At 36.0% G+C, this 144,179-nt stretch overlaps 5 protein-coding genes, 6 long non-coding RNA genes and 3 pseudogenes across 19 annotated transcripts; 5 read left to right on the top strand and 9 right to left on the bottom strand.

Annotated features, from left to right (window-relative positions):
* Window positions 1-12,666: 12,666 nt before the first annotated feature.
* Window positions 12,667-28,444, bottom strand: LOC147507795 (uncharacterized). 3 transcript variants are annotated; one of them, XR_015217809.1, is made up of 6 exons: window positions 28,255-28,391; window positions 28,001-28,070; window positions 27,474-27,737; window positions 20,278-20,328; window positions 13,582-13,679; window positions 12,667-12,821 (listed from the first exon to the last, which is right to left on the bottom strand). It is a non-coding gene; the product is annotated as an uncharacterized LOC147507795 (long non-coding RNA). The 3 variants fall into 3 exon arrangements; XR_015217810.1 differs by lacking the exons at window positions 12,667-12,821; window positions 13,582-13,679; window positions 20,278-20,328 and having other exon boundaries at window positions 26,893-27,513; window positions 28,255-28,444; XR_015217808.1 differs by lacking the exons at window positions 12,667-12,821; window positions 13,582-13,679; window positions 20,278-20,328 and having other exon boundaries at window positions 26,893-27,737.
* Window positions 28,445-28,497: 53 nt separating this feature from the next.
* LOC147507796 (uncharacterized) lies at window positions 28,498-33,206 on the top strand. The gene is made up of 3 exons (XR_015217811.1): window positions 28,498-28,614; window positions 31,991-32,142; window positions 32,249-33,206. It is a non-coding gene; the product is annotated as an uncharacterized LOC147507796 (long non-coding RNA).
* LOC147507797 (uncharacterized) lies at window positions 32,953-36,551 on the bottom strand. Of its 5 annotated transcripts, XR_015217804.1 has the most exons (5): window positions 35,926-36,551; window positions 35,143-35,745; window positions 34,577-34,649; window positions 34,197-34,367; window positions 32,953-33,244 (listed from the first exon to the last, which is right to left on the bottom strand). It is a non-coding gene; the product is annotated as an uncharacterized LOC147507797 (long non-coding RNA). The 5 variants fall into 5 exon arrangements; XR_015217805.1 differs by having other exon boundaries at window positions 34,577-34,646; window positions 35,143-36,551; XR_015217803.1 differs by having other exon boundaries at window positions 35,143-36,551.
* A 58-nt stretch (window positions 36,552-36,609) lies between these two features.
* Window positions 36,610-43,305, bottom strand: LOC147507798 (protein TOPLESS-like). The gene is made up of 15 exons (XM_086596457.1): window positions 43,038-43,305; window positions 42,855-42,922; window positions 41,964-42,023; window positions 41,790-41,885; window positions 41,508-41,635; window positions 41,155-41,386; window positions 40,132-40,281; window positions 39,958-40,056; window positions 39,618-39,764; window positions 38,279-38,389; window positions 38,007-38,186; window positions 37,796-37,924; window positions 37,599-37,694; window positions 37,164-37,352; window positions 36,610-36,774 (listed from the first exon to the last, which is right to left on the bottom strand). The coding sequence occupies exons 2-15, from the start codon at window positions 42,867-42,869 to the stop codon at window positions 36,610-36,612; spliced, it is 1,797 nt and encodes a 598-aa protein (XP_086452583.1). The 5' UTR covers window positions 42,870-42,922; window positions 43,038-43,305.
* A 126-nt stretch (window positions 43,306-43,431) lies between these two features.
* Window positions 43,432-43,917, bottom strand: LOC147507799 (pentatricopeptide repeat-containing protein At3g26782, mitochondrial pseudogene; annotated as a pseudogene).
* A 25-nt stretch (window positions 43,918-43,942) lies between these two features.
* LOC147507800 (pentatricopeptide repeat-containing protein At3g16610-like) lies at window positions 43,943-44,965 on the bottom strand. Its single transcript, XM_086596462.1, has one exon. It carries the CDS (start codon window positions 44,963-44,965, stop codon window positions 43,943-43,945), a length of 1,023 nt encoding a protein of 340 aa, XP_086452588.1.
* A 4,214-nt stretch (window positions 44,966-49,179) lies between these two features.
* Window positions 49,180-54,824, top strand: LOC147507801 (uncharacterized). Its single transcript, XR_015217695.1, has 3 exons — window positions 49,180-49,317; window positions 49,386-49,464; window positions 54,800-54,824. It is a non-coding gene; the product is annotated as an uncharacterized LOC147507801 (long non-coding RNA).
* Window positions 54,825-60,960: 6,136 nt separating this feature from the next.
* On the bottom strand, window positions 60,961-61,602 carry LOC147507802 (uncharacterized). The gene is made up of 2 exons (XR_015216238.1): window positions 61,087-61,602; window positions 60,961-61,001 (listed from the first exon to the last, which is right to left on the bottom strand). It is a non-coding gene; the product is annotated as an uncharacterized LOC147507802 (long non-coding RNA).
* A 10,947-nt stretch (window positions 61,603-72,549) lies between these two features.
* On the top strand, window positions 72,550-76,636 carry LOC147507803 (methylsterol monooxygenase 1-2-like). Of its 2 annotated transcripts, none has more exons than XM_086600470.1 (5): window positions 72,550-73,063; window positions 73,150-73,472; window positions 74,651-74,798; window positions 74,910-74,942; window positions 75,873-75,968. In XM_086600470.1, exons 1-5 carry the CDS (start codon window positions 72,734-72,736, stop codon window positions 75,888-75,890), a joined length of 852 nt encoding a protein of 283 aa, XP_086456596.1. In that variant the 5' UTR covers window positions 72,550-72,733; the 3' UTR covers window positions 75,891-75,968. The 2 variants fall into 2 exon arrangements, with proteins under 2 accessions (XP_086456596.1, XP_086456595.1); XM_086600469.1 differs by lacking the exon at window positions 75,873-75,968 and adding an exon at window positions 76,177-76,636 and having other exon boundaries at window positions 72,551-73,063.
* A 2,052-nt stretch (window positions 76,637-78,688) lies between these two features.
* Window positions 78,689-81,692, top strand: LOC147507804 (uncharacterized). Its single transcript, XR_015216239.1, has 4 exons — window positions 78,689-78,806; window positions 78,937-79,012; window positions 79,349-79,444; window positions 81,301-81,692. It is a non-coding gene; the product is annotated as an uncharacterized LOC147507804 (long non-coding RNA).
* A 22,300-nt stretch (window positions 81,693-103,992) lies between these two features.
* On the bottom strand, window positions 103,993-114,446 carry LOC147507805 (protein TOPLESS-like; annotated as a pseudogene). The gene is made up of 20 exons (XR_015215440.1): window positions 114,068-114,446; window positions 113,885-113,952; window positions 113,674-113,747; window positions 112,993-113,052; window positions 112,819-112,914; window positions 112,533-112,663; window positions 112,180-112,411; window positions 111,162-111,311; window positions 110,988-111,086; window positions 110,684-110,794; window positions 109,034-109,213; window positions 108,823-108,951; window positions 108,626-108,721; window positions 108,192-108,380; window positions 107,636-107,802; window positions 106,960-107,551; window positions 106,177-106,779; window positions 105,524-105,688; window positions 105,234-105,406; window positions 103,993-104,281 (listed from the first exon to the last, which is right to left on the bottom strand). The product of XR_015215440.1 is annotated as a protein TOPLESS-like (transcript).
* Window positions 114,447-114,461: 15 nt separating this feature from the next.
* On the bottom strand, window positions 114,462-115,343 carry LOC147507806 (putative pentatricopeptide repeat-containing protein At3g49142 pseudogene; annotated as a pseudogene).
* LOC147507807 (pentatricopeptide repeat-containing protein At5g27110-like) lies at window positions 115,206-116,910 on the bottom strand. Its single transcript, XM_086600471.1, has one exon. It carries the CDS (start codon window positions 116,857-116,859, stop codon window positions 115,348-115,350), a length of 1,512 nt encoding a protein of 503 aa, XP_086456597.1. The 5' UTR covers window positions 116,860-116,910; the 3' UTR covers window positions 115,206-115,347.
* Window positions 116,911-124,868: 7,958 nt separating this feature from the next.
* On the top strand, window positions 124,869-125,868 carry LOC147507808 (F-box protein At2g26160-like). The gene is made up of 2 exons (XM_086596465.1): window positions 124,869-124,939; window positions 125,271-125,868. Exons 1-2 carry the CDS (start codon window positions 124,869-124,871, stop codon window positions 125,866-125,868), a joined length of 669 nt encoding a protein of 222 aa, XP_086452591.1.
* Window positions 125,869-144,179: the final 18,311 nt, after the last annotated feature.

The raw sequence follows: 144,179 nt of genomic DNA on the forward strand, positions 1-144,179 counted from the left end.
AATTGGAAAATATGGGGGATTATGTATCTTCTTGAATTAATCAATTCAAAATTTGAAATTTGTTGAAGCATTATTCAAAAGACATGAAATGTGGTGTTTTGCTATAGGAGAGATGCATAAATTTCAAGGAAATCCTAATAGCAAACGTGCATAGCAAGGTCCACTATAGAATTAGAATTCATTATGTTGGACAAGGCTGGAGAATAAGCAGAGTGGCTTCGAAATTTCTTAGAGGATATTCCAAACTGGTCTAAACCTGTGCCAGTAGTGTGTATACACTATGACAGCCAATCTGCTATTGGTAGAACACAGAGTAGCATGTATAACGGGAAGTTTCGACACATACGTCATAGACATAACACCGTTAGACAATTGCTCTCAAATTGAGTTATCTCAATCGACTATGTAAGGTCAAAAGATAACATTGTGGATCCGTTTACAAAAGGTTTAACAAGAGAGCAAGTGGAAATATTATCAAGGGGAATGAGCTTAAAACCTTTGAGATAATCAACCAAGAGTCCTCATAATAGAAAAACCAACCTAGTTAACTGGAGATCCCAAGATCTAAGTTCAATGGGCCAATTGAATTATGTCTGTGACTCAGTTAGCACTGGAGAGTAATATTATACTCTAACCCATTCCTATATAAGACAGTGCATATCTACCGCGAGAACCAGGATAAGTCAAGTTTTTAATGATTTACTATATCTTGGAAAGTTATATTATCCAAGTGGAGTATTGCATGACACTCTTTATATAAATCATCTATGTTAGTGCGAAGTGGGGCCGCTTCTATGAGAATTTTAAAGGCAAATGTCTCAAAAGCACTATCTGAAACCAAAAAGTGTTCAAGGCTAAAATGAATACAAATGTGAGAACCAACAGTATTCAAGAAGGTACTACGTGAAGATGATTGTCTAGTGATAAGAGCCCAAAACTGTAGTTTTAACCCTGTAGTAGTCATACTTTTAGACCAATTATATGAGTAATAATTAAGAGTTAATACTGATTACGTGTTTTTATGCATTTCAGGCGTAAAAGTCCATTATGTGCAGAAATGTGCCACTTTAGCGAGATAAAGGAGCAAGGGTCGGTTGCTAAGGAGTTCTGTGATTAAAGGCCAAGATTCAAGAAGACAAAGCCTTTCTAAAGCCCGGTCAAAAGCTGAAAAGTCAACCTGACGTGAAAACACACTTAAAGTCGTGAGAATTCGAAGGCCGTATCTTTGGACTCAGACCTCGGAATTGGGCCTACCTTATGTCAAAACGACCGGCTCGGAAAAAGCTTTCCAATGGTCTAAGCCTTGACCCAATCAGAGGATCAGAAGTGGATGAAAAGTCTGTTGAAGCCAACTGCAGCTGAAGAGGCCTTTTTGAACCGAAAGAATTGGGTTTTGGGCCTGATTCTCTGGCCCAAAACATGGCTCCAAGCCCATGCACGATTTTTGGATCTGGACATATAAAAACAAAAGCTTAGCTCTTTGTTAATGGTAGCTAGTTAGACCTAAAACCATATAGATAATTCTAGATCTAGTTTTCAGTAGATTAATTAAGTTTTAGTTCCATTTTCAATTCTTGTTTTAGATTAAGTCTTTGAATCATTGTTCTTGATTGATTAGATAAATTAAATAGTTATTTTGTCAATTTCGATTTTTGTCATCTCAATTTATAGATCTAGTTTTAATTCTTGTTGATTATCATTTTAAGTAGTTTAAGTAGATTGAAACATTGTTAGTTAATTTAGTTAAGTTAGAATTTTAATATGATGTGTAGTTATAATTCAATGGGAAATGATGGTTTGATGACTCAAGGCTAAAACCTCCATTAGAGGTTGATGAAGTCTTGATGAAAACTTAGTGGTATAGGGTAGAAGCATTGTAGAATCTATTCCACTCTAGAAGGTCGTGATTAAGCCATGAGAATGGGTAGACGACCTCACATGCTAGTTAGTATTCTGTAGAAATGCCATGAACACTAGGGATCGAACTTCGAATTTCTTCTTGCAGTAGAACGTAAGAATCGAGATATAAGAATCTATGCTAGGTTATTAAGTTGGATTCGGGTGGATTCAATTCCCCTCTAATCCTTTATCTAGATTAAAAACAATCATATTTCCATAGCATTAAGTAGTTAAATTCAACATAATCAATTTCATATAGGTATCGTAGTATAACACCCTTCGTAAAGCTCTCATTAGACTTAAGACTGATTAATTAGATTAGAAAACATTCCATGCTAGAGAACTAGGAGTGGAACGAATTTGTTACTCCACTCTATTTCGATAGAATTGAGAGTAGAAACTTTGATAAAATATAGACACGTAAATAGTTTTAGTTTACTTACGTTTTGAGTTCATCGCTCATTTTCGTAGGTAGACTATTCAATTTTATGTTTTATCAAATGGCGCCGCTGCCATCTTAGTTTCACTTTAGCATTGTTTTCATAGTATAATTAGTCATTTTTTAGGTCCCATTAAACCCACCCACCCTTGTTTGATTCATCTTGTGGTTATCCGTTTAGTTGAAAAATTCAGCGACAAAATTACACTTGGCGCTTGTCGGCCTATAAAGAGCGCACTGCTGCCTATAGCTGGAACCTTGAGCGACACGCCCCCATACCCGAAGCGACCCACCTAAGTTCTTGGAATATGAAATGACCAGCCCCATACCGAGTCGCGACCAGCTAAGTTCTTGGAACCGAGCCAGCGACCGCGCTATCTACGCGAAATACTGCGCCCCTAAGCTAACTTTTCCGGATTTCTACGGGTTTGTTTTGAACCCGATTTTTTTAAAGTTTTTCAGTGTTCTAACTTGTTATTTACACTGAACACGCGTAAACAAGGCGCTATTCATAAAAGCGAAACAAGGGCGCTATCGGTACTCCTTTCTTCCATACCTCGCATCTCGGTTAGAGGTTCATACTAATATATCAAGATTGTTTGGACTGTTTTTTCGTGTTTAGACTTAGACTTGCATGAGATTAAAGGATGCAGTGGGAGAAAAACACGAACGTAATTAACCGTCAACGTCAACAAATAAATCTATCGAGTATACCAATCACTACACCTCTAACTACTATCCCACCAACCACACGACATAATGGTGAAGAAAGAGAGACTCCTCTCTCCGGCTTTTACAAAGCCTTGGCGATAGCCCTAAATCTTACATCGTTCTAGCGGAGACCCGGTGGGGATTTTTGAATTCCCCAAACATATTTAATATGTTACCCGTCTTCCATGGTTTAGACCATGAAAAACCTTACCAACACATCGTAGGGATTGAACAAGTCCTTACAACATTCCATCATCCTACGGTTGGTGCGAACAGATTAAACGAGGGTATTTCCCTTCACCTTAGCCCGATAAAGGCGTCTTAATAAGCGCTTGGCGCTAACTCTCGTGGACTTCGTGGGCTAAACTTGTTCACTTGTTTATGGAACATTTTTACCCACCCCTAAAGACGGATGAGATGCTTTCCAAGATTCATTTTTCCGACAAAATCCTCATGAATCAGTTTACGAGGCTTGGAATCGTTTCACCGATCCGCTTATTGAGTGTCCACACCATAACCTAGCAAAAGACCGTTAGTTAGTGCCTTTTCAAAGGACTTCAACATCACCATAAAGAAGTCCTTGACATAATGAATGGGGGTAGTTTCCTAAGTAAAGGAGCATCGGAGGCTTACAAATTTTTAGAAGATCAAACTAAATGTAATAACAATTGGGGGTAGTGATGATATCCCCATGCCAGTTTCTTCTTCAACATGATTAAAAGGCCGGGTATGTTTGAGATGAAACCTGATCTAGAACTAAAAATTTAATCGGATCTCTAACTAAAAAGGTTGAGGCTATTTACGTAACAAAAGCCTATCCCGTCATGAATGTTAACTCCAACCCATATAGTGTCCGTTTTTGAGTCACGAGCACCACGAATCCTATTGTCCTCTCGCCTATGAACAACAACAATTAGAGCAAGACAATGTTTGCTCCATTAATAGCTATCCTATTCCTAATTCCCCATGGAGACAACATCCCAACTTTAGTTGGCGAAATAATCAACAAGTTTCACCTCCAAGGGTTAATAACCAAAATGTTAGGCAAGCGAACAACTATAATCAAGCTCCACCTAGGCAAGGACAGGGACAAAGTCGGGAAATTATAATAATTATAACAACCAAAGCCTTGACCACGACAAGGTTTAGCACAAGGTCGGGGTAATTATAATAGTTATAATACCAATAGAGGTATCGTTCGGTTAACAATAGTAACTATCACAACCCACCCATAAATAATCAACGTGAGATAGTTCGGTCGCACCACCAGACTACTACATCATCACATCCGGATCGTTATAGACGCCTTTATACGAGGTTACCCAACAACTTTTCCAATCAATGACTCAATCAAACCAACAGATCTTACAATCCATAAATCGGGGCATACAACGGTTAGCCCAAGAAAAGCCCAACCAAAAGTGTTTCCAAGACAAGCGATACCAAACCCTAAAACGGCAAACACAACCTTTGAGGTAAACGGTAATACTAGTACTGAAACTACAATCGTAGGTGACCTAAATGCCATCACCACTCTCCGCTCTGGAAGAGTGGTTGATAACAAAGTAACTATGCCTATAGTTACCCCATCAGTACTCCCTATACGGATGTCGAACTAGATACCGGAAGTAGAAACTCCAAGAGCCTACCACTTGTAGAGGTACCAGTTAAACAACAAACTAAGAAACAGAAAGCCAAGGTAACACATCAAGTCGAGCCATACGCTAAATATAGAGTGAAACCACCATTCCCTCAGAAGTTAGCCATGCTAACCAGGGATACAAACTTTGAGGAGATTAGGAACGTTTTCAAGAATCTAACGATAAACCTTCCTTTTCTCCGAAGCTATTAAAAAAGCTCCCTAACCACGCTAAGTTTCTTAAAGAGTTGTGTACTACTAGGCGTAGACCAACATACCTAAAGGCGCCTTTTTAACCTGAACAGTTCCCAACTTTATCCGAAAATAATGGAATTGTTAAGTACAAGGACCACGGGTAGATCCCTCTTGTAAAATGCACCTTAGGAGATTCCCACCACGGCGACGCTTTATTAGACACGGGGCGAGTGTTAACTTACTCCCGTATTACTTGTATAAACAAATAGGTCTACAGAAATGCAACCTACAAAAATAACGTTGCAATTAGCGGACCGAGTCAATTAAGTATCCTAAGGGTGTAGTGGAAAACGTGCTTGTTAAGGTTCAGGATTTTTACTATCCTATCTTGATTTTGTTATCCTCGATACGTAAATCGCTAACGACTCTGTACCCGATCATCTTAAGGTGCCCTTCTTGGCAACCGCCAACGCATTTATAAATTGCGCGATGGTAAGATGTCCTTATCTTTTGGCCATCTTACGGTTGAGGTAAATGTTTTTAAAATGATGAAACAGGTTACGGATCCGTCTATAGATGGGGAGGTTAGCATGATCGAGAGTTTAGCTCAAGATTATTTTAACAACCGTTTCCGAAAAACAATATGTACAAATTCCTTTCTTTTAGAACTTCAGATTTTGTAAATGACTCTACTTAGAGGAAGTCAACACCATCCTTGAGTCCACACCAATTGTAGACCGCCGGTTTGCTCCATATATTGAGTATGAATACTTGCTACCTAAGCAAGTATTCATTATGCAAAATGAGGACCCGACAAAACATCTATTGATTTTCCTTCCACCCGGTGCTTAAACCTCTTCCCGGGAGTTAAAATATATTCAACTTGATCCGGATGGTAGTCATCCGGTAATTATATCTTCTTCTCATTATCTAAGAATGAAGAGACACGCGTTTAATCCGGGTGATTAGGGAACATCGGTCGGCGATTGGTTGGTCCCTAGCCGACATTAAGGAATTGACCCTAATGTTTGCACTCATCGTATCCATTTGGAGGATAACGAAGACTTCTCCGCGAACCTCGGCGTCGCTTGAACCCCGCCATGAAATAGGTGGTTAGGGAAGAAGTCTTACGATTACTTTCGATCGCGGGTATCATATACCCAATCTCGATAGCGAATGGGTAAGCCCTATTCATGTAGTTCCTAAGAAATCGGGGAGTTACCATGGTGCGAAACGGGAAGGGTGACTATGTTGTCACCTGAAGGTCCTATGAAATGGAGGATCGTATTGATTCTGAGGCGTTTAAATGCTATGACACGAAAAGGATCACTTTCCCTTACCTTTTATAGATCAAATGCTTTCGAGCGCCTAGCTGGTCATGCTTTTATTGTTTTACGGATGGCTACTCGGGCTATTTTCAGATTATCATTGATATTGATGATCAAGAAAAGACTACCTTCACATGTCCCTTTGGAACGTATGCTTATAAGCGAATGCCTTTTGGCTTTGTAATGCTCACAGTACCTTCCAAATGTGATGTATGCTTCATATATTTAGTGACATGGTAGAAGCTTTATGGAAGTTTTCATGGATGATTTTTCTATCTATGGAGACTCCTTCCGCATCGCTTGTCTAACTTTGTCTAAGGTTTTGACATGGTGTGAAGAAAAAAGAGCCTCGTTTTAAAGCTGGGAAAAGTGTCATTTCATGGTGAAAAAGGGCATAGTACTAGGTCACATCGTATCTAGTGATGGCATCGAAGTAGATAAAGCCAAACTAGATAAGATAGCGACCTACCTAAACCACGGATTTGTCCGTGATATTAGAGCATTTCTAGGCCATGCAAGTTTTTATAGGCGGTTTATTAAAGACTTCTCGAAAATAGCTAGGCCTTTAACTAATCTGCTTTTGAAATATGCAATCTTTGATTTTAATTTTAACTCTGTCGCGAGGCTTTTGAAACTTTAAAAGTTGCCTAACCTCTGCACCAATTATCTGACCTCGATTGGTCTAAACCTTCGAACTCATGTGTGATGCTAGTGATTATCACGGTTAGTGCGATCTTGGGACAAAAACTAGTTAATAAGTCTATTATTTATTATGCTAGTAAAACCTTAAACGATGCTCAACGGAATTATTCAACTACCGAAAAAGAATTCTTAGTCTGTCATTTATGCTTTAGATAAGTTTAGATCCTTATTTGGTTGGTTCTAAAACTTTAGTTTACACGGACTATCACGACCATTAAGTACCTTCTTGCAAAGAAGGATGCTAAGCAGAGATTAATCCGATGGATCCTTCTCCTGCAAGAGTTCACATTAGAAATAAAGGACAAAAGAGGGGTCGAAAACGTAGTTGCCGACCACTTATCTAGACTCACAAACGACGATCAGAGTGATTCTGAGTCCATACCGGACTCTTTTCCTGATGAGCATCTGTATGCGATTTTTTTCAATTACCATGGTATCGACATTGTAAATTATTTAGCGGCTGATGTTATGCCTTATAATTGGTCAAGAAATGAACGTAAGAAGTTCTTGGCCAGAGTTAAGTTATACTACTGGGATGAGCCATACCTTTTTAAGTATTGTGCGGATCAGATTATTCATCGTTGTATTCCCTAGTGGGAATACAATGAAGTTCTATCGTTCTGCCATGACAAAGAGTGTGGTGGCCATTTTAGTGGGATGAAAACAGCCGCTAAAGTTCTTCAATGTGGATTTTATTGGCCTACCCTTTTAAGGATGCCCAAGTGCATTGCAAGGCGTGTATTCGTTTACCAACAACTTGGGCTTAATCACCATGGCGTAATATGATGCCATTAAATCCAATCTTGATAGTAGAAATTTTTGGCGTTTGGGGCATTGATTTTATGGGTCCTTTCCCTGTTTCCCACGGTTTCATTTATATTCTAGTTGGCGTGGACTCGTGGTCTAAATGGATAGAGGCCCTAACTTGCCGTAGCAATGACCATAAGACCGTTGTATTTTTATTAAAGAATATATTTTAAATCGATTTGGCATTCCTAAAGCCATCATTAGTGATGGAGGAACACATTTTGCAAATGAGTTGTTGCATCTCTAGTGAAAAAGTTTGGAGTTACACACAAAGTAGCAACTCCTTATCATCCACAAACTAAGCGGACAAGTAGAAGTTTCTAATAGGAAATCAAAAAGATTTTAGAAACAACTGTAAACCCCGATAGGAAAAGTGGTCGAAGCGTCTATCGGATGCCTTATGGTATAGAACTGCTTTCAAAACTCCTATAGGTATGTCTCCCTTTAGACTTGTATTTGGGAAACCATGTCATTTGCCCGTTGAATTAGAGCACCGTGCTCGTGGGCTATAAAAAAAGCTTTAACTTCAATATTGATGAGGCGGTGTCAAACGCAGTTGCAATTGAATGAGCTTGAAGAAATCCGTAGCGATTCTTACGATCTCGCGAAGGATTATAAAGCTAACATGAAACGTGTTCATGATAAGCAAATCTTGCACAAAGAGTTTGTGGTCGGTCAAAAGGTCTTGCTTTACAACTCCCGTCTACATATTTTCCCAAGAAAACTAAAAACCCGTTGGTCTGGCCCTTTTCTGGTTACTGAAGTCACCCCTTACGGGGCAATCACCTTGGTAAATCCAAATGACAACAATACCTTTCAAGTTAATGGTCAATGGTTAAAACATTTTCACGAACTTCTGTCCCCTGATGTAAAGGAAGTCCTTTTCTGGGACCACATCTATGAGGATTGACTTTTGTCATTGGTGTACTTCCTTTCACTTCCATATAGTGGTAAGTGCACCATTCAGGTAATCGGGCCCTCCCTATGGAGTGTGTGGCTGTAAGTACCGGATCCTAAGTCCACGGTTAACATAATTCATGTTTTCCACTTTTGCATGTTTTCTCGGTTTTTTAGTCATGTTCCTCTATGGGATGAATTATGTATTTATTGTTTTTCGTTTTTCGTTTTTCTTATAATAAACTAATAAAATAAAATATTAATAAAATAAAATAAATAATAATAAAAAAATTCTTAATCATAGAAATAGCAATCTAACAAGTCTTGGGAATCTGACTTTAAACGACCCGCGTTAGAACAAATTTTGTGTTTAAAAATTTGTTTGGAGGTGGGCAATCGGTCTTTCCATCTGGATTGCTCGAACTTTCCATCTGGATTGCTCGAACTTTCCATTTGTATTGCTTAGGCCCATTACTTGTAGTTCAATTGGGTTGACATAATCTAAACTTAGATTTCCTTCGTTCGCATAACTTACGTCACACACGCACTTCGAGGTATTTTTCCACCCTCTTATATGTCACCCATGGTTGGAATTGAGTGTTTTATAGATCATTGGATTGAAAATTCTCTACTGATCATTTCCATAACTCATTAAATCCAAAATCGGGCCAAGATATGCTTGAAGCGGCAAATTGAATTTGAAATTGCGCGAAAAATCGGAAAATTTCGGAATTCAAATTGGGCTTGGGCCCAAACCGCACGCACGACTGTGCGTCTCCTTCCTTCCCAAAAACGCACAGTTCTTTCCTTTTCAATCCCGCCGGTTACCAAGTTTAAATCAAACCTTGAACACCATAATAAAAAAAAAAAAAATAGAGAGAGAGAAGAAAACCTAACTACACCCACACCAAGATAATCAAATCCAACTAAAATCTTCTCCAAACCATTACCACCACCACCCTAACTCCGAAAAACAGCTACCAATTAAAGTAACCACCGCCACCACCGCCACCACCATTGTTTTTAGTTGTTTTTCTTCAAACTCACCTCCCCCACAGTCTACAAAACCATTAGTTATCTCAGAAACTTCAATGGCGCTACGACGAAGAATTTTTCTTGGAGCACGATTTGCTTCCGAACTTAATGGAATTTCTTTCAAGGCCATTTTAAGAGCCCAAAACTGTAGTTTTAACCCTGTAACAGTCATACTTTTAGACCAATTATGTGAGTAATAATTAAAATTAATCTTGATTCGTGTTTTATGCATTTCAGGTAAAAGTCCATTATGTCTAGAGAATTGTGCCACTTTAGCGAGATAAAGGAGCAAAGTGGGTCGGTTGCTAAGGAGTTCTGTGATTAAAGGCCAAGATTCAAGAAGACAAAGCCTTTCTAAAGCACGGTCAAAAGCTGAAAAGTCGACACGGACGAAAAAAGACTTAAAGTCGTGAGAATTCGAAGGTCAGATCTTTGGACTTAGACCTCAGAATTGGGCCTACCTTATGTCAAAACGACCGGATCGGAAAGAGCTTTCCAATGGTCTAAGCCTTGATCCAATCGGAGGAGCAAAAGTGGACGAAAAGTCTGTTGAAGCCAACTGCAACTGAAGAGGCCTTTTTTTGAATTTGAAAGAATTGGGTTTTGGGCACGATTCTCTAGCCCAAAAACATGGCTCCAAGCCCATGCACGATTTTGGATCTGGACATATAAAAAAAAAGCTTAGCTCTTTGTTAATGGTAGCTAGTTAGACCTAAAACCATATAGATAATTCTAGATCTAGTTTTCAGTAGATTAATTAAGTTTTAGTTCCATTTTCAATTCTTGTTTTAGATTAAGTCTTTGAATCATTGTTCTTGATTGATTAGATAAATTAAATAGTTATTTTGTCAATTTCGATTTTTGTCATCTCAATTTATAGATCTAGTTTTAATTCTTGTTGATTATCATTTCGTAGTTTAAGTAGATTGAAACATTGTTAGTTAATTTAGTTAAGTTAGAATTTTAATATGATGTGTAGTTATAATTCAATGGGAAATGATGGTTTGATGACTCAAAGCTAAAACCTCCATTAGAGGGGTTGATGAAGTCTTGATGAAAACTTAGTGGTATAGGGTAGAAGCATTGTAGAATCTATTCCACTCTAGAAGGTCGTGATTCGCCATGAGAATGGGTGGACGACCTCACATGCTAGTTAGTATTCGGTAGAAATGCCATGAACACTAGGGATTAGAACTCAAATTTCTTACCGTAAGAACGTAAGAATCGAGATACAAGAATCTATGCTAGGTTATTAAGTTGGATTCGAGGTGGATTCAATTCCCCTCTAATCCTTTATCTAGATTCAAAAACAATCATATTTCCATAGCATTCGTAGTTAAATTCAACATAATCAATTTCATATAGGTATCGTAGTATAACACCCTTCGTAAAGCTCTCATTAGACTTAAGATTGATTAATTAGATTAGAAAACATTCCATGCTAGAGAACTAGGAGTGGAACGAATTTGTTACTCCACTCTATTTCGATAGAATTGAGAGTAGAAACTTTGATAAAATATAGACACGTAAATAGTTTTAGTTTACTTACGTTTTGAGTTCATCGTTCATTTCGTAGGTAGACTATTCAAATTTTATGTTTATCATCTAGGTTTATACAAACGGCTAACAGTTCAAGGACATTAATTGAAGTCTACTAATCGCCCAATTAAATCCGATCGTCTTTCACTAAGGCAAGTTCAAGGCCTCTCATGATACTTGACCTGATACGGTATCTTTTCATTTGTAAAAGAATAGAAATCCGATATTTATGATAGAAGAAACCAAATTTTCATTCATGAGGGGGATTGTTAGAAAAATGGATTTGCACAAATCCATTGAGATATGAATGAGTAATTTGTCTCCCAAGTTATCCCACATTGAGATGAAATGGGTTTCTCTTGAAATAGTACGTAAAGTGAGAAAAACCTTTTCGAAATGGTGCACTGGTTTGAAACAGTGCATTATACCGAAAAAGTGACGACCTTTCGAAATATGTACTTGGTTCGAAATAGTGCATCATGCCGAAAAGGTATGACTTTTTGAAATAGGCACTGGTTCGAAATAGTGCTTTATGCCAAAATGGTGTGTTCTTTCGAAACATGTGACTTTTAAAAGAGTTGCTTACTTTTTCCTAAGAGTCACTGTGTTGTTTCGAAGAGGCACCACTCACCTATAAATAGTAGATGAATTTGGAGAGAAAAAAATAGCAAATCACACAGAGTTCTGATTTTTCTCTTTTCCCTCTGTTCTTAGTCAAATATTATGTTGTGTTCGCTAAGTCTATAGAATTGAAGTGCTAGCTTTCTATAAAAGAAAATCCGTTCTATCTTGGGAGACAGTTTCCCATCAACCTTCAAGCACCGTGAGGGGGAAAATCTGTCTTAAGGACATAATAAATCTTCACTAAGCTCGGATTTAATCATTAGTAAATTAAGTTCATTAGTTGAACTAAAAGATTTGTTCATGATATATTTGTTATATATCAATTTGTTTTTCTTGTTTACTTAACAATAAGTATATTTTTGAATAAATTTCCTACACAAAGGAGAAGGTTCATATACTAATATTGTATCTTGAACTTTTCCATGCTTAAATTATTTGTTTTCCATACATATTTATGCTTGACAAACATCTCTCTAAACGGTTAATGGAAATTTGAGTTTTAAATCTTATCATTATATATTATCGTACTTCAGCTCCAGTTCATGTTTTGGTAGCTCAATGAAAGTTATAGACTTAAATAAAAGGCTTGATGTCGACACATCTATAGTCTTTCTACTGTATTTGTTAACGTGTAAGGAGAATTATCAAATCATAGTACATTATATTATACTAGCATAAGTGTACGCACATAGATGGCAAAAGAAGTCTATGCCACTATACACCCAAAAAGCATGCATTCAAAATAAATTTGTTATGATCTATTTTAAACGTGTTTAAGTTGCATATAAATAAGTAAACAAACATTAGGAGACGTACACCAACTCAGTAAATCTGAGGAGTTTTTAGCTTGCTAAAATGTAAATATTAAAATTATTAAACTCTATGTAAGATACAATTGAAAGTTAAAGGGCAATACATTCAAATTACAAAGAAACACCACGTAAAATCAATACAAAAGCGGTGGAATCTGGTACATCATCTCCATGTCTTAGTAACAATCCATGACCTGCAACACAATTAATATAAATTAGCTAGAGTATGAAGTGAGATAAACATGGTAGTAACATTGATACAATATAAAAACGTGCATGTTAATTCAAAGACACAGTACAATTCAACTAAATTTTCAGCAACACATGCTTCATAAGTTAATAAAAAGGGTTACATAGATCTTATTTTTTGAAATGGGATTTTCAAAAATTAGTGATGCCCCATCTCGTAGCCGTTGGATCTTGCAATTGGGGGGTATCACTAATATTTTTGAAAATGGGGAGGTAACACTCATTGCAACTATTAATGGGAATTCATCTCGTAGCCGTTGGATCTTGCAATTGGGGGGTATCACTAATATTTTTGAAAACGGGGGGGTAACACTAATTGCAACTATTAATTGGGGGGGGGGGGGGGGGTGTAAGTCTAACTAACCCAAAAATAAATAATGCAATCACTATTTGACCACACCCCACCAGCAATTGAGATTAACCAAAACTCACCCATATATATGCTTTTAACCGAGATTAATTGGTCTATATTAGAAGCTTTCAATAGACTGTAGTTGTCCAAGAGTTTACACTACCATGAACATTGGAAAATGTCTTAAAGACATGACAAAGACAACGCGTAATCTCTGTATCATTTAAAATTAAAATCTTTCACTCCTCCCACAGGTCTATATGTGAAATTTCAAGTTACATCATTTTTGTAAATGCTATTACCTACAAGTTTACAACCATCTGAAAATCAACATAAGGAGAAGAGATAAATACCTAAAAATCCATGAAAAGGTACACCTACATAGTCCCACTTCCTCGTTGCAAAAACATTGGCCGTTGCAACCACTCTTGCATGTCTTTTCACCCATTCTCTATAAACAGAGCAAGTGGGTTTAAGTAAGAGATAATGTGCGAAGCGATTTTAATCATATCCACAACTCTACAATCAGTGCAAATGCAAAAATTTCAATAAGGGAAAAAAAACATGGGAAAATGAAGCTATGAAATGTGGCATTGTCATACGTAATGGTAAACTTCAATTTATTAAAAATATAGGTATGAAATGAAATTGGCTACAGTGAATCATTAAAAATATTCCAAGTGAAGGAAACAAAAATCCGATAAAGAAATGCATAGTTAAGTAGTTGCTACTTAAATACCTTACAAACTTTGACTCGGCGATGAGATATGACACATTTAAGAGAAAATTCAAACAACATGACAATTATAAATTAAAAATAAAAAGTGAAAAGTGAAAAATAAAAATAAATAATAGCTTAGACAATTTGAGTGGGTGATAACTAACGCCCACACCGTAATCCTTCACAAATCCTCCAAAGAGAAGAAAAAAAACAGCGTTGAGATGATATCTGATTAGAATTGATGTATACTCAAAGGCGAAAGCGATCTTCGATGATAAACACCAATGAAAGTTTATGGAAATACCTAAAAACTAGGGTTTTAATAGAAAAACGAATTCTCTTAATTCAATAATAATAATCAAGTCTGAAAATCTTAAGGTTTACATCTGCTTATAAAGAGAACTAGATGCTAAAAAGAACAAATCATAATCATAATAGAACTAGGGAAACTAAAATAGAAGCTAGTCTAATTCTAATTAACTAAGGATTCAAAATAGAAATAGAATAAAAGATAAACTCTAGCTGTAGCATTATGCATGTGTTGTGCACATGATAATCTATTGCGTCCTCGCATCAATCCCCCCAGCTTGAGAAGAGCTCGTCCTCGAGATTAAGTCTTTGTACTTCTGGTAGAAAGTAGGATCCATGAGTTGAAATGCAGCATCAGAAATCTATGAATTTTCTGAGAATGGACGGTCACACCACTTCACCAAATAACGATCATAAGTACCCTGGCGAGTCGTAGTAGAAACATCAATGACAGTTTCAATCCGATCTGTAGCAGTAGCAGGAACAACAGTATGATCTATAGGTAGGGGAATATGTGGAATACTATCGCCAACAAAAAGAGTGAGATCCGCTACATTATGAGTGCGAGATATACGCATCTCGGGAGGGAGGTCCAATTCATAAGCATTTTCTCCATGACGGGCGACAATGGGAAATGGGCCAAATCATCGCATCATTAACTTGTGAGATGAAGGCCGACGATCTTTTCTCAAATAAACCATCACCAAATCACCAACCTCGAAAGTCACCAAGCGCTTATGTTTGTCTCCATTAGTCTTGTACATGGCATAAGATTTCTCCAAATGCTTCTTGACATCCTCATGAATAAGGTGAATCCGGGAAGCAAATTCCTTTGCAGAAGCACAAACGGGAACAGTTGATGGAATAAGAGCAAGATCAAGAACAGTAAGAGGAGTCATTCCAATTACAATCATGAAAGGAGAAAGATCTGTAGAACGGTTGACAGAGTTATTATAAGCAAACTCTGCTTGTGCTAGAACAAACTCCCAAGATTTTGGATTATCATCAATCAAACATCTCAATAGGTCTCCCAAACTACGATTTACAACCTCAGTTTGCCCATCAGTCTGTTGGTGGAAAGCTGTAGAAAATTGGAGCTTACTCTTAAAAAGCTTCCATAATGTTTTCCAAAAATAGCTAGTAAACTTGACATCTCGGTCAGAAGTGATAGTGCGAGGTAAACCATGCAAACAAACTATCTCACGGAAGTATAAATAAGTAACATGTGCAGCATCTGTAGTACGAGTGTAGGGAATGAAATGAGCCATCTTGGAGAAACGATCCACAACCACAAAAATAGAATCCTTTCCATGTGTAGAACGTGGTAAACCCAACACAAAATCCATGGAGACATCAACCCAAGGTTTGTCGAGAATCGGAAGTGGAGTATACAAACCAACATTATTGTGTTTACCTTTCGCTGTCTGGCACACATAACATCGCTCAATAAACCGGTTAATATCTCTATGCATAGTAGGCCAAAAGTACTTCTCCCTGATAGAGGCAATGGTCTTTATGATCCCAAAGTGACCACTCAACCCCCCAGCATGCATTTCAATCATAATCTGATCACGGAGGGAAGAAACGAGAATACAAAGTTGTGAACCCCGAAATATGAAACCATCATGGAGAAAAAATTCACCAGATACACCATAATGTACTAAACAGTTGGCATGAATAGAACCAAAATAGGCATCTTGAGCATATAAGTCGCGTAACTCATCAAAACCAAACAAAGAGGTACGAAGAGTAACCAAGAGATGCGAACGAAAACTCAAAGCATCAGCAACCCGATTATCCTTTCCAACCTGAAACTGTAAGTGGAAAGTATAGTTCCGCAAGAAAGAGTTCCACTTGATATGTCGAGTACTAACATCCTTCTGAATATTAAGATAACGAAGAGCTTCATGGTCAGACTTTATGAGGAATTCACGATGAATAAGATAATGATGCCAACGTCGTACAACTTGGACAACTATATAGTACTCCAAGTCATATGTAAAATAATTCAATTTAGCACCAGTAAGTTTCTCACTATAGAAAGCAACCGGCTTGCCATTTTGGCTCAAAACAACACCAATGTCGTACTTACAAGCATCACATGTCACCTTAAAGAGTTGAGTGAAATTTGGCAAAACTAAAACAGGAGAAGAAGTCATCTTCTTCTTAATCAAGTCAAATGCCTCATTAGCGTTAGGAGTCCATTTGAAAGTTTTCTCACTCGTCAAAAGCAGTTAAAGGAGCCATAATACTGCTGAAATTATGAATGAATCGTCTATAGAAAGAAGCTAATCCATGAAAACTACGAACCTGAGTCACTGTAGAAGGAATAGGCCACTCAATAATAGCCTGGACTTTGGAATCATCAACACGAATACCATCAGCAAAAACCACAAAACCCAAGAATCCCATAGATTCAACCAGGAAAGAACATTTCTTAAGTTGTAAATAAAGCTTCTCAGTACGCAAAACACCCAAAAGAATCTCAATATGCTTGATATGTTCAGACTCATAAGAACTGTAAATCAAAATATCATCAAAGTAGACCACAAAATTTATTCAAATAAGGCTTCAAAACCTGAGTCATAAGATGCATGAAGGTAGAAGGAGCATTAGAAAGACCAAATTAAGGGCATGACCAACCACTCATATAAACCGTCCTTCGTTTTAAAGGAAGTTTTCCATTCATCTCCAAGGCGGATACGAATGTGATGAAATCTAGATCGCAAATCAAGCTTGGAAAACACCTTAGCACCATGCAATGAATCAAGCATATCATCAAGGCGTGGAATGGGAAAACGATATTTCACAGTGATTTTGTTAATAGCCCTGCTATCAACACACATCCTCCAACTCCCATCTTTCTTAGGAGTAAGTAAAGCTGGCACAACACAAGGGGACATACTCTCTCTGACAAATCCCTTAGCTAATAACTCAGTAACTTGCCTCTGTAACTCGGCATGTTCAGAAGGAGCCACGCGATAATGTGGTAAGTTAGGGACGAGAGCTCCAGGAATAAGATCAATAGCATGTTGGATATCTCGTAAAGGGGGCAATCCTCCATTAACAGGCTCAGTACAAACATCAGAATATGAATCTAGCATTAGTTGTAACACAGGTGGTATAGTAATAAGGCTTGCAAGAAATGACGCAGTAAGAGCAAGAAACATACTACAATTACGTCCGTTTGCTAGAAAACCTAGTATCACTGGTGCACGTGGATGAGAAGGTGGGGGGAATGGAGTCAGTGGTGCCAAAACAATTTGCTCGCCACTAAAAGTGAAGGTATAAGTGTTCTCACACCCATTATGAGTAACAATGAGATCATACTACCAAGGACGACCAAGTAACAAGTAGCATGCATCCATGGGTGCAATAGAACACCAAATAGCATCCTTGTATTTAGGACCAATGGAGAAAGAAACTAGACAACGGCGAGTAACCTTGACTGTGGCACCATCCTGTAACCAAGAAATAGTGTAAAGTTTAGGATGTGGCTCATCCTTGAGTTTCAGCTTGTCCACCATATCTTTAGAAACAATATTATCACTGGAACTGCTGTCAATGATAACATTACACAACATGTCATTCGAAGTGCAGCGAGTACGGAAGATATTATGACGAAACCATGACGTAGGATCATGCTTAACAACTGGAGTAACTAAAGAACGGCAAACAATCAATTGGGGACAACCGGAATCTGCATAAGTCAAAAAGCCATCAATCTCAGTGTCGTCTTCTTCCAGATGGGTGAGATTTTCTTCATCCTGTGTTAAACCCACACGTTTGAGCTTAGGACAGTCACTACGAACATGTTCAATTTTCTTACACTCATAGCATGTGATTGGATCCACTCTGGTAGGAGGAGGTTTGGATGACGAAGTAACATGGGTAGAAGTGGCACTAGCAGTAGCTGAAGGGGATGAGCGAAGCAAATCTTCAGCTTTGAGAGCATATTTAATGGCATCAGACATATCATAAACATCTTTGAAAGCTAATGCCTCTCGAAGTGGTTTGCGCAACCCATTCAAATAACGCCCAATTTTTTGATTGACGGATTCAGACAAATCAGCCCATGTGCACAACAAAAGGAACTCCTCAGTATACCCAGTCACACTTTGAAGTCACTGTTTCAAGTTTTGGAGGCGCATGAATAAATCCCTTTCATAGTCATGAGGAATAAATTCTTTTTTTAACTCTCGGTGCATCTTATTTCATGTAGTAATCTGGCGGTAGTGTGATTGTGCACGGGTTTGTTGCAATTCATCCCACCAAACGAGTGCATAACCCTTGAGTTTGGTGGCTACCAATTTAACACACCTAGGATCTTTCATATTCTTGTAATAAAAAAAAATCTCAATTTTGTTCAACCAATCCACAAAAGCATTGGGATTCAATTGTCCATCAAATTTTGGCACATCTAACCATATATCACCCATCTGAGTTTTTTCTAAAATTCATAATAAACAGTTTATGTCAACATTACCTGCGGTATCTTGCAAATTTTTCAGAAGCTCGCGTCTTTGGTTGCGACCATTATTGTTATCGCGCTGCGGTGGAGAAGAGCTAGAGGAAGAGTCAGAAGGATCTGGTTGGTCAGGGGCTAACCGAAGAGGTTGTCGACGATTTCCACGTAGTGACATAGGCGGAGAGTCAATGTACGAATCAAGGTCGTATGGCGCACCATTGGTAGCAGTAGGCCCATTGTGTTGGTGGCTATCACGACTATGCCTATTAGTTTGGTGCTCCTTAACTTTATAAATAGGCCCATATGGACGGGATGGGGTACCTTGGGCCTAATAAGTAAAAACCCGTGAGGGAATATCCAATTGAGACTGATGGTTGTGTAAAGGAAGGATGGGTCGTCTTCCTCCTTCACGAGGAGCTTGCTGGTAGTGAACATTGTCTTCATGGCCAAGATTATCTTCATCTTCATCTCAAATTCTGTGTCGTTGTAGAGTCTGATGTTAATTTAGATCTGCTGTGTGAAAAGTTGTACCAGGTTGGTGGTGATGATCTGGGAAGGTGGTAAAGCCTCAAAATTTTGAATTGGTTGTTGTTGGAGAAGTCGGGTCTAGTTTCTCCTTGGTGCACTTGCAACAGCACATTTGTGGTGGCTGTGATTGGGTTTGAGTGGGGGTAACTTCGGCAGGGGTTGTGGGTCACACATCCATGCGGCAATGCGATGGTGGTGTAATTGATATTGTTCTCTAGGTGCTTCAGGTAAAGAAAAGGTAGCGGGAAGGTACGGTGACGAGCGTTGTCACAAAAAAGTGAGGCTGTCTACATCATAGTTTCGCTCCGATTCAAGAAGGGTGGGAGTATGCTGATGATGATGCGGGGTTGACACCTTCAATAGAATTTTATCAGTGCTTCTTCAATGCGGGTAACATGAGTCGTCAAAGTAGGTGGTTTCTCCTTGCTTTTTTTGTGATTTACCATTGTGAAAAACCCAAAATCTTAAAGAATCTGATACCAATTTGATGTATACTCGAAGGCGGAAGCAATCTTCGATGATAAACATCAGTGAAAGTTTATGGAAATACCCAAAAACTAGGGTTTGAATAGAAAAACGAATTCTCTTAATTCAACAATAATAATCAAGTCTGAAAATCTTAAGGTTTACATTTGCTTATAAAGAGAACTAGATGCTAAAAAAACAAATCCTAATCATAATAGAACTTGAGAAACTAAAATAGAAGCTAGTCTAATTCTAATTAACTAAAGATTCAAAATAGAAATAGAATAAAAGATAAACTCTAGCTGTATCATTATGCATGTGTTGTGCACATGATAATCTATTGCGTCCTTGCATCAAGAACGTTAGAACAATAAAACATACTAACGAAGCAACCTAATGCAGCCAGTATTATATAAATTTAAAACATGTGTCTTATGTCTGAACTTTAAGATTACAACCTAATGCGGCAACAACAACATATTTGGCATATGCACGGTCCACATTTCTATTAGAAATGACAATGCTCCATATAATATGTGATTATTATCTCAATATTACCTGTTTCATTGAGAAGTTCTTATGGAGTCACTGCTTCCAGAATTTATCCACCTGCCACCCAGACTTGATCAACCACTAATGATATGCTTAGATATGAAATCACGAAGAACACTGGAATGAATATCATGGTCTTTCATAACCCAAAATACAAATAAAACTTAATTGCCAACTGGAAAAAATTACTCCATCAGTTACTCCAACCCTTACTAAACATGCAAATTTGATAGTGGATAAGTGAAATAGATCTGATGTTAAAAAATTGGTGTTTAGATCAATTAATATTTTGTGTAGTAAAAGTTGAAATTTGATGCTATTCGAGTCAAGATGCAAATATATATATATATATTAAATTAATTAATTAATTTTTAAAAAAAAGACATTATCTATTTTGAATTAATTTCAAAACTTATATCACAACTTGGTCCATCAACATAAATAAAGGGAAATTAATTAAAACTTTTTGCAAAATAAGCAAGTGAATCATATAACGGGTTTAGTTATAAACATAGCTTATTGAGCATCATATCCCTCTCAGTGTTCAAAGTATGAAATGAACCCTTCCAAGTTGTTGTTCTAAGAGGTTGCCAAAATAGTGTATTGATACAGGTTATACAACACCATAGCCTTTTCTTTGTAGAGTTGCATACCGGGTTGAATATAGATGAAGCAATCACTCAATCAAAACTTAAAATTTACAGTAGAAACTAAAACTAACTCAATGCGTATAAGAATCATAACGAAAGAATTTTTGGGATTGAAGTAGGTAAATAGGAAAATACAGGTATTTTGTCTTGTTTCACTGCATATCCAGTTTAGTATCTTAGATTCCTAACTTTTTTCTGCTTACCTTTCATAACAACAGGTCCTCTTAACCAAAGCTCACTACTATTGGCTGGAGGCATACAGGAACCAGAGTTTCAATTCACAACTGTAGCTTGCATGAGCTTGCATGTTTAGCACCTTAAGTCCCACTGACGTATACTTACTAAATTGTCCTTTATTGAAGCCATGTGTTCCTACTGCATTGGACTCATACATGTCATACCCCTAGAAAAATATAATGATTTGATATTAAGATTGTATGCAACGATCAATCGCTTATAAATTTCCAATGGAATCGCATCTTAGGTCAAAAAATATTCACAGATAAATAAAACTTAATTTGAGCGCCAAGTAGAATCCCAATTCATATATAAGTATAGATTGAAAAAAGAACTACTGGAAGCTTTTAATTCAAAAAGAACTACTGAAAGCTTTTGAATTGTTTATAATGAAAATGATGTCAACTATGCAGGAGCACAAAGATGGAACCTGACAACCAAAGTCCTGAAAGTATTTTACTAACATCTAAAGCTCTAACTCATACATATTGTTTGTAAAATTTTGAGTGATTCAAGCTTCTCAAAAGTATACTGTATTCAGATGTGTTGCAATTAACTCTAACCCTTTTTATGTTACCTAATTAACATAGCATTGAAGTAAAAGAATATTTGTTCTACATTACGACAAAAAAAAATCAAATGCAAGAGAGAAGGAAACAAAATTTGCAGCAAAAATTGGAGTAATATATAGGTATTTGAAAGAGGAAACTGGTATTGACATGTGTATGATGAAATGTACCAGCTAATGCATGTACCTTGCACCAATATTTTTTCTTGAAAACATTCATATGATTAGGAGTAAACTTCCAAATGATTGAATTTTGTGCTAGGCTAATATGGAGGTTACCCATTGAAATTAAAAACAAAATAACATATTTCCCACGCCTAAGGCAATTTGGATTTATCACTATTATCATTTTAAAACTTCAATCATTAGATTGATCAAGGTAGACCCATTGTCAATGGTAAATAAAAAAGAATAATAATAAATAAATAAATAAAATGTAATAATAAATAGTGTAAATATATATAAATTTGAATTAGTAGTTTTTTTCACTGTATTAAAGCTATATAAAAAAAATAAAATATTAGGCTACACAGGTTTCTAAGAGAACAACTTTTACAATATTTTGTCAATCTTCCAGAACTTAGTTTACACTAAATGATAAGAAATGAGAGTAAGTTGCATCACCGAAAAAACTTTGAGGAAGACAATGAAGAAGCTGTACTGAGTGGTTTCATAAAATGGGACCCTTAAAATCAATACGAAGAAGACATGGTGTAACAGACAATCAAATTGGAGTAGATGTGACTATACTTTATTTGACAATCAAAAGGAATTTAGGGAGGCAAATAGCAATCTCAAAGTTACACTGAAGCGAAGCGAGCCGTGGTAGTCTATGTCCGGCAGGCGACTTGAGATAAAAGGGAAGAAAAACTATAGGTTCAACTACTTGTCATGGGGGGGGGGGGGGGAAAGGTAAGATTTGCATAGAATAGAAATATCATTACTGGTTGGGGTAGAACCTTGCTTAATAAGATAAGACTGTTCCTATGGTTTTAGTAGAGTAAGATTGATCCTAATGAAAATATTAGCACTGCAAGGGTAGGGACATTAATAGTAAACATTAGTAATACTATTAAGACTTTATATCTATACTGTAAATAGTATAAAGATGAAACTTTACAGCAAAGTATCCTTGCAACTAAGAAAGTAAGTAAGTGATTGACTATGATTCGTGCATCGCTAGTACACAGGACCGTTGTTTGTGCAACGAAAGTAGCACAGGATAGGCATTCTTCTAATGAGAATCCATTGAAACTGACTGGGCAGGAGACCTAGATGAGCGTAAGTCTACCACGGGGATATTGGTTTACAAAAGCAAAGAAAGGGAACAACGCCTAGCAGCAGAGAGCACAAAACAACCCGGGAAAAGGAGTTTCAAATAACTATTCTCACTTTCATATACGATTGAAAGGCCTCCCCTATTAATTAACATATGGTTTTCCTTTTCCTCGAAAGGAGAAAGAAGATGGTACACTCAAATTGTATTATTTAAGGGTTTATTGCTTGCCAAAGATCCTTCTTATAGAATTGGTAGGTCACCGAGTTATTCAAATAAGTCGTGTTTTCCGTCTAACCTTTTTACCCTTCGGCTCTTGGAAACCCCAACACATTATTTGGTTTGTTCAATGGACACATCTAATACGATCTAGAAAACACGCTTACATGCTCTATGGCTTCTCAGCTCGAATGCGAATACCAGGATCACAATTACTCGTCAGCTAGCTAGCCACTCAGCATGTCCACCTAAACATTGTACCTATTTGAGGGAAATTAAAGATCTGTTCCAATAAACTTTTGAGTGCCTTCATACCTAAGCCTTTGACTGCAAATCCTGAAAAATGAAGCACCAATATATCCATTCAATGGAGAACAACCTTCCAACCAGACAACTGAAAACACACAACTTCCTCCACAAATTCAACTTAAGCATTCATGTACTTCTTTGGCTCAACCAAAATAGTCAGATGCAATGACAAAATGATAAACCCACTTGCTACAAAATGACAACCCAAAACCATTATCACTCATAAACCCCTAACCACTTAGAAAGTACAAACAACTCTACAGCTACCGATGGAAGAAGGATTTAAAAAGTTAACCTTGCATCAAACTTGTGAATACTCTAGAACTGACCGCTCTGTATTCTAATTACCCTGATGTAAGCACAACAAAGACAAAACACCCTAACGACAAAGACAAAATCATCACATGTTAGGATGTGGCATGAGAGCAGTTGCTCGAATTGCCGTGAAGTGGGTTTTAAAACCAACACCAAAAAGAATTGCCGATTCCGTTGGTCATATGAAAAAAGCTGACATTTCTATCACTCAATCTCAATAGACTGTCCAAAATGGTTCAAAAAAAAAAAAAAAAAAAACATTCCAACAAACATCAAATAATGAATCAAATAAGAACACAACAATAAACAATGAAAGAAACAATCTTCTTACCTGTTGTTATTGCTTTCTTCTTCTGCTTATTTTGTAATTTAAAAAGAACAAATTGCTATTGATGTTACAACTTCCATACCAATTCGATCAATACAGAATGGATACGTTTGCATTTATCGCACAAAAATCATAAATCTAAACAAAATAAACAGAGCACCCAAGTTGTAAAATCTGACCTTCTTTGTTCTTCTTCAAAGAAATCCAACAAAGAGTAAAACAACAAAAAAAGCTCCACTTAGCTATAGTGCAGCAGCCTGTTGAACAAAAAAAAAATAGTAGGCAATCAATCCATCGACAATGGAGTTTGGGTAATTTGGGTTTAGTGAGGAAAGAGGTATGCAGGAAGAGTGGAGGAGATTTGTGGGTTTCGTAAGAAGAGAAGAATAGTTGATTTTTTTTGGGGGTTTTTTGAGTTTAGCGAGAAAAGAGATTTGGTTCCTATCTTATCTTATACTAGTATACTGCTAAGCAGTGGGGGCGTGAGAGGGAGGAGTGGAGAGGGAGAGGGAGGAGTGGAGATGAAGGGTGGAGAAGAGAAGGGTACGGTCAGAGAAGGGGCGGAGAAGAGAAGGGTACGGTCAGACACAAAAGAAGTGTTTTTGGAGGGTACGGACAGACAAAGGAGAGGGTGACACGAAGCAAGCGGTTTTTTGGGTGACTTTAGAAAAGCGACCTCAAGAGTTTGCTACGCTCACGGATTACAATTGAGAAGACAAAAACCTACTGATTGAATTGATTTCATTTGATAAGAACGAATTTGTTTGACAGAGTCTTGTTTTGATTGGGTAAAGCAGGTGGTGGAAGCTGAGGATGATGGCCCGGAGTTGAGCAGCTAGGAGAACGTAGGTGTTGAATGGTGTTTGGAGGAAAAACCAGGACAGACGCTGGATAGAGTTAAGCAGCTAAAAAGGACATATGGGGAATGGGGTGAGGAGAAAAAGCGCGGTGCACGGCTAGCTCACCCACGCCTCTATGTGCTGGCGGCTCAAGCTACATCGGCTAATTCGGGTAAGCTTTTTTAAAGGTGTTTAGATATATACTTACTGCTACATGGAATTGGATATGTCATTCCTGATTCCTCCCCCAAAAAATTATGCGTAATACCAGGCCTATGTTAGGGGCAAATCTTATGTGGATTTGTGGATTTGATCTCCCTAATCCCTATCATGGAGTTCATCCTCAAGAAAAGTTAGCTCATTCGAAATTGTCTAACCTTATCAAGAGAACCAAAAAGTGTACACCGTCCACATTTGAACGCATACTTTTGAGAATGTTAGGACTGCCAACAGGCATCCTACTCTTTGACTTGCGTACATGTGACCTCACTAATTAAAAACATATTTTTTTTTCGATAAAAAAAAGAAGACGACGACTTTTTTGCATCAACCTCTTGACTTCTTGTCACTAGAGCATAAAATCTACAGTGTATACTTTGTACTCATCGTATTGGAAACTACCCTGCAAGACATTTTCAATATAGGATGTGTATAAGAATGAGTCATATGTTCCATATAGGGTTGGAAATAGTACGGGATGCGACCCGAATCCGACCATATCCGAATCCATTTTAATGGATATGGTTTCTATGTTTGTGACTAGAATCCGACCCGAATATCCGAAAACCCGAATCATTTTAACAAGATTTATATTTTGATGCCTAACAATTAATTTCTATCTTACATTTACATATAAAAATTATTAAAATAATATATTTTTTGGTGTTTTTTAATGGATATGGATATCCGAAATCCGACCCGAATCCAGATGGATCCAAATATGGTAAAGAGTTTTGAGTGAGAATCCGACCCGAACCCGTCCATTTCCAGCCCTAGTTCCATACTACCATGTTATATATGTAGAACGAAAGGGTACATTACCTTGGGATATTTGTGGAAAAATCGAAACAAGGTGATTTATGAAGAGAAGAAATCCAATTTTTCGGATATTTGCTTTCTCACCAGGAGAGCCATCATCAGAGCCTACCAATGTTCATCAAGTACTATGAACAATTGCATGACGGACATGAAAGCTCTGCACAGATTCAATCTTCCACATAAAGTGAGAAGAGCCCCCCAAATTATTGAATGCTATTGGCTTCCCCCAACCCCGGGGATTCTAAAAGTGAACGCAGACGGGAGCTCAAGGGGAAATCCAGGTATGGCAGGATGGGGCATAGTTCTAAGGGACTACAAAGGAGATTTCTTGGGGGCAGCAGCAGGGGGGTTGGGTATTGCAACTAACTACATGGCGTAAACCGTGGCGCTTGTTGAAGGTATTCAGAGAGCCTTGGAATTGACCGAAATACATTTGGGTTGAATCGATTCTTCCTCGCTGGTTAAAGCTTTTCAAGAGGACACAAGACATTGGAAAGTTAGAGCTAAATGGAGGCAAACAAGGAGAAAGCCACATGGATTAATGTCAACGCAACATGGCGAGAAACTAACTTAGGAGCGGACAGTTGTTCGAGGCATGGAGCAAATAATTACAAAGGGGGGAAAGTAAATGGTGGGGCACAAGGCCCCCTTTCATGAGAAACCTGGAGAACCAGTTCACTACCTACTTTCGTTTCTCTTATTAATTTTGGGCTGTAATAGGTTGGTACACATATGATGATACTCACACTAGGCAACTTTTACTCTACTTATTCATTTTCTTTGTAACTTTCATTTTATTCTTTTAATCAATTACCTTTTAGCGAAAAAAAAAAACCTTGGGACCTCATTTGCTCATTGGGATTTTGAAGGGGAACAACAACACCATCCTCTAGTTGAAGATGCAAACACATCTGTTCGGTCCTTGACACTCTGTGAACTGGAAATCCCAATTCAAAATTTGAAACATGAGCTTAAGTGCAGAAGAACAAACTGTAACTTTTGCTATATCGGAATCACATTAGACAATTCTGTTTGTAGCACTTAATGCAGCATCTTGTGCCCAACAGTAGAATTGCTACCAAAAGAAAGAAAGAAATAAAGAAAGGGGAGGAAAAAAAAACACATTGAGTTGAAGAGTAATACATAAGCAACCTCCCAAACTAAAAGTGGTTAAGGACATATAAAAGTAATTTAAAAATGCTTGAGGTTGCTTAGAGGATTGCAAAAGACATTTCGAACACCTTTACATATTCAAGTTCAAATCCATCCCGACACTGCTCATGATAGTATCAAAAGGTGATAGAATGTCATATCAAATTCGGTGTCAAGAAAATATTGCAAAGCTTTCATATAATGTTATTACACCTTTGTAAAAGGATTTAATACACCTCCGTAGAAATTCAAGGACACAGAGATTACATACCAGGACACATGCAGGCTATAGGCTCTGGTCATATGGGCACCTGCAATAGGTTCGAAGATAGTCTCATCAACATCATTAGCAACAACACTAACTGTATTTTCTTTCTCCATCATTTCACATTATTTCTCAATACCCTAATTCCTTTTGCTTTCTCTACACAATGAGGTTTGTGTGAGTTCGCTATCGCCTATCCCAACACCTCATCAGGCATATAATGTTCATGCTCTTCAGTACACGTATTGTTCCTGATGTTGCAAATGATGCCTGCATATATGATCATGTAGCATATATACATGTATAACTAAGGTGCCAACAAAATAATAATATACAAATCCAACTCCCAAATGACCAAGAGTTAATTAATTATGTTGGTGTAATATTGTTGCTTGTAGTAGAGAATATGAAATATCGATCCTTATATATCATATTATAACCATGGATATACAAAGTTTCTTTCAGACATTTCGTAAAATAAATTGACGCTAGAATTGGTGAAGTATGATTAAAGTGAGAGAGCTAGAACGTACCTTTTTTAACTATCAAAGCCCCACGAAACATCAATATATTATCATCAGAATAATAATAGTTTCCAGTTTCCTGTATAAAACATCTTCCATGCATTTCGTCAAACACGTTGAGACAACAATCCAAAACTCCACATTTCCATTACAAAACACTCAAATGGTTTTCTAAAAAATATGCTTTTAGAAAACCCAAATTCGATAAGAAAACAAACTTTTTGTTTCCCCGCCAAAATTTAACCCAGTAGCAATGCAACAACCTTGAATTGGTTCTTGGTGCCAAAAGTTCAAACATGATGGAACACTCTTGTTCACTGGAATCTTGTAGCGGGAAAAGAAGAAGGAGAACTTGCACTTGCACACACAGATAGAGGAATAATCAAGAACGGTCAAGATAACCTTTTTTAGATCGTGAAAAGACCAAAATGCCTCCTAAATAGAGAGCAAAAATACGAAAATACCCCTGTGACATAAGTGAAAAAACTGTTCATCGACCCCATTTTTTTCTATATACTAAGATAGAAGTTCTGAATGATATAACCAACCCTAGTCGGCCACCCAAACTTTGCCTCTTTGGTGTTACCTGACTGTACTGTTCTAGGCTTTTTGGTCTCTCCCAGGTACTCAATTTTACTTTTTCTCTTAACGTTGAAATTGAATTATATTCTAATAGTACTAAAAACAAAAAAGAGTGGTTAGATTCTGAGTACATTACTTTTGTCCACATAATATTTCTACAATTGGGAGAGACAATACTGTTGCATTCTATTTTAGAAAAACAAATTACACCAACTATGTGTCTGGCCAACTGAACAAATCTAAGCGTGACATAGACACTTTCTAGATAGATGTAACCTACAAAGCATCGCGTACCGTAGAGGTATAATTTGTCCTTGCTATACCAGTCGTGGAATACAACTTCCCGCAAAAGCCAATACTCAGAAATATAATATTATTTTTAACTTAAATTTTTTTTTTTGGAAAATACCAATTTCTTTACTTATATTTCTTTGGTCTATTTCTTTAGTATCTCAAGATTGCTCAGAATGCATAACCAAAATTCAAATAAATAAAATATATCCTTAAGTATCTCCAAAAATAAAAGAGAGTGTGGAGAAAACATTAATAGAAGCATTAAGTAAAATAGTGATCTTAGCTGCATCAATTTTTTGCCAAAGAGATGTACATATCACCTCTTTAATAGAAGCCACACTTTATAAACTACTTTTTTTTTTTGTTAAAAGGGTAATTATGTTATATATGCGAAGTGTTACAGGTACAAAAGGTGAAAATGAACGGTCTACAATTAGTCAAATTTTTTAAATTGTTAACTACATTTCATAAGTTTGGAATTTTTTGATTTTTTTTATTATTTGTGACAATGTTTAGAATAGTTAATAAATCATATCTACAAAAAAAAATTAGCCTAATCCAAAACTTATAAATGTCCTAACGATTTTGAATTTGTTTACTTGTTAAGATAAAATATGTCCCCAGAACCCCTCCCATATAATACCTCCCATATAATATAATATTCTCGGTTCGGTTTCTGATACACAAATTGATCCATTGACAGCCTTAGCAACAACTAGCTAGAAACTTTAAACTGTAGCATACCCAGTAATAAATAGAGATATAGTAGCACTACCAATATCAAAGTTCAAACTCTTCCAATATATAACAGTCTGAAAAAACTAACAAAAGACAATGTATTCATCCACGAAATGACATATGAAAGTCTGAATAACAAAATACACGATCTACATAAACCAGAACAACACTACAGTTTTCCACCTACCCTGAAAGATACAATAAAGAGAGTGAACTTTAAATCAAGAAAATAATAGCATTATGATATCAAGAAAACCTCTTTGATGCATTGTTTGAGAGCTTCTAGTAAAAAAAAATGATTCTTTATTTGGTTCTAAAGATTAATTTCAATGCGTAGATCCGTAAAAAAATACCCTAGCTCAAGATTAAAAACTAGCTGTGAAAATGTATTCTCTCATGGAATCTAGTTAAGTGGGTTGGATACAGTCAACAAAACAGATTTTGCAATTCCAGCTAGCTATTGCATATAACAAAATAGATTTTGCAATTCCAGCTAGCTATTGCATGGTGTGTCTCCATGTGCTTCGAGACGAGTAAAAATCCACTCCTTAGCGTTTAGGAGTGAAAAGTCTCATAAGCACTCATCCACCACACATCCACCATCTTTTAATTAATAATGATTAACTATAGTTAATTAAAATCTAACAAAATATTTATTTTATTCTCTCTTCAAATAATTTTTTTTGTTACAAATCTTTCATTTCTTTATTTTTCCACAAAAAAAAATGCAGTTAAAATTTTGAAAAATTGTCGTTAAAACAAAAAAAACAAAAAAAAAGATAAAGAAAAGACCTTGTATAATAAAATAAAAACTACTCTAATATTTATGGGGAAAAAACACTTAAATTTTATTATAATTATTAAAAAAAAAAACTTAAATGCAATTACAAATTACAACTTTATTTCAAACCAAAATACCGATATGATAATAGCCAATACAAAAAAAGTTGAGAAATTCGCGTTGTAATTGAATAAAGGAGAACCCCTTGAAAAATTTGCAACATAAACAAAAATGTTAATTGAAAAATAACATTTTATTTTATTTTATTTTTATGAAAACACAAAGAAAGAAAAAAATTTGTGAAGAAAAATGAGATGATTTGAAGAGAGAGTAAAATAAATATTTGGTTAGATTTAATTTAACTAGAGTTAATCAATAGTTAAAAGATAGCGGATGTGTAGTAGATTGGTGCTTAGGAGACTTTTCACACCTAAGTGCTTAGGAGCTAAAAACTTCTCTTTCGAGACACTGTTTTCATACTTCACATCCAACCCACAAATGGGGCAAAGATATGGTCCAGCAGCTCTCTTATTTTTCAACTCAATAGTAAGTCTTGTGTTTCATCGTCTTTTAAAAAAAATAGGAATATTACTTCTCTCATTCACTAAACATCAACATCGGACCACCAAAACAACTTAAAAACCACCTTTTATCAATGGGGTTTTGTATTTTAGAGAACACTGATTTTTTAATAATGTAGTATACTCAAAACAACAAACACCCATATAAACAAAAAAGTGTGCAATAATCTATCTAAATACCATGCATAATCAGTAGACTCATTTCATCTATATACAAAAACGAAACAAAAGCATGAAAGGATACTAAACCTGATGTGAATACGTTTTGCTACCTTTGATTTTCTTCTTCTTTTTTCTCCCTTTCTTCACCGTTTTAGTTAGGGAGAGGAGTTATGTTACTATTTTTTTATTGCTGAAATATAAAAGTATTTCTAGGTGTGGAAGTATCACCTGCATATTTGAGGCTGAAATTTTAGGCAAGTATCCGCAAAATTTGACCAACTCTAAATTGAGGCAAATATCAGTCGCAAATTTGGAGTAGGGTCTACCATGCGCAATATTGATACTGTCGCATGACATTACACTGTCGCCCCATTGAAAAAAGTTGAAAAAAAAAAAAAAAAAAAAAAAAACCACACAACATTCCCACTATCGCACCAAATTGAAAAAAAAAATACTGGAGTTTGTTGCATGCTTGTCCTAATTATTTGTAAAATTTGTTATCATTATCAATAAAATTTCCACTTAAAAAAAACAAAAACAAAACAAAAAACAAAAACAAAAACAAAAACAAAACAAAATAAAACAAAACAACAACATTGGCAATAGCGCGCGATATTGTCATTGTCGCGCCTCATCCGCATCAAAAACCGCAAATTTATATCCACGGATGCGGCTAGACGGGTGATACCTCCATATTTGTCTCCACCTAGAGATGGTTTTTTGCGAAATATACAGGTGATATTTCCACCTAGAGATGCTTAAAGAGAGAGTGCTCTGGCTGAAAAGTTAAAAGTTAAAATGAGACAAAAATGGGTATTTTAGTCATTATAAATCATATTTTGGAATACTGTGTTGACACAGTTATAGAGAAAGAATATTCAGAAAGAGATGGAGCACAAACAAGCAAGGAGCTGACCAAGTGTAAAAGGGTCAGAGCAGTCCAGCATAGAATATGGATATGGATATGAAGCAGAGCAATCAAACTGGATGTTGTGCATGTTTTCGACCACGAGGCATGTTCTTTTAAATTGAGAATTGCATGTAGTGATAATATCTACACATTGAGAATTGCATGTGGATATAGTCTAAATATCTCTAAGACATTCTGGATTTCATCAGGCTTGGAAATGGTTGTTTGTGTGAGAATGGGACCAGAGGAGTGGCTGGATCAATTGTTGTTTGAGCAAATACAATCAAATAACATAGAAAGCATCAATGAGTCGCCGATCATTGCTACTTAGTTTTGTCAATTTAACCTCAAGAATTGTACAAGGTAGTCACTACTCCAAGTGGGACCTGAACATCTCAACTTCCTCCAACATCCCCTACAACCCCTCCTGCTGGCTAAGCAGCATTAGAAGGTGAATTTGGAAAGGAACCAATATGAAAACCTCAGGATATATCTGAATTAAACAGTAATACGTTTGAGCTAACTGAGCAAGAACTTCATGTGACAACTAAAAGCGACCTATATTCTGTCTTGGTGCAATTCATTTTCTGAGTAAAACAACAATTTAGCAAGATTTATTTCCGTTAACCATTCGATTTCGGTGCCATTCATAACTCCAGAGTACAATTAAGTTACTAGGACCACAATGTGTGTTTACATGGTAGACTGGTAGTCGAGCTATCTCATAATGCAACCATTTTAAGTATTCTCATGCTACACCATGCAAAGATATTTTGCATACATGATACACGTATACAAGCTACTGATGACTGATGGATGATGCTCCACTAAACTACCAAAAAACCCGCCATCTCGTATGAGTGTCAGATCAAGATTTCCATCCATATCATTGAACTTTGATAATAACTAGATAAATATACTACACAATTTTCTCTTGCATATATGTTATAGAGTTCATGGATGTCTACAAATTCAGCTTCCTGATCTACGAGACCATGCATTGATTATTGTATATTCGGACTCATCAGATATTTTGAATAAAAACTTCCATGTAAAACTCGAGTAATAGACTTGTGTTCATCCTTTCAACTTCTTTGATGTAGTACTCGTATCTCAATAGACACTAAATGTTGAATCACGCAATGCAAATGCAACTGCAACTATTCCTTCCAATCGACATTATCATCCACAATGTTTGAGAATCCCTGTTAAAAGAAAGATTAGCAAATATGAGTTACCGCGGTTTCTTATTAATATATACATAACTGAAATGACAAATGCTCTCTTAATAACAGAAACAAAGACACATAGATAATCGATTAAACACTTGATGAATACATACTTCATGTGTACACGTTTAGCTCTTCAGATGATGAATTTTCAATAGAATGTGTTGCAGGAGTCAGGACAAACGTGTCATACACAAATTAGATGATCACTAGATAAAGAAGATGATATTTAACAGATAAATCCTTAATATGCAAATCAAAGTACAGCGTACTTCTTGTGTTAAATGTTTTGAATATGGCTCCATGTGGCATTCCTTAGATAAAGGGGAATTGCAAGGTGGAAAAATTGCATACTTGCAGTCCCGGACATAAAGATTACTTGCATTTTCAGGGAAGCCAACTTTACTGCAGATATATTGGCTAAGACTGGAACATCTCTTGCTGTTAATGAACGGGTAGTGTGGGAAGGAAAACCTGATTGGCTTCACAAATGGGAAGGATCATTCCAAACTTTCTACAGTTTTCAGTAAATGTAAACTATTTCAAATCTAGTTGGAGTAGTAGATACTTGAAATCACTTGACCTTAGAGTGTGCAGTATGTTGCAACTCTAAATACCCTTTGTACTTTCTTTTTACTTTAATACATTTAACCTTACGCAGCAAACAAAAAAAAATAGATAAAGGGGAATTTACACTTACAGTCAAGTCTTTTTTTTCATAAGGATTTCAGCTTACAAGTATAATGTATTATCTGCAAAAGCTTTAAATTCAAGCCTTTTCAAAATCACTTCTTTGGAGAGAAATTTAAAGGTATGAATCTAATAGAGGATGGTGCATGTGCATCGTTGTATAAGTACAATAAAAATGAAAAAAACCACACAAGTTCAGCAATGTCAAATGCAGCGTAGAGCTTTAATAGTTAGATACCTCACTATCTTCCAACACAAGAGTTTCTAGATGAGGAATGTTCTCTGACAATTCCACAATTGTGCGAATAGTAGCAGAACTTTTGCATCGCCTGTACCTCAGCTTCAGATATCTTAAATTATGAAATTCACTGAGCACAGCTTTAAAGGGTTGTGGCAGATCTGATTGAGCCTGTGACAATTAAAAAAGAAGAAGAATGTGAAACTAAATTATATTCTTCAACTTAAGAAAACAAAAAACAGTACGCGTTATGATTATATTGTTTTTCCATGTTCATTTTATTTCAACCATTATTATCCACCGTCAACTACTTCATTTGAGGAGCAGTGACACTGTGTTAGGATGACTGTATAGATTCTGGATGCACCCCTCTTGCCTACATGAATTTTCAAGAACTTCTTTTCTTCTTCTTCTGGGAGGGTGGAAAGGACTCTGTACACATGCTGCAATCTGCTGCAGAAATAGAAATGATACAAACAGAAATTTTGATATGGCGAACTAAACAAAACTAAGCATGATAGAGACGATTTCAATGTAGGTGTAAGCCTACACCTGCATACTGCATTAGCTAAGAGAGGTATAATTTGTCTACGCCTTCATGAACAGAACCACCACACGTAAAATCCCAAGTTTCACAGTAAATGACTCTATTGGAGACACAGATGACAGAACACTATCATTTTACCATTACATACACCTAGAAGAGCATGGCCCCCAGCTTAGGGCGTGCACCCAAGCACCCCTGTGAAAGGATGGGATTTGTGATTCTCTATGCTATAGCAGTCATAATCTTAAGTAATGGAAACACGATATAATATGTGATCTCATAATATCTAAAGTTACGGTTCCTGGTGTAATTGCTGCTAGAAAACTAGTTTTACTAATTTAAACTTCCGAATCAATGATTTATATCTTAGCTAGTAAAAAGAAGGAAATTAGATCATACCTCAAAAGCATCAAGTGTTAATGTTAAAGATTTTACATTAATGAGTCCTTCGAGAATGTCATTTAAGCACCTAGCAAACTTATCATTTCATCGAGGCGTCCCATCCTCTTCCTCATCCACAACTTCATTCACAAGTGCAATGTCTGCAGTAACTAGAGTAGACATATTTTCCGCAAAATACCCTCTGCACCTGCTGCCTTTGATCTGTATTACTTTGAGATTTGGAGCACAAATCTTGATTTGAGCTCTGAAGTTGATTTCTTTTATGATCGACATCTCCAAATTTGGGCAGCTCAAGAGTAAATCTCTACTCGAATATTGAGAATACTGGTGAACAGATTCTAATATCAAATTTCTTTTAACTTAACCTTGCAAGCTAAAGTCAACTGCAGGATTGATATACCCTTAAGTCTAACTTCTTGTACATTTCTTCTTATAACAGAAGCAATCCACTTATCAACTTCTTCTTCTAAACCACAGACAATATAACTCTTGTATTCTAGAAAGAATTTATATATGCCAGAGCCAGAGCCAGAGCCGACGAAGTAGAACTTGATCCACAAAGCTGGGAAACTTATCATAAACAGCATCGATCATCTACACCTGCCCACAAATCATTACCATCGTTATCATGCTTCACGTTGATATAAGGATTAGATACCTAGAGATATCTCCATCTATTTGAAACTAAGCTGGTACGTAAAACTTGTTTCATGTCTAAGAAAGAGAAGATGCAATGGATTAGAGGATACTGTCAACGTTTCTAGTCCCATTTATACATACCACTCCCGCTTCTCTCGTTCTCATCTACATTGCCACGTTCCCTCTGCGTACGACGGCACGACTAAACAAGTTTATCATATATATTTTTTTCAATTCCCAATTTATGGTGTTGATTGTTGAACAAGTTCTGAACATAGGGCTACAGCCTACAGAAAGAGAGAATGGCTATAAGAGCAACTGATGTATCTTGATCCTCGAATTATACAGTTCACACTATGATCTTATAGGTTTTTTTTGCAGACAATCTCTGATTTGGCCCTTTTCTGATCCTGCCTTGCATCATTGAGTAACACTGTAACCTACGTGCTAAAACACCTATGGCATGCAACTTTACCCATAGTTAAAAAGCAGGGTCTGCGTAGGTGAGACATATGCATACTCATTGCACTCATCACCTAGTTGGTTGATCAGAACTTCCTTGACCAGCAGCTATGCTTGACCCAGCACCATTGTCAGATGGGGGCAAAGATCCCCATTTACCTTCAGATTCTAATGGCTCCAGGACATGGACCGCACCATCAGTCAACCCCAATGCAAATTGGTTAGGTTCAGTAGGATGAGCAGCAATAACAAGCGGATACATTCTTGAGTTGTTCGAGCTGCCAACATGATATAGAAATTGTGACTTTATTAATGAAAACGTCTAGTTCCAAAATTTCAGTGAATCATAGGAAAATAATTACCTTATATTTGGGGGTATGCAATGATGGATGAATAATGACACCTTAATCTGAGGGTTATTGCGGTAAGAACACCAACGCTGCCATCCCCAAAGCTTGCATATATAGATTGGCTATCACAGGAATATGTAGCATGTGTAATAGGAACACTTGATTCTTGTGGTACCCACTGTTCAAAAATTTAAGATTTAATAACAAAATCACCAAATAGTAAGAGAAATAATGAAACCTAAAGCTTCCTTGCAAGAGCTTTGTACGCATCTTTGAAGGCCTACTTCAAAAAAGTGAGAGAAAACAAGTCTGGACCACAATCATACAACAATGTTTCTAAAGGCATAAGGGTTACTGATCGTGTTAATGAGCGAGAGCGATTTAAAACTCTCTAAATAATAATTCCAATGTAAGGGGGTCTGCACTCTAGTGAATCCCAACCATAGCGGAGACTTGATCTCCTCGGCTTGTTTGCAATTAATCTATGTTATTGATGAACCATTATACTAATAGAATACTTTCAAGTAACATAGTATACGGTAAAGTTAGGGGCCATAATGTACACACCTGTTTAAGGCACTCTAACTTTGATGCCTCGTATATGGCTATCTGTGTCTCGTGTACAGTCAAGAATTGTATCTGATCTTGGTGAAATTGCACCCGCGTCTCTGCAAGAGAGGCTGGAACTCGCCCACTTGGAATCTGCAAGAATTTACTGGCCTGTTTCTCCCATCCATCGGTGCTCCAAACACATAACTGGGATATTTTTGGGCATTGAACAAAAAAAGAAGGAAAGATGAGTTATTCCTGTTTTCACAGCTCCGAAATTGTTAACTGAACAGAATTACAGAAAAAATTGTTACTAAAAAGATGCACATATGTATATATTAACAGGTTACACTTGAACTCTCCCACTGTAGCTTATTATCAATTTACGCTATTTCTGTAACAGCATACAACTAGATAATTTTAAATTTGTTTCTGTTCAACATGTGAGGCTACCTGAGCATCAGCTCCTGATGATACAAGCACATTCAGAACATTGGAAAAGGTAAGACCTGTTACTCTCTTCTGATGGCCTTTGAGTTTGCTTTTAACCTGTACAGTGCATAACGTCAGAAAAAAAAAATTAAGTTCAGTTCCACGCTTTTAATAAGATGATTGACACTTATTCAACTTCAGTTCAGAAGAATATAGACCTCATCAACTCTGACATTATAGATTTGAATTGAGGAATCATCCATGCCTATAGCAATAATGTTATTGTCCTGTGGATGGAAGGCAAGAAATGTTGCTGCCAGAGGTGGGGGCATGAATGTTGTCATCGTCTATGCCAGGAAACCAAGTTAGAAAGTAATACAAGGAAAAAGAGGAGCACCAAAAAGTGAAAAATAAAAATAGGCAAATTACCTTAAACGTCATCATATTAAAAAGTGATATTTTCCCTCCGGAGGCTGACATGACATAAGAATCATTCTTTGAAAGTGCAAAACAAGGAACTGCATCTTCAGGATTTGCCTCACTTGTTTCATTAGTCATCAATATTCCGCTAGAAGGTTGCCATAATTGAGGTGGCGCAATAGAAGATGCCTAAAAAAGAAAAGGGAATTGGAAAGGTCACGATTGCAAAAAAATGAGCTATCTGGGTCCAATGAAAATTTCTTCCATAAAAGGGTCAATACCTTCCCCATAGGGTTACGTTCGTTTCTCTGCCATTTCCAGAGCTTGTGAACAGCATTAGATGCTAATGCTAAGATAGCAAGTCCAGAATTTGTATAAATGAGTCTAGAAACCTGAAATTATCACCAGAAATCATGACAATTAGAGCATTACACGTATATCTAACAAACATCACTATAATTTCTTTTTGATCGGTATCAATCCATCATTAGTAGATTTTAATTTCTTTATCTTACCACCCTCCTGAACATCCCTATAGCTTCACTGTAATTAGAGCATTACACGTATATCTATCAAACACCACTGTAATTTCTTTTTGATCGGTATCAATCCATCATTAGTAGATTTTAATTTCTTTTTCTTGCCACCCTCTTGAACATCCCTATAGCTTTATCTTCTATTTCAAAACCACAAAACTGTTCAGCAAATTTTTGTACAATACTAAAAATCCAGTCCCAAGTCCTCATAAAGGTTTTTCACTTACACAGTAAATCATATTTAGTCATCGATAGATCAAAGCGTCATAAGATCACATCAGATTAAGCAGTATCAATTTTTCTTTATGCTTAAAAGATAGAAATAGCTGCCATATAGTTCCTATGATCATGTGAAAATTGAACATTCTTTCCTTTTCTTTTGGCTGGGGCATACAACGTTGAATAGATGTAAAACAAGATGAAGATGAAAAGACGATTTAGTATCTTGGTTCTACATACTAAAAACCATTCAAAAGAAAAATTACATACATGTTATGAACAAGTTTCAATTTCTCACGGCCAAAATCAGTCCTTTAACTTCTCTTATGTACTTTAGTTCATCTTTATCTCAGAACTACTATTTCCTTTGGTATCTGTTAGATCTACTATGTTCCTAGTGAAAATCGTATGTATTCTGGGTAAATACTATTTGATTGACTAAAAGTAGGCATGAAATGTTTCTCCAGTAAGTAACTAATTTTGGTAACTTACCAGTTACCACCTTCTTAAGAATCCCAAATTCCGAACCCCCCTAGGAAATTTTCCTTGTGGGGAAATAAGAACTATTTTCCCTTGTTAATGATGTGTTTTTCAAGGCATAAGACAAACATTCTCCACGGACACTTTTCTGTTAATGTTTTGTCATTTTACTATTATAATAAGAATTAACAAATAACTAAACTGATGCCTGGACGCTTTTCCAATTTTCCACACCAAATAGTTAGGCTGAATCGAACACCACTATCAAAATTTAACATATGATACCAACTTTTAGCAGCAAATACTCCCGTTCCACATAAAATGTTACAGAAATGCAGAAGTGCAATATTGCATGAAAGAGAAAGGTAGCGGCCTTGAAACGTACCCTTACTGGTAATAAATTATCAGGTAGCTTCAGGGAGCGACATTGAGACGGTTCATTGATTTCAGAAAGCTTCCAAATCTTAGATTTCTCCATCGACTCATCTACAATTCTGGGCTTCACATCTGCCAAACTTCGGTTGTCTCCATTCTACAATATTTTTGGAAAAATTAAAATTATGTAATCACCCCAGTCAAATACCAGCATAGTAAGTACACACAATGACACAACCACAGAGTGCAATCCACACTAGACGACCTAGATGCTGAATAGTATAACAATAAGAAGCATCCTTCAAGGAGGCAATAAAATATACAAGATACAGATAGCAGCAATTGTGTACCAGTCCAATAATGGAGCACACTGGGGCACCTCGATCTGCAACCGCAAGACTTGTTCCAGGATTGACACTAGCACCTCCCAATGTGCCTATTGTTGATGCCTGCATCACAAGCCATTTTTAAAACTAAGCGGCCAGGTCTACATCATGAGATACTAAAGTTCAATATGAAACTACCTTTGCAACATTCTCAGAAGCAGATCTAGGAGCTTCAAATGAGTGCAGAAGGCGAAGCCCATCTGTATTTGCTAATATCTTGATCCCATTATCATTTGTTGAAACAGCCAACATCATCCCTTCCTTATTAAATCGAATACGAGGAGAGGCCTGCATACATTTTAGAGAATACTGGTTACTTACATGTGGAATGACAGCTTCGAGACAAATGGTAATCATGTGTCTAGGAAGACCGTCTTACTCCTCTCTAGGTATGTTGTCAGAGTTTATGGATATGAGTACATATGTTTTCTCATAATATTGTACTATTATGTTACCAAAGGAAGGAGATTACATATCTAAACCACATTTTTTATTTCACATACCATTGTGATATTCATATTATCATTTCAACATGAAATTACAAAAATTCAACAAAAGAAAAAGAAAAAAGAGATTAGAAAATCTGAAAGGCGTGGATAATTGAACTAGCTAAAATCTACTAGGGAAACATGAGCTAACTTGCTTGAATTCATAAATGAGCTTACAAAATACTTTCGAGGGAAAACATTTTTTGTTCTTACCCAGGCACCTATAGGCCATATTAAAAGGCAGGCCGATCTTCTACCATGTCAATATTCATTACTAGTGGCGATCCCAACAAAAACACAAGGCAGCATAAATTCATTTACATGTATATACCTAGGTACAACCATATAAGGCATAACAGGCAGATTTTATACGCATATAGGTGATATAGCCCTATAGGGTAGGTTATTGCAACTCTCTGTTTCATGGGGTCACGTCAAAATATTTCCAACCAATTCAAAATGTCCAATTAATCCAATCGGGGACAGCAAAATGGCACAATCCTAGAATTTTAATCCTCCATCCATAGCTGGTAAGGTAAGAAACTTGCAACAAGATATTTGCGCTTTTCTCCTCACAGATTCTGATGAAGGGGTGTATAAAGAAGGTGTCGTATACACATACATACTTGCATAGTAAAACAGGTACATATACAAATAAATATTAAACACTCACTGGCAATCCACCATCTGCTTCAATGGTCGTCATAAGGTTAGGATTTTCCATATCCCAAATCTTAATAACAAACTCATCACCAACAGCCAAAAACCGGTTTTTAGTTGTATCAAACTGCACAACCCCAATCGATCGCTTACGGAAACCCTGATAAGTTCGCTTGACAGCTAAACTTTCATTCCATTCCACAAGATAACAATCTCCCTCTTTACTAGTTCCACATGAAAAAACCCTACAATTATCCATAGATGCGGAAAACATTTCAGTTAAAGGTACGTACAGCTCAAGAAATCAATCTAGTCAATAGTGAAAAGGCAAAATAGAATGTTAAAAGAAAGATAACATTTTCCAACCTCGTCCCATCGGCATTGTAGGACATTGTTGTACAACAATGACCAGGTGCATCATAGTCGACTCTTGATCCCAAATTGTCATACAACCAAGCTTTAATCTTCCCATCCATAGCCATCGAAAAGATAAACTGAACAAGGAAGAAACCGGAAAAAACAAACAATATAAATTGGAGTATGTGAGGACGCAAGTATGGGGCAAGCATGGGGGAACCTAATAAAACAACAAACCAAAACAAGGTACAAGTCATAATATTCAAGAAGCTATACTAGACTACAGAATACCTGGATGTTTTCCTTGTAGTGAGGGCATACAGAAAACACAGGTGCTTCGTGACCTTCAAACGTGTATTGCTTGACACCTGTGACTGCATCCCACACCTGCATGACTTTATCTTTAATGATTGAGGTCGTATACTTCTACACAACATAACAAAAAATGGCATGGGCCAAACATACCTTGGTAGCCTTGTCATCTCCACAACTCACAATGCACACAGAACCAATATGAGCATCTATCTGCATAAGATTAATATATTCAAAGGAAAATATAAACTCAGCAAATCTACATGTGGCTGGGGAAAAACACAATAGGGACGGACACAAAGAACTAGAGACGAAGTTCTTCTCCTATCAGAAATCTGTGTCCCTAAACATACTTTGACACTTAAACCCATAACTGCCTTCAATCCCAACCTCCTAACCAAGAGACTGGTATAGAAAATGAACGGCATAGAATAGCACCAACTCTGCGCAGTTGGGTTCTTCTTGGGTCTGTTGTGGATATTAATTACCTTCAGAGGTCAGCCTAACAATTTTCATATGGGCATTCTGACATGAAGGTTCTTACAATTGTGTATAGTCTAGAACATTTTTGAGAAAAAGAGTCAAAACTGTTAGTCTGTGACAAGCTCCTTGTGGCTTCAACTTAAGTTCTCGTAGACACTAGGGTTTTTACTTTGGCTTGGTAAACACTTGGAGAAAGGATATCTGGATGATTTTGGTAAGGTGGATTACTTCAATTCTTCTGGCCCTAGTCATACACCTACATTCTAATCAGTACTGGTTCTTTCTCACAGGAATAGCTGTCATATGAACCAGACATAGACAACAATACAAGTATAAATTGACTTGCAAACCTCTAGGTGGTGTCATATATCATCACTGCTGTGGTACGAATATACATGCACAATGTGCTTGTTATATGCTACACCTGAAACAGATGAGCAAATTAAAATAAGTAGCGACAGCCTCTGGTCCATTCTCGCCCTCAGGAATATCGCCTAACATTGTAGTCTAGAATTTTAACATATATATTAACGTCAGTTCAAAGGACTATAAAAAACATACCAAAAAGGGCACCATCAGGACTCCATGCCACACGATTAACAAATCGCAGTGTCCTTGACTAGAGCCGTCTGTTCCAATAATTTTTATTAAGGAAAAATAAAAACCAAATTAAGTTAATCTTTCAATGTTGATGTAGAAAGGAACTACACTCTTCTAAAGCTTACTTTCTGCAGAAAGTTTTACCTGCAGGGGCACCGAGCTTGTTCCAATGACCCAAACTTTGAATTTCCTATGAGCAAGCCTCTCCCTGCTACCCAACTCCCACACCGCAATATCACCAACATTTGTCCCCAGTGAAAATGAAATGTTCATTGTTATAAAGCATCTTCGACATATCATCTTTTTCGCAAAGGAAATCTTTTTGGAGAAAGTAAAACATTTAATTCATTGCCAGGAATACTAACAGATTTGATGACCCTTCTAGGAAGTAGAAACCAGCATCATTTTTCATTTGTGTTGTGCATGGCTGACGGTGCAAAGGTCCTCTTAGTTTGGGAAGGTTTACAAGATAGCCTTATCTACTGTATTGAGGCACTGATAGAATTGGTATAACAATTTGCCTTTGTTAGCTATAAAATCAAGAGGCCAGGCAAGGTCTGTATCCTTCAGCTATGAGGTGCTTTGTAAGACCATCTAGGGTACAATATATAGTTGGACTCTGCTTATGAGTCTTGTCAGCAGTTAAAAAATTGTGGAACTCACCGCTGACCTCAATCCAACTATATCCTGGAGACTTTATCACACCCATGTCTTTCATGATTGTTCGGACACGTGTGACATCATCTTGTCGAGAAGCGTCTCTATAGATGTTTGAGAGAAGAACATGGTACCCTGAATGTTGAGGCTTCAATTCTATTAGATGCCTGGCTGCAACTTCAGCCAGAGGAATGTTTCCATGGATTCGACAGCCATTAAGCAGGGCACTCCAAACACAGTCATCAGGCCTTACTGACATGTTTTTAATCAGATGGTAGGCTTTGTCCAGCTGGCCTGCTCTACCTAAATTATCAACAATGCAGGCATAATGTTCAACATCTGAACTGATGCCATATTCAGTATTCATAATTTGGAAGAAATGTAAACCCTCGTCAACCAAGCCTGCATGGCGCGGGCTGATAAGAGTGCAATGAACGCGTGACACGGTTGGGATTCCATCCTTTCCCTTGCATCTCATCAAAGAGAGCAAATGCCTTGTGGGGAAGAGCATTGATTCCATAACATGAGATCATGGTATTCCAAGAAATAGTATCTCTCCATGTCATCTCATCAAAAAGCTTCCTAGCTTCGTCAACACACCCACATTTCCCATACATATCCACAAGGGCATTTTGAACCACAAGGTAGCCTTCACAAAATCCACTTCTGATTATGTACCCATGCATCCCCAAAGCTTGTCGATGAGCCCCCAACTCTCCACATGGACTAAGAATAGAGCTGAACGTAAATTCATCAGGTTGCATGCCCTCAGAGTGCATTTTGTGGAAAAAGTCGAACGCCTTCACAAAATCATCGTTATTGACATAGCTAGAAATCATGGTGTTCCAAGAAACCACATCCTTTTCAGTGGTCCTCTTGAAAACTTGCTCCGACAATTCAATTTTGTTCTTTCTTGCATACATAGCAATAAGAGCATTGTTTACTGAAGTAGCGGATTCAAATCCAACTCTATACGCATGACCATGGATCTCCAAACCTGTCAAAGATGACGCACTGCACTCTGGGAGCAGCAGAGTCAAAGGAACCTTCGATACAGCTTTAAATTCCCCTCCACTCTGCATTACCATATCCCGGAAAACACGAAAAGCTTCATTAGTTTGCTTACATTCTATGAACCCAGATATCATTGAGATCCACAATTGAGAAGTCTTTAAGGAGATCCCCTCAAAAAGGCGACATGCGTAACTCATACAACGATGAAAAGCATACCCAGCAACAATAGAAGCCCTCAATCTGTCATCATCTATAGAATCCACAACTATTATCCCTTTCTGCTTTATAGCAAAGCCATGGATCTCTTTCAACCAAATCAACGTAGAGTCTGTAGGTATCACAGACAAGAGTGTATTAAAAGTGGCTGAATCAGGCTTCAAACATGAGCCCGAAACCAACATCCTTCTCAGTGTCTCAAATGCCAAAACCCGTCACCATTCGGACACAACCAGCCATAATCAATTCCAACTACTTACTTTAACTTCAATTCCAGACTTCCCCATAATCTCTAACGCTTCCAATGCCTTCATCCAATACCCATTCTGAGCATACCCGGAGACCATTGAATTCCAAGTAACCTCATTTCTTTGAGGAATTCTCTCAAACAATTTAACAGAATCACCAAAACACCCACACTTGACATAAACATCCAACAAAGCACTCCCAGCAAAAACATCTTCACAATACCCATTAACAATCATCACACCATGAATCATTCTCCCAAGCTCAGCAAGCCCAAGAACAGAACAACACTTCAAAACAAAAGGGTAAGTAAATTCATTAGGCAAAAAACCCAAACCCCACATTTCCAAAAACAATTCAACACCATCACCAAACCTCGAATTATCAACATAAGCTCGAATCATAGTATTCCAGAAAAACTGATTAAGACAACTAATTGGAGTTGAATTAAATATCAAACGAGCTGAATCAACATATCCATTACAACAGTAGAAGTAAAGAAGCTTGCTTGACAAGTAAACATCAGTATACATACCAAGTTGGATTAAACGAGCATGAATTTGCGTACCCATTTGAAAAGAAAACGTTTTTGCACATTCCTCAAGTGATGTAGCATAAGCATCGATATTGAAAGAAGGTTGTGATAGTGTTTGGAGTGAATTGAAAGAGAGATTATTATGCGGTGGTTTTGAGGGTTTTAGAGAGGTTTTGTGTGTTGGGTTTGTTTTACAAGGAAGAGAGAGATTGCGAAATGAGGATGGGGAATTACTTGTGAGTGAAGTCATTGTTGAAGAAATCATATTTCAGGTTTGCTTTAATTTTTTAATGTTTCAGCCTTCAGGTAAAACTAGTTTTCGAACCCGTTCTATGAACGGGTGCCGTTTATACAATTATTATGAAAATTATAATACCTATGTGGAGCTATGAGGTATAAATATTATATTGGTTTTTACTTTATTTTTTATGTGTGTTGTTTTTTGTCTTTTCTAGTTCGGTTGTGTAACTGTTATCCACATATTCTATGTAAAGCTATGAGATATGCATATTATATTTTCTTTTACTTAATTTTTTATGTGGACGGTTCTTTATCTTCTCAAGTTCGGTTGTGTAACTGTTATCTACATGTTATATGTAGAGCTATGAGATATAAATATTATATTGAGTTTCACAATATTTTTGATGTGATTCCTATAAATATCATCAATTAGTATATCTCGTTGTCACGTAATATTGCTTCAATCTAGTTATTAGATAATGATACTTGGCTACATTATGAATAAATTATGATTGAGCATTTAGTAATGGTTTCTTGCTTTCATAGGAAAAAAGTGTTAATCTTTTCAAGTTTACATCTATTATCAGCTATATTTTGTGTGTTTATGTAAATCAATTGGGAAATAATTGATTATGGACCCAATAGAGGTGTCAATTAAAGGTGGTAAAAAACTGTAGGATTTGAGAAAAAAGGTTATTCGGGTTGCATTATCCCACAACTCTTTCGTTGTACATAGAACTTGTTGTTGATTGGAAATGATGTTATTTTTCAGTTTTTTAATGTAAATGGTGTAAATTTATAAAATTTTGTAATGGTCGAAAGTAAGAGCAACTAACAGATTGCACGAAGAAGAAATGTTATTAATGCATCTCTTTGCTATTTACGATTATGTATGATCCGACTCTATGGTAGAGTATTTCGTTTATAACAAATGATATTGGACCACGCCCATGCAATACACGCATGTCTGGATTAACACCAAGACTTGTAAAAGCATTACACGCATTGTATGACCGAATGTGCTGACGAAATGACCTCGCATTGGCATTAGATCCTTCATACAATGATTTAAAGGCAGGGGGCAGTTCATAAAGCAAAGGCAATTTGATCTTTCTTTGTAACAAAAGTACAGAAGAAGTGGATGATTAAAAAAAACGATACCTCAATATTCTCATCATTTTGAACGCGGAATTGCTCCCAAAGTCTTGCTCTATGAATTTCTACTTCCGTTTGGTGTACTAATCCTTATGAGATGGAATGTTGAGAAAGAGTCAAGAAGTTGAATTCCCGAGAAACATTGTAATCGTTTACATTGTTATTTCTTTCCTTCTGAATGCTAATAATAATACATTAGGTCCAAAAGTGACAAAATTGATTTAAACAAACAATATAAGGAATAAGATAAATAATATAAAAAAAATAATAACTCATAATAAGTTTGTTACAGGTTTAGTAGTGGACCTGCATCAGTAGTAATATTCCAGATTATGGATTTGGAATGAGAAATACTAACTACTGTTTTCTTAGTTTTAAAAAGTTGTTGTTAGTTTTTATGTTTTTTTAGGGCATTTTTTTTATGTTTTGAAATGTAATATGTCTTGATACTTTGCAAGTTTGAAAAAATTTATACCATGGCATATGCTTATATTATTGGATATAGCTTGGCTTGGTAAAGTATATGGGAAATGGTTTGCTCCACGATCTTTGAATCTGAAAGCAGGATAAAAGAGCACTATTCTTGATCTTTAGGCATTCTTTTAGGCCTATATATATTTCTAAATATGTTTTTTTATTTTTTTTATTGGGAGATGATGTTGAATCCTCAAGATTTAATTTTTCATTGCTTCCTCCAATAAATTTGGATTAATGTCCGTCTATTTTTAGGTTTATTAGTTTTAGGGCATGAACTTCAAAGGAAATCGAAAGACTTCTTTTGTAATGGTGTAGTTCGAATAGCACATTAACTACGAATATATTTCAAAACAACATTATTTTGCTACAAATGAAGTAAATAAATGAAATTAATGCATATCTAAAGTTTAAAATAAGCGTTTAACAGAAAAAAATACTATATGACCAACATAATAAAATTTTGGTATTCAAGTACTAATCCTCATGGTTTTCTTTTATTTATTATGGAACTTTCCATGCCCTTCATTCCTTTAATTTTTTCTTCGAGATAATATATTTTATCTTTGTTGTGTTTATCATCAACCAAACAATCTAGCATAATATTTTTTTGAGGTTGTCAAGTTGATTCTTTTCTCTTCAACTTCTATTCTTTTCTTCATAAGCTCTTTGAAATTGAAGTCTTTAATTTCCATATCACGTTCATCCTTTATAAACTGTATTGCGTGAAAAGCTCAATCTTCTGCTATTGCAACAGAATATGTGGTGCTTCCATCAATTTCTTTAACTATGATGTCTTCATTGTTAAAGAATAAGTCTTTCGGTACCTTTAATGTTACAGTGGTTTTGAATCGTCTGCTCTCTAATTTTGTGTTGTAGGCCCGGATCTTGTTGAATGTTAAGTCCTGTTTCTAGAATTTCCTTTAGCATTTTTTTTTTACATAAGCTGTAATTTTCATACGCCATTATCTGCAATAGACATAATAAAATGAAGTCAATAAATAATTGTAAATAATGGAGAAAATGAAGAAAATAGGCTACTTGGTTTTTCGATATGTGTAGTTCAATTATTTTTTTTAGGTTAATAGATTATGTTTTACTAAGTGATTGAAAGTTCACTTTTAGTAGGGTTCTAGTTTTGTATATATCTTATATTTTGATATTTTTGAACAGCGAGCTTCTCCTTTTTTCCAGCTTCCACTCTATTAGGACCCAAGATTATGACACGTGTTGGGTAATTTGAAATGTGGATTTTGAGTTTTATGGTGTGGGCACGTGTAAAACGTGAGTGGTAGTTGTGGCATTTTGAAAGGGCACAACACCAGACACACCACAATAGACGGTCAAACTTGGTAAATGATGGTTAACTAACGATAGGGTTACCTAAAGCTAAAAAATGTAAAAATGTGGATCTAACATAAATACCCATATTATTGGGAGGACCTAAAACTAAATCACCTTATTTTAAATTAGATTTTTTTTTTTTTTTTTTTTTTAATTAGGTAGAAGTTTTTGGGTTTTAGAAACCTCTATGTTTACTATTACTTGTTGGGCCTAGGCCCATCAAATTCGTAAACATATGTTTTAAAGCGGGATTGTATTTCCAATTTTATTCAAATTTGACCTGCTACACTACACAGCCACTCTTACTTGAAATCGATAAAAACTTGAGACCAAAGAAATCCTATCCATGAAAATTCATTCTGTATTTTTTAAAACGTTATGACTCTTTAAGTTTCAACATTCATGGCGTTTCAAGCTTAAGCTAATGTATCGTTTCCATCTCCATTCGTTCGACATTCTAGATTCTCAGCTTCTCCATTTAAATTCAATTTTGAGAGGAAAAAGCCCACACTGAATTCTAAAGCGAAAAAAGAAGACAAAGAGGTATTGGTTTTCACTCATTTTCATTATTACTGCTGTTGAAACTGAAATTGCTATTGATTTTTTTCCAGGATTATTTGATTGATGCACCTGTTTCTATTGGTGATGACTTTTCTTTCAGTGGATGTATTGCTTATCTTCATGAGGACTGTAAGCATCGTTTTTCTGATTTATAAGTTTTAATTAGTTAACCCAGAAACTTGTGGTGGTTTATACTTTATAATCCATAGGTGGAAGCCTTTACGACCTGATCCTTGGACACTGTTATTTGAACACATTTATGTTCAGTTCATTATATCCATACACATTGTACTGACACAAATTAAAAAGATGGAGCATAAGAGTTATACATATGAGCCAATCCTGAATGTGCAGTATTTCTTACATATGTTGCTGAGTATAGTAAATTATATAATGGACGATTTGATGCTGAAGTTTTTTAAGAAAAATTAATTGTGGTGTTGGATTGATTGACTCAGTAGCTTCAACTTGAGACTTGTCTTTAATATTTTAATTTTTGTTTTTATCATCAGTTGAATCATAAAAGAGAAATCAACAAAATTATTAAATAAGATACTGTAAAAAAAATAGTTTACCTTATCCATATTTGTTAACTCTTTCTGAAGCCTTTATTGAATATCTTCTATTGTATGCAATGAAGAAAAGAAAAAGAACTTAGTTATATATGTAAAACTAATGTATCGAATTCAACATGTAAATCAGAATAAAAGAAAAAACTAAAAGTTTACCTGTGTTTTTTGTTTTGTGTTAGGAGGATCGTTGGTTTTTTATATATATAGGTTTGTTTAGGTTAATTGATTAGGTTTTCTTATGTCATTAGAAGTTTAGTATTAATAGGATTCTTATTTTTTATATATCCCTAATTAGTGTTTTTGTTTTGTGTTTATATAGATAGGTTTGTTTAGGAAGTTAAGTATTAATAGGATTCTTTTTGGTAGAGTTAGATTATTTTGTGGGAACGGAGAACAACTTTCGGTAGGCAAGGGTTTTATTATACAATATTAAATACCGCTTTGTTGTCACAGGAACCTTGCGGTTAGCAAAACTGCGCTAGTTTCCCTTTGCCCAACCTCTTCTATTGTTCATAGACTATTTGCTACATAGTTATTATAGTATATTAATTGATAGGAATTGGAGTACTAAAAGCGTTAAGAACTCTCTACTTGGGCACACCCAAGGGGAGTCCTCTACTTTCTCTGAAGCTTTGAGTTAGTCCTTGTGCATCCCATTCAGCGATTGTTAATTATAACAGATCACTATACTTATTGATTGAGCTATATCAAAGTATGAAGTATCCCCATCCAAGTCCGAAACTGAAGTTTCCACATGAATCCCATTCGGATTGAGTATCCCCGCTTCAACCAACCAAATGGTAGTGTTCTTTGCATTGTTATGTGCTCTATTCTTTGGTCTCAGAACTCAAGGAAGTGTTAGCTCTGTCTGCGTGTGGAAAAAGGTGGATCAATAATCTGGCAAGAGCTCACGGCCTCACGCTATGTCACTTTGATAAAATTGGTATTGATAGTTACACTTTAAGCAATCGAAGTCTTGGTCAATAGAATATTTAATACGTTGCCAACATTTCTCCAAAACAAAGACAAAAAAAGAAATGAAAGACAAAAAAAGGGGGAAATGTACTAATGTATGCTTGGACTTTAGAGTCGAATATTTTTAGTCGATTTTGAAGTTGTGAAAGTGTGAAACCGTTGTTTCCACTTTCCAGTTTTAAGTCTTTGTTTTATTTTTCTTTGATGAAATTTACTTTGGCTTCATTGCTTGCAACATTTTCAGCAGCTTGTATCTGTCTATTTTGCCTTTGAAGGATCTTATAGGGTTGCCAAGTTTTATGTTTTCTTTTATGCATCCAGCTCCTGTCCAGTTGTCCGTCCATCTGTGTAAAAATTGTTCTGTTTTGAGGCACTTCCTGCTTCACGCTCGAACATGCCTGAAGAAACGGAAAAAGGGGCTGAGATTAAGGCATGTTTTGTCGCAGGCTCGTTAATTGATTGTCTCTTTGGAAGGAGTAGGCACGGAGTTGACTATTTAAGATAAGGTGCTTGTACCTTTTTTTACTTTTGTTTGTGTTCCCCCCCCCCCCTGCAAATGCCAGTTTTATAAATTTCATGGCCTCCACTGAATTTATTAGGAGCACCAACAAACAAAAAAAAGAAGAGGAAAGTAGTATCTTTGAAATAAACTGTACAAAGGGGGAGCACCAGTGGAAAAATTAAAATGAGGAAACTAATATTTTATTTCTAGCTCATCCCAAAAGAACACATATATCAAATTACGTCCGTGAGTTACCGTAATTCCAACTTCTTGGGGTCACAACGGGCGTTACTTTTGTTGAAAGATGATTCCATTGGAACAGGCAACTATAGTGTCTGCTCGATCTTGGGTCACTTTGGGTGTAAGGATCACCTTTGTGGTAGTCGTCCGAAAGTAGATCCGTGGCGGGTTGGCCATTATAGGAAAAGTCCGAGCTAATTGGTGAATCTTGTTATTTTCATCAAGGCGAGAATGTATGCCCCCCAGAAGCTTTTATCTTAACCCACTCAAACTGAATGTGATTAAGCTTAAAGACTTGAATTTCAATAGTGAAGTAGTTCCACTCATCATCCGTCTTTGGTAAGTAACTTCCACCTTGCGATCTAGTGGAGTCCCCGTTTTTGTCGGGACATGAAATAGGCCAATCTTCTATGTCCACCATAGATTGCCCGAGTATAGTCTTGAAAAAAGAATTCTTTGTTGTGTGTGTATTTTTGTGTTCCTCCATTAGAAAGTATAGTAGAGATGTGCTTCTTTGACATTGAGGTGGATTAACTTGTCATCTTAGTATTTAAATCGATGATGTGCACTTATAATGAGGCTTTCCTTTCTGAATCTTGAAAGTGAAAAGATTCCATCTGCTTGCTTACGAGCTTCGATTTTTTTATATGCAAATGTATATTTAGGTTAAGGAGTGTCTAGGGTTCATTTAGAATTTTAGGAGTTGTGATTGGTAGCTCTTGGAGCCTGTTCTGATCTAATTTTCACTTAACTACATAATGTATGCGCAAAGCAAATGTTGGCCTAGATTTTCTCTTTGATTCGGTTCGACTGAGTCATCGTAATCAATATCCTTGATGAGCACCGGGGAATGTGAAAGAGTTATCGAAAGTATATGTGATTCTTAAATTGGTCTATAATCATTTTGTTCCCCATTTTTTGTATGTGGTGAACTTTTATCCTACCTAACCGCCTTATAAAGATAAAGCTCATTGATTATTTACGGTGATTCTTTGACTACACAATGATAGCCACGACAACTTTTGTAAGTTAAAGTTGGCTCGAGAATTCTTTGAAATTACTTAGAATTGTTAATTTTAGTATTATTCTTATTCTTATTAATATTTGTATTTTTTGTTGTTATTGTTGTTGTTGGTTGTTGTTGTTGTCGTCATTTGAATAGGGTCAGTCTTGTGTTCCATTCCACCAATGTGCTATTTCTTTGGTTAGACTTCCCTCGAGTTTTCTAGACCCGACGACCGATATATCGGATGTTCTTTATTTTCATTGCTTTGCTTTGATTGAAAAAAAAAGAAATGAAATATTTTGCACTGACATCGAGTTTGTTGTTGGAGAGAGAAAAGGTATGAATTGATGGAAACCGGAAATAGATATGAGGTAAAATTTAACATTAGAAACATCCTTTTTGAAGATGAGGCTCCTTGTTAGACATTATACTTCAAGGGTTTAGCCTACTCTATGCTTACGGTCCTATGACAGGTTTGTGATCTTGTTCAGGGTGATAAGGTTTGATTGTTTCATATTCATTTGGTTGGGATAATGGTTTGGTGGTAGTATAGCGCAGTTTGTTTTAGTGGTATTAGCTAGTGTGGTTGTAAGTGCGACCTTTTTTTTCTATTAGCAATGAGTTCTGATTGTGCCATTGTAAAAAAAGGGAACAAAAATCTAAAGCTTGAGAATACAATATTTGAAAAAGGCAATTGAATAAAAAAGACGGGGGTTTAAACAATGATTAGGTAAAGTAGGTCGACACGACTTGAATGATTGCTAATGAAAGGGTGCAGTAGTTTATTCATTGATGCTACTTAGAGTCAATATTGTGTTTTTGTTTATTTTTTTGATCCTTAATAGTTACTAAATTAATATTGTCACACAAATATTACAACAATTCTTGGTAAGTTAGCTAGAAGCTAACAACCTAATACCAAGTATCCCAGTCCCAACTCTCAAGGTACCAAATCGAACCAAAAGAGACGAAAAAATGCAACAGCAGCACAGGAATAAGGGCGAAATACAACATGGTATGTAACGAAGGGCTTCAGGCTGTGGCTGCAACATGCACTGACCTCGTGAACCGGGGTCTTTCCGGCTTTTGCCCGGGAGGACGGTGATTCCCGATCTCGAAGTGGGCCTTGTTGCCATTTCTGAAGGTTGTAAGAAGTTGTGTTCAATTCTCCATTTTTGCAATAAAATGACCAATGCAGCTGTTGTGGCCATGTCAAAGAACTATCCAGATCTTGTGGTGTTCCGTCTTTGTATAATGGGGCGACACCTACCAGACCATCTGACAGGTGAACCCATGGATATGGGCTTTGGTGCTATTGTAATGAACTGTAAGAAGCTCATAAGGTTAGCATTATCTGGTTTTGCTCACCGATAAGGCCTTCTATTACATTGGACGATATGGGAAGTTAGTTAAAGTACACTATCGGTTGCTTTTGAAGGAGACAACGGCGTGGCAGCGACTTATGTATGTGCTTCGGGGATGCCCTGAATTGCGTAAGCTTGAGATTAGAGATTGCCCTTTTGGGTATGCGGTCCGTCTCCGGTTTGCACCATTTTCATAACATGAGGTTCTGTGGATGTCTTTTTGTAGATTGATTGTTTGAGGTTGCAAGGAGGTTGCTTTCGAAGGCGGCAAAGAAACACGTGAATTACCGAAAATTGAAGAGGATTTTGGCCAAACGGTTGAAGTTATACATGTATCGATCTCTTGATAGATGGTGGAGTGATGCACCAAACTTTGTGACAATCTTGTAGACTTGCGTTTTAACGAAGGGAGAGCACATTGCTTGTTTGTTTATATCCGCGGTTCGAGAGCAAATTCGGAGGGATTTGAGCGATGGGTATTTTTAAAATCCACATGGGATCTTTGGTTCCTGCCGGACATAATAGCCTTCGATTTTCTTGGCAGAACATGTTGGAATGGCATTAGAGGCGAACCATGTTGAGAATCTTTGCATGTTTTACCATCGGCCTTCCAAAAGTTTGTTAAAGAAAAAAATTGATGTGGCTTATGGTTGTTTGAACGAAATTGGTTGGTGACCCCACTATAATCATCTTGTTTGGATATTTCTCTTGTAGAGTTTCTTGTAGTCTAATGTCTGTGCAAAGGAATAATCATATTTGTGCTCTTTGGTTTGTTGAACTGTTCCTGTTTCATTTGCTTCTCTAGGAGCAAGTGCTGTTTTGGGATTGTTAAACCCGACTTGCGATCGCCCCTTTGATTACGTTAAAAGTCAAATACAAAAAGATGCGACCAAATCACGATTGGAAAGTACTCTTACCGCGGCTCTTTGGACTGTGTCCTTAAAACTTGGAAAGCAGGAGGAGCCTTAAAATTTTACACTGAATTTCCTGTTTATTGTGTTAAGATTGCTCAGTATGTCAAGGTAAGCTCTTCCTCATAGTATTTAAAGGTCATATAGGATTCTTTGTTGCGAAAAGGATTTCTTTATGATATTCTCCTTTCTCAAAAATTCATTCCGACTTAACATCGTCCCTATATCGCCAGTAAGTGCTTTTTATTTTTTCTCTTCACATATGTTAAATTTGTTTTTCATTTATAGCTATGGAAATTAAGATTACAGGACTTCATATTCAATTGTGGTGGACTATCAGTAGCATTTGTTTTTGTGACGTACTGGGATTCTTACTGCATGTCCTCCATCTTTAGCAGGTAATATGTTGATTTCTTTTATTCTAACCCTTTTTCCTTGAGCTTGGTCTGAAATCATGATGTTACTCGAGTCTAAAGTTGAAAGGGCAATTCGAAATCTCTATGTGATTATTATTACCGCCCACCCGCGAGCAAAATGATTCCTTTGTTAGTTCTTATTTCAAGTGAGTTGCCAATCACCGTGATCAAACTGGTTTTACATGACAAAATTCTGTTTTTGAGGAACTTGGATATGTTGGTTTGGTAAGGTATGGCATGGAGATTGGCGAGGCCAACATTTGTTCGATCAAGACTTATCGATTCTGACTATTAGTGCAGTAAAACATGGGAAAAAAACAAACAGTGCTCCCAATAGTTCATGCAAATGCTCTAATGATTTCAATGCTTTTTTTTTGTAATTTCCTTCAGCACACCCCCTGAATAACATCTCAATGGTTTTAAGCTCTTGAAACATAACTGACGTTTGAATACCTCCACCAAAGCAACAATGTCTAACATTTTTAAAATGGTGTCTAATTGCTCAACGATATCCGTATTCTCTTGCAGTTCTTGCCCCATCGAGATTAAGATTTAGACACCCATCACCGGTGCTTACCTTTTTCCTTTATTGAGCTTTACCATTAGTTGGTTTGATAGAACACCTAGTTGATGAAAAAATTGTCAGTTTTTCGACCTTTGGTTTTGTTATCTAGAGGTCACGTAAAAGCGAAACTTTGTCAAATCCTAGTTAGCCAGAGAGTTATTATTTCTGATATACAGCCCTGGGTGCAGATTTTTGTTTTACTTTACCTTCGTAGATGAGTTCAGCAATCCTCACATTTTGTCATTTATATTAGTTGCTGAATGAACTCTTTTAAGTGCAGCACATATCACTTGTCCATTCTCAAGTTTCTTTGAACATCGAAGGAAGCAAGTACACGGTACTTTTCTTATATAGGTTTTAAATGAATTGTTATTTCAGGATTGATTGAAACTATTTTCTTTACGGTTTATTTTGGTACTTCACTGAGTTTATAAAATTTTGTCTTTTAGATTGACATCGTAAAGGGAGGACCAAGAAGCTTTAAATTAAGGATGAATCAGTCCGAGGTTGAGGCAGAAATACATACATTCGCGTGATGGGGGTCTCTTGATGCGGGTAGGATTTTCTCTGAATAAATTTACGTCATGAGTATAAGCCGTTTAAAAAGCGACTTTTGAATTCATTAATTTTCCAAATTGGATGGAAACAGCCATGTGATCTATCGCGGAGATGTGATTCTAAGGTATAGCATACAATTTAACTGCATCAATGGCTTGTGAGATCCTGTGGAATATTGCTTTCCGGCTGGCGGCTCTGGCTGCAGACCCTAGCGACAAAACTTGCCCTTTCAGCCAGATTTCGGTACTGCCTATATGCTCTATGTACTTTGTGCTAGTGATACATATCTCATTTGACAACAATATAGAAAAGATCGCTTGCAAAATATGTAGTATAGCACTTAGCGGAATCACATACTCTAATATTAGATTAACCATAATACAACAATTTAACTTGACAAAACAGTCATAAACCAAAGAAATATAACTACATGCAAATTTGAAACAAAGTCTTACTTGCGAGACACGGTGTCAAACAATTGCTTGGCTTCAAGTCGATATTCATGCATAACCCAATTTGTCCTATCTCCTCGCGGTGCCCTTCCTAAATGGAAAATCGATTGTCTTCTTCATCCCCACGATTAATGCGGGCCATTCTGACAGATGGGTCTATCTCTACCAGTCGTCTTCCAATATCCAATTTCAGTGGCACGATTAGTCGTGTCTCTTGGACAAAAGAAGTACCATTCCAGATCCCCGCAAGATTTGTCTGCATAAACAAAACAAAAAATGAGTTCAACACAAAGTCGAGACTACTAACTAAAATAAAAGTACCAAGAAGTTTCATAATGGTTTCAGAGATTAAACATTTAAGTGTCCAACAGACCAAGACCACAAATTCTTATCAAAGCATTGTTAAAACTATCTGGAACCCATCACAGGTCTCATCCCCATCCGGCCATCCCCATTGACATATCAAGTACCTTCTAGTTAAGCCCTTCAACAATAAATGACATTACAACTACCTATTGTAACACTAAGACATTTCTCAAAGTTATGTTTGAGATACACTTAAGATCCTCAATGAGATTAATTAGTCACTACTATCCTCACTACTTTTGAAGGCAAGAGACGGATACCACCTGTTGATACTTCATAGAAACAGTTACTGCAAGCTGATACCCCCCTACACACGCGTGTTTCATTCTCGCACCACACACAAAAAATAAACTCCCTCGGTTTTTATTTCAAAAGACGCCATCATTTACACATACAGTGGCTATTTTCTTCTTTCTTCTCAAAATATATTCATTAGACATATTTGATGTAGCTTGAAATATTTATGAGAAGCTAAACTTAAACTATAAACATTGTTATCAACAGCTCTTCATCTAAAAGCTAGACTTAGAGCTTCTATACACTCAAAGCTGATCAATATACTTCTCATAAACCTATAGTATGTATGTAACATGAGTGCCACAAACCATGAATCCCTATTTAAATTTATTCACAGAAAGTGCATAGTGAAAGAACCTAGGACCTTTCTCCTGATAGTACGAAATAACTTGGTGAAAATATCTAACACATCATTGTGGATTATATATATAATGTAGAAATGTGGTTTTAAAGCTCTAAAGTTTAAACTAAAATGGCTAACTATAGAATTTCCCAAACATATTCATGTAAAATGGTATACTCTACAGAAATATAAAAACGAAATTGAAAGCATAATTTTAGATCTAGAAACAGGCAATTAGCATTACTTGCTATTTCTAAATAGCATAACTATATGGAAGAGATGGAATTGACTTATTCTATTGCAATATTTCCACCAGGGCCTCCATATTTGCAATGCACATGGACTGCACTTCACCTCTCCTCTATGCATAACATAAATCAATAGAAATCAAGTTACACAAAATCCAAAGAAATCAAAATTTACAAACTCAAAGAATTAATTTCAGATTTGAAAAAATAATGTTATGGTAGAACCAATGAAAATCGAAGAGTGCATATCCAACATGCACAATGGCTTTTATCATCAAGTGATCTAAACGAAAGATCTCCATGAACGAAAAAATTACACTATATCATTCTAAGGAGTTCCTTTCGGTAGTTGGTTAGGCCGATTTCAGATACACATCTCTTCCTAAAAAGAATTGTGAGAAAAATAGAGACGAATCTGCCTAGAAAAGAGAATATAAAAGCATAGCAATCAAATAAAGCACATTTTCTTGGCTTAGTAGCTACACAATACAATATCACCTCTTTTGCTTAAAAGAACAAGAGCAAACCACAAATAATTAAATATCTTAAATCATTTCTTGAAATCTTATTTAATTTTCTAATTGGATATATCACGATAAAATGTTGTTAACCTTGACAATATCTTGGTAGTTATTATTGTTTGTTCTAGTGGACAACTGTATAGTGGAAAAACACAATTTCTTCATTTTTGGTATATAGTTTGTTGATTACATGTGTTCAGTTACCCTAACATCCCTGAATTAATAGCATCTTTTTGAAGCATTCAACACTAACATGATCGAGAACAGACCTAAGAGAAAAAAAAAAAAAGGAAAAAGAAATAGGAAAGCACACAATCAGTCCTGCGCATTGAGTCCATAATACCGTGCCAGTGCCTAGGATTGTGTTATTCAGTGATAACATAATTTATGGTTGTATGAAGGTTTCTGAATATAACTAAGACAAAGGACTACAGACCATAGTATGTTTTGATATATTTCCATGTAAACATGTTGTACCAACTTAAACACTTTGGTCTATCCTATCATTCCTATGCTATATGAAGCGTGAAATCATATCGGAACACTGGGAGTCTGGGACCATGGCTAGTGTACCTGATGTTGCTGATCTAATTAAAATGGTCCATCCATATATAAGGAGGGTTTGCCATAGATGGGACAGTCTTAACTACTACTAAGAGTATGCTAAAAAAATCTAAAGGGGTTCCTGGATCTAAAGGAATCCAAAAAGGATAGAATAGCCGGACTGTGATCATGCAACTGCAACTCCTCAAATATGACATGTTAAAGGTTATAAGATGCATACCTACTCGAATTACGATAACAAATTGGATTCATTGAAAGAACCTTTAGTGTCATACTATCCCTGGCACGTACAAAAGTTGTTTTTTTTAGTTTTTCAAGTTCTTTCTCTAAGCTAAGTTGCTACAATGCATGAAGTTTCATTCACAAAAAAATGTGCTTAAGTTTCCATTCTATAATAATTGACCAAGCTGCTCGTCCTATCTCTTTCTAAGATACTGTTAGAGCTTATGTCTGTAAGAGGGGCCTCCACAATGGTTCCCATGTCTAATGGATATGACTTCCATTGCATGATCCCACCCTTATAGTTTCTTTCTTGCTCTGACAATAATTCTTTTTTTTTTTTTTTTTTTTTAAAATCTGACAGTATCTAATACCTAGTAATAAAATTTCAACTTGAGTTGTGCATATTAGGAATAATAACCGATGACCAAACATTAACATTCAGTAAAATAAAATTGCCACATTATAAAACAGAGTATCGAGAAAAAAAGGGTAAAATTTCATAAGGTGAAAACACATAACTACTTGTATACACGAAACTACATGAACAAAGTGGTGGATATATGAACATGAACTACAACAATGTATGCAGAGAAATAAAAGAACCGTAGATAGAAAAACATATATACATGACTAATTACCTGATCAAGGGATTTCACCTTTCAATTGTGGCAAGTTCAACGAAGTGCAAACGCGATTCCAAGCAATATGACACCCTGAGATAGCAAAATCAAATGTCGATCAATTTCAACCGATGATTTACCATAAATACTTGTATTGAGATATCAAACAATGCACTTTTCCGAACTGAAAATCATGGACAAAGATAATAAAACTTGGAGACAAAAACCAAAATTAATGCAAATAAATTGAAACTCTTCTCGGTGTCAAAAGGTAATTAATCTTTTGCAAGAACGTGAAAAATGAGATCATCCCAATACCAAAAGCAAACCAAACCCAAAGTATCTCGGTGTCAAAAGGTAATTAATCTTTTGCAAGAACGTGAAAAATGAGATCATCCCAATACCAAAAGCAAACCAAACCCCAAATTCAAAAAATACAACAACAACAACGACAACAAACGCCGTTTTAAAAGAAGGCTTACCAAGTAAGAAGGGGTGTGATCAAGTCCGAGATGTTCAAAGGAGATGTTTCGCTTCACAGCGCCGAAATTTTCTTACTCTTCTTCACGGTGTTCCAACTTTCTTCACCTTCTTCTCGGTTTTCTTCACGGTTTGTTTCTTCACCACCTTCTTTCGATCAAGAATAGGAGGAAGCCTTTGCCTTTGAAACGACCTTCTTCTTAACGAGTTCTCACTGGTTTCACATCGCTTTTGAAACTTTCTTAGCGATTATCGATAACTTGAATGAAGCTTTGACGCGTTTACCGGTGTTCCTTTCACAACATTGTTCTTCAACCAACACCAAACATCTTCTTGAAATTTCTTTGGTAGAACTTCCTTGTGCTTCTCTTCCATGTACTTTGCAATTGCATAGGGACTTGAACCACCCTTTTCTTTCAAAGCCAACAGTGCTTCCTTAATCATCTACACAAATCAAACATACCCAATCAATAACTCCACAACCAAACACTAAAATTGAAGAAATTGGTAAGAAATAAACAAAGTGTACCTGGAAATAAGGTGGATGAGAAGGAGTAGATTTCTTCTCCTTTGGTGCTGCTGCTTTTGCTACCTTCTTTTCCTTCACTTGCTTTGCCATAGTTGTAGACTTAACTTCACCCTTCACAGCCATATTGAATTCGAGACGTGATAAAAAATAGAGTAATTTAACAGTTAAGAAAGAAGAACAAATTTGAGAGAGAAAATGTTTTGGAATGGAGTTGATTAAAGATAACCGATATTGGGGTGACATCCTCTTAGCTGATCTTTGTAGAGAGAAAGATGGGTAAACTTACTTTCATTTGTTGGTCCTCACTTTTAATTAAGTGTGACTCTTAGTTTTCGCAGTTTTTTTCTCCTGATTGCAGTTTTTTTCTCCACTTTACTTTTTAAGTGGTTCGGCCAGTTTTTTCTCCACTTTTTTCTCAATCCATCCTGATTTCTCGTGAGTAAAAAGGGTACTTAAAATTTGCCTACGTGGACACCCTCAGAGAGCAGGAAAAGGGACTGCTATTATATATATATAAAGATTGGAGTAGGAGTAACAGTTAGAGCAGCATTATTTGTTTTTGTTATATTAGATAGATATAAACTAAGTTAGCAGGCTGAGCATTTGTTGAAACAGAATTATCAAGGGAAAACAAATGGGTTTCTCTGTTTCAAAGTTTTTTGAAATTAAGAGTCCCAATTAATTTCTAATCTTGCGTTTAGGCACCACAGCGAATTGTGACCCTCAATTTATCTATCGTTAGATGAAATCCCAGCCCTGTCCTGTTAAGTTGATATCCAAGTGCTTTTTCCTTATATTTGTCATCGATCCTCTCTCTATATTAAAGCATATATATCATTATTGAGAAAGAGATATACCACGTAAGTGGACACTTAAATTATCAAAAGTTAATTTCCTAATACATCTACAACTTGAACCGTACGTTAACTATGAAGAATCCTTCACAAACAAAAAATATTTTGAGTAAGCAGTGAATTCTAAGTTGAGTAAGATTCTAGATTCTTAAATACGAGAAATATCTTAAACTCTTACCTAATTTACACAAACTATCGAAAATAGTCTGGGATATGTTTAGGTCTAAAAACTTGTCTATATATAAATTTATTAAAGCTGGCACCAATGTATTTTTCAAGCTCTATTAAAAATTCATGTCTTATCATATTAAAACGATAATTCCTCTCTCTATTGAAAACATAAAGTCCGAACGTTTCTAGGAGCCGTTTGGCCACCATTATTAATAGAAAGAATTATCTTTTTAAACTTAGTTCTAACCTAAATATTTTTGAGATAATCTTTTATAGAATAAATGATATACCAAACAATCAAATACAAATCAATTTCTTATTTTATGACTAAACCAGAAATAGAAACATAAATTGCCAAAAACCAAAAATAATTAAAATATAGTAACTCGTTTATAGAGGAAAGCTCCATAATTTTTGTTTCTCATTTTTTAAGCTACTTCTTTTTGTTTATGTTTTAATGAATTATCTCACTTTGAGGATGAGATAATGGTTTCTATAACTTTTTACCAAACAATTCTTTTTAAGTTTAAAAACAATAATGTGACTCATAATAGATTATATATCATAAAATTGATTATCATAATTAACTATTAAAACAGGAATTCCTCTATTATTAAAACGGAAATCACACTTCTAAATTAAATTATATATTCAAAAGCTCGCACCATTAATGTATGTCATCTCCTATTAAAACGAGAATTATTCCTCTCCCTATTGAAAACAAAAATCCCAACACTTCTAAATTAATTCACTATTAAAATAGGAATTCCCCTTATTAAAACAGGAATCACACTTCTGAATTAAATTATCTATTCAAACAGAAATTTATACACCCCATATTAACGCATTATTAAACCTTCTAGTTAACTGGTTTCAATCCCTTTTACCAATTTGTATGGTATATACGTAATGTGTATAGACCTCAATGTGGTCCATATTAAATGAAACAAAAAGAAAAAAAGAATGGTCGTGAACTTAGATATGCTCATACAATATGTTCAAAGAGGAACATGTGCAACTTAATTAAACAAAAACGCATAACAAAAAATTACATGCAATGCATTGATGCATAGTTCGGGATTTTGGAATTCCAGAATTCTGACATCTTAAAAAATTAAAATTCCACCTATAATTTCAAAATATTCCTAGCAAAATTCAAAATTTGTATATATCTATTTTTTCTAAAAACCGAATAGACGGAATTCCGAGATTCCAATTGAAATCACAAACTATGATCACATTCAAGATTTGCACAGAAAGCCCAGTCCGGAGCAGATTTAAATGATAACATTGCTAGATTGAGAATGAATATAATTGGTATATATGAGAACAATCTAGCTAATTGTTGTGACCTAATTTTCGTTAGTCTTTTTTTCTTCCTTTCTTCTTCCTCACTTTTCTCTTTTATACATTTTCCACTGCGGGCCCTCTAGCTATTGATTTTCTCACCCATCTCTCTCTCTTCCTTCAATCACGTGACCTTCTTTTCTACCACACACTACACCGCCCACTTCTTTTATCCGATCCTCTGCCTCTCGCTCCATGATTCTCTACGGTGCCATCGGCTTGGTAGACCTCTTTAATGTCCCTAATCCATTGGGCTGGACCTCCAGGATGCCATACCACTAACAGAGTGATATATATAGCTGTAGCGACTCCTATAAATTTTTTTATGGACAAAAGTAAATGAAAAGACTCCCATTTTTTTTCTCCTATAAAAGAATCTAAAATACTTTAAAATCCACGCCCCTCAGCTACAGTCCCACAATAGTATTTTAAGATTTTTTTTACAGAGAGTGACTCTCAATGACAAAACTGCCGAAAAAGTAACTCTAAAGGATACCTTTTTTTTTCCGTAACTCACAATGACTGGGTAGATGAAAGGTCAAGTATACCCTTGACGCGAAATAAAAAATGGATCGGATAGATGAAATATCAAGTGTACCCCTGACGCGAAATAATTAACGGCTCGGCCCAGACGAGACGACTCGGTGTATTTAGTATGAACATTCGATGTTCATAGTTCTTGGTATGAGCATTCAATGTCCATACATGCACATTCAATGTTCATAGTCATTTGGGTATGAACATTCGATGTTCATAGTCCTTGGGTATGAACATTCGATGTTCATAATCCTTTTGGTATAAACATTCAATATTCATAGTCCTTTGGGAATGTTCATAGTCCTTGGGTATGAACATTCGATGTTCACACATGATGAATATTCAATGTTCATAGTCTTTGAGTATGAACATTGATTGGGTATGAATATTCGATGTTCATAGTCCTTTGGGTATGAACATTCAATGTTCATACATCAATATATTGTATAAGGTACATTCACATATTTGGATATGAACACTCATTGTTCATACACCAGCAGAAGGTATGAACATTCATTGTTCATAGTAAAATGACAGAAATGATAAAATTGGAAAATATTTATTTTAAATCCGGATCATTTATCCTTGAGGGTTATTTTCACGGAAGGGTATAACTGATATTTAAAAAAAGTAAAAGGGTCGAGCCCACTTATTTTGTCCTTAAGGGTTCATAATTTTGAAATAGTGGGTTGGTGAGTTATTTTTCCCCAACATTTATCCGTGTGAGTTACTCACAAAAAACAGTGTCCTCTAGAGTTACTTTTTTCACAAATTAGTCATATGGACTATTTTTTTTGTTTTTTATATATTTCTCAATCGCTTCTCCACTTTTTATGAAGTTTTTGTTTCTATACTTTTTGGTTATTTATACTCTCAATCACTTATCTACTTTTTTAAATGTTTTTGTTCCTGTTTTTTAATGTAAATTATGATATTATCCTTGTTTTTGTTTGAAGCAAAACGCACAGCTTGCGTGCATCAGTGTAGTCTTAAAAATCACTCGTCATCTGATGTAATGGTTGGCATGCTAAAAGAATTTCTTTGAAACGCACTTACGAACGCCATGTCATCCCAGACTCCCAGAGTGACGACGTGAACCTCATTCTGTATTTTTCCGAGGTCTGTCCTTGGAACACTGCAACAATATCTAATATGATCATGCCTATCATTTCATTTTCTGCGAGTCCAGAGTGCATAGTCAAGTATAATGATTTGATGGTGGGAGACCCTGAAAAAAAATTGATGATGAAAAGGGCAGTGGCCCACTTTGATTGCGTATGATCAAATCATGCATCATTCTTATCTTTTATGAAATTCTCGGGTTATTCTCGGAGGGTACTTCATTAATAAGTTCATTTATTTCTAGCTTGTTCAACGAAAATAACAAACAAGTTGTCTGTGATTATAATAGTCGTTGTTCCTTCGCAGTTTTTTTTCCCGGTTAAGTGGTCATTCGCGGCCGGTTAGGCGGTTACCACCCTCGTTTGTGATGTCCAATGGTTTATTTTTATTTTTTTTCCCATGCATGTGTTGGGAACTCTTGTTAAGGGAAACAACATCTTGATACCGAATATGGGTGGCATGACCAGCAGCTAGGTATCGAGAAAGTAAAGCCAATTCGGTATCTCAGTACCGAATTTAACAATATAACCTTTAATTTGGTTTTGGAGCAGCAACGAGTTACTGAACCAAGCATGATTTTAGCATATGTTTGCTGAATGAATTGAAATTTTGCCATCTCTCTAAAATTTCAGACACACTATATATATGAAGTTAGAGTTTTTAACTTAGAACAAAAGATAGAAAGAGAGATAAAAACCCCAATTTTGAAAACAATCAAAATTTTGAGAAAAACATTGCAAAGAGAAAAAATTTATAAAGAAAAAGATTGTAGAAGAGAGATTGTAGTAAGTGTTGAAGAGACAAGAGATAATTGATTGTAATCTTTCTTCTCACTCTTATAAATGAGTTGTTCTTGTGAAAATAGGCATTTGGCCGAACTACGTTATATCTTGTGTTTCATTGTGTTATGTTTTTTTACTCTACATTGTTATTATTGTTTGTTTGTGATAGTTAATTCCATAGCTTAGGTTTGTAGTTGTTGGTTGTAATAAAAACTTAAAATTTTTCGATTGGAGTTTAGAGTGTCCAAATACAAATTATCTTAGGTGGGGATTGATTGGAATCGTTTTTCCTAACAAGTGATATCAGAGCCAGATTATATCAATCACAAATGTTATTGTTCCAAACTTTGCTAAAAAGGTATTTGATTAAATTTCTAAGAGCAGGTTTGAGTTGAAATAGTTTGTTTATATGGATCATTCTATAAACACTCATATGACTAGTCTAAATAAAAGTAACTACACCATTTGGAAAGCCAAGATGGAAGATTTGTTTTATTGCAAAGACTTGGCACAATCCATTGAGAATGGAGGAGTAAAACCGAATGCAGTATCCGTGGCCAAGTGGAGCAAGTTTGATAGAAACGTTATTGGGTACATTCAATAATGGATTGACGATAATATATTCCACCATGTATCTCAAGAGACTACTATTTTTAGCTTGTGGAAGAAACTCGAAGACTTCTATTAGAGGAAGTCTGCCGGAAACAAAATATTACTCATTAAGAAGTTTGCTAAGTCAAAGTACAAAGAATGTTCTTCAATGTCTGAGCATCTTAATGAAGTACATAATATTATCAATTAGTTGCATTTGATGAAGATTGATATGGGTGACGGAATTGAGGTTTTGTTACTATTGAACTATCTACCCGATAGTTGGGAGACTTTGACAGTTTCTTTTGGCGAAGTCGCTAAAGATAGAATCGTTTCAATGGAAATGGCTACCAGTGCATTGCTGGATGAGGAGACAAGAAGGGGTTCATAGAGTAGCTCCTCTCACTCAGAGATCTTTGTCACAAAAAAAATGGGGGAGATGTAAGAGTAGAAAACCACCTCATTCTTGATGACTGAAGCAAATCTAGGGGTGAATCTAGAACTCCTAAGAAAGAGAGACAATGTTACTATTGTGCCACTAAGAGTCCTTTCAAATACGAGTGTAGAACACTAAAGAGGGATGAAAAGAATAATTGTGTACATAAAGACATAGTAAAGATAAATGGAATTACAAGCCGAGATACTACCACAGTAGTAGACGATGATCTAGTGGGAATTGTGTCAGATTGTGTTTAGTACCTCATGCCAAGATACAGAGTGTGTGATAGATACGTACCGGAGCATCCTATCACGTCACACTGCACATGAGTTTCTTTACTACCTACAAATGCAGTGATTTTGGTGAGGTGAAGATGGATAACAATGGAGTCTCAAAGATTACACGCATTGGTGATTTTTATGTGGAAACTAGTGTCGGTTACACCTTGACACTCAAAGATGTAAGACATGTCCCTGACATTTGACTAAGCAGCCTAATTTATGCTGGGAAGTTAGATGATGATGGTGTACATAGCTCATTTGATAATGGGGTATGGAAACTAAGTAAATGTTCCTTTGTGGTAGCCAAAGGGAAGAAGTGTTGTCCGCTTTACAAAATACAAACTAGTTTGTGTAAAGTAGAGTTAAATGTGGCACAAAACACAAGCTAGTTTGTGTAAAGTAGAGTTAAATGTGGCACAAGAAGAAGCTTCTACTAAACTATGACATAAGAGATTGTGTCATATGGGAGAGAAATACATGGAAGTTATTGCCAAGCAAAAGACATTGTCAAACATCAAAGGTATGCAATTAAATAGATGTACTCATTGTTTGGTTGGAAATTAAATCAACATAAGGTATCTTTCCAAAGATTCCTCTCTTACCGAAAAGAGAATGTCCTTAAGCTAGTACACTCAGATTTATGTGGTCCCATGAAAGTGAAGTCAAATAGGAAAGCTTTATACTTTTTGACTTTCATTGATGATGCGTCAAGAAAAATATGAGCATATAGTTTGAAGACCAAGGATGAGGTTATTGGTGTGTTCAAGACTTTCCATAGCATGTTAGAAAGAGAGGTCGGGAAGCCTTAATTTGAAGTGTATTCATTCAGATAATGGGGGAGAGTACACTAGGACGTTTGAAAAATATTGCAAGAGTCATGGAATTTGTCATGAGTAGACAGTGCCCAAGATACCGCAACACAATGGTATAGCTGAGAGGATGAACCATACAATTGTATACAGGATGAGATGCATATTGTCTCATTCTAAGCCACCAAAGAGTTGCTGGGTAGAAGCAATGCACACAGCCGTATATGTGATTAACCTATCGCATTTGAAGTCTCTAAATAGTGATTATCGAGAGAGAGTATGGTCAGGCAGAGATGTTGATTATGGATACTTGAGGGTATTTGGGTGTAGAACATTTGTTTATATTCCCAAAGATGAGAGGTCCAAGCTTGACGACAAAGCCAAGTAATACATTTTTCTTGGTTATGGGGATGAGAAGTTTGGTTATAAGCTTTATGATCCGATTAACATAAAGGTAATCTGAAATTGAGATGTTGTGTTCTTGGAAGAAGTAGGACTTTGAGAATGGTGAAAAACTATAAGCTTTTGTTGACGATCTTGTTGATTTAGAGCCAGAAGTTCCTACTATGGAACGAGTTGCATAAGACGTTAAGAATGCAGAGAACCATGAGTTTGAGGCTCATGATGATGATCCTATTGTTCATGATGGGATTGGACCTATTGAGATAGAAGATGCAGAAGATGTGCATGAACCATCACCTAAGCAAGAAGATCGAAGTGCATCCTCCTGAGCAACCATATGATGAGTTGAAAAGATCTGAGAGAAAAAGACAAGTTTCAACCAGGGACCCACCACATACCTATATATTGATATCCAATGGTGAAAAACCTATATACATACTATCAAAAAGATCTTGAAGGTACAGACAAAGAGAAGTGGTTGAAGGTCATGCAAGATGAGATGAGTTCTTTGCATAAGAATCGCACCTATGACTTGGTTAATCCTAAAAGGAATAAAAGTTCTCAATAACAAATGGGTGTTCAAAATCAAGCATGAAGAGAGTAATCCACATCCAAAGCACAAAACTCACCTTGTTGTAGAGGGATTTAGTCAGAGGAAAGATATTGACTTTGAAGAAATTTTCTCTCCGGTCGGTAGTTAAAATGACTTCTATTAGGGTGGTGATATTAGGTTTAACCACAAGTATGAATCTAGAGGTTGAGCAACTAGATGTCAAGACATCTTTTCTTCATGGTGATCTTGAGGAAAATGTTTGCATGAACTAGCTAGAGGGTTTTGAGGTTAAAGGCAAGGAGCATTTGGTATGCAGACTGAGAAAGAGTTTGTATGGTTTGAAACAGGCATCGAGACAGTGATACATGAAGTTTAAGTCCTTTATGGTGAAGTATGATTACAAAAAGTCTTCTTCAATTCCGATCACTGTGTGTTTGTTCAGAAGTTTATAGATGGTGATTTCATAGTACTCTTATTATATGTGGATGATATGTTAATTGTTGGCAAAAATATCAACAAGATAGCAAGTTGAAAAAAGACTTGAGTAAGTCCTTTGAGATAAAGGATCTGGGTCAAGCAAAGTAAATACTTTATATGCGGATCACTCGTGACAGAAATAGTAGGAAATTGTGTCTTTTTCAAGAAAGATAAATTGAGAAGGTATTGAAGAGATTCAATATGGATCAAACGAAACCAGTGAGTTGTCCGCTTGGTAGCCAATTCTGCATGACCAAAGCTAAGTATCTGAAAGGTGAGCACGAGAAGAAAGAAATGCAAAAGGTTTATTATGCATCCGCAGTGGGTAACTTGATGTATGCAATGATATATACAAGATCGGATATTGCTTTCGTCATGGATGTTGTAAGCTGATTTCTGTCAAATCCGGGGAAAAAGCATTGAAAAGGTGTTAAGTGGATATTGAGATATTTCAAGAGCACTTCCAAGACATGTTTGTATTTTGGTGGGAGTAAAACCTTACTTGAAGGCTACATAGATGTAGATATGGCAGGTGATGTTAACTCGATGAAATCTACTTCCGGTTATCTCTTTACATTTGTAGGAAGAGCAGTTTCTTGACAATCTAAGTTGTAAAAATGTGTTGCCCTCTCCACTACAGAAGTTGAGTATATTGTAGCCACTGAGTGTTGCAAATAGATGCTATAGATCAAGAAGTTCTTCAATGAACTAGGGCTAAAGCAGAAACAATTTGTGGTTCTTTGTGATAGTCAGAGCGTCATCTACTTGAGCAAAAATTTGAGTTTTCATTATAGATCAAAACACATACATGTGTGTTATCATTGGATTAGATAAGTTCTCGAAGATAAATAATTATGTATTGGGAAGATCCATACCGACAAGAATGGGTCGGATATGATGACCAAAGTTTTAGCGAATGGGAAGTTTGATGTTTGTTGTGCCATCGCCGGATTGGTGACACATTTTTCCTATTGATTTGGGAATGTGAGGAGTATCCTCCCTCATGGCTCGGGATGGGGAGATTGTTAGGATCCCTCACCATATTCAGGGAAACAACATCTTGATATCGAGTATGGGTGGCATGACCAACAACTAAGTACCGAGAAAGTGATCGAAGCCAATTCGGTATCTCAGTACCGAATTTGACAATGTAACATGTACTTTGGTTTTCCAGTAACAACGAGTTACCGAACCAATAAGCATGATATCTAAGCATTTGTTTGCTGAATGAACCGAAATTTCGTCATCTCCCCAAAATTTTAGACACTATATATATGAAGTTAGGGTTTCTAACCTAGAACATGAGAGAAAGAGAAACTAATTTTGAGAACAACTAAAATTGAGATAAAATCCTTGCAAAGAGAAAAAGTTTGTAAGGATAGAGATTGTAGAAGAGAGATCTAGTAAGTATTTGAGAGACTTAAGAGGAGTGATTGTAATTTTATTTTCTACTCCTATAAAGGATTTGCTCTTGTGGAAGTAGACATTTAGCCGAACCACATTGTATCTTGTGTTTCATTGTGTTATATTTTTTACTCTACATTGTTATTACTTGTTTGTGATGGTTAATTCCATATCTTAGGTTTATTGTTGCTGGTTGTAGTAAAAATTTAGATTTTTCGATTGGAAATTAGAGTATCCAAATACAAATTATCTTAAGTGGGGATCAATTGGTATCGTTTTCCCCAACAGCACGTAAAATCTTATCTAAAATAGAGGTTAATTATTAGAATATGCTACCTCATTAAATTTGCAAGTGTTTTTATTTAACTTCGTCTTTGTACATTTTCGCAAGATAAACAAAGATTTACTGACGAAGCTAATAATGAAAATACCGTGCAAGCATCACCTCCTCTAAGGTTGAGTCCAATGGATTTCTATTCCTACAAAAGTGGAGTCCAAACAGACAGATTTGACTCCATATCTCAATTTTATTCTCTATATATAGAGAGTAATATTGAGAAGTAGAGAGTGTGTTCTGTGTAACTTGAATTGGCACTGAATGAACAAAACCAAATTGTTTAAACTTTAAAGTGTTTGACTTGGTATAACCGTATAAAATTTATATTCCAAACCATTAGGGTTTAGGGTATCCAATTTCATACCCCTTATCTTTAAAACAATCTTTTTTTTTTCCAGTTTTCCAACCATTGGACTTAGCCTAAAGGAAAAGTAGTCAAGGTTCAAAAGACGACAGTCCACTAACCTTAATGTAAGGCGCCCGACAAAAGATATAAAGAAATAATCTGATTATCTACTACTAAAGTCCACGCATCAAATCATTTAAAAGGATCAGATCATTGAACACATAAGAGTGATGACTGATGAGACTGATCTGATTGGTGGGCTCACTTGAAGATTATATGCGGATTCTGCACTGCATGATTATAGATTTGATACGTATCTTTGTCTTTGATCACTTTAATACTACATCTTTGTTTTCAGTAAAAGGTGAATAGTACAAAGATAACAGTGTCACCCGTCATCCATGATTAGTAGCACACCAGCACTTAATCATATGAGAATTTTCGTTTGGATGTGTACGAAATGTACCAGGATTTTGCTTGTGTTGTTATGGGCCGAAAACAAGTTTATCGAGTAAACTTGATTGGGTTCTTGGACAGCAAACAAAGGAATATAAAAGAGTCCAGTCTATAGCCCATAAGATTGCACGTGAAGGCCACCGAATTTCCATTGTAATTTTTACATGGTTCTTTCTTTGTCGTTTAGTGAAGTACAACATGATCAAGTACATAGTTTCCTGGATACAGGTGCTGACGTCTGACGTCTCTGAAAATATTCCCATTCATTGATCTCTCCGCTGATAATCCAATAGCATGGTTCCAGTAATTATTAGATAATAAGTAACTTTCTATCATCACGCTGAGAATTGTAGAGTACATACCGCAATTTCAAAAATCTAAATTTCCATCATGATTATGGTCTTGTCAAGGCCGTCCCAGCAATGAGTCAGTGAATAATTTAAGAATCAGAAAAAAAAAACCTGGCTCATCTACATCTATCTCCAATTTGTGGGTGCACAACATCATTACCCCACAGAGTTCCGTCTTTCTTTCTATATATATATATTTATAAACTGCACACACATGACACATGCACCAGAGAAGAACATACAAAACATAAGTTGCCACATTACAGCCTGGTTTCATGGGACCTTTTACTTCCACCATCCCTTTTCACAGCTAAAAAAATCTATCATTCTCTCTCTGACCCTCACTCTCACAAATCCAAAAACTTTCTTCTGTTTCTGCAACAACAACAATGTTACCCTTCCAAACCTTACAAGAAGCAGAACTCTTCTTAGGCAGAAACTTAACCTACCTAGAAACACTATGGTTCAATTACTCCGCCAAAAAATCAGATTACTATTTATTCTGTCACAATATAATGTTTTTATTCTTTGTCTTTTCATTAGTCCCACTTCCATTACTTCTCTTGGAACTCAAAAAATCCAAAACTATTCAACAATATAAAATCCAACCCAAAGTCAGAATCCCCAATTCTGATATGCTTAAATGTTATAAAGATGTCATGCTTATGTTTTTCTTAGTCGTTGGCCCTTTACAACTTGTTTCTTACCCCACCATCAAGGTAAAATATATTTCAACAATCTCGATTTTTATTTATTGATTCTCTGTTGATTGATATTTTGTTTGTTGTTGTTATTGTTATTGTAGTGGGTTGGGATAAGGACAGATTTGAGGTTACCAACAGGATGGGAGATAGTGATGCAATTGTTTGTGTATTTTATAGTGGAAGATTATGGGAATTATTGGATACATAGGTTGTTGCATTGTAAATGGGGGTATGAAAAGATACATAAAATTCATCATGAGTTTACTGCACCCATTGGATTTGCAGCACCTTATGCACATTGGGCTGAGGTTTTGATCCTTGGGATACCATCTTTTCTTGGCCCTGCTATTGCTCCTGGTCATATGGTTACGTTCTGGTTTTGGATTGTTTTGAGACAAATCGAGGCCATCGATACGCATAGTGGGTATGTTACTTTGTTACGTTGATATTTGTATATGGTTATTTTGTTAGAAGTAGATCTTAAAGTCTTTGGATTTGAGCATATACTAGTTTATGAACTAGTTATGGTAGATCATAAACTATTTATGAACTACTTTGGTGCAACGTGCGTGATATATAATATGGAATTGAATCATCGATTTAGACTGGTGGTACATTGGGTTTAGAATGCTTATGATGCGTGTGCGATGGGAATTGCATATGTTCTACTGAGCTCATTTAGATACTATTCGAAATTCCAATCGGTTTTATTCTCTGGATTCTTATTCACTTTAAACCTCGTTTCTTGAACAAAACAAGAGAAGAAACCTCATTTAATTTTTTAAATATAAGTGTCTTTCAGTTATATGTTACTTGATGAGACAAAAAGGTCACCTCTTTGAGCATTAAATTACCAAGTTTGGCGGGCTGTTAATTGTAGCCTTATGACATTCTATTTACTGGTAATCTTTCTTATATGTCCCACACCCTCTGAGTCTCTGCAGCTAGTGGTGCAGAGGGTGACTAGGTAATGTGCGGGATCCCAAGTGCTAGGAGCTTGCTTGGACAAATGTTGGAGCCCCTAGGCTCATAGTCCAAGGGGTGAGGCCGTGAGGCTATAAGCTTAGGCATGCAGACGAGCGTCAGCTGTATAGCTTAATTGCCCATCCAGGGATCTTCATCACTACTGATTAACTGAAATAAATAATATCTACACAAGGAAATCAATTTGTTTGATTTTTCAAGATGTTCGACTTCGACAGTTTCTAGCTAGCTCAAATCAATGTGTGTGTTGGTCTTGTATAGAAAAATATTTAGAATGGTCTAAAATATTCTATTAGTGTAATTTAAATCAGTTCAACACTTCACGGTGCTACGTCAGTTCCTAATATATTGATTTAGCTTTGAAGCAAAACGATTATGTTCCATTTGAATGATATTTTTTTATTGGTAGATTTTTGTTTGCAAATGTTATGAATATAAGCCTATTTTTCCTCAAGAGTATCTACTATTTAGTTTTGGTTTTTAACACACTGAACCATATCCGTTTACCTAATTGAAACATGTGTAGAGACTGCATACCACATGCATAATAATAAGAACACTGTTTACCTTAAAATAAGGATGTCATGTCCAGTGTTGAACTAACGCATTGTTATACAGCTATGATTTTCCTTGGAGTCTCACAAAATACATTCCTTTCTATGGCGGAGCTGAATACCATGATTACCATCATTATGTTGGCGGGCAAAGCCAGAGCAACTTTGCTTCAGTTTTCACTTACTGTGATTACATTTATGGAACTGATAAGGTTAGTTACCAAGAACATCGAGTCTTCATCTCACTACTGTTCTTTGGAATGTGCTGTGGTTAGGAAATAAATTTAACATTTTGCATTTATGCTTCCTTCTCTACTATACAGGGCTATCGTTACCAGAAGGAGCACCTTGGAAAGGTATACCTGAAGCCCTTTTTGTGGAAAATTTTGGAAGTCTTCCATGTTTTTGCAAATTTCACATAATTACCGTTTTTCTCTAAAGCAAAAATATGTTCAATACTTTCCATATGGGAAGTCATGTAGGAGCAATCTCTTTATACTGGCCTCTGTGTTGCATTCTTGTGTGGATACACTTTCGTTACACCCTAAAGAGGTAGTGCGTTGTGAGCATGTAGAACTGGCCTAGATCACCAAAGATACATTCATTACATAAAAAATAAACTAAGATGTTATCGGTGTTGCTATACTCCATAACTACATGGGTCCAATTCATTATTTGAATTGATGATTGGATAAGAATGATGAGAGCAGAGATTTGTTGTGTTTGAAGGCTTAAGAAGAATCCATAGAAAAAATTATCTCTGTGATTCTCTGTTGTTAGAAGTATTGATCCCGTGGATCAACAACACTTTTTAAAGTAGGATTATTATAATCATAATTGTGGTCCATAATCCACTGTTGGTTTGGGTCTAGTATGCACTATGTAGTAAAACAGTGATTCCATGGTGCATCTAGGATGGAATCAATATGTTTTGGGCATCTACATTGACTTCAATGTTCTCATTCAGTGATTATATATGAACTTGTAGTTATTCTTTCAAATAAGACTACATGAGTTGGTAAAAGATAAGCCGTGTCCCTGAATCTTATTTTGTGTCCTGACTCTTTGTAACATGCCAGACTCCAAATGCAACACACCTTTTAAACAGCTCAAAATTGCAAAGACTCCACAATTTATTATTGTTTGCAACTAGTGGAGGTCATCGTTCTAATTAACCTTTTCTGTGTAACTAAGCATTGCATCACGTTCAGGTCATTTGGTTGGGTTTCCTTTCGTACAGTGGTCACCTAAATTGAAACTAGTCATTTGTGCTTATTGCTTTATAGGTTATAAAGCTTGATTAGTACACACTTCCTGGCTTGATGCATCTATACTTCAAATTAATGAGGCAGTATCCATGAATCCACAATACATGTTCGGCTCCTCACCTTTTATGGCGTCACTCCTTATGTCTTTTTAATCACCAATTGAGTGGGTGTGTCTTGAGTACATCTCCGTAGTCCTTGTTATGGCCGTCACCGATGGCCCATGCTTCACTATAGTAATTAATACATTTGGCTTTTTCCACACTTTCCTTCTTTCTTTCTTTCTTTCTTTCAATCTTTCTAATATTTTGTCTATTATGATTAGTTGAGGGAGAAATGGAGCAGCATTGAGCAGAATGGGGACATGTACCTGAAGACTGAAGATCACAAAGCTGAGTAACTTTGGACTTCAGGTACAATTCAAGTTAGTCCTAATCCTCCAGAGGAACTCAGAAGGTAGCAGAAACTATTGACAAGCCTCAGATTTTCCTGTTAGCATCATGGGTTGTCCTTTCCGTTTCGTGTGCAGTTCTTTTCCTGTTCTGGAGGATGATCAAAATGAGGTGCTTTTGTCATTGTATTGTACTTTAGGGAAGTTGCAGCCATTTTTAGGCAGCCGATTTCGAGGATCTAAAATTTCTCTACTGACATTGTTTAAACTAGAATGTATGAATTGGTGTCTTGGGATCAAGATCCATTGTTCGATAAATAATGTGTGAGTTGAGGGATCTTCTGAAATTATAGTAAACTCAAAGGGCATGGAGGAACCTCTTTTATAGACTGTCTAGCTGATGGCTGGTATATGATTATCCAGCTACCACCTCTAGCATAACCTGCTAGTGGGAGGGTTAACTGATGTTCCTAAGACATTCGATTCCTTGTGTGTCATTCAAAGCAATGAGCTGAACTGAATTGGAAGTGGTCTGACATTCACAACTGATAAATACCAACAGTCAATGTGGCATTGTTGCTCCATAATTCATAACCTAGTCGCGAACCTGAAGGTAGTGTACTACCATCCATTTCGTATGTAGCTTAAACAAATCTCTGGAACTGAATTTGCTAAATTAACACAGCTGCATTCAGATACAAACTTGATGTGACTCCATTCACATTCAGAATTTCAGATGACACGGACACAGTCCTAAAATGAAACAACTCACGCATCATAACATAAAGGTTCATCAAGTTTGGTCAGCCAAGCTTAAAATATAAATACAACACAACATGTAAATAAATAGGACAACATCAAATTCTGGCCAGGTTGATGACAATCAATCCCCTGTTCCAACCATCAAACTATCCCCTATTCCAACCATCAAACTCTTTGAGTTTGAAAATCAGAAATCGAATCAGAGATATGCAAGTATAACATCGATTAAAAAGGTGTGTGTGTGTATATATATATATATATATACAGATTATCGCACTTCCAATAGCTAAATTACTTCTTACTAGAGGTGAACAACCGTCTGTTGACACATCTATCAGCGACGAATTAATCAGAGCAGCAACCATCTGTGCCTGCCGTTTGTTATCATCTGTGTGGTACTCTTGTTGGATTCCCACAATAATGGCAAAGCGCTTGCTCTAGGTCCCTAACATGTTAACAGGAGACCATCCAAGGAAATGGGCCTGCTTCAGATTGAGGAAATAAAAATAAATGCTGTTGGAATGTCTTTGATTCGGAGTGAATGCAGTAGTCAATACTCAATACTCGTGTTTTGATTGTTGAAAATTTGAAATGCAATATACAAGAATTGGCAGTCAGTTGCCGTAGTTTGGAAGTCCATGGGGCATGAGAAAGCCTTTCGCCATTATTATGATATATTCAACTAGTAGACCATGACGACAGTCGACAGAGACATAATGTTGAAGCAGAGTATACAGATCTTTGTTGGTTTGATGTGACACTAATCACTCCTGTTGTTTAGCTGGTCTTAAATACCGATCAAGCAACATTCCATGCCTTATTAGTCGATTACATATCGCTGTTCAGTTGGCCTAACCAGCAACCATCAACTTAGCAAACTATTGTTTTTTCTTTTTTTGGTAAGCCTGTTTTAACCAGATCATTAAGGCGTAGAGTCGCAGGCAAGAGATGATCAAGCTGGTTTTAACCAGGGATATGGAAAACATTTATCTGTCCATTGATTATGAGGTCAGGATCTATGGGAGGACATATGTTTCTTCTTTAGGCTTTAGCTTGTTTGTCATGTTTATCTTAGGCACGGTTATTTGGTCTGAACATAAAGCATATCATCTCGGCGTTCTATATATGCCATGTTCACTGACCTTGTGAATAATGCTCCAACCTCCGTGACTTTCAATGACCGTTGCATGGAAGAATAGTTCAGCAGGTTCTTCCGACCCAATTGGGAATACTCATCTGGAGAAAACAATGGGGATTCGTTTTCATTTCTCTACTAATGGAACAAAAAACAACAATATTTGATCAAATCAGGACGTCAGGAACTATTGGATTGGACTACGGCAGTACATAACTACATAGAAGAGAGGTGGATACTCACAAAAAAAAAGGTTCAGACTCTAGTTCATGTCGCTCATTTCCTTTAGCTTCTTGTGTAGTTGATCGCTTTATCTGGACCGCCTTAGCAGAAGGCTAGATCAACTCGATACATATGTACAGGTTCGGCCATTGTGTATGAGCCCAGCCCCCATGAACAATCATAATCAGCAATAATCCAGTAGTCCAGGCCTTCATTTTTATTGAATTATCCGTGAGCGTAGCGAATTCTTGAGGTCGCTTTTCTAAAGTCACCCAAAAAACAACTTGCTTCGTGTCACCCTCTCCTGTGTCTGACCGTAGCCCCCTACAAAAGTATCATGCTGATTTTAACATAGTTCGCAACCCATGCCATCGCTGCTGCAGGTTCTGTTGCACTTGGCTCTGCTCTCACTCATCCACTCGACACTCTCAAAACTCTTGTCCAGGTTATTAGCTATATCCTCTTATCAATCCTTCTCTGTGTCTTTATATATTTGTCTGAGTTTCCTGTGCGTGTTTCAATCATATGTCCAAAGTAGAAAAGAATGTCTTATTAAAGTTAATCTGTTAACATAGGTGGGGGCAGTTCCCAACAAAAAACTGGATGCTACTAAACTTCTGGACAGAGTCCGATCATTATCAGGGAACTCAGGTGACTTGCCCAAACAATTTAATCTAGATTCAAATGGAGTTTCATGAGTAGATAACTTTTGAAGCTTTCAGCTTCATTTTTTATTTTTGTATTTTTAGCTTTATGCCTCAAAGATAACAGCTAGAGGGTAATCGTTTGATGGAAAAACCACGCTAGTTAGCTATGAGCCTATGATTATAAAGGAATAACCGACTATTATGCTGTGCTTGATCATGAGGCACATTAGACTGTGCTTGACGTGGTGGCTAGCTAGGAAATTAGATTGTGCAAGTATAAACCGTTGGATAGTTTAGTGATTTTGTGTTCTAAAATTTTCACTCATTATTATTTTTGTAGGATTATATAGTGGTTTTATGTCGTCAACATTTGGAAGGATTTCTGGTGTCGGAGCTCGTTTTGGAATCTTTGAACTTTTAACAGCTTTCTACAAAGGTAAGTCTTTGTTTTGACATATCCAGGAGCTTTACTTTCGGTTTCTTTTTCTTTCGTTCTTTGATTTCTTTTTTAAGGTTAAAGTTATTTCTGTACTTTATTTTGTGAAAATCTGTTGAAGTTCATCTATGATTTATGCTCATCTAATTTTCACCCCAAGTAGCATGTACTTGTAACATTAACACTTCGAGCACCATCCTTTTAAAATCACATTCTCTTTTATATAAGCTATCACGCTTTTATGTTCTACTCAAGCGGGCTTCTCTTGGGATTCATCTTTGTTATGTTCTCATTCTCCTTAGAATATGCTATCGAGATGTTTATAAACTCGAGTGGTATCCCATCCTAGGATCCAACTAGACATTCGCCATCCATAATCTTTCAAATCTTCTACCTTAAAGAGTGAAGACTAACCTTTGTACTTCAACGAAAATCAAGAGTAAAAGAACAATATGGATGTTAAGCTTCATGATTGATCATGGAAGGTTCAATATGGGAAATCTGAAAAGAGAATATCAGAGGGTTCATTGATCAATAGCAACCGTGTCATTAGGATTTACGGGTACACTCATAGCACTTCTTCGAGTTAAAAATATGGTCTGCTGGGACTTACTTATTTGATTATGGTAGCTTGACACAAACAAAATTACAGTAATGACATTCATAATCTTATAAGACATCTACCCTCATAATTGTTGGGTATTGCACTTCTTTTAAGACTGGGAGCTGAGGCTAATAGAACTCTTTTCCACCTTTTTTAATCATATACCTAATTTTTTACTTAAAGTAGCTGATTAGTTCAAAGAAACATCTTTTGCTTGATCAATATTGTTTTTTTTGGGATTTTCTGCTTATCTCATCTCTGCTTAGTTCCGTTAAAGGTAAAATTGAGTTTTATAACGGGAAGCTACTTATTTAATAATTGAATTTTCATATTCTGGTCTGATCCCTTTAAAAACACAAGTTGCATATACATACGCTCTGCTTGTTGACTTTGATTATTATCCGGTTGAAATTTTAACTAAATAACGAGTGATTCAGTGACTTGGTAGGTTGTTTCCACCACCAAATTCCCAACATTTGCAAATTAAAATTAAGATAGAACTTTTTACTTTTAAATTGTCAGCAATAGTTCTGGAATTGATCCTGTTAGGTAGATATTTTGGTGGCGGAACCACCTACACAGCCCTTGACTCACTCCTGTTCTAGTTCAAATCTGCCTTAGATACTACTGGAAATTTGTTTACGGAAATGGCTGCAAATCACCAGAAGATATACCTCTTGCTGTTATGGTTGACTTCGACCACTATCGTGGTGCTAGGTTCCGTCCAGATTCTAATACAATACCTATTACTCCACAGACATCAAATTGGAAGTCAGGTAATGCTTCATGCCAGCGCATTCAGGTTCCCCTAGTACTATGTTGGGCGATAACAATTCACAAGAGTCAATGCCTCACTCTTGATCGGGCTGTGGTAGATATTGGTGAAAGGGAAAGCCTCGGTTTGACTTTTGTTGCTTTGTCTCGCACAAGAAAGTTGTGTGATCTGGCATTTTGCCCTATGTTCTCTTTGGAAAGACTTCAAAAGATTGGAAAATATGTTGGTCTTAGAGGCCGATTGCAAGAGGAGAATCGTTTGTTGCACTTGTCTGCTTCGACCATTTGATGTTCTAGGAAAATCTTATAGTTGAAATGTTATTTTATTGTTTTTATCTCGGTATGTAGTATTCATCTTTCTACCTTTATTTCTATTTATATTGTTTGCAAATTCACTTCATCAAGATATTATATATTTCTCATAAATGAATATCTACTGTCGTTATCATGCTTACTTTTGTTGTTTGGATTTATGCAGGTTCTTCCACAAGTAATGTATAGGAGGACATTTTTTGATGGTTGCTGCAGATGGATTTTGTCACTTCAACTACTGCCTTTTATATTATAGTTGTTTGGACTTTTGCTAGCCCCTCTCTGTGTCTTTTGAGTTGAGTTGAGCAGTTTGTAAAGTCAATAACTGTGCAACTTGTTATATGTATAGTAGTTTAGAACCTTTGGGATGTTGTTATTTTGGTTCTTCTGGTAATATGATAGGTTTAATGATTTTTAGCCATGACAGGTTTTTTATGATTTAATATTGAAAATACAAAGGAGGTTATGTCGAAATTTTCATTGAAGAGTTTGTTTTCCTTAAGTTGTAATGTCAAACTTAGTTAGCGTCGGCATCGTTTCGGCCTCTTTTATGATCAATTTTGTATGACATTTATATTTGTAGTTCAATGTTGAGTGTTTTAATTGTCTTTGATGTATTATTGGATCTTCAGAAGTTGTTGATCATGGATTTCTTTGACAAAATTTTATCTATCAATAAAATTGTCTCAATATTGTGTTTGGTTTTTGGCCTTGATATTGATTATGATCCATAAACATTCATGCGTATGTGCACTCTGAAGTAAACCTTTGATTGAACTTTCTTCTTCAATTTGTAGAAATGGTTGTACTTGCAACATGTTTTTTTTCCTTTGCAACTATGTACTAGCTAGAGGTGCTTGATATGTCTTTGTGGGCATATACTGCAGACCCAATTACTTAGTTGGAATAGTACATTAGTCATTCTATGTTTTTAAAAGTTGTTATTTCCTAGGAGCATCTTCAGTTGTAACATTTTCTTACCATTTCCTGGAAGTTGTAGGAAACTATATTAATCTTGCGCAAGTAAAAATGCAGTCAGACAGCCAACAATGCTGTTTCACAAATTAAATTGTTTGGGAAAAAAACACATTTTTTCCCTTGGGATTAAAATATCAAGAAATTGTTAGTGAGGTTAACGTGGGAATGTATACAAGTATACAACTCCTCTTATTAGTGCGAGATATATAGAAATCGATAGGTAAATCGAGAGACAAGCCGTGGAAATAATTAAATAAATATAAGGAGAGCCAAATAAATGATATACTACGCTCACGCCCCACTGCAATGCAGTATACTAGTATGCTGAACAAACAGCCCGGAAAAGGAAGTATCTCTAGATTTATTGTGGTCTGTCCTTTCCAAAATCTGTCGTTGCTATAGGAACCACATTTCTCACTGCGAATTTTTGTGCAATTAAAGGATGGTTGCTGTGACTGTACTTTCAATTTGAATATGCTAGTCGCTAATACTGCCTTTGGCGAAATAGTTTCTTATATTCATCGTTGTGACATACAATAACTCTGCCATCTCTACACTATATGATAGCCGGGTTTGTAGGAGCCACACTTCTCAACCGAACAGTGTATTTATAATCTCTCAATTTTAAGATTTTAGAACCACCTCCCTACGTTTATTTAAATTACATCTCTCCTATTTATTAATTACAATTGGCTCCCTGATCTCTATTAAAATTGAACCACCTCCTTCTTCAATAATTTTAGGATAGTCTTCTTAATTTAAAAACTAAAATTTATGTATAGGAATTGTATATCTTTCCTATTTTAAGAAAATATCTTTTCTTAGTGAGAGATTCACAAAAAATTGTTTCTCTTTAGTTTTTTTAACAATTTTCATTTTAGTTCTTTACAACTTGGCGAACTGATGCGTAACACAGGATACATGCTAGTACAACTTACAAGCCGTGGTCGTTCTGGCGATGTCGTCTTCTGGCTACAGCCTGTATGTGCAATATACAATATAGTAAAGAACTAAGAGCATCTCTAAGTGGTGGTAGTATCACCTCGAATTTGAAGGCAAAATTTGAAGAATAAATTTTGACCAACTCTAGGTGGTCGCAAATATGGGACGCAAATTTGAATGTAGGGTCTACTACACATGCCATTGGTAATGTCGCGCGTAGGGGTGACAGTTTTGTACATGACCCGCTAACCCAACATGAAATTAGCGAGTTTGGGTTGGGAAAAAAGACTTTTGGGTCATTTAAGGGCTGACCCGCCAAACCCGTCAAATAAATGGGTTGGGTTAGGGTCACACATGTTAACCCGGATAACCCGTTAATATACCCGATTAGTTCCCAGGTCTAATGAGTTGGGTCATCAACCCGTGACCTGTATGACCTGTTTTAAGTCCTTAAACATATATGTTTCCGAATTTTATTAAATCTCATAATCCCAATTACCTAAAAGAAAATACTAAACAAAAAAGGATCAACTAGATTTAGAAGGATCAGCCGGCAATCCAGCATATAGAATATTATAGATTCATTCAATAAAATATATGATCACGTACATTAACATTGAACCCTTACTCTAGTCTCAATTATATAAAGAGAACAATGAAACCGTCAAAGTCACAATAATATTTGCATTTATTTAATAATAAGTTTGCCCACGAGCTGAGGTAGTAAAGTGGACAAACTGGACATGCATGGTTGTTGTTTCTAGTTTGGTTATGTTTTTTGTTTGGCTAACATGTTGTTTCACTTGTTTGGTTCAGGCGTTCAGCAGATGCATGTGCTTTAACAATTCTGCGCACTTTTGCAAGTTCTTTTATTATTTAGATTAATAAATATTCTTTATCAAAAAAAAATAAAAAAAAAAATATGTTAACCCAATCCGAAATTGACCCGCTAGCTTAGCGGGTCACCCGTTACATATGCGGGTTGGGTTTGGGTTTGACAAACTTGACACGATTAGTAATTGGGTCGGGTTTGGGTTTGCTCTCCTGACACGTGACCCGAGTATGACAACACGAACCTGACCTAACACGACCCATTGCCACCCCTAGTCGTGCGCAAGTATTACTGTCGCCGAAGTTGAAAAAAAAAAAAACGCCAAACCCATATTAATGCCAAATTGAAAAAAAAAAAAAAAAAAAAAAAAAAAAACCTCACGTGACATTAGGAGTGGCGCGTGACAATACCATTGGCGCGGTGTGTTGGTAAAAGTTAAAAAAAAAAAAATTGGGGCGACATTTGCAATGGCGCGACATTACCACTGTCGCTCCGCATTCGCATCCGAAATCCCAAATTTGCTTCCAAGGATGCGGCTAGACAAGTGATGCGACCGAATTTGCTTCCACCTAGAGTTGGATTTTCGTAAAATTCCGAGTTTTGGAAGTAAATTTGAAGAATTTGAGAAGTGATACTACCACCTAGAGATACTCTAAAGATCAATACTATAGATGTTGTGTAATAACGAACTAGGGCCTAGGATTGTATAGGCGCTGCTCGCTTCGCTGAACTGCCCAGCAAACTTTAGGCCTTTTTCTTCAATCAGTAGACAATCAAGAACCATCTGTTGGGGTGGACTAGACAATGAGTTACTCTTCATTAGACATACACCAACTAATATATGGCAAAATTATCTAAAAATGTAAAGTACTTTGCTGTTTTTACAATTAATACAACGTACTTTGAATTTATTCTAAAAATAAACGAACTTTCAATTTTTTTATAATTGATGCAACCTGTTTTTGACTCCCGTCAAAGCAAATGCAAATTTGGTGTTACTGTTTAACATTGCGTGATTGTTTGAGGGCAATAATGACTTTGTACTCACATGCTTAGTTGGACCAAGATGACGTGCCCAACTAATTGTTATTTCAATTTTGCATGTTTTTACAGAAATCAAAAAGGTTGCATCAATTGTAAAAAAATTGAGAATTCGTTTATTTTTAAAATAAATTCAAAATACCTTGCATTGTTAGGTAATTTTGCCATAACATAATAGTGAACTCATATGAAAAGTCACTCACCCGGACAACCACAGGATCTTGAAAGTTTAAAGGTTGAACGATTGCCATGTGTCGAGTCAAAATGGTTGAATACTTTGTTTTCTAATTCAGCTCAAGGCAAGCCAAGTGTAATAAATCCACACACATGTTCCACCACTCAGTTTGGTACTTCTTCTTCCTTCTCTCTTTTCTTGTCACTTTCTCACTTAAAAAAAATGGCAATGCAAGCAGCACAACCAAAATCATATATCACAAAGAAGTTCCACAACTCATTTTTTTTATGTCATCAATATTAATAGCTAGATTGTACAAAGAAATCATCAAACTCTAATTACAGTTACTCAATCACCCTTTTATTTTCATTTTTTTATTGATTTCGAGCACCACAATTTTTTTGTTAGTCCTATATAAAGTATAAACACAACCCTTCATCACAATCTCATGGAAACTCAAAAGAATAAGATAAATAACTTATGAAAAGAGGGGGCCATCAGTCAATATAAAAAAATCCAATCGCTATGAGAAAAATAGAAATGGGTATATGGTTTTCTTCCGTGGGAGCGTGGGTGGTGATGAGGTTGCTTGACATGGCTTTGAAGTGACCGAATTTTTGTTGTGTAGTGAAGAAGACAAATGGGCTACCTATTTAATTTTTGTAAGAGATAAGAATGTTGAGAAGATTGGAAGAATCTATTCAATTTGAGTTTATGAAATCTGGGAAGAGGAAGGAAGAAAGACTTTAGTACCAAAGTGAGTGGTGGGACAGGTGTGTGTAGGGTTATCAACGGGCCGGACTTGAATAGGACTCACAAATGTCTAGGTCATGGCCCAAAGCATATTTACATTTAGAAGGTCCAAGCCCATCCTAGGCCCATTAAACTTGATCTGATTTGGGTCTAGACTAGGTCCTATAAAATTACATGGAAATAGTTTACCTTTTTGTTATTTCTCTAAAAAAAATTGGGTTAACGAGCATTACCCCCCACCCACCCCCAACTAGATGAGCCAATTAGGATTCCCTTCCACCCCCAAATACAAAAAAAAAAAATCAAATCGGGATGACCGTGTTATGTGGAGAGGGGGTAATACTCGTTAACCCAATTTTTTTTGAAATGGAGTGTAACCAAACTCAAACTCATACCCTATGTGTGGCACTATATCACTTATCCACCAAGCATCCAATCTTTTAAATATTCTAATAGTTAAATATTTACTTATATTTAATTAAAACATTAACAAAACTACATTAGTTTTCGGGCCGGGCCATTATCGGACAGATGCGGGAGTATGTCCGTGAACCGCCCAATAGTCTTATCGGACAATATTTAAGTCTTAAGTCTCTATTTTATCGGTTTAGATTCAATCGAGTTTCGGGCCTGGCCCCGCCCTAGGTGTGTGGATTTATATCACTTGGCTTGGCTCGAGATGAATTAGAAAGCACTAGATCCACCATTTTGGCTTGATGTGGTAATCTTTCAGCCCTTTTAAACTTTTAAGATCATGTGGTTATTCAGGTGAGTGATTTTGTATGTCAAACATATATGTCTCTAGAACCCGACCCTTCAAGGGTAATTGCCTGAATCGGCTATGATAAAAGCACATTGTACTCCAACCGGCCATGCCTTTTAATTTTGACCTTTTCAACGAGCTTTTTGCCCTTTCGTACAACACTCTTTCTCCTCCTGCCACACTCTCTCTCCTCTGCAATACACTTTTTTTTTTAATTGGTAAGCCTGTTTTAAATGAGAAAATGAGATCAGTAACTCTTTGATATTAGCGGGGTTCGAGCCCCAGACCTCTGGTATCATCATCCAAAGGTTTTACCGACTTTGCTAGTCGACACCTGCAAAATGTGTGGGAGTGGGGTTCGAACCCCAGACCTCTGGTATCATCACCCAAAGGTTTTACCAACTTAGCTAGAAGGCACTTACTAAAATGTGTAGGCAAGTCTGTTTTTAAAGAGATCAGTAACTCAATAGTGTGGAGTGGGGTTCAAATCCCAGACCTCTGGTATCATCACCCAAAGGTTTTACCAACTAAGCTAGAAGGCAACACACTCTCTCTCCTCTTGTACTTCTAATGTTGACATGCATAGTAATATTTATTCGTTAGATTCTCTTAGCGATACGTACTAGCGATTAATTACCGTTGGATTTCAACCCAGCAAAAATGAAAACGGACTTTAGCTATTGTGGGAATCAGGAACTAGCAACTTATGGATCTACTATCAGCAACTCTTTCGTTGTTTTTGTAATTCAAAAACGAGACAATATTTATCTCGTTTTTTGTGCCAACATCAAAAAGTTTTTCCAATGCTACACTTTTTCTCTGGGTTCTTCTTTTTTTGTTCCTCTACTGCTTCTCCTTTTCGATTTTTTCTAAGGATTTTGATGGATGAAAACAATTCAAACCTCGATAATGGTCAGTTTTGATGTTTGTTTAGTTGTCTTTAGTGTTGGTTTGTTTCTACGTAGGTTTATGTTTAGGTTTGCTTCTTTGTGGTTTTACGTAGAAGTGTGAGTGTTTTTTTTTATAAGGTTTCCATGGTTGTTTATCATTTCCATGTTGATTTTGTTGTCATAGTTATGGTATTTATACAATGTCATAAATGTAGAACAATAAATGAAAGAACTTTATTATCGTTTTATTAAAAACTCATACTTTTTATTGTGCTAACTTTGTATTTTTGCAGGTTTATTCGATATGCTCATTTATTATGATGGCGAGATGAAATCTGACAAACATGGTGTGATAAAGTATCTAGGGGGTGAGGTGAAATTGAGAGAGTTTGATGTGGATACTCCCTTTGAAGGATTCATGTGTCTTATTGAAGCTGTGTCATCGCGCATGAGATTGGGTTTTTCTGTTAGGTATTTGATGAACAAGTCCCCTTGTAGAATCAATGAAGAAACCGACTACTTGAACATGATTAAGAAGCAGAAGAAGACTCCAACGAAAGCAATTTAAAGTTTGGGTTGTCAATGAAGCAATCGTCGTCACACCATGTGGTATGGGAGCAGGACAAATTAGAAGATCAAGTCCTAGACAACCTAATGTGAAGAAAAAAAAAGTTCGTATTGAGCTGTTTAAAGTAGATAGTGTTACTCCTAGAAAAGGTGGTGGACAACCTAGAGTGTAGAATAAACCGGTTGGTAGTGAGCTATATAAACAAGAAATGGTTAGAAATGCAAGTTCTGGATCAAGTTATGGAATTCCTAGTACGAAGAATAAACAAGTTTGTAGTGAACCGTTTAAACCTTCTTTGCCAAAGAGTGCTTGTCCTGGATCAAGTGGTGGAGAACATTGTATGAAGAAGAAACTCAATGAAGAAATTCCAATAACTAATTCTCCAAGAAAACAATCTTTTTTGAAAGAAAAAGTGCTAGCTCGACAGAAATATTCTTTCAATCAATTTAAACTTGTGAACGAACCAATAGGTAAATCACTAATTTTATTTTAGTTATTCTTAGTTCCAATACATGGTTTGGTTGCTAATAGTTATAAACGTTGTGTTCCCCAGACAGTCTGCTAGAACAACCTTCAACTATGACTCGTCAATTGCAAGATGTGGAAAATGAAAATGTCGTTGAAAATGTCCCACACAGCTTGGAGGCGTTTGAAAAGGTCATGACAGGTGAGGGATGGCGAACATGTAGTACACCTGTAAATATGTTAGTTATTGATATATCCCTGTTAAATTACTCACATTTAGTAACCATTTTAGATTTGTTCCCAAAGGGAAGCTCAAGTGCAGTTGGTAGTTGAAAATCAATAGACGAAAGGATACCTCTTGCAATTGTCATTGAAGGTGAGCAGTATAAACATTACAGGGGATAATTATAGTTTGAGTCACTGATAGTCCGTACACTAATGGCTGACCTATGGTGATGCAGAGGATGATCCCACTGGTGTTGAAGATGTTGATCAACCAGACTATGAAGAGTTTGATTCGCAAAATCCATATGGAGATACAGCTGACATTCCTGAATAATACATAATTGCCAGTCCTCGAAGTAATGAGGAGGGTGAATTTCAAAATGAAGATGAAGTTCAAATACTAAATGATTTAGTTGATACGGCTGACATTCCTCAAGAATACATAATTGCCAGTCCTCGAAGTAATGAGGATGTTGAATTTCAAAATGAAGATGAAGTTCAAATACTAAATGATTTAGTTGATAGAGCTGACATTCCTCAAAAAAACATAATCAGCAGTTCTCGAAGTAATGAGGATGTTGAATTTCAAAATGAATATGAAGATGTTGTTGCGGGTGAAGTTGTGGTAGTTGAAGATGATGATGATGATCAAGTTGAAGAATACGATCATGATGATGGTGATATATGGTCGACTCCGAATTGAAGCCAAGAGTATTTGTGGGGGGACACACCTATGACAGTTGTGAATGATGGCGATGGGGAATGTGAGATTGATTTCGAATTGGAGGGAATGGTTGATGCTAGGGTTTTTGGTGCTAAAGATATGAATTCTGAAGACCTACGTCAAGGATATGATCCTTTCTGTGGTTCTCGTAGTCCAAAAACCCCTATGAACCAAAGTGAGGCTGTAAATCCTTGTAATGAGGGGTTGAAGTTTGTACCCCCTAAAGTAGGTCAGCACTACGCCACTCGAGATGATCTTGTGAAAGACATGAAATCTTATGCAATTGCACACATGTTTGATTTATGTCATTGCAATACTACCTCCCAAAAGTTGGTAATCAAGTGTAAGGCAACTAACTATCCATTTCATTTGTATGCAAAACCTGCAACTGGGTCTGATATGTGGGTGGTTATAACTTTTAGAGATGCACACACTTGTGCACAAGATAAGGTTGTTTCAAAAAATTCACAAGCAGACGCAAAGTGGGTTTCAGAAATTGTTATGTCCAAACTTAAGGACAATGAAGAACTGACTGCAAAGAACCTTCAGTTGGAGGTGAAACAGGCACAACTAACTGATGTGACATATAAAGTTGCGTGGAGGGCTAGAGATATTGCGTTAGAAAATGTCAGAGTACTATTCGAACTGTCAGCAATTATGAGGATAACTAGTAGCAATATGTAACGTCTTAATACAATTCTGGGTTTAGGGTATACTATGAAGAACATCTAGTTGTACACCGAATTATTCTTTATAGTATGCTATGAAGAACATATATCATCTTTTCGATTAACTTGTATCTGTCATGGCGTGTAACTGTTAGGAAAGCTAAATGACGTGTAACTGTCAGCCACTAAATAAGTAACTGTTAGGCATATGTAACCTGAGATGGTGTATTTTGTTTCGATGTAGATAAGGGCGACTTCAAATAATCATACCGATGTCTTTGCCAATTTATTTTAAAGAACTGAAGAAAATTGATCCGTGACCGCCATTACCGATATAATAACAACAAGCGAGCACATGTTTGGCGTTTGTTTATGAGCTATGGCGATCCGTCTCGCGTGCTCTATAGGTGCCTTCATCCGTTGATTATGATCAATGGAACTTTTATGAAGGGTAGATACAAGTCTGTCATCCTAACTTCTCTTTCTGTTTATGGAGATAGTCATTGCTTTCCAATTGCAGTTGGTGTAGTCCAAAAAGAGAATAATGAACATTGGGATTGGTTTCTTCAAAAACTTAGAGATGATGTAGTTGGTCCTACAGATAAGTTTGTTCTATTATCAGATAGGCATATAAGCATTCTCCATGCAATGCCAAAAATCCTTCCAAATGCGTACCATTGCTTTTGTGCACAACATATCTCTAACAATGTCAGCAAAGAAGACACCAAAGGGAAAGTTAAGGCCGCAGTAGAAACTTATGATAAAGTTGCCTTTGTGAGAATCATGTGTCGTGATAAGTGCTCAAAAAGTGCTATTTAACCCTCGATTATGCCTCTTGTTTAGCCATCTTAGTGGACTTATAGTGTTTATAAGTTGTGTTTTAAGATTCTACAGGTAAAAAAGAGAGTTTTGTAGAATATTAGAGAAAATTGGGTAAAACGGAGCAATTCGGAGCATTAAGGATCACATGGGAAGCCCGTGGACAATCATGGAGAAGGCCAAGGAATTGGAGCTATTAAAGATGTGACTTGGACCTATTTTAAAGCCTATTTGGAAGCCCAAGGCCAAAGGATTCGTTGCTTGGACCAAAGCCCACAAAAGAGGATAGAAGGATGGAGCAAAAGAGGGAAAATAGACTTCCGAAGTCCGGAGACTCATGGATCGTGAGTCCGGACTCAATGCTCGCCCGGGACGATAGATTGTGAGTCCAGACGCATTACTTGAGTCCGAGACGCATGGATAATGAGTCCGCACGCATGAATCGACAATCGTAGCCAATTCCTTCTCCGGTTTGGAGACGGTTGGACTCACGAAAGAAGTCTATTTGTATTAGGAAACAAATGACGGTTTGGAATGCTTCTAGAGCTCATTGTAACCCTATAAATAGATGACCTAAGTGCCTCATGTAATTTGCCAATTCACTTATATTCTTGTCTCCGGAACTTGAGGCGAGAGAGATTAATAATAAAAGATCGGTTTTAACTAGTTTGAAGTCTTAATAAATTAGTCTTTCTAGTCTTATGTTCTTCAACTCTTCTTCTTCTCGTTCTTCGTGTTTTTCCTTCTATATAGAAGGCTAATCTTCTCCTTCAAGGAGGAGATGAAGCCGGGTGCTTAAGGTTTAATGATTCTTCCGGTTTTATGGTGTTCTTCAATCGGGTTAGTTCTTTATGTTTTTTAGTTGTTAGTTCCATTACCCACACCAGGGGATGGAAGTATAGATTAAGGTTTTTATTTATTACAATTGAATATCATGCTAGTTTAGGGTTTTATTTATTGCAATTGAATATTTGCTAGTAATATGCTTTTATTTATTGCAATTGAATATAATGCTAGAATAGAGTTTTATTTATTGTTATTGAATATTATACTATTATTCTCTACTCTTCTTCTAATTGTGTAGTGTTTTAGAGTAAGGGAAGTATTCCTTGTGTTTGCCTTAGATGGTGATTCATTGAATAGCTGCCCAAGCTCACATAAAAGGAAAGAAGATACTAGTAACATGAATATAGGAACAACCTTAAGTAGAGTTAATTGTTTAACGATGTTTCACCCAAAAAGGCATTGGCACTCGCCGATTGCCCGATTAGAGTCTACTTGGAGAACAACATGAAGCAAAAAAGTCATTGAATCAAAAGCATTGGTGGATTTGAATCTCTTGAATCTATCTCTCTCATATTCTCTCCTTATTTCCAATTCTTAGCTTTAGTATAAGTTACTTAGTTTAGTTTAGTTTAGTTTAGCATTAGAATCTACAATATCTATAATCATAGTTTTTAATCCTCAAACCCCTTTCCAAATCCTGTCCCTTCATATAAACATACACTTAAAAGTGGAACGATACCTACTCATCATTTACTTATTGAGGGATAATTAGGTTTTGATAATGCTTCTTTTTGTTCAACCACCATCATCTATCTACATCATCCATATACCACATCTACACACAAAAAAGAGGCAAAGTGTCAAATACCATTGCCGTTTTTAAGTTGTTTATGTTTGACATTTTCTTTCAAGATTAGAAGTTTGGATCTTAAGGTAATTTTAGCCGCATCATCCATCCTTTTTTGAGAAAGAGAAGCTTGAAGGACATCTCAAGACAAGATCTACCATCCAAAGTTAGTAGAATCTTCATTCTTTTATTTCATTCTTAGTTTAGTTACATCATAATTAGTTTAGTTTTATTACTTTCTAGTATAATTGCATTTAGGATCTTTTCAACAATTGAAGTTGTAAGCCAACACAAATGAAAAATCAAACTCTAGTGTTTCTTTGTCCGAATCTTAACAAACGGACTATCGCCTGGGGATCGGTACTTAAGCAATCCAAGTGATTCACCATAACCCTAGAAGAGACGACTTTTAGACAACGGGGCGAGATACTAGTTGCAAAGCCCAACCCAAATTGAAGGAAAGTAGTTTTGCATATTAGTATAATTTAGAATAGTTGCATATTAGTTTAATTGCATTCAAGCATAGTAGGATAGTTTTTCGCATTTTTCGCATAGCATTTTCTAGTGTATGCCACGTCGTCCATATCATCGCCCAAGAAGAACACAACAAATGGACAAGGTTTAACAACCGACTCACAAGAATCTTGGGCGAGATTGAAACAATGGCCATAAGCAATGATGGAGGTGTTTTGGACACCAATAATCCACGAAGCTATCCCACCCACGCAAGCACAACAAGGAAGAAATTGGGCGATTTCTATTCGCCAATCATTGGAGACCCACCCAAGAGTATTGTTTTTCGAAAACGAAGCTAACCAGTTTGAGCTTAGAGCATCATGAATCTCTATGCTTCCAAAGTTCAACAGTTCGCATAATGTTCAACCTTATGTTCACATGAACAATTTCTATCATCCTCCGAACTTTCAAGAACCAGATACTCGGGGGATGAGAGTATCAAAATCATTCTGTTCCCACTCTCACTTCGAAGGTAAAAAGCATCCGAATGGTTAACCGCACGGTAGATCAATTCAATAGACAATTTGGGAGAAGTTGAGAACAAAGTTTATGAACAAGTTCTACCCACCCCGAGAAACCGGATGCCATGCAGGAAAGCCATCAACAATTTCAAAGGGAAGGTGATCAAGAATATCATCAAAGCCGGGAGAAATTTAATAATCACTAGTCTCATGTCCACATCATGGATACGATAAGAGCACACTTGCTCATTTTTCTATCGAGGACTCTCGATGATGAACAAGCGGATGATACAGTCAATGCACAAAGGCAAGTTTACATCGATGGATGGAGAGGAAGCTTACAACTTTCTCGAGAATTTAGTTTGAAGAAACACAACAAAGGACTACTAGCAACGAGGATGTCGTTAGCATGGAGGGGAGCCAAAGCAATTTGGCTACAAAGCACATGAACAATCGGATCAAGAACTCCGAAGTCTACATTGGCCAGCTGCCACCAAAGATTGAAACTCGACGGTAAGAAATTTAATCGGGTTCTCTATGAATCCCTCCAAGTTTAACAAGTCTCAAGCTAAATCTCTCCCACCATGCAAGCTAGCCAATCATGCGAAGTCCGTTCGGACACTTCTCATGCAACTTCTAGAATGTCCTAGTTACTATCAACATGCATCGGTTGGAGAGTACAATATAAACTCATTTCGAGGCCCAACCAAGGTGGTAATAACTTTCAAGGTAATTATTGGAGACAGAATCTTGGACCCCTGTTCTCAAGATCAAAGTTATATTCCATGCAAAGTCAAGTTTCATAGTTGGTCCCTCAACAACAATTATACTCTCAACAAAATTCCATACAAGTAGAGAGTTATTGCCTGATCCTAGGAGAAATTATGTCGCACTCGCTAACCTAGAGAATGCAATTACTTTGCTATCACAGAAAAAATTAGAAGTTTGAAAGTGTTCTAGAGCTTATTGCACTCCATTTCAATCTCCAAAGAATCTCGGGCAAGTCAATGTTCTAGAATGGAGTCTCAGAAATTAAGTCGGCTAACTCACTCACTCTTTTTGTCGTAGAAGACCCACAAGCCACTCAACCTAGCTTATTGGAACCAATATCGAAGAGTGAAGATGTATGCCATATTGGGACAACTTCTAGTATCTGATCACCTCCATGATCATGTCACCTCGATTACTACTCGGATCGATTGAAGATAGACAACAAGGTTGACTTACCTTTCTCATGATGACATTGCTACAAAGCAATCGGTCAAGATTTCAAATGAATTTCAAAAGGAAGTGGGGGAAATCCTTTCCACTCCCATTTGTCAAGATGACCAAGACAAGATATGCAAGAAGACCAAAGAGAAGAAGAGCAAACACATGCCGATGTGTTTGTACCAAAGGCACCTTTTCCTATTTTTTTGCTCAAAGCAAAAAAGGACAAGCAATTTTAGAGATGAAGGAGGCATTTGAGAAAGATAACATCAATATCCACTTTCTCAAAGCGATCAAGCAGATTGCCATCATATGCCAAATTCTTGAAGGATGCATGCAACATAAAGAGAAGTACTCATGTTCCAAAGCGGCGTTTCTAGGCTGGACAAACAACATCTATTATCCATCGCAAGCTCGATCAAGCTCAAAGATCCGTGAAGTCTTACAATATCATGCGGGATAGGAGAAAAATTCACGGGTAATGCTCTTTTAGACCTTGGTGCTAGTGTTAATCTCTTTGCCATATCATGTGTACCAAGCGTTAGGCCCGAGAAACCTAAAGCCTACAAAAGTCAAATTAAAGTTAGTCGACCGTTCTACCAAGATTCCCAGGGCATAGTTGAGGATGTTCTTGTTCAAGTAGCCATTTCTACTATCCAGTGGATTTCATTGTGATAGACACCCGAGGAAGCCTTTGATAAAATTCCAATTATTCTAGGCCGACCTTTCCTTGCTACCGCAAAAGCTTTGATAAATTGTTACAACGGTGAAATGAAGATCAACTTTGGTAAGATGTCCATGGACATAAATATCTTTCACCTGTTGTATAAGGATTGTGATGAAGTCGAAGGTGGAGAGGTGTGTTTCCTTGATAGTATGATACAAGAATTGGTCCCCATTCAAGATACAATTGAAAGTGCTCAATCTACGAAAAACTCGCGTGATTTAACCCGAGAACCCCACCACACGAGGCGCCATAGCTATGTTCTTGGAATCTCTGCAGAAAATTCATAATTTAAGTGGAGCGAGAATGGAAAATTGACAGAGAGTATCATATCTTGAGAAGATGAACTCTACATTTCGGGATGAACAAATGCATTACTTAGTGGAAAAATCGGGTTACTAGAAAATCACCTTAAAGAAATTTTGGAAAACAAATGAATCTAGAAAACTCAAAATGAGTCTTCTAAAGCGTAAAGTGAACCATATTGATAAGGAGAATTGCACTGTTGAAGCTTCTTCTACACCATCATTGTCCGAACAAGAGAAGTATGTAAACCGGTCACCGCCACCTTGGTAAATGGTCGGCCGGACATCCATTATCATTCCGTGGTGGTAAAGGACACATCGATACTATTATCCCTGTTAGAAAGAAAGATTTTCATCAATCTTCTACACGGAGGAACCACAAGGCCTATCACACAATCGCCAGACCTAAAATAATTCAAGGTAGAGAAGCAACTTCACCAACAATCTTTCCAAAGATATCAAGGAGTATTTTGATGACCCCACAAGGTGAGACCTCCTCGCCCTCCAAACATTCGCCGATTTGGGTGAGAAAATCTGATCTCTTCACTCCAAATTGATAATGCATGATATAAATTCTTGAGAATCTGACTTTAAAAGACTCACATTACGCCTTGGGGATCCGACGAAAAAGACCTAAAATTTGTTTCTTGAACTAATTACGATATTTTGCATCAATGGTAATATCCTACCTTTTCTCATCCATTTCATTTACTTTTTATACATTGAGGTCAATGCATGCATAAGTAGGGGAGGGTGTACTTGAGAAGTACTTGAGAAATGAATTTCAAAATTAGTTTTCAAAAACAAAAATATTTTTTGTTTCTATATCGCCAACATGAGAAAAAATGAATTTTAATGATGAGTCTGGGATATATATTCTATACTGCTTAGTGTTGAGTTTGATAGATAGTTGATATTATTGATTTCATTACCGCTTAGACTATCTATTATGCTCGGACATAGTTCTTGTTGATAGAATTCTTTATTAAGGCACCACCATAATACTTGATCAGTTTTGTATACTTTTGCTAGAAGAGAGATTTAAACCCCTAGTAAACTGGAAGTAGAATATTTAGACTTAGCCCATGAGACTTGAGCTTTATACCCATTCTTTGGAGAGTTCTTACGAAAAATCCGAGTCTTAGTGACTCAACATCTTTCAGTTCTTTATATCATTGTAATATAGTCTCATTATTTTTTTGATTTGGCTAATCACGAAGTGACATCAACTGGGGAGATAGCCATTAGGTCTTGTAGTCTATTCGAAACAGAGTATCATACTGATAAGCCAAGTAGTGAACCCATTCAGCCTTTATCCTACCTAGTAGGACCATCATGTTAAACCCTTTCAAGCCTTTACAATAAGCCATTTTCTTTCATAAAACCCCTACCCTTTACCCAACTCTGCATAAGGAGTATAGCCAAAAATCTTTATCATCCATACCCATATGTTTCGAGGAATACGAGGGGCACAAGGAGGAAGAAAGACCACAAAAGGGAAGATTACAAGGAAATATCGAGAGATACAATGAAGACCATCATTCCGTTCAAAGTGAAAGAAGCTAGTGGAAAACAAGCATATCCAAAGACTAATCAAGGATATACCACACCAGTCTTAAAAAAAAAAAAAAAAAAAATGAAATGAATGGATGGAAAAGCTAAGACAAAGGAAGAATTTTCTCCGCAATACAGAATTTGAAGAAATCTTCCAAAGAAAGAAGCAAAACCCTTGTTTTTTTTCGAAACAACCTTAGAATCCTTTTTACCTTTCCTTCATAAACCAATACCTGCCAAGTTACAACCCATGACTTATCACTACAAAAGATGGTACGAAGTCTAGAATAGGTGAGAGGATGCTAAAGTCAAGGACCCGACACTTCATATGTGATTGACATTCTTTCCATGAGACTACTTTTATTCAGAAGTCCGTTTTTCAAGGTAGTATATGGGATGTTCAGATGCATTATTCTTTTCCCCACATACATGAGGTAAAATAGTAGACCATCTTCCCGAGAGATTCTTTTTTCGAGAGTATGACGTGAGAATTGAAAGTCGAGAGATTATCTACCTATGGTAAATTAGGGATTCTGTTTCTTGGATAGAGAGTATAGGAGATTGACTAAGTACAAACATAAGCCTTGATTGAGAATTTTGTCAATTTTTACTATCTCCCATCATAATCTATGAGTCTTTTGCAAAGAATGTAGTTAGCAATGGAGACCGCCTATTGGAGTAAGCACTAAAGTGGGTAAGGAATTTCTCTCTCTGAAAAATACTATCATTCTTGAACATGCTATTGATTGATTTTGTGGGTATATCACCCGAAAACCCTCAATGACTACTATAACTCGGCCTTTTTGGGAATTTAAAGGTTTAAAGCCTTGTTGCATATGATAAATGCAATCGCTATGCCTGAAAATGAGTTAGGATTTTATTTTTGTTATTAGGATGTGATTTTGATCACTTATCTATTTTTATCTTATTTGCTAAGAGACTAGCAAATGGCTAGTTGGGAGTTGTGATAAGTGCTCAAAAAAAGTGCTATTTAACCCTCGATTATGCCTCTTGTTTAGCCATCTTAGTGGACTAATAGTGTTTATAAGTTGTGTTTTAAGATTCTAAGGTAAAAAGAGAGTTTTGTAGAATATTAGAGAAAATGGGGTAAAACGGAGCAATTCGGAGCATTAAGGATCACATGGGAAGCCCAAGGACAATCATGGAGAAGGCAAGGAATTGAGCTATTAAAGATGTGACTTGACCTATTTTAAAGCCTATTTGGAAGCCCGCGGCCAAAGGATTCGCTTGCTTGGACCAAAGCCCGCAAAGAGGATGTAAGGATGGAGCAAAAGAGGGAAAATAGACTTCGAAGTCCTGGACTACGGATCGTGAGTCCGGACTCAATGCCGCTAGTATGGGACGATAGATTGTGAGTCCGTGACGCATTACTTAGTCCGAGACGATGGATAATGAGTCCGGGCACATGAATCGACATCAGAGCCAATTCCTTCTCGGTTTGGAGACGGGTTGGACTCCCAAAAGAAGTCTATTTGTATTAGGAAACAAAATGACGGTTTGGAATGCTTCTAGAGCCTATTGTAACCCCTATAAATAGAGGACCTAATGCCTCATGTAATTTGCCAATTCACTTATATTCTTGTCTCGAACTTGAGGCGGGGAGAGATTAATAATAAAAGATCGGTTTTAACTAAATGAGTCTTAATAAATTAGTCTTTTCTACCTTATGTTCTTCAACTCTTCTTCTTCTCTTCGTAGTGTTTTCCTTCTATATGGAAGGCTAATCTTCTCCTTCAAAGCGGAGGAGATGAAGCCGGGTGCTTAAGGTTTAATGATTTTCCGTTTATGGTGTTAACTTCAATCAAAGTTAGTTCTTTATGTTTTTAGTTGTTAGTTCCATTGAAAACAAACTTTTTGTTTCCCGGCCAAAATTTAACCCAAAAGAGCAATGCAACAACCTTGAATTGGTTCTGTGCCAAAAGTTCAAACATGATGGAACACTCTTTGTTCACTGGAATCTTGTAGCGGGAAAAGAAGAAGGAGAACTTGCACTTGCACACACAGATAGAGGAATAATCAAGAACCTGTCGAGATAACCTTTTTAGATCGCGGAAAATACCAAAATGCCTCCTAAATAGAGAGCAAAATACGAAAATACCCTGTGACATAAGTGAAAAACTGTTCATCGACCCCATTTTTTTTTTCTATATACTAAGATAGAAGTTCTGAATGATATAACTAACCCTAGTCGGCCACCCAAACTTTGCCTCTTTGGTGTTACCTGACTGTACTGTTCTAGGCTTTTTTGGTCTCTCCCAGGTACTCAATTTTACTTTTTCTCTTAACGTTGAAATTGAATTATATTCTAATAGTACTAAAAAAAAAAAAAGAGTGGTTAGATTCTGAGTACATTACTTTTGTCCACATAATATTTCTACAATTGGGAGAGACAATACTGTTGCATTCTATTTTAGAAAAAACAAATTACACCAACTATGTGTCTGGCCAACTGAACAAATCTAAGCGTGACATAGACACTTTCTAGATAGATGTAACCTACAAAGCATCGCGTACCGTAGAGGTATAATTTGTCCTTGCTATACCAGTCGTGGAATACAACTTCCCGCAAAAGCCAATACTCAGAAATATAATATTATTTTTAACTTAAATTTTTTTTTTGGAAAATACCAATTTCTTTACTTATATTTCTTTGGTCTATTTCTTTAGTATCTCAAGATTGCTCAGAATGCATAACCAAAATTCAAATAAATAAAATATATCCTTAAGTATCTCCAAAAATAAAAGAGAGTGTGGAGAAAACATTAATAGAAGCATTAAGTAAAATAGTGATCTTAGCTGCATCAATTTTTTGCCAAAGAGATGTACATATCACCTCTTTAATAGAAGCCACACTTTATAAACTACTTTTTTTTTTGTTAAAAGGGTAATTATGTTATATATGCGAGAAGTGTTCACAGTACAAAAGGTGAAAATGAACGGTCTACAATTAGCCAAATTTTTAAATTGTTAACTACATTTCATAAGTTTGGAATTTTTTGATTTTTTTTATTATTTGTGACAATGTTTAGAATAGTTAATAAATCATATCTACAAAAAAAAATTAGCCTAATCCAAAACTTATAAATGTCCTAACGATTTTGAATTTGTTTACTTGTTAAGATAAAATATGTCCCCAGAACCCCTCCCATATAATACCTCCCATATAATATAATATTCTCGTTTGGTTCGCCGATACACAAATTGATCCATTGACAGCCTTAGCAACAACTAGCTAGAAACTTTAAACTGTAGCATACCCAGTAATAAATAGAGATATAGTAGCACTACCAATATCAAAGTTCAAACTCTTCCAATATACAACGGTCTGAAAAAACTAACAAAAGACAATGTATTCATCCACGAAATGACATATGAAAGTCTGAATAACAAAATACACGATCTACATAAACCAGAACAACACTACAGTTTTCCACCTACCCTGAAAGATACAATAAAGAGAGTGAACTTTAAATCAAGAAAATAATAGCATTATGATATCAAGAAAACCTCTTTGATGCATTGTTTGAGAGCTTCTAGTAAAAAAAAATGATTCTTTATTTGGTTCTAAAGATTAATTTCAATGCGTAGATCCGAAAAAAAAATACCCTAGCTCAAGATTAAAACTAGTCGTGAAAATGTATTCTCTCATGGAATCTAGTTAAGTGGGTTGGATCTGATCAACAAAACAGATTTTTGCAATTCAGCTAGCTATTGCATATATAACAAAATAGATTTTGCAATTCCAGCTAGCTATTGCATGGTGTGTCTCCCATGCTTCGAGACGAGTAAAAATCCACTCCTTTAGCGTTTAGGAGTGAAAAAGTCTCATAAGCACTCATCCACCACACATCCACCATCTTTTAATTAATAATGATTAACTATAGTTAATTAAAATCTAACAAAATATTTATTTTATTCTCTCTTCAAATAATTTTTTTTGTTACAAATCTTTCATTTCTTTATTTTTCCACAAAAAAAAAATGCAGTTAAAATTTTGAAAAATTGTCGGTAAAAAAAAAAAAAAAAAAAAAAAAAGATAAAGAAAAGACCTTGTATAATAAAATAAAAACTACTCTAATATTTATGGGGAAAAAACACTTAAATTTTATTATAATTATTAAAAAAAAAACTTAAATGCAATTACAAATTACAACTTTATTTCAAACCAAAATACCGATATGATAATAGCCAATACAAAAAAGTTGAGAAATTCGCGTTTGCAATTGAATAAAGGAGAACCCTTGAAACATTTGCAACATAAAAAAAATGTTCATTGAAAAATAACATTTTATTTTATTTTATTTTTATGAAAACACAAAGAAAAAAAAAAATTTGTGAAGAAAAATGAGATGATTTGAAGAGAGAGTAAAATAAATATTTGGTTAGATTTAATTTAACTAGAGTTAATCAATAGTTAAAAGATAGCGGATGTGTAGTAGATTGGTGCTTAGGAGACTTTTCACACCTAAGTGCTTAGGAGCTAAAAACTTCTCTTTCGAGACACTGTTTTCATACTTCACATCCAACCCACAAATGGGGCAAAGATATGGTCCAGCAGCTCTCTTATTTTTCAACTCAATAGTAAGTCTTGTGTTTCGTCGTCTTTTAAAGAAAATAGGAATATTACTTCTCTCATTCACTAAACATCAACATTGGACCACCAAAACAACTTAAAAACCACCTTTTATCAATGGGGTTTTGTATTTTAGAGAACACTGATTTTTTAATAATGTAGTATACTCAAAACAACAAACACCCATATAAACAAAAAAGTGTGCAATAATCTATCTAAATACCATGCATAATTAGTAGACTCATTTCATCTATATACAAAAACGAAACAAAAGCATGAAAGGATACTAAACCTGATGTGAATACGTTTTGCTACCTTTGATTTTCTTCTTCTTTTTCTCCCTTTCTTCACCGTTTTAGTTAGGGAGAGGAGTTATGTTACTATTTTTTTATTCTTTGAAATATAAAGAGTATTTCTAGGTGTGGAAGTATCACCTTATGATATTTGAGGCTGAGAAATTTTAAGGCAAGTATCCCAAAATTTGACCAACTCTAAATTGAGGCAAAATATCGGTCGAATTTGAGTAAGGTCTACCATGCGCAATATTGATCATCGATGACATTCTGCTAATTAATCCCCCAAGTTGAAAAAAAAAAAAAAAAAAACACACAACATTCCCACTATCGCGCAAATTGAAAAAAAAAAAAATGTTTTTTGCGACTTTGTCCTAATTATTTGTAAAATTTGTTATCATTATCAATAAAATTCCTTAAAAGCAAAAACAAAACAAAAACAAAACAAAAACAAAAACAAAACAAAACAAAATAAAACAAAACAACAACATTGGCAATAGCTGCGATATTGTCATTATCGCCATCATCCGCATCAAAAACCGCAAATTTATATTCCACGGATGCGGCTTTGAGGCCAGTGATACCTCCATATTTGTCTCCACCTAGAGATGGTTTTTCGCGAAATATACAGGTGATATTTCCACCTAGAGATGCTTAAAGAGAGAGTGCTCTCGCTGAAAAGTTAAAAGTTAAAATGAGACAAAAATGGGTATTTTAGTCATTATAAATCATATTTTGGAATACTGTGTTGACACAGTTATAGAGAAAGAATATTCAGAAAGAGATGGAGCACAAACAAGCAAGGAGCTGACCAAGTGTAAAAGGGTCAGAGCAGTCCAGCATAGAATATGGATATGGATATGAAGCAGAGCAATCAAACTGGATGTTGTGCATGTTTTCGACCACGAGGCATGTTCTTTTAAATTGAGAATTGCATGTAGTGATAATATCTACACATTGAGAATTGCATGTGGATATAGTCTAAATATCTCTAAGACATTCTGGATTTCATCAGGCTTGGAAATGGTTGTTTGTGTGAGAATGGGACCAGAGGAGTGGCTGGATCAATTGTTGTTTGAGCAAATACAATCAAATAACATAGAAAGCATCATTAAGTCGCCGATCATTGCTACTTAGTTTTGTCAATTTAACCTCAAGAATTGTACAAGGTAGTCACTACTCCAAGTGGGACCTGAACATCTCGACTTCCTCCAACATCCCCTACAACCCCTCCTGCTGGCTAAGCAGCATTAGAAGGTGAATTTGGAAAGGAACCAATATGAAAACCTCAGGATATATCTGAATTAACAGTAATACGTTTGAGCTAACTGAGCAAGAACTTCATGTGACAACTAAAAGCGACCTATATTCTGTCTTGGTGCAATTCATTTTCTGAGTAAAACAACAATTTAGCAAGATTTATTTCCGTTAACCATTCGATTTCGGTGCCATTCATAACTCCAGAGTACAATTAAGTTACTAGGACCACAATGTGTGTTTACATGGTAGACTGGTAGTCGAGCTATCTCATAATGCAACCATTTTAAGTATTCTCATGCTACACCATGCAAAGATATTTTGCATACATGATACACGTATACAAGCTACTGATGACTGATGGATGATGCTCCACTAAACTACCAAAAAACCCGCCATCTCGTATGAGTGTCAGATCAAGATTTCCATCCATATCATTGAACTTTAGATAAATAACTAGATAAATGTTATACTACACAATTTTCTCTTGCATATATGTTATAGAGTTCATGGATGTCTACAAATTCAGCTTCCTGATCTACGAGACCATGCATTGATTATTGTATATTCGGACTCATCAGATATTTTGAATAAAAACTTCCATGTAAAACTCGAGTAATAGACTTGTGTTCATCCTTTCAACTTCTTTGATGTAGTACTCGTATCTCAATAGACACTAAATGTTGAATCACGCAATGCAAATGCAACTGCAACTATTCCTTCCAATCGACATTATCATCCACAATGTTTGAGAATCCCTGTTAAAAGAAAGATTAGCAAATATGAGTTACCGCGGTTTCTTATTAATATATACATAACTGAAATGACAAATGCTCTCTTAATAACAGAAACAAAGACACATAGATAATCGATTAAACACTTGATGAATACATACTTCATGTGTACACGTTTAGCTCTTCAGATGATGAATTTTCAATAGAATGTGTTGCAGGAGTCAGGACAAACGTGTCATACACAAATTAGATGATCACTAGATAAAGAAGATGATATTTAACAGATAAATCCTTAATATGCAAATCAAAGTACAGCGTACTTCTTGTGTTAAATGTTTTGAATATGGCTCCATGTGGCATTCCTTAGATAAGGGGAATTGCAAGGTGGAAAAATTGCATACTTGCAGTCCCGGACATAAAGATTACATGCATTTTCAGGGGAAGCCAACTTTACTGCAGATATATTGGCTAAGACTGGAACATCTCTTGCTGTTAATGAGCGGGTAGTGTGGGAAGGAAAACCTGATTGGCTTCACAAATGGGAAGGATCATTCCAAACTTTCTACAGTTTTCAGTAAATGTAAACTATTTCAAATCTAGTTGGAGTAGTAGATACTTGAAATCACTTGACCTTAGAGTGTGCAGTATGTTGCAACTCTAAATACCCTTTGTACTTTCTTTTTACTTTAATACATTTAACCTTACGCAGCAAACAAAAAAAAATAGATAAAGGGGAATTTACACTTACAGTCAAGTCTTTTTTTTTTCAAGGATTTCAGCTTACAAGTATAATGTATTATCTGCAAAAGCTTTAAATTCAAGCCTTTTCAAAATCACTTCTTTGGAGAGAAATTTAAAGGTATGAATCTAATAGAGGATGGTGCATGTGCATCGTTGTATAAGTACAATAAAAATGAAAAAAACCACACAAGTTCAGCAATGTCAAATGCAATGTAGAGCTTTAATAGTTAGATACCTCACTATCTTCCAACACAAGAGTTTCTAGATGAGGAATGTTCTCTGACAATTCCACAATTGTGCTTGAATAGTAGCAGAACTTTTGCATCGCCTGTACCTCAGCTTCAGATATCTTAAATTATGAAATTCACTGAGCACAGCTTTAAAGGGTTGTGGCAGATCTGATTGAGCCTGTGACAATTAAAAAGAAGAAGAATCTTGAAACTAAATTATATTCTTCGACTTAAGAAAACAAAAACAGTGCAGCGTTATGATTATATTGTTTTTCCATGTTCATTTTATTTCAACCATTATTATCCACCGTCAACTACTTCATTTGAGGAGCAGTGATACTGTGTTAGGATGACTGTATAGATTCTGGATGCACCCCTCTTGCCTACATGAATTTTCAAGAACTTCTTTTCTTCTTCTTCTGGGAGGGTGGAAAGGACTCTGTACACATGCTGCAATCTGCTGCAGAAATAGAAATGATACAAACAGAAATTTTGATATGGCGAACTAAACAAAACTAAGCATGATAGAGACGATTTCAATGTAGGTGTAAGCCTACACCTGCATACTGCATTAGCTAAGAGAGGTATAATTTGTCTACGCCTTCATGAACAGAACCACCACACGTAAAATCCCAAGTTTCACAGTAAATGACTCTATTGGAGACACAGATGACAGAACACTATCATTTTACCATTACATACACCTAGAAGAGCATGGCCCCAGCTTAGGGGTGCACCCAAGCACCCTGTGAAAGGATGGGATTTGTGATTCTCTATGCTATAGCAGTCATAATCTTAAGTAATGGAAACACGATATAATATGTGATCTCATAATATCTAAAGTTACGGTTCCTGGTGTAATTGCTGCTAGAAAACTAGTTTTACTAATTTAAACTTCGAATCAATGATTTATATCTTAGCTAGTAAAAGAAGGAAATTAGATCATACCTCAAAAGCATCAAGTGTTAATGTTAAAGATTTTACATTAATGAGTCCTTCGAGAATGTCATTTAAGCACCTAGCAAACTTATCATTTCATCGAGGCGTCCCATCCTCTTCCTCATCCACAACTTCATTCACAAGTGCAATGTCTGCAGTAACTAGAGTAGACATATTTTCCGCAAAATACCCTCTGCACCTGCTGCCTTTGATCTGTATTACTTTGAGATTTGGAGCACAAATCTTGATTTGAGCTCTGAAGTTGATTTCTTTTATGATCGACATCTCCAAATTTGGGCAGCTCAAGAGTAAATCTCTACTCGAATATTGAGAATACTGGTGAACAGATTCTAATATCAAATTCTTTACGACTTAACCTTGCAAGCTAAAGTCAACTGCAGGATTGATATACCCTTAAGTCTAACTTCTTGTACATTTCTTCTTATAACAGAAGCAATCCACTTATCAACTTCTTCTTCTAAACCACAGACAATATAACTCTTGTATTCTAGAAAGAATTTATATATGCCAGAGCCAGAGCCAGAGCCGACGAAGTAGAACTTGATCCACAAAGCTGGGAAACTTATCATAAACAGCATCGATCATCTACACCTGCCCACAAATCATTACCATCGTTATCATGCTTCACGTTGATATAAGGATTAGATACCTAGAGATATCTCCATCTATTTGAAACTAAGCTGGTGCGTAAAACTTGTTTCATGTCTAAGAAAGAGAAGATGCAATGGATTAGAGGATACTGTCAACGTTTCTAGTCCCATTTATACATACCACTCCCGCTTCTCTCGTTCTCATCTACATTGCCACGTTCCCTCTGCGTACGACGGCACGACTAAACAAGTTTATCATATATATTTTTCAATTCCCAATTTATGGTGTTGATTGTTGAACAAGTTCTGAACATAGGGCTACAGCCTACAGAAAGAGAGAATGGGCTATAAGAGCAACTGATGTATCTTGATCCTCGAATTATACAGTTCACACTATGATCTTATAGGTTTTTGCAGACAATCTCTGATTTGGCCCTTTTCTGATCCTGCCTTGCATCATTGAGTAACACTGTAACCTACGTGCTAAAACACCTATGGCATGCAACTTTACCCATAGTTAAAAGCAGGGTCTCGTGAGGTGAGACATGCATACTCATTGCACTCATCACCTAGTTGGTTGATCAGAACTTCCTTGACCAGCAGCTATGCTTGACCCAGCACCATTGTCAGATGGGGGCAAAGATCCCCATTTACCTTCAGATTCTAATGGCTCCAGGACATGGACCGCACCATCAGTCAACCCCAATGCAAATTGGTTAGGTTCAGTAGGATGAGCAGCAATAACAAGCGGATACATTCTTGAGTTGTTCGAGCTGCCAACATGATATAGAAATTGTGACTTTATTAATGAAAACGTCTAGTTCCAAAATTTCAGTGAATCATAGGAAAATAATTACCTTATATTTGAGGGTATGTACGCGGTGGGATGAATACGACACCTTAATCTGAGGGTTATTGCGGTAAGAACACCAACGCTGCCATCCCCAAAGCTTGCATATATAGATTGGCTATCACAGGAATATGTAGCATGTGTAATAGGAACACTTGATTCTTGTGGTACCCACTGTTCAAAAATTTAAGATTTAATAACAAAATCACCAAATAGTAAGAGAAATAATGAAACCTAAAGCTTCCTTGCAAGAGCTTTGTACGCATCTTTGAAGGCCTACTTCAAAAAAGTGAGAGAAAACAAGTCTGGACCACAATCATACAACAATGTTTCTAAAGGCATAAGGGTTACTGATCGTGTTAATGAGCGAGAGCGATTTAAAACTCTCTAAATAATAATTCCAATGTAAGGGGGTCTGCACTCTAGTGAATCCCAACCATAGCGGAGACTTGATCTCCTCGGCTTGTTTGCAATTAATCTATGTTATTGATGAACCATTATACTAATAGAATACTTTCAAGTAACATAGTATACGGTAAAGTTAGGGGCCATAATGTACACACCTGTTTAAGGCACTCTAACTTTGATGCCTCGTATATGGCTATCTGTGTCTCGTGTACAGTCAAGAATTGTATCTGATCTTGGTGAAATTGCACCCGCGTCTCTGCAAGAGAGGCTGGAACTCGCCCACTTGGAATCTGCAAGAATTTACTGGCCTGTTTCTCCCATCCATCGGTGCTCCAAACACATAACTGGGATATTTTTGGGCATTGAACAAAAAAAGAAGGAAAGATGAGTTATTCCTGTTTTCACAGCTCCGAAATTGTTAACTGAACAGAATTACAGAAAAAATTGTTACTAAAAGATGCACATATGTATATATTAACAGGTTACACTTGAACTCTCCCACTGTAGCTTATTATCAATTTACGCTATTTCTGTAACAGCATACAACTAGATAATTTTAAATTTGTTTCTGTTCAACATGTGAGGCTACCTGAGCATCAGCTCCTGATGATACAAGCACATTCAGAACATTGGAAAAGGTAAGACCTGTTACTCTCTTCTGATGGCCTTTGAGTTTGCTTTTAACCTGTACAGTGCATAACGTCAGAAAAAAAAAATTAAGTTCAGTTCCACGCTTTTAATAAGATGATTGACACTTATTCAACTTCAGTTCAGAAGAATATAGACCTCATCAACTCTGACATTATAGATTTGAATTGAGGAATCATCCATGCCTATAGCAATAATGTTATTGTCCTGTGGATGGAAGGCAAGAAATGTTGCTGCCAGAGGTGGGGGCATGAATGTTGTCATCGTCTATGCCAGGAAACCAAGTTAGAAAGTAATACAAGGAAAAAGAGGAGCACCAAAAAGTGAAAAATAAAAATAGGCAAATTACCTTAAACGTCATCATATTAAAAAGTGATATTTTCCCTCCGGAGGCTGACATGACATAAGAATCATTCTTTGAAAGTGCAAAACAAGGAACTGCATCTTCAGGATTTGCCTCACTTGTTTCATTAGTCATCAATATTCCGCTAGAAGGTTGCCATAATTGAGGTGGCTTAATAGAAGATGCCTAAAAAAAAAAGGGAATTGGAAAGGTCACGATTGCAAAAAATGAGCTATCTGGGTCCAATGAAAATTTCTTCCATAAAAGGGTCAATACCTTCCCCATAGGGTTACGTTAGTTTCTCTGCCATTTCCAGAGCTTGTGAACAGCATTAGATGCTAATGCTAAGATAGCAAGTCCAGAATTTGTATAAATGAGTCTAGAAACCTGAAATTATCACCAGAAATCATGACAATTAGAGCATTACACATTATATCTAACAAACATCACTATAATTTCTTTTTTGATGGGGTATCAATCCATCATTAGTGGATTTTAATTTCTTTATCTTACCACCCTCCTGAACATCCCTATAGCTTCACTGTAATTAGAGCATTACATTATATCTATCAAACACCACTGTAATTTCTTTTTGATGGGGTATCAATCCATCATTAGTAGATTTTAATTTCTTTTTCTTACCACCCTCTTGAACATCCCTATAGCTTTATCTTCTATTTCAAAACCACAAAACTGTTCAGCAAATTTTTGTACAATACTAAAAATCCAGTCCCAAGTCCTCATAAAGGTTTTTCACTTACACAGTAAATCATATTTAGTCATCGATAGATCAAAGCGTCATAAGATCACATCAGATTAAGCAGTATCAATTTTTCTTTATGCTTAAAAGATAGAAATAGCTGCCATATAGTTCCTATGATCATGTGAAAATTGAACATTCTTTTCCTTTTCTTTTGGCTGGGGCATACAACGTTGAATAGATGTAAAACAAGATGAAGATGAAAAGACGATTTAGTATCTTGGTTCTACATACTAAAAACCATCCAAAAGAAAAATTACATACATGTTATGAACAAGTTTCAATTTCTCACGGCCAAAATCAGTCCTTTAACTTCTCTTATGTACTTTAGTTCATCTTTATCTCAGAACTACTATTTCCTTTGGTATCTGTTAGATCTACTATGTTCCTAGTGAAAATCGTATGTATTCTGGGTAAATACTATTTGATTGACTAAAAGTAGGCATGAAATGTTTCTCCAGTAAGTAACTAATTTTGGTAACTTACCAGTTACCACCTTCTTAAGAATCCCAAATTCCGAACCCCCCTAGGAAATTTTCCTTGTGGGGAAATAAGAACTATTTTCCCTTGTTAATGATGTGTTTTTCAAGGCATAAGACAAACATTCTCCACGGACACTTTTCTGTTAATGTTTTGTCATTTTACTATTATAATAAGAATTAACAAATAACTAAACTGATGCCTGGACACTTTTCCAATTTTCCACACCAAATAGTTAGGCTGAATCGAACACCACTATCAAAATTTAACATATGATACCAACTTTTAGCAGCAAATACTCCCGTTCCACATAAAATGTTACAGAAATGCAGAAGTGCAATATTGCATGAAAGAGAAAGGTAGCGGCGTTGAAACGTACCCTTACTGGTAATAAATTATCAGGTAGCTTCAGGGGGGCGACATTGAGACGGTTCATTGATTTCAGAAAGCTTCCAAATCTTAGATTTCTCCATCGACTCATCTACAATTCTGGGCTTCACATCTGCCAAACTTCGGTTGTCTCCATTCTACAATATTTTTGGAAAAATTAAAATTATGTAATCACCTCAGTCAAATACCAGCATAGTAAGTACACACAATGACACAACCACAGAGTGCAATCCACACTAGACGACCTAGATGCTGAATAGTATAACAATAAGAAGCATCCTTCAAGGAGGCAATAAAATATACAAGATACAGATAGCAGCAATTGTGTACCAGTCCAATAATGGAGCACACTGGGGCACCTCGATCTGCAACCGCAAGACTTGTTCCAGGATTGACACTAGCACCTCCCAATGTGCCTATTGTTGATGCCTGCATCACAAGCCATTTTTAAAACTAAGCGGCCAGGTCTACATCATGAGATACTAAAGTTCAATATGAAACTACCTTTGCAACATTCTCAGAAGCAGATCTAGGAGCTTCAAATGAGTGCAGAAGGCGAAGCCCATCTGTATTTGCTAATATCTTGATCCCATTATCATTTGTTGAAACAGCCAACATCATCCCTTCCTTATTAAATCGAATACGAGGAGAGGCCTGCATACATTTTAGAGAATACTGGTTACTTACATGTGGAATGACAGCTTGAGACAAATGGTAATCATGTGTCTAGGAAGACCGTCTTTACTCCTCTCTAGGTATGTTGTCAGAGTTTATGGATATGAGTACATATGTTTTCTCATAATATTGTACTATTATGTTACCAAAGGAAGGAGATTACTTATCTAAACCACATTTTTTATTTCACATACCATTGTGATATTCATATTATCATTTCAACATGAAATTACAAAAATTCAACAAAAGAAAAAGAAAAAAGAGATTAGAAAATCTGCGAGCGTGGATAATTGAACTAGCTAAAATCTACTAGGGAAACATGAGCGAACTTGCGAATTCATAAATGAGCTTACAAAATACTCGGGAGGAAAACATTTTGTTCTTACCCAGGCACCTATAGGCCATATTAAAAAGGCAGGCCGATCTTCTACCATGTCAATATTCATTACTAGTGGCGATCCCAACAAAAACACAAGGCAGCATAAATTCATTTACATGTATATACCTAGGTACAACCATATAAGGCATAACAGGCAGATTTTATACGCATATAGGTGATATAGCCCTATAGGGTAGGTTATTGCGACTCTCTGTTTCATGGGGTCACGTCAAAATATTTCCAACCAATTCAAAATGTCCAATTAATCCAATCGGGGACAGCAAAATGGCACAATCCTAGAATTTTAATCCTCCATCCATAGCTGGTAAGGTAAGAAACTTGTAACAAGATATTTGCGCTTTTCTCCTCACAGATTCTGATGAAGGGGTGTATAAAGAAGGTGTAGTATACACATACATACTTGCATAGTAAAACAGGTACATATACAAATAAATATTAAACACTCACTGGCAATCCACCATCTGCTTCAATGGTCGTCATAAGGTTAGGATTTTCCATATCCCAAATCTTAATAACAAACTCATCACCAACAGCCAAAAACCGGTTTTTAGTTGTATCAAACTGCACAACCCCAATCGATCGCTTACGGAAACCCTGATAAGTTCGCTTGACAGCTAAACTTTCATTCCATTCCACAAGATAACAATCTCCCTCTTTACTAGTTCCACATGAAAAAAGCCTACAATTATCCATAGATGCGGAAAACATTTCAGTTAAAGGTACGTACAGCTCAAGAAATCAATCTAGTCAATAGTGAAAAGGCAAAATAGAATGTTAAAAGAAAGATAACATTTTCCAACCTCGTCCCATCGGCATTGTAGGACATTGTTGTACAACAATGACCAGGTGCATCATAGTCGACTCTTGATCCCAAATTGTCATACAACCAAGCTTTAATCTTCCCATCCATAGCCATCGAAAAAAAGATAAACTGAACAAGGAAGAAACGGAAAAAAAACAAACAATATAAATTGGAGTATGTGAGGACGCAAGTATGGGGCAAGCATGGGGGAACCTAATAAAACAACAAACCAAAACAAGGTACAAGTCATAATATTCAAGAAGCTATACTAGACTACAGAATACCTGGATGTTTTCCTTGTAGTGAGGGCATACAGAAAACACAGGTGCTTCGTGACCTTAAAACGTGTATTGCTTGACACCTGTGACTGCATCCCATACCTGCATGACTTTATCTTTAATGATTGAGGTCGTATACTTCTACACAACATAACAAAAAATGGCATGGGCCAAACATACCTTGGTAGCCTTGTCATCTCCACAACTCACAATGCACACAGAACCAATATGAGCATCTATCTGCATAAGATTAATATATTCAAAGGAAAATATAAACTCAGCAAATCTACATGTGGCTGGGGAAAAACACAATAGGGACGGACACAAAGAACTAGAGACGAAGTTCTTCTCCTATCAGAAATCTGTGTCCCTAAACATACTTTGACACTTAAACCCATAACTGCCTTCAATCCCAACCTCCTAACCAAGAGACTGGTATAGAAAATGAGCGGCATAGAATAGCACCAACTCTCGCGAGTTGGGTTCTTCTTGGGTCTGTTGTGGATATTAATTACCTTCAGAGGTCAGCCTAACAATTTTCATATGGGCATTCTGACATGAAGGTTCTTACAATTGTGTATAGTCTAGAACAATTTTTGAGAAAAAGAGTCAAAACTGTTAGTCTGTGACAAGCTCCTTGTGGCTTCAACTTAAGTTCTCGTAGACACTAGGGTTTTTACTTTGGCTTGGTAAACACTTGGAGAAAGGACATCTGGATGATTTTGGTAAGGTGGATTACTTCAATTCTTCTGGCCCTAGTCATACACCTACATTCTAATCAGTACTGGTTCTTTCTCACAGGAATAGCTGTCATATGAACCAGACATAGACAACAATACAAGTATAAATTGACTTGCAAACCTCTAGGTGGTGTCATATATCATCACTGCTGTGGTACGAATATACATGCACAATGTGCTTGTTATATGCTACACCTGAAACAGATGAGCAAATTAAAATAAGTAGCGACAGCCTCTGGTCCATTCTCGCCCTCAGGAATATCGCCTAACATTGTAGTCTAGAATTTTAACATATATATTAACGTCAGTTCAAAGGACTATAAAAAACATACCAAAAAGGGCACCATCAGGACTCCATGCCACACGATTAACAAATCGCAGTGTCCTTGACTAGAGCCGTCTGTTCCAATAATTTTTATTAAGGAAAAATAAAAACCAAATTAAGTTAATCTTTCAATGTTGATGTAGAAAGGAACTACACTCTTCTAAAGCTTACTTTCTGCAGAAAGTTTTACCTGCAGGGGCACCGAGCTTGTTCCAATGACCCAAACTTTGAATTTCCTATGAGCAAGCCTCTCCCTGCTACCCAACTCCCACACCGCAATATCACCAACATTTGTCCCCAGTGAAAATGAAATGTTCATTGTTATAAAGCATCTTCGACATATCATCTTTTTCGCAAAGGAAATCTTTTTGGAGAAAGTAAAACATTTAATTCATTGCCAGGAATACTAACAGATTTGATGACCCTTCTAGGAAGTAGAAACCAGCATCATTTTTCATTTGTGTTGTGCATGGCTGACGGCGCAAAGGTCCTCTTAGTTTGGGAAGGTTTACAAGATAGCCTTATCTACTGTATTGAGGCACTGATAGAATTGGTATAACAATTTGCCTTTGTTAGCTATAAAATCAAGAGGCCAGGCAAGGTCTGTATCCTTCAGCTATGAGGTGCTTTGTAAGACCATCTAGGGTACAATATATAGTTGGACTCTGCTTATGAGTCTTGTCAGCAGTTAAAAAATTGTGGAACTCACCGCTGACCTCAATCCAACTATATCCTGGAGACTTTATCACACCCATGTCTTTCATGATTGTTCGGACACGTGTGACATCATCTTGTCGAGAAGCGTCTCTATAGATGTTTGAGAGAAGAACATGGTACCCTGAATGTTGAGGCTTCAATTCTATTAGATGCCTGGCTGCAACTTCAGCCAGAGGAATGTTTCCATGGATTCGACAGCCATTAAGCAGGGCACTCCAAACACAGTCATCAGGCCTTACTGACATGTTTTTAATCAGATGGTAGGCTTTGTCCAGCTGGCCTGCTCTACCTAAATTATCAACAATGCAGGCATAATGTTCAACATCTGAACTGATGCCATATTCAGTATTCATAATTTGGAAGAAATGTAAACCCTCGTCAACCAAGCCTGCATGGCCGCAGGCTGATAAGAGTGCAATGAACGTGACACGGTTGGGATTCCATCCTTTCCCTTGCATCTCATCAAAGAGAGCAAATGCCTTGTGGGGAAGAGCATTGATTCCATAACATGAGATCATGGTATTCCAAGAAATAGTATCTCTCCATGTCATCTCATCAAAAAGCTTCCTAGCTTCGTCAACACACCCACATTTCCCATACATATCCACAAGGGCATTTTGAACCACAAGGTAGCCTTCACAAAATCCACTTCTGATTATGTACCCATGCATCCCCAAAGCTTGTCGATGAGCCCCCAACTCTCCACATGGACTAAGAATAGAGCTGAACGTAAATTCATCAGGTTGCATGCCCTCAGAGTGCATTTTGTGGAAAAAAATTCGACGCCTTCACAAAATCATCGTTATTGACATAGCTAGAAATCATGGTGTTCCAAGAAACCACATCCTTTTCAGTGGTCCTCTTGAAAACTTGCTCCGACAATTCAATTTTGTTCTTTCTTGCATACATAGCAATAAGAGCATTGTTTACTGAAGTAGCGGATTCAAATCCAACTCTATACGCATGACCATGGATCTCCAAACCTGTCAAAGATGACGCACTGCACTCTGGGAGCAGCAGAGTCAAAGGAACCTTCGATACAGCTTTAAATTCCCCTCCACTCTGCATTACCATATCCCGGAAAACACGAAAAGCTTCATTAGTTTGCTTACATTCTATGAACCCAGATATCATTGAGATCCACAATTGAGAAGTCTTTAAGGAGATCCCCTCAAAAAGGCGACATGCGTAACTCATACAACGATGAAAAGCATACCCAGCAACAATAGAAGCCCTCAATCTGTCATCATCTATAGAATCCACAACTATTATCCCTTTCTGCCTTATAGCAAAGCCATGGATCTCTTTCAACCAAATCAACGTAGAGTCTGTAGGTATCACAGACAAGAGTGTATTAAAAGTGGCTGAATCGGGCTTCAAACATGAGCCCGAAACCAACATCCTTCTCAGTGTCTCAAATGCCAAAACCCCGTCACCATTCCGGACACAACCAGCCATAATCGAATTCCAACTACTTACTTTAACTTCAATTCCAGACTTCCCCATAATCTCTAACGCTTCCAATGCCTTCATCCAATACCCATTCTGAGCATACCCGGAGACCATTGAATTCCAAGTAACCTCATTTCTTTGAGGAATTCTCTCAAACAATTTAACAGAATCACCAAAACACCCACACTTGACATAAACATCCAACAAAGCACTCCCAGCAAAAACATCTTCACAATACCCATTAACAATCATCACACCATGAATCATTCTCCCAAGCTCAACAAGCCCAAGAACAGAACAACACTTCAAAACGAAAGGGTAAGTAAATTCATTAGGCAAAAAACCCAAACCCCACATTTCCAAAAACAATTCAACACCATCACCAAACCTCGAATTATCAACATAAGCTCGAATCATAGTATTCCAGAAAAACTGATTAAGACAACTAATTGGGGTTGCATTAAATATCAAACGAGCTGAATCAACATATCCATTACAACAGTAGAAGTAAAGAAGCTTGCTTGACAAGTAAACATCAGTATACATACCAAGTTGGATTAAACGAGCATGAATTTGCGTACCCATTTGAAAAGAAAACGTTTTTGCACATTCCTCAAGTGATGTGGCGTAAGCATCGATATTGAAAGAAGGTTGTGATAGTGTTTGGAGTGAATTGAAAGAGAGATTATTATGCGGTGGTTTTGAGGGTTTTAGAGAGGTTTTGTGTGTTGGGTTTGTTTTACAAGGAAGAGAGAGATTGCGAAATGAGGATGGGGAATTACTTGTGAGTGAAGTCATTGTTGAAGAAATCATATTTCAGGTTTGCTTTAATTTTTTAATGTTTCAGCCTTCAGGTAAAATAAACTAGTGTTGCAACACGATAGATTATTAGATGGTCATTATCTCAAACCGACATTTCGAGAAATACCATGGTGTCGCGTCAATACTAGGCAGTGGATGGTTACGGAACTATGCAACTGTTCCTTCCAATCAACATTACTAGTACTAGCCTATTTGTACGTGTCTCTGCCACGTAAACAAAAAAAATGGTATGATCTGTAATATTTGGGTTTGGCAAGGGGCAAAATCGGAAAAAAAAAATAGCGCGATGAATTTACTGTTGAAACTCTCGTTTTCTTTAACAATCTCTGATTTTATTTTATTTTTCATTAATTTATAGGCATTGAAACTACTATTTTACCCATGCAAAAACAAAATAAAAAAAAATAAAACAAACAAATGGCATGAGCTGTAATATTCGTGTTTGGAAAGGGGCAAAATTAGAAAAAAAATTAATGGCGTGATGAATTTCACTGTTCCTCCCACCGTTTTCTTTAAAGAAGTTAGATACTGCTATGCAGTGGGGCATGAGCGGAGAGGAAGAGGGAGAAGTGGAGAGGGGAGAGGGAGAGATTGAGAGGTCGTGGAGAGAGGCAGAGAGACGAGGAATAAAAACCAGACAGACAAAAACCAACCAAATGACTTTTTTGTCCGCATAGCCACCTTCGGCCCAGAATGTTCGCTCTGCTCACTTGATCATGCACGATGTTTGAGAATCCCAGTTACTAAATTGGCAAATTTGAATTACTGCAATTTCTTAATAATATATGCATCGATTAAATGACAAATGCACTGTTAACAGAAAAAAAGACATATATATATAGATAATCGTTAAAACACTTGAATACATATTTCATGTCTATATGTTTAGCTCTTCAGACGATAAACTTTCAATATATAGAATGTGTTGCAGGAGTGAGGACAAACATGTCATATACAAACTAGATGATCACGTACTAGACAAAGGAGATTGATATTTAACAGAAATTCTTAATATGCAAAATCAACAGCGTACTTCTTGTGTTAAATTGATATGGCTCCAAGTTGCATTGCTTAAATAAAGGGGAATCTACACTTAGAGTCAAGTCCTTTTTCATTAAATTTTCAACTTACAAGTTATAATGCATGATTCTGCAAAAGCTATAAATTCAAGCCTTTTCAAATGAAGGATAGTGTATGTGCATCATTCTATATAAGTACTATCGATCAAATGAAGAAACCCGCAAGTATATATCAGCAATGCCAAATTCAGCGTAGAGCTTTAATAGTTAGATACCTCGCTACTTTTGAGGGTTTTAGAGAGGTTTTGTGTGTTGGGTACTTTGGGTTGGTTTTAGAGGGAGGAGACAGATTGGGAAATGAGGACGGCGAATTACTTATTAAGATTGAAGTCATTGTTGACGAACTCATTTTCAGGCTTGATCTAATTTGAATGATTGATTGGTTTTTTTTTTTTTAAAAATTGAAAGTGAGGATGACAGTTTTAAATATGCGTGCAACACTAGATCATTAGAAAGAAACTCAAATTCTCAACTCTCATAACTGCATTTCCACATCTCAGTCAGTATCTCAAGGCTGGTCACATACAGGCAATTACCAAATTTCATCGTTTCATTCTCAATGCCCTTTGGTTTTAGACGAGTCTGCAAATCTGCATCTAAAACCATCACAGTGCAACGACTGGTGGTAGAGTTTGGATGCGACATAAGATGCTAACTGATGTTTAATTTAACTCGACTAACATCTTTCATGTTTAAACTGAACACAGTCAATGGGCATGTAAGATGTCACCCGGATATCCACAACCGATATCCCCGAGTCTAGACTGCAGCTGAAATGCTCTAAATTTGCACAGGCAGTTCCATTGATGCTTATTACTTGTTCAAAATAACCACAAATTTGCATTTGCCAAAAGGTTTCCAAGCATGCAAACCTCACACAAATAAGAGACAAGGTCTGCAAGTGACTTGCAGTCATACAAATCCAAGTGCGGGTTAAATAACATGTGAACGAAGAAATTGTCTAAAATGACTAGAAGCATGTGTAGCAAGAGTGCAAGACCACAACGTACGAAACTGTTGGAATGGTGATGGCCAAACAGGCCAAGCTGTCCATTTTCCTAGAGACATGGAACTTGGACAAGTACTAAAATAGTAAAATGAATGATGAAGTCTACGGGCTGAACTTGGGTAGGATTGGGTTGGGCTTTTTATTTTCCTTTTTAAGATAATGAGGTTGGGTTGGACTCAGTTTGACTTCATCACATGTTTCTAAACAGAAGTCTTGGACATGACATCATGTACAAAATCTAGATAGATTCTAATTCTAGCCATCCCCCACTATCAGTATATACTAGATTTTGGACCCGGGCATACGCCCGGGATCTATTAAATATTTTGTGTGCTTAAAAAGCTTTACAAAATGTCACATACAAATTTTCGAATCAGAATATATTTTTATTGAAAATAAACCAAAATACGTTAATGAGCAGCGATTATGGTGCATAAGTACTTGGGAACTAAATGATCAAATTGAGATAGCCTCTTCACTTTGTGGTTTAGGATATTAATCTATAATTTTCAAATATAATTATCTCAAACTTGATCTAGCTTGTATAATAGTTTTCTTAGATTTATGGTAATTTAGTGGCCAATTTTCGAATCAGAATAGATTTTTATTAAAAATAAACCGAAATACATTAATGAGCAGTGATTATGGTGCATAAGTACTTTGAAACTAAGGGATTGAATTGAGACAGCCTCTTCACTTTGTGATTTAGGATATTAATCCGTAATTTTCAAATAGAATTATCTTAAACTCGATCTAACTTGTATAATAGTTTTCTTAGATTTATGGTGAATTAGCGGCAAATTTTCGAATCAGGATATATTTTTATTGAAAATAAGCCGAAATACGTAAATGAGTAGCGATTATGGTGTATAAGTACTTGGAAATTAAGGGATCAAATTGAGATTGCCTCTTCACTTTGTGGTTTAGGATATTAATCCGTAATTTTCAGATGGAATTATCTTAAACTCGATCTAGCTTGTATAATAGTTTTATTAGATTTATGGTGATTTAGCGAAGTAAATCATCACCGGCTTACGTACTAATGTGTACAAATCTCTAAAATAGATTGATTGTTTCCATATCCTCAAAGAATACACTACTCCCACTTGAAAAGATTTATCACATGAACATGTCCTACTTAGCGGGGTGTCGTTATATTAAATTATTCTAAAAATATTAGCAACTATACATAGCTATGAGATATGAAAATTATATTAATTACTCATTTAAATTTCTTGCACCACTTTCTATAAAAAGGAAGCATCAAAACTTGATAAAATTCATCGACTTTTTTTTATTGTTAGGTTTAACAATAGAAGTTTGATTGAAGTTTTGTGAGAATATCCATTGTGGCGAAGATAATATTGAAGCTACTTGAATAGCAAGACATTCCCAATCACAATAAAAGAATTAAGATAAACACTACTTAAAATGCAAAACTATATTTGTCGAGACATTTATTTCTCCTACATATAATATAAATATGTTTTAGGGTTATTAGTTCAATACATTTGCATCAAGTTTTTTATTTTCCATTAATTATTCTTTGAGGTTAGTTTAATGTAATACGTTGCATCCAGTTTTCAATTTCTCATTAATTATTCTTTGAGGTTAATTTAATGCAGTTGCATCAAGTTTTCGAATTCCCGTTAATTATTATTTGAGGTTAGTTCAGTGCAATTGCATTCACTTTATGATTTTCCGTTAGTTATTCATTAAAGTTAATTCAGTACAGTTGCATATAGTTTTCAATGTTTCGTTAATTAGTATTTGAGATTAGTTCATTGCATTTGCATCCAGGTTCCAATCTCCCGTTAATTACTCTTTAAGGTTAGTTCAATACATCTGCATCCAGTTTCTGATTTCCCGTCAATTATTTTTCTAGGTTAGTTCGATAGTTTACAATTTCTATACAGTTTGCATACATGTAAGAGTCTGTTTTTATAAACTCACTTTCATTTTGGGTTCCTAATTACTCGTATTTATGCTTTGAGGTCAGTGCGATGCAGTTACATCCGACTTCCGACTTCCAGTTAACTATTTTTTTAGGTTATTTCAATGCATTTGCATCCAATTTCTGATTTCCCATTAATTAATCTCGATTTTAGTTTAATGATTGCACCCAGTTTTTTTTGGTTTTCGTTAATTATTTTTTGAGGTTAGTTCAATGCAATTTCATCCAATTTCCGATTTTATGTTAATTGTTCTTTGAGGTTAGTTCAATGCATTTACATAAAGTTTTTGATTTCCCGTTAATTATTTTTTGAGGTTAGTTCAATGCAGTTACATCAAATTTATAATTTCCCGTTAATTATTCATTTAGGTTAGTTCAATGTAGTTTTATCCATTTTTCAATGTTTCGTTAATTAGTCTTTGAGATTAATTAGTTCATTGCATTTGGGTCCATTTTCCGATTTCCCATTAATAACTCTTTAAGGTTAGTTTAATACATCTGCATCTAGTTTCTGATTATTTATGCTTTGAGGTTAGTTTGATGCAATTATATTTGGTTTCTGATTTTCCGCTAATTATTCTTTGAGATTATTTCAATGCATTTGCATTTAGTTTCCGATTTCCCATCAATTATTCTATGAGGTTAGTTCAATGCAATTGCATTCGGTTTTTGATTTTATGTTAATTATTTTTTGAGTTTAGTTCAATGCATTTGCATCCAGTTTTCGATTTCCCATTAATTATTATATGAGGTTTGTTTGATGTATTTGCATACCGTTTCCGATTTCCCGTTAGTTATCTGACGTTAGTTTAATACAATTGCATCCAGTTTCCGATTTTTAGTTAATTATTTTTTGAGTTTAGTTTATTGCATTTGCATAAAGTTTCTGATTTTTCGTTAATTACTCTTTGAGCTTAGTTATGTATTTGAATCTAGATTCCGATTTCCTTTTAATTATCTAATGTGGTGTGTAATACCAACTTCTACTGATCTATCTATAGTGTCCTTACAAACATGACATAAAAAGTAAATTATGCTTGATTTACTATGTGAGATCATCGAAGATTATCCAGTTTCCGATTTCCCATTAATTATCTACGAACGGGTGTTGTTATATTAATTATTTTGAAAAAATATTTACAAATATACATAACTATTATATATTAATATTATATTGATCACTCAATCAAATTTCTTATAACGTGAAAACCTCACTCTCCATTAAAAAAAAAACACACACTTTTGATAAATCTTTCAACTTTATTTTGTTGTTTATAATTAATAAAATAAGTTTAATTGAAGTTTTGTGAGATTGCCTAATAAGGTAAAATTCATTTATATTGAAGCTACTTGAATAGCAATGAGTTCTCAATCATACGGAAAGAGATAAGATAAACACCATTTTAAATGCAAAACTATACTTATTGAAATATTCCCACAATTTATAACCCAACTATGTTTTGAGGTTAGTTCAATGCATTTGCATCCAGTTTATTTTTTGAGATTAGTTCAGTGCAGTTACATCCGATTTCCGATTTCCCATTAATTATTTTTTAAGATTAGTTCCACGCATTTGTATCATGTTTCCAATTTATAATTAATATTTTTTTGAGGTTAGTTCAATGCAGTTGCATCCAATTTCTGATTTTTCCGTTAATTTAATCTTTGAGGGTTAGCTCAATGTATTTGCATCTAGTTTCTAATTTTTCGACAATTATTTTTTTATGTTAGTTTGATATATTTGCATCCAAGTTTTGATTTCCCTTTAATTATTATTTGAGGTTAGTTTAATGCAGTTGTATCCATATTCAAATTTTCTATTAATTACTTTTTAAGATTAGTTTAATACTTGCATTTGCATCCAATTTCCAATTTCCCGTTAAATATTATTTGAGGTTAGTTCGATGCATTTACATCCAATTTTCGGTTCCCCATTAATTGTTTTTTGACGTTAGTTTCATTCAGTATTATATATTTTTTAAAATATTTGTCATTATTGCTTTGTCGTTGTTGTTGTTGTTTTTTTTTTTTTTTTTTTAATTTTCTATTATATATTTTGTGATGTTATTTTTTGTATAATTGTTTTTAACTATGTTTTGAGGCTGTGTTAAGGATATATTTGAAATAAGTCGTTGCTTTATCATAGACACTAAAATTGTATGATTTGTAATAAGGAATTAGTTTCTACAAATCACATATTTTTTAGCAATTTTTTTATTTGATTAAATATATAAGAATTGGAGCACTAAAAGTGTTTGATTCGTAATAGGAAATTACCTTTTACAAATCATCTATTTTTTAGCAATTTTTTTTATTTGATCAATTATATAAAAATTTGAAATACACTTAAACTCTTCAAATATAAGAATTAGAAATATACTCAAACTCTCCAAACTCCAAAGATGTTCTATGTATGTGGAATTGTACACTATTAGAAAAGATTATCTTTTATATTATAGTGCCACATGTGAGAGAAAAAAAAACTAACTCTCATATTAGAGTGCCACATAGGAAAGAGAAAATCTTCCATTAGAGGTCTCTGCTTTAGTATATAGATAGTAGATATATATATATATACAAATATGTAAACTGAGCTACACATCAGTTGTTCAATCTTTAAACCGGTCTTTCAAGATCGATAGGTAACATGGTTTCAATGGATTTTGATTGAGTGGAATAAAAAACAGTGGGGGGCTAATTGAAAAAGGGGTTCTAAATTATCAATAAAAAGAGAGCTGGTTATAATTTCAGTGAATGAGGTACTTCTCAATTAGATAAATAGAGAGATTAAAATTTGCATGTTCGATGGTGAGAGTTAGTTCCGAAAAACCCGGCTATCATATAGTGTAAAGATAAGTTCTGAATGATATAACATTATAACCAACCCTGTCAGCCACACAAACTTTGCCTCTTTGGTGTTCTACTGACCGTACTGTTCTAGGCTTTTTGGTCTCTCCTAGGTACTCAATTTTACTTTTTCTTTTAACGTTAAAATTGAATTATATTCTAATAGTAGTAAAAACGAAAAAGAGTGGTTAGATTCTGAATACATTACTCTTGTCCACATAATATTTCTACAATTGGGAGAGACAGGACTGCTGTTACACCAACTATCGACTATCTTTAAAGGCTCTAAATCATAATCTTCTTCCTTTTTCTTTTGGTAGCTGTTGGGGTCCTGTTGGCAATTTTGCATCTGTGGCACAAGATGTCGGTCCAAAATTGGTGCGAACTTCCGGTGGAACTCCTTCGGGCAGTAGCAGAAAAAATAGGTTCACTAGAAGATTTTTTAAGATTTAAGGGTGTTTGTCATTCATGGAGATCTTCTGTTTGGACGCTTGATTGTGATAAGCGTCATTTTTCCTCTATTCTAATGCCCCCTCCATGGTTAATGTTAACCGCAGACGAAGGTGATATCAATAGAAGATTCAGGGCATCACCAATGCAGCCCTTAAATGGACCTCTATCTCCAAATTTGAGGGAGCAATTGAAGAAACACCCTTCCAATGCAGCCCTTATATGGGACTCTATTTCTACCATCCTTGAAAAGTGTCTCTAATTTTATTGGAAGTTTTAAAGGACCTGGGTTCTACAAACAAAATTCTGCCCACAACTGTTGAAAAGCATCCAAGAGAAATAATACAGCACAGTTGGTTTAATTCTTCGTTCAAGTGATCTAGGAAGTGTTAAACCCGGGTTCGAGTCGCTGAAGCTTCTCATTTTTAGCTTTTAATTTTTTTTTTTTTCGAATTACAAAATAGAATAGTAAATATGTTCTCACTGAGAATCGAAGCAGTGGCCTATGTTTGCCTTAGCCAAGCCATCGCCACTACACCAACTTAAGGTGAATGATTGGTTTTTCCAGGAGCAGATCTTCATTTCAAAGTTCTGCACTGTAGAACCCCTCCATTGTAGCTCCTTCATTTTGCTTTTCTCCTTTAACCAGACCTCTAAAAGGATGACGTGGCCCTCTATTTTGAGGGCCAGCATTGGTGATGTGCGATTGTCACCAGGCAAATCACCAGAAAAGTAATGATCTCTGAAAGCTGATAACGGTGGTAACTGAAGTGGACCACAGGGGCGAGACAAAGGATTTAAAATGTGAAGTCGTTGATCAAATCCCAAAGTGACCATCCAACCAAAAGGTGAACCCCAACAACGACATCCACTGATCCACTAGCTTCAGGGAAACTAAGATTGTAATTTTTATTATTATCGAGAACACTGATGATCCACTAGCCTCAAGATACATACAGAAGGCAACCATAACTAATCTGCCATCTCCTTCAACCAAAAACAACGACGATCGATTTCTTGTATTTGCAATTTTCGGTGACTTTAGAAATTTGGCTTTCGCTAGACCAGGAGACAGAGTTTGGACTACTGTTAAATTCAATGCTGTCGCTTCCCAGAGAGACCTTATATACTTCAATAGTCAATACTACTCAGTGGATGTTTATGGTATAACTTGGCTTTGCAACATTGATGGTCCTAATCCAATGGTGGTTAAATTCGCAACTCCACCAGAGGATCTAGATCACGATGAGAGATTTTACCTTGTCGAATTGAGGGGGGAACTTCATTTGGCAGTGAGGTTTTTAGATTTTCCAGAAGACTCCGGACTTATTGAGTCTCAACATCTTGATAAAACTTACTATATTGAAGTCTACAAGTTGGATATGTGCACTCAGAAGTGGCAAGAACTGGATACCTTGGGCGAGTATTCTCTCTTCGTAGGAAGCAATGCTTCTTTCTCTCTAAAGGCCACTGAGTACCCCGGATGCAAGCCCAATTGTGTCTACTTCACCGATGACAATACTGAAACCTACGGACAGTTACTTGGTCATGATATGGGAATCTTCAATCTGGAAACTGAGGCGATTGAGCCTTTATATGCAGGCAATGATATTCTCTCTCGGTACTCTCCACCTGTTTGGATTACACCAAATCTATTTTAGAATCATCCCTCTGGTCTTATTTGTTTATTATTTAATTTTGTGGAAGCAACATAAATTATCTTAAAAGAGGATGAATAAGAATTTGATTTTTTGTATTGGGATTGTGTTCTTAAACTATGTAGATGCTTGACTTGATTTAGTATTCGTAATCTATGGTAGAGCACTTCTGTCAATCTTCCAGCGTTGGCTTTCAAAATCTATTTAAGGAAACAAATGCACTCAATCTTCTAAGCAACTACAAGATGATGGAGGAGTGTTCAAGTCTTGAGTGCAGTTCTTGATACTATAATTTTCCCTATATAAGGTATTTAAGACTCGATTAAGATTGTACTTCTTCATAATCGTTGTGTATATATAGCTCTGCTATGAGCATTTAACAACAGAAAGACATTCTTCAACGGCACCCCAAGTCGATAACATGGACTGAAGTGCAATAAGTTTATTGATGGCAAAACCAGTTTACCACCGAAACTGTCTCAATGCAGCCCAAATCTATCTCCAATTATAGGCTTATAGCACAAATCTATGCAACAACCAGTTATAACATACTCACTTTATAAGCGCTGCCGGTATAGCTCAGTTATACGCAACAACTAGGGCTCAACAACTAGGGCTGTCAATGGTTTCGATAACCCGAACCAAACTGATAAAAAACAGTTTGGATTTTGGAAATTTAGTTTACCCTCCACTGAACCAAACCGATATTGGTTTGGTTTTGGATTTGTCTTCCACCGAACTGATAAGATGATATTTTAGTAATATTTATGATTAATTTTGTATATGTTTTATCAATTGTGTGCCTAAATTTAATTGATTTGATTTAGGATTTAATTGATTTTATAGTTTTCGGTTTGGATCGGTTCAATTTGGTCCGTAATATATCTTATCGATTCGGTTCGGTTTTAGATTTTCCTGAATCCTACCCAAACCGATCCATTGATAGCAACAACTAGCTAGAAACTTTAAACATAACATAATCAAAGTTAAAACTCTTCCAATATACAACGGTCTGAAATGAAAAAAAATATAATGTTCATCCATGAAAGTATGACTAACAAAATACACCATCTACCTAAACCATAGGCAGCACTGCAGTTTTCCACCTGCCCCTGAAACATCCAATAAAGAGAGTCAACTTTAAATCAAGAAAATAATAGCCTTATGATATCAAGAAAATCTCTGTTATTTTCTGTTATGCATTGTTTGAAAGCTTCCAGCAAAAAAAAAAAATAAGATTCTCCATGTGGTTCTAAAGATTAATTTCAATGCGTAGATCCGTAAAAAAATATCCTAGCTCAAAGATTAAAAACTAGCAGCGAAAAGATATTCTCTCATGGAATCTAGTTTAGAGAAAGCATTCCCAGTTAAATTCCTCCATCATAGCTCCAAGTTTTCAACATGGTTAAATACTAAAATCAATCATCCAACAATATATTTCCAAAATATTAAAGATCCAAGTAAACCTCTAGTCAAATGACTGCTCTAAAAGCTAAAAGATTCCATTATGCACAACCTTACTAGCAGTGAAAAGGTATTCTCTTATAGGATTATCTTCCCTGAAAAGGTACAACAATGACAATATGCATTCCTCCAACGTGGCTCTCACAGAAAATGAGTATTCAAAACGATTATAACAATCAACTAACAAACTGGTGTGCTAAACAAAACGAAGTACTAAACATCACGTTTCAGCAAAAGACAGCTCCAAAAGCTATAATTATCTACAAAATACAACGCTATGAGGCTGTGGTTCCAGTTTCCTCTTCCCTGAAAAGGTACAACCTTACGAGTGAGCTTCATCCCAAGCAAGTATTATCCTAACAAGAAGAAATGAACTATTTTCGATTCTAAATCCAATATACTAATAACCTATAACCTGATACAGGAAATCTAATCAGAAAACAACTCCTCCCCTTTCACAACTAGAACCGAGCAAAACAAGATCATCCATGCAGCATTCCTATATATTTATTTAATTGCAGATGGTTCATCGGAACATTCAACAACAATTTTAGAACCCATTCCTCGGATTATCCAAACTTATTTTCTCAAAATGGATAAGAATTGAAAACCAGTTACTAGCAATCCATTCGAAAATAAATCAGAAAATATCAACATACTTTTAAGGTGTGTATGTTAAATTTTAATTCATGGAAAGGAAAGGAAATAAAATGGGTGGTCCACTATGGAATGGAATGGAAAGGAAATAATTTTAAATGGTATGTGTTTGGTAAACTGGGGAAAGGAAAGTAAAAATTGAGGAAAGGAATAATCATGTTTGTTTGCAAAAGCTATGGAAAGGAATAATTGTATTGTTGAGTGGAGTGTATTAGTAGTAAGTCCTTATCTATCTATTTCCTTTTCTTTCCACAAAGGACACAAAACCTTTTCCATTTGTTTCTATATGGAAAAGCTCATTTCCTTTCCATAGGTAAACAAACGCCTTAAAAACTATTAAAAAAGTGGACCACTCTTATACTATGAAAAAAGTGGACCACTCTTATTTTTCTTTCCTTTTCCATAGTGTTTCCATCATAACAAACACACCCTTACTTTATTTTTTGTGTTGTGTTTCTGTTAATTTGTACTAGTAAATTATCTTAACCAATAAAAGAAAGAAAGCCTTTCACACATGTATAGACAGGGCAGGAGGCACCACAGCGGTCAGATGAGCTCATACGCGATATGCCCACGCCAGAAATATTTCTACAGACTGTAAATCGGCGCCACTAACAAAAACCTCCTCTAATCATCCTTCTCAGAAGTATCTAATTCAAAAAACTTGAGAGAAAGTAGCCATATGTCTGTATACACCATTTGTGCATATGCCAATATATGCTACAAATCTATTATTCATAAGGGAGTATGCTGTATGCACACGTAAGGCGCAAGTACAGCGATTATGTTTTCTATGTTCAAATCAATTTCCTAAGTGCCAGTATATCGGGTCCATTTTAAAATCTAATTTTAGGAAAACCAGACTCAGGGGACTCATTCATCAAACCAAAAACGTGCAAATCCACACCTTCCCCAACTCCATAAAACTCAAATTAACCAAAGAATGACCAGCTAACATGGTCATAGGCTTGAAAGATTTCCACTTTTTCAGAAAAGCACAGGCTTAATGGATCTAACCCTATCATCAACAGTCACACTAGCAACGGGCACCTTTCGAGAATCTAACTCTTGAATGGATCCTACTTATTCGTATTGTTCTTAAGAGTCCTATAAAAATCGTTTATCACTTTCAATTCAGCATTCATGTCAAGGCATTAGAAGATCTTTGAAAGGAAACCATCTTCAGACCATCTACATAACAGAGAACTGCGCCAGCTTACAGTCATTCGGTTGAGTGGAATTTAAATATTCAAACTATACGCAACTTTCTGACAATTACAAAAAAAATTATTTTTCCTTCTCCAACTCATATAAGGAACCCCTTAAAACGTTTCACATTTAGCTCTTTTAGAAGATGTAGAAGTTAGTAGTGGTAGTTTATATATTCCATAATACACTATAGTTCTAGAAGAAAGTTTGGCTCATAGACATACGTAAGGTCTGACGAGCCATTATGTACTTTACTTATAAAAGGGGACATAGCTTCTACACACTCAAGTCTCATATATAATTCCCAAATGAGGCTCAAAGACTGAAGAAACAGGTTGATACACAAAGCACCAGCCTCTAGGCAATGCTGAGGCAGCAGTACACCATACCAAGCTAGGATAATTCATCCTACAACCTTACAAAGCCCCTATATCAATATATTATATGTTGTGTTATTTTGAATAAAACAAGAGGTGAACTTGGGCTTGGGCTTGGGCTCTCTTTGATCCCTTATCTTCTTTTTGGTAGACCATTTTCTTTAAACTGTTTCCGGATAAGTTTGGAAACAGAATTGGATATGGATTGGGAAACAGATGTGATAGACTTGTAGAATCCAATTCTTATCGGGAAACTGGATCAGTGCCCTATCCGGATCTACTAAGTGCTCCACATTTTCCTCTATAAATACTCCTAGAGCAGCAGCTAATAATGGGTGCAAAAACTATTTTCTATACTAAGTTGAGGGCTTTCATAAGATCAGAATCGTAGTTCTTCTTTTCTTCTTTGGTTTATCTGCAGTAAACAAAGGAGAGTCTATCTCGGCATTGTTGTATCACGGAGGTTGACGCTTTGTTATGCATAAAAAGAGAACGAGACGCCGAAACAACCTTAAAGAAAGCGTTTGATCCGTGCCTCAGCCAGGCTTCTTATTCACAGTTTGTTCTTGTTGCAGCAATTGTTACCAACAATTTTAAGGTTGTTTGACGATGAATACGAAGAAAGGTTAAGGTTTGTTTATCGGTTTTCGTTTATGGATTAAGCGATTAAAAGGTACGTTATTGCGTTATGATTACAAGTATTATCTAGTATATTTTTGTCAAGATTGCTCTACTAACAGTTAGTATGTGGAGCCGAAGGTGACAACAAAAGTATATTGGTCTAATGCTAATCATGTTTTTTTTTTAGTGGAAACAATAATCGCCTTGACTCTAGAATTAACACGTCTTGATTCTTGGTTTAAAAGATTTTATTGTTGTTCACCATATGGGGTATAAAGTAGGCCACGGGCTAGAAAATTTGTGTTTGACAATTGATGAGTTATATTGGGTTATGCTCTTGGTTTTGATTAATTTCATTAAAAGATGAATTGTTTAAGTGAAAGAACGCAAAAGGTTTACATCTGCTTTGCTTGAATTGTTTATCATCTTTGTGAACTTGCTGGATGTAATTGGGCATGACTTTAACGCATGTGCAGTTCTTGCTTATGCCACTAAAACGACTGAGAAAGGGAAACACGTTTAGGATGTGTTTTTGTTCATGAGATATTGACTGTACGTAAGACGTTATCTATTTAGAATCACATGCGCAAGACATGTTCTATTCTATTTTATTAATGGTATTGATTACCATATATCGTGAAACTCACTTATTTGGTTTTGGTCCATAAACAATATTTGAGTTTGGAATTTGGAATTCGGAGATTGTCGAAAAAGAAGAAATAGTTCGAAATTCGGAATGGTGGGACAGTTCTGACGAAAACGGCTATAATTTATTGTTCGATGATCGGATTCACAATCCGCTTTTTGTGTTAGAAAGCTAACTCAGAGATGTTTCCAACGGTGTATGGCTTGAAGCCTAATTCGTCCAGAACTGATTCAGTTTTACAGTTCTTTATGGGCCAATTTTCGTCGAATAGCAAAAGCGTGAAAATCGAATTTTCAATCAGATAGGTATCGTATTCATTACCAAATCTATGCAATTCTTTGTTTTATATTGTGAGATGAATTAAAACATAGGATTACATGGTAGGGTTTTAATTTAAGGAAATTTAAAACCTAAGTCTATATGTTTTAATTATTTATCTAGTCAATATGTTATGGCACTGGGTGTTGGTTAACATGCTTTGAAAGTTTTTTCATTGACTAGATATAATTGTTTGAAATTAATTTCTCTTTTGTACATATATGACCACCAAGGTTGGTGTCTTTGTTGGTAAGGGATATGCATGTAAGGAGATATTGAAGTTTGTTGATCCCACATCTAGTAGTAATGGAGCTACGTACACTTCTATTGATATAGAACCTCACACCTTAAATAAGGTCCAACTGAGGTTTGGGCTAAGTGATGGCTAAGGTTGGGGACAGTATCAGTCTTGGGTGAGTCATCTGTGAGGGTACCATGGATGGTCCCTAGACTTGGCCCTGGTCATGCCTGACTGGTGAGACAAAGCCGATGGTTCGGTTAGACCAGTTTCGGTCCAAGGTGGAGATTGTTAGGTGTATGGACCGAATTGGATGTTGCTGATCTTAATAATATTTTACTTCTACTTACATGATTTCTTGTTACATTAATGTTGGCATGGTAGATTATGTCATATTAATAGAAAATATGTTAAGAACATGAGCATACTTGGTTTAATTCCTAATTTGGATAGTGATGATTTTTGTACGGTGGATCTTGCACTAAAGCCAAAATCACAAAGGAGCGTCACAAGTCGGTTGAAAGAAATACAAATCTGCTAGACTTGGTATACACCGATATTTGTGATCTTGAAGGTGTTCTAACTAGAGCTGCTCCTTGTTCATATGGAATGAATGGAGTAGATAAACGTAAGAAACGTAACACTTAAAGGGATTAATTGTTGCTATGTTGCTTAGTTCGAGCACCCTCAAATTTGTGGAGGAAGTTTGTTTTGATTATTAGCTATATATGTGTTGGATAAAATTGCTAATTCTAATACAAAGATTACACTTTATGAGCTATTGAAGAATAGGAAACCTAATTTGAGTTACTTCAGAATATGGGGATGTTTGGCTTTTGTAAGGAAGCATGATCCCAAGATCTCAAAGCTTGAGAGCAAAGCTTATGAGTGTGTCGTTTTAGGCAATGCTATGGAGAGCAATGCCTATGTTTTTCTAGATATGAAGAGTAATGTTTTTGTTGATCATCTTATATTGAGTTTCTTGAAGATAGATTTCCATATTTATCTAGAAATAGTGGGGGTGCTAGTGGGAGTAGTATCCTCCAAGGCCCCTAATAATGATGTTTCTGACACTGACATATCTAGATTGCATGATAGAATCATGGACACAGAAGATGAACCTATAAGATATAAAAGAGCTTAGGGTCACTAAGGTTTTGGGACCCGACTTTGTCACTGTACTTTGGAAGGAGATTCCTCCTCCATTGAAGAAGCTCTCATATCTTTTGTTTTCGAGTTTTGGAGAGAAGTCATTCGAGTGATATTGATTCTCTCATGGAAAACAAAACTTGGAAACTTGTTGATTTGCCCATTGGTTGTAAAACAATAGGAATCAAATGGGTTTTAAGAAGGAAGTTTAAAACCGATGGTTCAGTGGATAAGTTTAAAGCAAGACTTGTTATCAAGGGATTTAGACAGAGAGAGAACTTGGTTTCTTTGACACATATTCACCTGTTACACGGATAACATCCATTAGAGTATTATTTTATGTTGATGCTGTTCGTAATCTTGTTATTCATCAGATGGATGTTAAGACAACCTTTCTAAATGGGGATTTAGAAGAGGAGATTTATATGGATCAGCCAACAAGTTATGTGAACCAGGTAATGGTAAAAAGGTATGCAGATTACTTAAGTCACTTTATGGGTTGAAACAGGCACCTAAATAGTGGCATGAGAAGTTTGATAACTTTATAATTACCAGTGGGTTCAAGATAAATGAAAGTGACAAGTGCATTTATTAATAAGTACTCTGATGGGATATGTGTTATTATATGCTTATATGTTGATGATCTACTAATCTTTGGTTCCAATTTACATGTTGTAAAAAGAAACCAAGAACCTATTGTCTTCTAACTTTGATATGAAGGACTTAGGTGAAGGTGATGTAATGTTGGGAATCAAAATTACAAGAATGTCCGATGGCATATGTTTGGATCATCAAACTACATTGAGAAAATATTGAAGAAGTATAACTACTTTGATTGTGTTGTGAGTACTCTTTTTAATTCCCCGTGTTAAATTATTTTGAATAATGGTGAACACGTGAATCGAAAAGAATATGCAAGTATCATTGGTAGTTTGAGATATGCTTCTGATTGTTTAAGACGACATTGCCTATGTAGTAGGTGTTATTTCTTGGTATACTAGCAAGCAATAGATTGAATTGGAACATCCTTTGAGAAAACTCGAGGTCACCGGTGGCTATGTGTTTAGCGTTGGTGGAGGTGTTGTATCTTGGAAGTCCAAGAAACAGACCATGATAGCACAGTTTGCTATGGAGTATGAGATTATTGCTTTGGCTGAAAGTGCAGTGAAGAAGCCGGTTGAGTACAAGGCCTTCTTACTCATATACTAGTCTAAAGATAGGCGGTATTAACTACAATGATACTTTGTTGATAACATTACAGCTATTACTTGGGAGAGTCCATATTATTTTGATTTTGTGAGATCGAAGATAATCTTGCAGATTCACAAACCAAAGCTCGCGAGAGATACAATGTGGACTCTACTAGCATGGGGGTGAAGCCAATTGAAAGGTGAACATCTATGATGGTAACCCAACCTAGGGATTTGGAGATCCCAAGAACTAGGTTCAAAGGGAAGAACAAGTCATAGAATGTTGGTTGTGAGACATACATTGTTACTTATCTGTCCCGTAGTTGGATAGTAAAATGTATGAAATCCTGCAGCGATAAATAGAGGTTGAGGTTTTCTGGGAAAAACTCTTAATGAAGTTCTATGGTCCTTATGGGCGGAGTGCATAGCTACAGGAGCACTCTTGATAGACTCACCTAGTGAATGTGAAAGTAGAGGCCGCTTTCTATGAGAATGATGGCTGATTCTCTAGATCATTCAATTAATCCGAGGAAACAGGGGCCTTTAATGTGCGAGAACATGAAAGGAGAACACTGGATATGTTGTGCGCGGATTATAACTTATTGTATACTCAAGACCTAAGTTTAAGACTTAGTCACTTATGGTTCTTATACTTTGAGTAATTTTCACTACGTAAAAGGTTTAAGTCTTGGACACCTTTATCTATGCATAACATGTTGATAATCGATATTGATTGCCCTTAAGTATATTTTCTATTTTGTTTTATCAAAAAAATAAGTGGGGGATTGTTGTGTTATTTTGAATAAAACAAGAGGTGAACTTGGGCTTGGGCTTGGGCTCTCTTTGATCCCTTATCTTCTTTTTGGTAGACCATTTTTCTTTAAACTGTTTCGGATAAGTTTGGAAACGTAATTGGATATGGATTGGGAAACAGATGTGATAGACTTGTAGAATCCAATTCTTATCGAAACCGGATCGATGCCCTATCCGGATCTACTAAGTGCTCCACATTTTCCTCTATTAATACTCCTAGAGCAAAGCAGCTAATAATGGGTGCAAAACTATTTTTCTATACTAAGTTGAGGGGCTTTCATAAGATCGAATCGTAGTTCTTCTTTTCTTCTTTGGTTTATCTGCGATGAAACAAAGGAGAGTCTATCGGGGCTGTTGTATCCACGGAGGTTGACGCTTTGTTATGCATAAAGAGGAACAAACGCGAAACAACCTTAAAGAAAGCGTTTGATCCGTGCCTCAGCCAGCCTTCTTATTCACAGTTTGTTCTTGTTGCAGCAATTGTTACCAACATTATATATCACAAGAATTAAGATATAATCACCACCAACGGAATGTATCAGACGGGGCTAGGTGAAAAAAAACATTAATATTACAAGAAATGAAAAGTCACACTTTACTATTATTCAAAAATGAAAGAGTTCTCAAACCAGATATCTCCCACAATTCAAAGAAGTATGCTTCATAAAAATGCTCATGAGTTCACTTCAAACACAATAGAATATAGAAGCAAGCCGACTACGTCTAATGCTTCTTCTCCATATCCTTCCAATACTCCTACTCGCGTCATCTCCATCATGCCCTTAACTTCTTCTTCTTTTTTTCAATTAATTTTTGTTGGTATAAAATACAAAGGACAGGTTGATTTACAGAAGAATTGAATTAGTGTTTTCAGAGAAATTACAGCATAAGTCTATAAGAAACCACTGATGAACGTACCAAGATATACTAAACAAATCTATTTGCTAAGTTTAGACATATAAATCACAACTATAACTTTATCTACGTTCACCCTCTAACCACGTACGAATACGTCAAGAGAAATCATACAAATGTTCCATATGCAAAAAATAAGAGGGAGTCACGCACACATATTGGGTTAAGGATATAGATGAGAACTTACAAACTAGCAAATCCCATTACAAATCAGTCAGATAGATCGATATGATTTGTTATTTCATATGAATGCAAACGCTTAGTTTATTTAACAAAAAATTAAGAAGATAACAATTATTGTAAAAATTGATCCTAACATTTTCTTTTTTCTTTCTTGAATAATCTCGTCCACAAACATTTTTTTTTTATAACAAAAAATTTAAAAGATAACAATTATTGTAAAAATTGATCATAACATTTTCTTTTTTCTTTCTTGAATAGTCTCCCCCACAAACATTTTTTTATTTTTATAACAAAATTTTTAGAAGATAACAATTATTGTAAAAATTGATCCTAACATTTTTTTTTTCTTGAATAGTCTCCCCCACAAACATTTTTTTTTTATAACAAAAAATTTAGAAGATAACAATTATTGTCAAAATTGATCCTAACATTTTCTTTATTCTTTCTTGAATAGTCTCTCCACAAAATTTTTTTTTTTAATTGAATTTTATTGATAAAAAAAAAACATAAATACAAAGTGAAGTAGAAACATATGAGTGTTGTGAGGGAGATCCTCGACATACAGAAAAATCTAAGACAAAACACCATAAATACATGAGGAAGAGTGGAAATCCTACACTTATAACATCGTAGCAGATCATAGCCAAACAACAATGTCACAAACTTGAAATTTCAATAGATTTATTTAACAAAGAATTACACAAGAGAGAGAGAGAGATATTCTACACTAAATTAAACAATATAGAAAAATCAAATAAGGCAAAAGAATGATATAAATAATATTGAAGTGTTGGCTTCAATTTGATAAATTATCATAGGGTGTTGAAGAAGTTTAATTAGTTATGGAGGCGTGTCTATTTATTTATTAGAGAAGGCGAAAATGCTAGGGAAACGAAGGGGTTTAATGCGATTTTCTAATTTCCAATTTTCCAATGTAAAACCGTTTATCTAACAGATTAAAATAAATGAAAAACAAATAGTGAGCTTTTTTGTCATAATAAAACAGTAATATACTTAGGACTGTAAGTGGGCTATGATATATTGGGCCCCTGGACTGCGGGCCCTAAACGGTTGCTTATTTTGCTATAGGGTAGAACCGGCCCTGTTCAAGTGTTCGTCATAGTATTCAATATCCAGTAAGAAGTCACATATTTCACAACTGCACATATTTACAAATAAGCTACGCACCCGAATCTAATATACAAGAAATAAATCTACAAACACAAATTTGTACCTTCCTAAGAAATTATTAACATGAACATTGTTGAAGTGCTCTGCCAAGTTCTTGGGTTGGGTACAGTCAACAAACCATATTTTACAAATCCAGCTGTATATTGCACGGTGACTCATGTGGTTCGAGATACTGTTTTCATACTTGACATCCAACCCACAAATGGGGCAAAGACATGGTCCAGCAGCAGCTCTCTTATTTTTCAACTTAATAGTCTTGTGTTTCGCCATCTTTAAAAAAAATATAGGAATATTATTTTTCAACTTCACTCAACACCATACCAAAACAACTTAAGTTTTGTATTTTTTTTAATAATATAATGTAGTATACTCAAAACAACAAAAAAGTGTTCTCTGAAATCACAGTGTTCTTCCTTTTTTGGTTTTGAGAAAATCAAAAGTAGCAAAACTTAAGTTTGTTGTTTTCAAAATGTAGTATACTCTAAAACAACAAAAAAGTGTTCTCAAAACAATAAACAAAAAAGTGTGCTAAAATACCTTTGATTTTCTTCCGCTTTCTCTTCACCGCTTTTGCTTGCTGAAATATAAGAGAAGAGAGAGCTCTGGTTGGCTGAAAAGTTTTAAGTGTTACTACAATGAGACAAAAATGGGTATTTTAGTCATTAGAAATCATATTTTGGAATACTGTGTTGACACGTGTTAGAGACAGTTATAGAGAAAGAATGTTCAGAAAGAGGTGGAGCACAAACCAGCAAGGAGCTGACAAGTGTAAATGGGTCAGAGCTGGGTAACTTGAACCCGAAGGGTGGACCAACAGTCCAGCATAGAATATGGATATGGATATGGATATGGATATGGATATGGATATGGATATGGAGCAGAGCAAGCAAACTGGACGAGGCATGTTCTTTCAAATTGAGAATTGCATGTAGTGATAATATCTACAAATTGAGAATTGCATGTGGATATAGTCTAAACATCTCTAAACATTCTGGATTTCATCAGGCTTAGAAATGATTGTTTGTGTGAGAATGGGACCAGAGGAGTGGCTGGATCAATTGTTGTTTGAGCAAATACAATCAAATAACATAGAAAGCATCAGTGAGTCGCCGATCATTGCTACTTAGTTTTGTCAATTTAACCTCAAGAATTGTACAAGGTAGTCACTACTCCAAGTGGGACCTGAACATCTCAACTTCCTCCAACATCCCCTACAACCCCTCCTGCATTAGAAGGTGAATTTGGAAAGAAACCAATATGAAAACCTCAGGGTATATCTGAATTAAACAAGAATACGTTTGAGAGCTAACCGAAAGCAAGAACTTCATGTGACAACTAAAAGCGACCTATATCTTTGTCTTGGTGCAATTCATTTTCTGAGTAAAACAACAATTTAGCAAGATTTCTTTCCGTTAACCATTCGATTTCGGTGCCATTCATAACTCCAGAGTACAATTAAGTTACTAGGACCACAATGTGTGTTTACATGGTAGACTGGTAGTCGAGCTATCTCATAATGCAACCATTTTAAGTATTCTCATGCTACACCATGCAAAGGTATTTTGCATACATGATACACGTATACTGTTGGAATCTCTAGTGTATTTCTAAATACTAGTGTGTGTGTGTGTGCAAAGTGGAGGAGATGAACAAATGGTGTTCTCGCCACTTTAGTGCATAGTAGATAGTCCCACATTGGTTATCCACCACATCGGGTAGGGTTCGGGCCTGGGCTTGGGCTTACTATTGTGGGTAGTGGTTTGACCAATAGCCCAAACTTGTTTTGCCTTTTTTCTTTAGCAGTAAGTTTCAGTGTTCTATTAGGAGTTGGTCTCTCTTCCTCCTAACCTCTATAAATAGAACTGTGAGTCCATAGAGATAATAGACTTGATCAGAAACTCAACTCAGAGAAACAGAAAACTCAAACCAATCTTTTTCTTCTTTTCTTCTTCCTGTCAGCCACCAGAGAGAGTTATATTGTTGTTCTAGAGGGTAGTCTGTTCTAGTGCAAAGTCAGGCTGTTGTTAACCATTGAATCCTGTGAGGAAGACGCCATCATTGCCTTTCGCACCATTGAAGCGGGCGAAATCTTTCCTTAAGACTGACTTAATCCGCGCCTTGGTTATTCCCGATTCTTGTTGTCCTTGTTTCTTCATTGCTACTCGTTCATTCGTTTCTACTTTTTAGTTGCTGTGTTCATACAACTATTCTAACAATCTTAAGGAAAGAATTTTGTAGTAGAACAAAGGAGAGTGCTTTTAATCATACAATCAAAAAGATAAGTCTTTTACTTTGAGTTATTGTTTGTGTTATTGAGTTATGACTTTAGAAATTTTCTAATAATTTCGTTTTTGGTAGGGAAACCAATTAAAGATTGAATATTTATTGATCTTTAGTGGTTTATCAAACCCTATATGGTTGTAGACCTTTCTCCTACGTTTGTGGGAGTCAAATATGAGATTTCTATCAAGAAAAACTTCAAAGTTCGCTTTTTGACAGCTGCGTCACTCGTTACGGAAACTGCTATAACTTTCAGTTCAGAACTCGGTTTTGCAATCCGCTTCTTGTGTTGGATAGCTGATTCAAAGAGCTTTCCAGTGGTATAAGGCTTGATACCCAATTCGTCCTGAGCTGGTTTAGAATTACAGTTCTTTTGAACTGTGTTTCTATAAAGAGGAAAATATGGTAATCCGGTTTTTCTATCGGTTAGTTATTGTATTCTTTCACTCTTTGCAATTCCTTTGGTTTAATTATATGGTGATATTCTTGCCTTGAGTTGCATGCTAGTTTTCTTAGGAGGAAAATCCCTAAGCTTAAACTTCTTTAATAACCTAGTCAACAAATTATACGTGTTTATCACTGAGGAATTAATTGGTTTGACTAGAAGTAGTTTGATATTAATTTTCTTTGTACATAGGTAGATGTATGTAGATGGTCTAAGAGAGACCTTAAGATAGTTAATATCAACCACACTCAAATCTTGGATAGTAATTATAATGTATTCAATGCATAATTGCTTACCTTTATTGAGTGAACGTGTTGTTAGGCGATGGTTATAATTATCTTGTTGTGAAAATACATGTTAGATGAAGTAACTTGTAGCTTATATCCAATATAGCATATGTTAAAGTTGTGTAGCATGCTAGTTTTGGATATTAATCATCGTGGATTTACTTTAAACTTGATAATAGTTTATTGGTAAATTTTTCTAGTTGAAGACATTAATGGGTTGAGCCATTAGATGTTGTGGTAGTACTTGAGGTCTTGTTGATAGGGTATTCTATCTTACTTGAGCTCATGTAAAAAGAGGAGGTGGAGTCCTCAGTTGTTTTGCATATTTAGTGGCTAGATTTGTTTAAATATCGTATACCTTTTGTTGTGAGGGGTACGGTTAAAGTTTACTTTTCCTGAACCTATGATATGATATTTACCATGTTTGGCATGAATGCATTATTTAACATTGACATGAAGTTTAACCATGTCATATATTATTAAGTAATGAGCATCGTTGTCTACGAGAGGAAACAATATGGGAAACAATATGGGAAACAATAAATATCCTCTTAAACCTAATTTAGTCAAGGAGATGTAAGGTAATGGTTTGTCTTCTTAGACAATATCCTCCAGTGACTATTTTAGACAAGGAGATGTAACGCTTGTAGATTGTCTTATTAGGCATTATCCTCCTATGACTATGGATAAATAGCCAAGGTGATGTACAAGTGCGTGGATTGTCTCCGTATGATAGTTGGAATGTTGAATAATGAAAAGAATGATGATAATGATATTATCTTGGGTAAAACCCTTTTCATCTAATTCTTCTATTCTTTAAGATTCATTAGAATCTTTTGTGGATTTCCTTTCATATAGATAATATGAACATAGTATGACTATGTTTAATATGATCCAGAATCATAGATTTGAGTAAATTATATTCTTGTCATAAGAGTGCATTTTATTGTTGTTGTTTCTTTTAGTGTTTGTAGCGGTATAATGTGTTTTGCATGTAAGTTTGATTAGGTTGAGTAACTATTGAACTGTGGGGGGTGGTGACCCATATGCATAACACTGTTTTACCATAGTTCATCTCACAAGATAATTGGAAAGACATTGAACTACAAAGTATGGAAAGGTCTTGGGCCTATCCAAAAATGCTTCAAAATGTGAGGGGTGTCTTGCCAAGGCTATTGTGAATGAATCTAAAAGAAGTCTTTTTGAGACCTAGAATTATCTAGTAGATGTTCATTGGTGAAACTCGTAATAGTGATGTTTGTTTTCAGTTGTCATGAGTGATAACAATTTTGTAGATACCACACTATTATTGAATGTCTTATATGCTAATTTTATTTGAGGTTGTGCTTTCTGAGAAATCGGCATAGAGTGGTTGAATGTTCATAATGAACTACATAAGATAATCCCATTATTTCTGCACAAGAAATTTGGAAGACTATCAATGAGTATTTCCACCATTCACGGTGATGATGTTTATATGTTTCTTGAGGAAGATTCATTAACCTATAAGAAAGTTGTTTGTCTATGAGAAGTGTCCTTTTTGAAGGATACAACTCCTCTAAACTGGACTCTTGATTTATTGGGGAATCTATAAGTTGAATTGGATCTTCAAGAGAAAACTAAAACGTGATAGTTGTATTGCAAAATGCAATGCTAATAATAATAGCCAAGGGGTTTCAATCAGAGACAAGATTTATACTATTTTGAAACCTTGCTTATATAACTAGAATTTCTTCTACAGAATTCTAAAGACTCTAGTTGAGTAGTTGTGCAGAACTACAATACCAAGTAGTACCAGGTGATGAGCTGAAGGTATACAATTTAGTTAAATCTTTGTATGAGTTGATTCAAGCGCCTATAAATGGCATGAGCAATTCAACAACATATTAGTGTCATATGGATGTCAAAGTACCGTTGTTGATAAAAAAATGTGTACTTTCTTTAGAGCAAAGCAAGACATATGTGTTAATCTCTCTTTGTTTAGATGATTTAATATCATGAGTGCTAGCATTGAGAATGTGTATGAGACAGAGAAATTCCTATTTGAAACACATCATAAACCGTCATTGAAAATGATATTTAATTATGTTGTTAAACTCATTTCTCAGAAACTACTATATTAGGTTGTCAAGATGTTGACATTTGAATATGGTTGAAGCCACAACAGACTTTAAACCTTAAACCCGACCCGATTCGGATGGTATAGGGAATTTCGGCACTACAGAATTGAATGGTGGTGAATATAGGAATTAAAACTCATGTTGGTCTCATTATATTGTTATAGCACTTAGTAGAAATATTTTTCATTGAAAAGTATGGGTATTATGATAGTAAGCATGTGTTAACACCTTTTGTGGCAAATATCCATCTTATGAAAAATAATCTCTTTGTGTTTTCTCATACTAAATATGTCAATATCAATGGTAGCCAATTGTACTTGATGGATAATGTATGTGAGACATGACATTGCCTACATTAATGGCATCTTGGTGATAACCCATTCAGGTCCTTATAAGGAACTTTGATGTATATTGTCAGATTATCCAAGTACTATAGCAGAGCCATTGATTATGGACTGATATTTAGTAGATTTAGGGTGTGTTTGTTATGATGGAAAGGAAAGGAAATACTATGGAAAAGAAAGGAAAATAAGAGTGGTCCACATTTTCCATAGTTTTTAAGGCGTTTGTTTACCCATGGAAAGGAAATGGGCTTTTCCATATGGAAACAAATGGAAAAGGTTTTGTGTCTTTAGCTAACCCCTGAAATTTTTGTGGAAAGGAAAGGAAAGGAAATAGATAAATAGGAACTTACTACTAATACACTCCACTCAACAATACAATTATTCATTTCCATAGCTTTTGCAAACAAACATGATTATTCCTTTCCCTAGTTTTTACTTTCCTTTCCCCAGTTTACCAAACACATACCATTTAAAATTATTTCCTTTCCATTCCATTCCATTCCATTCCATAGTGGACCACCCATTTTATTTCCTTTCCTTTCCATGAGTTAAAATTTAACAAACACACACTTACATCATTGTTAGAAGGGTAATATGTTATAAGCTGGATCCAGTAATGTTTATGTGTTTACCTTTGGTGGAAATTGAGTGTCTTGAATATCATCCAAGCTAATCGCCTTAGAAAAGGCATGTGATGATGCTGAGTGGGTTAGCAACCTCTTGGCAAATCTTCCCATTGGCTCTAAACTTGACCCTCGATGTGTATATGCTTTGCAAACCGTCTCATTGCAATAGCTAAGACATGTTATCTTATGTGCAATGGGAAAAGAATACATGTAAGTTGAGATATAACTTAATCAAGCATTTGTTAGAGATTATGTTAGGTTGGACTTAGTTTGGCCACATGTCTAACCGCACCACTTCTTTGAAGGCAAGTGGTTATCGTCGAGGGGATGGGACTTTTGCCTTAGATAGAGGGCTTACAATCGGGCAACCCCACCTATGTGATTGGAGATCCCCATGAATTAGGTTCAAAGGGAAAAACAAGTCACCTCGTCACTCTGGTATGCTATTGTCTTTCTTTGAGACGTCCCACCCTATGACTAGATAGCATTTTTTGTATACTTTGTATAACTTGAATTGCAATGAGAAAGGATGAGTTATTTTACTCTTATTGGAATCCATAGTCCATTTTTTATAATGAGATAGTGTATTTTAACCGCAGAATGTACACTTGATGGATATCCACCTACGTGAATGTAGAACTGGGTCGGTTCTTATGAGTATTCAGGAAGTACTCTAGAGCATTCATGGAACACAATGAGGGGCAAAAAGGGCAAAAAGCTAAACAATCGCTAGAACAAGCATATAATGAAAGAGCAATGTGGGTGCATGTCCTCTATTTTACTACAAGGGAATGTTGGTTCAAAGATTTTTTAATCCACCACTTTCACGTATTATAAGACATGTTACCCCTATGACCGGGTTCAAGCCCGTAAAAGCACCAAATTATCTTATGCATTGTTTTTCGATTCTCCGGCATTTCGTTAACCCATTTTTTTTTGTAATATCCTATTCCAAAATAGTGGGGACTATTAGTATTTTTGAAATAGTGAGGGATTATTTGGAATCTCTAGTGTATTTCTAAATACTAGTGTGTGTGCAAAGTGGAGGAGATGAACAAATGGTGTTCTCGCCACTTTAGTGCATAGTAGATAGTCCCACATTGGTTATCCACCACATCGGGTAGGGTTTGGGCACGGGCTTGGGCTTCTTGTTGTGGGTAGTGGTTTCACCAATAGCCTAAACTTGTTTTGCCTTTTCGAAAGAAGAAAGAAGTTTCAGTGTTCTATTAGGAGTTGGTCTC

Source organism: Coptis chinensis, chromosome 3 (assembly GCF_015680905.1).
Source record: "Coptis chinensis isolate HL-2020 chromosome 3, ASM1568090v1, whole genome shotgun sequence".
Classification (NCBI taxonomy): domain Eukaryota; kingdom Viridiplantae; phylum Streptophyta; class Magnoliopsida; order Ranunculales; family Ranunculaceae; genus Coptis; species Coptis chinensis.

Bases quoted from the DNA above. Each gene is read 5' to 3' on its own strand.
- LOC147507800 (XM_086596462.1), bottom strand. From the start codon at position 44,965: ATGTTGGTTTCGGGCTCATGTTTGAAGCCTGATTCAGCCACTTTTAAT.
- LOC147507808 (XM_086596465.1), top strand. From the start codon at position 124,869: ATGACGTGGCCCTCTATTTTGAGGGCCAGCATTGGTGATGTGCGATTG. The intron at 124,940-125,270 runs GTAATGATCTCT...GGCTTTCGCTAG, and splicing joins CCAGGCAAATCACCAGAAAA to ACCAGGAGACAGAGTTTGGA.
- LOC147507807 (XM_086600471.1), bottom strand. From the start codon at position 116,859: ATGATTTCTTCAACAATGACTTCACTCACAAGTAATTCCCCATCCTCA.
- LOC147507798 (XM_086596457.1), bottom strand. The intron at 41,886-41,963 runs GTATGTTTGGCC...AAAGTCATGCAG, and splicing joins GAGATGACAAGGCTACCAAG to GTGTGGGATGCAGTCACAGG. The intron at 40,057-40,131 runs GTAGTTTCATAT...CTTGTGATGCAG, and splicing joins CTTCTGAGAATGTTGCAAAG to GCATCAACAATAGGCACATT.
- LOC147507803 (XM_086600469.1), top strand. From the start codon at position 72,734: ATGTTACCCTTCCAAACCTTACAAGAAGCAGAACTCTTCTTAGGCAGA. The intron at 73,473-74,650 runs GTATGTTACTTT...ATTGTTATACAG, and splicing joins GCCATCGATACGCATAGTGG to CTATGATTTTCCTTGGAGTC. The intron at 74,943-76,176 runs GTATACCTGAAG...TATTATGATTAG, and splicing joins AGAAGGAGCACCTTGGAAAG to TTGAGGGAGAAATGGAGCAG.